Below are 131448 nucleotides of genomic sequence, written 5' to 3' on the forward strand. Positions count from 1 at the left end.
TGCTCACGGTGATTTTGAGTTGGAACAACTCGATATCAAAATAGCCTTCTTACACGGAGACTTGGATGAGGAAATCTATATGCATCAACCTGAGGGCTACAAGGTTGAGGGTAAGGAACGTCAGGTATGTCGCTTGAGGAAATCACTTTATGGATTGAAGCAATCTCCTTGGCAGTGGTACAAGTGATTTGACTCCTTCATGCTAAAGTATGGATTCTCCAAAAGTGATTATGACTGTTGTATCTATATTCGGAAGCTTCATGGAGGTGATTATATATATCTTCTTTTGTATGTGGATGACATGCTTATTTCTTCGTTGAGCAAGGTGGAGATAGATAGGCTGAAATCTCAACTTGGTAGAGAGTTTGAGATGAAAGACATGGGCACTGCTAAGAAAATACTGGGTATGGAGATCAAAAGAGAAAGGTCAAACCGACGATTGTTCTTGAGTCAGAAAGGCTATATTGAGCGAGTCATTGCAAGGTTCGGGATGCAAGGTGCTAAGTCAGTGGTGACTCCATTGGCTCCACATTTTAGGCTCTCTAGTAAACAATCTTCCATTAGAGCGGAAAGAGAAGGCACGCATGGAACGTGTACCTTATGCTAGTGCAGTTGGTAGTTTGATGTACGCCATGGTTTGACACGTCCAGATATTTCACAAGCGGTCAGTAGGTTCATGGCAAACCTAGGGAAGGCACATTGGGAAGCAATGAAATGGGTCCTGAGGTACTTGAAGGGTACCGCTGATATGGGTTTGTGTTTTGATGGAGATACATGTCAGATTAGCGGGTTTGTTGAGTCAGATTATGTAGGTGATCTAGATAGACGACGGTCTACTACTGGTTATGTGTTTAGTATACATGATGCTCCAAGTAGTTGGCGATCGATGTTATAGGCTACAGTGGCACTTTCTACTATAGAGGCCGAGTACATGGCCATGGAAGAGGGCGTGAAGGAAGCATTGTGACTGTGGGGTATTCTAAATGATTTGGGGATTAAGCAGGATTGTGTGATCTTGTGGTGTGATAGTCATAGTGCGATTCACTTGGCTAAGAATCAAGTTCATCATGCTCGTACTAAGCATATTAACGTCAGGTATCATTTTGTGCGGGATGTCATAGAGGAAGGTGATGTTAGAATGGTGTAGCTGGGTTGGTGTTACAGGTTACTCTTGTGTGGTATAGCTTTCCATGCTTGCAGCTTCTTCTTATGTTCGTCCAAAATTTGAGGTGTTTTCAAGTTATGTACGAGGTGGAGAATTGTGGCATCAGCAACAGTAGTTGGTGTGGCAATAACATCTATTAGTAATAGTTGGTGTGGCAATAACATATCTCTTTTATTATAAATATAGCAACTATCTTGTGGTAGAATAAGTTAGATAGAAATCTGTAAAATTAGAAAGAGAGCTAGGAGATATTACAAAGGAAGGGGGTTGATCTTCTCTTTGGGTAAAAATCGAGTTTTCTTCTTGGTACGAACTTGCGGGCTGTGCAAGTCGTTGGTTTCTTCATATAGTGGATTCTCCCTTCACCCCCCGTGAGGGTAGGCACATCGCTGAACCTCGTAAATATTGTGTGAGCATATCTTTATTTGCTATTTACGTTTGTTGTTAGTTTTACTTTACTTTGATTGCTAGAGGTGTTGGTCATTGCTTGTTGGTGTGTTTTGGAACTTGGTATAAGTTCTGATTTTGGAACTTAGTACGAGTTCTGATAAAGAGTTTCTCTCTAGGTGGTTTGCTTCCGCGGCTCCCCTCCCAACAATTCCAATTAGGATTTGGATCCACTAGTTCAAAAACTTTAATGTGTGTGCATACATACGACGTGTGCACATGGGGGGGGGGTGCAAAATCATGAAGGTTCATTTTTGCGTTAGTTTCCAAGACCCATTTTATTTAAATTTCCAATTGTTTTTTAAACGTTGGTGTTTTGATTATTCTGATTTCATGTCTATTTTGAACAGTATAGACCAAAGAAGTTTGTGACTGTTCTGAACAATCACTTTCTCTCACACAATATCATCGAGTTCGAAATTACGTTCCAATTAGAGTACCCTCTTGGAACTTGAGTTATTGTATCCTAGAAAGTGAACACCTATATACTATCGTACCGTAGCAAGGATGAAACTCGCTGTAGGACAGTATTTCGTGCATGCCTCAACCATTACTTCTAGGTTAAGTATTTTTTCTATTACATTCAATTCAGAAATCAGAAATTTATTCAATCTCCTTCTTTCTCATTTCAAAGAAATCAGCACCAATATAAAATACTTTGAATTTGGAGGGTCATACAGATTTACTGGACATTTTACCTCTATTGGTCAAGGTCGTTGTTCATCTTGAGTTTCTTGCCAAATTTGTGGTAAGATGAATCACTATGCTGCGCAATGTTGGCATCGAATGGATAATGCTTATCAAGGTGCTCCCCCAACTCGTCAACATGTTTATTCTGTTACAAACCCATCTATTGCCCAATCGTCTTGGTTTGTTGACTTGGGTGCAAGTAGCCATGTAACATCAGACTTAGATAATCTAATTTCGTATTACAACATTGTGAATAGTGTTTGATGAAGAAAAGTATAAGCTCTCGTTTTGCTCCTCAAACAATTTTTTTTTTTTTTTGATTGATAAGCTGGGGTTTAAGGGACCCCTAACACTTCTAACGAGTGTAGATACAAGATGAATCTTCTTCTACAATTCTTAGAAGATCTTGAGGAATATTGGAAATATTCTGAATTATAAAAAAACCATTCGAAACAACCCCCAATTTAGCAAGATAATCCGCTGCCCTGTTTGCTTCTCTCCATTGGAATTCAAAATCACATTCGTCAAACTCTCGGCCTTGATTTGTGATTTCCATTAGCGTCTCTACATACTTCCATGACGGACTAAACTCTCCCTTTATGCACTTGATAGAATACATCGAATCTGATGAGATCAGAACCCGTTTGAACTCCCTCATTCGTGCAAACCGCATCACTTCCAATATTGCTTGAAGTTCGATCTGGATGATATCCTCTTCCTCACTATTACTCCAGCCAATGAATTGGATTACCCCTCTGTATCTCTTCCAATGAAGCCAAAACCAGCACCTTGCATTGATAACGACCCATCTGTATTAATTTTCAGCACATTAGTCACTGGAGGTATCCACGTTAGAGTTTGAATTAATCTTGGAATCAACGAAAATCCACATGACCAGTTCTTCAACACTTGCAACGTCACCTCTGTATTAATGTTCACAACGATCATCCCATCAAACCGATGCCTCACTACCTTTTCTACTTTTTTTAGAATCACTTCCTTTCGAATAGATATTTCAGCAAATAACCGTTGATTTCTCTCTTTCCAACAAAGATAAATAACTGCACAGAACATTACATACAACATCTGAGAAACCTGTTTTTCCTGAAATTGGACGCTTTTGAGTACCTGCATTTCCTCTTCAATTGTACCCATTCCAACTCTTGTAATTCCAAACTTTTGCAAACATTTATTCCAAATCCATTTGGTGTAAGGACATTCAAAGAAAATATGATCATTCATCTCTTGATTACTACAGCACAAGACACACCTTGAAATCCCCTTTTGTTAATATTTTCCACAGTCGATAATTTCCTTTGAATCGCTAACCAAGCAATAAAGGAAAACCTTGGAATGCCCTTCTTACTCCAAATGATCTTCCTCCATCCCACTGATTCCTGACCTTCTTCTAACACATCATAAGCTGATTTCGTAGTAAATAGACCATTTGATGTAAGTCTCCAGATTATTCTATCTTTTAACAACATCTTAGGAACTCGTATAGTTGAAATAATATTCATAATTTCTTCCATACGATCATTATATGGTCTAGGAAACACCCATCTATTCTCCACAATGAAATCTCGAATCATTGCATTCTTATGGCTATCGAATTGATTAATAATTCGGTTTCCAAATCTAGAAATAATACTCCCTTCCTGTAGCCAAGGGTCTCTCCATATTTTAGTGCCTTCACCATCCCCAATCAAGAATCGAACATGCTTCCTCACAAATTCTCTTTCCTTCAAAATACCTTTCCATGCCCAAGAAGCACTATTTGGAGGTTGGCATCCCCAAACATCAGCCTCACCCACATATCTTGCTCTCATCCATTCCGCCCAAAGAGAATTATTTTCCAACAAACGCCAAAATAATTTAGCCTGCCAATTTTATTGATATCCCTAAGTCGTCGAATGCCAATGCCTCCCTTATCAAAGGATTTACAAATTTTTCCCCAACTAATAGGATGAATAGAACGACCAAGAGAAGGACTACTCCACAAGAAATTATTAAGGATATTTTCAATTTTTTTCAAGACACTTATCGGGATATTGAAAGACGCCGACCAATATAATTGGAAACTAGATAAAACCGATTTAATGAGCTCTAATCTCCCCGCATAAGATAACAATTTTGATTTCCACCCCTCCACCCTTTTTGAAACTTTATCAATCAAAGGTTGACAAAGAGAATGAGTTAATCTTGAAGAGAATAAAGGAAGACCCAAATATTTAATAGGAAAATTTCCCTTCAAAAAACCAAGAATCATCAGAATATGATTTTGATTTTTACATGATTCACTGAAAAAGACTTGACTCTTTGTATCATTTACTTGAAGACCTGAGACATTGTAGAAGAGATTCAGGGTATCTCGAATAGATGACGCTGAAGAGACATCATTATTTGCAAAAATAAGAATATCATCTGCAAATACCAAATGTGATACTCCTGGAACACCTGAAATATTAGGAATACTCAATTGATGTGAAGAAATTTTTTGAGTTAGAATGCAAGAAAATGCTTCCATAACTATTGTAAACAAATAAGGAGAGAGAGGGTCTCCTTGTCGCAATCCTCTTTCACTTTTAAAAAAATCCATGGGACGACCCATTGATTAGAACTGAAAACCTAGGCGTGGAAACACATTCCATAACTCGATCAACCCAAATAATAGGACACTCTAATTGAATGAGAATTGATTTCGAAAATTCCCAATTAACACAATCATAGGCTTTTCTAATATCTATTTTTGCACAAAAGGATTGCTGAGAGTTAGGCCTATGATAATTGTGCACCATTTCATGAGCAAGGAGAATGTTATCCTGGATTTTTCTACCCTTAACAAAAGCTGATTGATTAGGAGAAATTATCTGGGGAAGACAAATTGCTAATCTATTAGCTAACAATTTGGAAATGATTTTATAAATGAAATTGCAAAGAGCAATGGGTCTAAATTTTTCAAGGCGATTGGCATTCTCTTCCTTAGGGATCAAACAAATTAACGTTGCATTGATCTCCTTTAGCAACTTCCCTTTCTTGAAAAAATCCATCACTGCCTCACATACATCTTCACCAACAACATCCCAAAAATTGATAAAGAACTCAACTCCAAAACCGTCCGAACCTGGTGATTTATTTATCGGGGATAAAAAATAACAGATTTTATCTCCTCCTTACTAATAGGTCTTGATAAAATATGCACATGATCCTCAGAAAATTTAGAATTAAAAGGCACCGTAAAACTTACAGAATTGTTTGTATTACGGAACATTGAAGAATAATATTGTGTTGCCCAAGCTCCAATTTGATCTTCATCTTTAAGCAGAATTCCTTGATCCGTTTCCAACTCCATTATTCCATTTCGTGCAATGTTTGTCGCCACTGAAGAATAAAAAAATTTGGTATTTCTGTCCCCCTCTCTAAGCCACTGAACCCTTGACTTTTGCCTGAACAATTGTTCTTCAAGATCTAGTTCCTCATTATAAGCCCTCAAAGCTTCCACCTCCCGGTTTTGCAATGAACTCTCCATTAGCTGTTTCTGAATCATTTGTTGTACTTGGTACAATTTCTCCTTTGCCCTCTCTTTTCGACCATGAATATTACCAAAATAATTTTTATTCCATTCTCTTATTGCATATTTTACCATCCGAAGCTTCCTGGTGAGTTTAAACATAGGAGTTCCCCTTATATCTTGATTCCAAGAATCAAAAATCATTTCTTTCAACCCTGGTTTTCCAATCCACAACGCAAAAAATTTAAATACTTTGGGACCCCCCTTAGAATTATTTGGAAACACCAATTTTAATGGGGAGTGATCTGAAACACCACAAGGCAAATAGCTCAATCTCAGCTGAGGAAATTTAACCAATCATGACAAATTGATTAACGCCCTATCCAATCTGCATAAAATTCGTCTCTCACCAACCGATTTATTTGTCCATGAGAACCAATCATCATTGGTCCTCAAATCTTGTAGACAAAAGTAGTTGGACCCAAAAATTTAGATCTCTACACCAAGCTCCACTGTTTAAAAAATGTTAATTATAAAAATCAGGTTTCTACATGTGCTTAAGTAGGGACAGGGATGTCAATTGAGCAATTTTTCCTGACTAACCCACCCGAGAAAACAAGGAGCAGGGCCTTCGATCACGAGCCAGCAAAGTAGGGATGGCCTTATAATTTTTAGACCCACAAAATTTGGGTTGGGCTAAGACTCGGTAACACTCTGCCAGTCGGGTCCAAAATAAAAGCAGTGCAGACACGGCTCATGGTAGTCAAAAAAAACAAAAATAAAAAATAAAAAATTTGAAGAACAAAAAAGAGTCATAATCCTTTACAGCAATTTGAAAGGTTCTTGATGGTGATTGGGTAAAGAACATGTGACTATTATTGAGGCTGCAAATAGTGTTTGTAGGTCTCAAATATCATTCAGGCCAGAGTCGTGTATAAGCTTCTTAAAAGTTGTTGGAGTCTCCAACATGCAATTATTGAATAAATTAGGCAGATTTAAATTTCTCTCTCATATTTTGTTGAATATTTGAGATACCCGTGCTTTCAAACTGATGATGTTTCACTTGACTTTGGGCTTTATAATTCATTAATGAAAAATAGCCCAAATGTCCTCATCTTCAACCTTTATGTAAAATCCCTTGATTTTTCTTTCCATTACTAGTCACCTTCAATTCTTGGGTAAAATATTAACCTCATCTTCAACATTGGTTTTATCTACTTGAATCTTCTAACCTCAAGAGCAAGATAGGATTATGATAAAAGTAGAATATGATGGAGTTTTGTTAGAAAAATCAAGGGGATTCCTACAAATAAGTTTAAGATGAGGTTGAAAATGATGGATTAAAGATGTGGTTGAATGGATTAAAAAAATTTTACCATTGAGGTCGATGAGCTTGAAGATGACAGAATCTTAGAAGAAAAAGCAAGGTTTTTGACTTGAGACTGACGATGAGGGGATTTGGGTTAATTTCCATTAGGGACCGACTAATTGCACACCATCCTTGAAAAATAACCTTATTTTTTTATAATTTTTATTCTGACCTACTAATTGCACTTCATTGTTGGTATTACTGACTTTGTTTTCTTTGTTTTTGCATGTAAATTGTAAGCATACTTGTTATATGACCAGATATTTTCTTACAAAAATTATTTAACCAACAATAACTAATGTGAGCATGGCTGAAAAAGTATGAAAAACAAATAACAAAGGAGTACAATATTATATATATTTTTTAGTTTTAGTGTAATCATCCAAATGGATTTGGAAAATTTTAAGTGATGGACTGCGATTAGTAGTAGATGGTGTGCACCTAGCCACTCACTTTCCATTAACCTATAAGAAAAGAAAAATGTAACGGGTCAATGCATCATCAGTTTGAAAATATATGGGGGTATCTCAAATATTCACAAAAATATGGAGGCGTAGTCTTAAATCAGCCAAGGAATTGTTATTTCACATCTCCAGTTTAATAAAACTAATATTTGCTGTTTTGAAAGTTATGTGCTAAACTGATGAACCAAAGGCATGAGAACATGTGTATTAAATAAGCAAAAGTGATTGGCCACTGGGAAAATTTGGAAGCAGTTTAAGTATTTTATTTTTAATAATTTTCAGTACATATTGCATGGTGTCATTAGCTCATCAACTTAACACATAACTTACTAAATAATAGAATCTCTGATGAATTAATAAGTCTTGTCTAGACTCAAACAGGAATCTTTATGGACTGCACCTTTCATATAGACGTTTGTGGACTACAAATCTGATCAATTAATAAGTCTTGTCTAGACTCAAATAGGAATCTTTATGGACTGCACCTTTCATAGAGACGTTTGTAAACTTCAAATCTCGAGTCAATTAATAAGTCTTGTCTAGACTCACATAGGAATCTTTATGGGCTGCACGTTTCATAGAGACGTTTATGAACAACAAATCTCTTATCACTTAATAAGTCTTGTATGGACTCAAATACTTCATAGGAAAATTAACAATGGCCAACACTTTTTTTTTTTTTTCCATAATATCCCTTCGCATTTTGTCTATTAGTGAAAAAAACAAAAATATGTTAGTCTTCAACACAATAAATATTTATTTACATAATAGATGATATGGGGATTTAGGTATTTTGAATTAAAAATCATTGTTGAAGTAAATGCTTTAACAATCAATAGGAACATACTAAGTGTAGACACCCCATTTTTGTACTCGTCCGATTAATCAACTCGTCAACCCCATTGTGACGATTCCCAATGATAAATGATTATTTCAATGTTTTATTTGGTTACCAGATGTGTTTCAGAAATTCGGATGAGGTATCTCAAACTAACAAAATTATAGAAACCGCGCTACGTTAGGAAAATATAACTCTAAAAACATAGAAATCATCATCTTGCAGACAAAAAGAAGTTTCACGATAAAAATCACTAAACCATGATCAAATTACCAAAATACCCCTAACATCAAAATATCCTTAGAGCCTACATTATGCTTAAGAAAATATTTTCAAACACATAAAACAACAAATCGAAATCAAATAAGTCATTTCGCCAATTTTCAAAAAAATTGACAAAATTACGAAAATGCCCCTCATAAAGTTTACAACCATTTCGCACAAAATTTTTTATAAATGACACAAATCAATATTCTTATTGAATTCCTTATGAAAAATCAATTCCAAAATATCCTAGAACATCGAAAACTAACTTAAAATGCAAAAAATCCTCTTCGAGGGAAAAATGATAATTTTATAATTTTAATGAAATTAATAATTAAAACATTAATTAATGTAATGTAAAATCCTAATCAAAATCTTAAAGTCAATCAAGTAAGACTCAAGTCAAAATCTTAAAGTTAATCAAGTACGACTAAAGTCAAAATCTTAAAGTCATTCAAGTGAGACTAAAAGTCAAAACCCTAATAGAATTCTAATTAAATTTTAACTGTATTTAAAACAATTATAATTAAACTATAATCCTATTTAAAACAATTCTAATTAAACACTAACTCTATCTAAAAAGCACTTAAAAAATCTATAAATAAGGGTCCATACAACCTATTTTCGTATGAAAAAATAAACTCTAAGAAAAGTAGGTCAAAAAGTTTCCCTAACGTCCCATAAATCCTAATTTTGAAGTCCTAACTCCTTACCTAACACCCATACTTCAACTTTAGCTCAAAAAACATCTAGAACCCCCTCCAAAACAACTAGAAATCCATAAACAAATTCAGATCTAAGGAGGTACTTCACCTTGGAGGTCTGAAGCGAATCCAGTGACAAAACAAAGCGATGAATACTGTACAAGGAGCTGTTCTATCAAATCTGAGGAAACAAAACTGTGATTATTTCTATTTTTTTTAATTTAGGTATTTTTAGCAATGTAGTTTATTTGAAAATTAGTGGAGACCGGCGTTTGCAGGGCGGGGTTAATGCCTAACACCTTCCAACCCCGTAACGTGACCCCTAGACCCGTATTTTCTTTCTTAAATTAGTATTATTTGTCTTTTAGAGTCAAAGTTCGATTCCTAGATCGTAACAACTAGGTGGCGACTCCCAAACCTCTAAAATCAAAAGCGGATACGCGCACCCCGCGGATCAAGGCGTTTTCACTAAGTGCATTTATTAATGACATAGTAAATATACTTATTTTATAAAATACTAACATATCATTTTATTTTTCGCTAAAAGACAAAACAATGAAGGATATTATTGAAAGAAAAAAGTGTTAGACAATGCTAACATCCCCATGAAGTCTTTGACGTTAGCATTCTCCATTAAGTAATTACCCTGAACAGGATGAATAGTAAATCCACATCAAATAATAACAATTAACAATAATATTATAGAGTCACATATAACTTAAAAAAGAGGAAACCCCAATTTCAAGTACATGATGAGAGAGAGCAGACCGTGTAACTATTAACAAATCTGATTAATTACAACTGGAAAATAACAATCCAGATATGTTGGAAAATGGAAATAGATATAAGTATTAAAAAAATTAACCATGTTTTTCAGGGTAGATAGAATATAGTTTTCATTGATTCATGAAAATTGATCAAAGGAAAAAAAACTATATATCCCAATTATGGAAGTAAGAAATCCAATGGTTACGAGACATACAAAATTACCATCAAAGAAGTATCAAAATATCTTTTCTTCTAATACAAAAAGACTAACCAATGATATTTTTTCAAATATCCTAAATTGTGGAGAATGCTAACATCATGGAGTTTGCCCATGTCTACGGTATCACATGAACAAATAAAAATAATATAGAAAGTTGTAGAGGGATTTTTGGAAAGGGTTAGAAGAGAAAAAACGATGAAGTTGGGTATTCTTGGGAAGTGGAAGAAGAAAGAAAAAAATGAGGGGGAAACATTCATCCTCGAGATACATTTTTTTATATGGCATAAATCTTGAGTCAAAGTAGTGGTATCCACCATTATGTTTTATTATATACTAGAATTGTCCCGGGCCTACGAAAGGGGGCAAAATAGGAAAAATAATAGTTGAAGATGCATTATTAACAAATAAAGTAGAAGAAGAAAGACAATAAAATTGGAAGGTTAATATTGAAAAAGGGTGGAAGAAGAAAGAGAATAAAATTAGGGGTATTTTTGAAAAAAGGAAAGAAGGTAAAACTTTTCCTCGAGATATGTGTTTATGAGTATAAATCTTGAGATAGAGAAAACGGGACCCATATTTGTGTTTCATTATATATTAGAGTTTGCCTGCATGCGCATCCTTTTTGGGTTAAAGAGGTAAAAAAAGGATAGTAAAGTTATAGGAGTATTATTTAAAGAGGGGGTGAAAGAGAAAACATAATAAAATTTGAGGGATATCATTAATAAAGGGAGAGGAGAGGAAAGATAAAGTAAAGTTGAAAAGGGTCAAGAGGAAAAGCAATAAAGTGAAGTAGTGTAGACCCCCACTCCATTATAGTTAGAATGAGATATTTATACAAACTATTGCAAGAGTAGAATCCACCCTTGTGTTTTATTATATAATAAAGTTTGTTTGTGCCTACATCCTTTTAGGGGTTAAAGGGGTACAAGAGAAAAGATAAAATTGGAGGGATATCATAGATAAAGAGAAAGGAGGGGAAAAACATAGTAAAATTGAAGAAGGTCAAAAGGAAAAAAAAAAAAAGTGAAGTAGTCTGGACCCCCACTCCATTATAGCTAGAATGGAGATTTATACAAACTGTAGCAAAGTAGAACCCACCCTTGTGTTTTATTATATTATAGATTTTGTTCGTGCCTACATCCTCTTGGAGGTTAAAGGGCTACAAGAGAAAAGATAGTAAAGTTAGAGGGGCATTATTGAAAGAAAAAAAGGGTAAAAGAGGAATGATGGTAAAATAGGAAATATATTATTGACATAGGCGGAGAAGAAAAAGACAATAAAGTTCAAATGGATGAAGAGAAAAGATAATAAAGTGGGGTAGTGTGAACTCTACGTCAATATAGTTGAAGTGGAATGTTTATACCGTACAACTATAGTTTGGGATGTATATACCTTACATAAATGTTGCTAGAATGGGACCACTATTATATTTTATCACATAGATTAGAATTTGTTGGGCCTATGAAACAAGCATTTCATTTTGAGTTAAAGGAGTAAAAAAGGAAATATAGTAAAGTTTGAGGGGTTTAGAGAGGTATTATGAAAAAGGGGAGAAGAAAGAAAACACATTAAAGTTGGTGAAAGGGAAGGAGAGGAAAGATAATAAAATTAAAGGCAATGAAAAAGAAAGACAATAAGTGCGAAGGTGTCGAGCCTACTCTATTGTTGCTAATGGGACGTATATACCCTGACAAAACTGTAGCTAAAGTGTGAAAGCGCCCTCGATTCGCAGGGTGTGCGAATCCGTTTTTGATTTTTGAGGTTTGGGAGTCACCAGTTAGTTATTACAGTCTAAGAACCGAACATTAACTTTAAATAGATAAAAATAATTAATCTACGAATAAAAAAAAATTATGGTCCAAGGATCACGTTATGGGTTTGGAAGGTGTTAGACATTAACCCTGCCTGGCAAACGTCGATCTTTGTTATTTTTCAAAAAAGATTACATTGTAAAAAAGACCTAAAACCAATAAATAAATAAAAATAAGAAGTATACCTAGATGATCGCAACGATTTGTTCCCTCAGAGCCGACGGAAAAACTCCTCGTATGAGATTCCTTACTTTGTTTCCGTCATTGGATCTGCTTCTGATCTCTAAGTTAAAGTATCTAGATCTGAGTGTTTTCTGTATTTTCTTGAAGGATTTCTGAATATTTTTGAAAGGTTTCTGGGTGTTTTTGGAGTAAAAGCTAGGGTTTATATGATTAGTAAGGAATTAAGACTTCAAAATTAGGGTTTGGATAAGACTAGGAAGACTTTTTGACCTACTTTTTATAGGATTTATTTTGACCTACGAGATTGGGTTGTGGAGGCTCCTATTTATAGATTTTTTAGAAGAGTTGGTGTTCCATTAAGTTTCTTTTAGATAAGGTGAATTAGGATTTTGACTTAAGTCTTATTTGATTGATTAGGTTTCTTTAGATTAGGATTTTAATTAGAGTTTTGAATTAAGTCTTATTTGATTGATTATGTTTTTTTAAATTAGGATTTTAATTCTTACATACAATGAAAGAATATACTTTTGATTTTTGGAGAACCCTCCTTAATTATATTTTAATTCTTTAGGTCCCTAAATGGAAGGGTCTTTTAATAAATATTAGAGGGCTCCACTTAAATAAGTGGACAACCATTCACAATTTTGCTTGAGAGCTTGATTGATTAGTTTAAAATTTTTTATTTTAATTAGGATTTCATTTTACATTAATTAATGTTTTAATTATTAATTTTAAAATTTTAAATTGTTAAAATTAAAAAATTACCGTTTTACCCCCGAAGAGAACTTTTGCATTGAAAAGTCATTTTTAATGTTTTGAAATTAATTTTTCATAAGGTATTCGATGGGATTATCGGTTTGTGTCACATATGAGTTTTTTCGCATGAAATGATTGTGAACCCTATGAGGGGCATTTTCGTAAAATTATCAAATTTGGTAAAAGTTGGCGAAATGGTTTATTTGATTTCAATTTGTTGTTTTATGTATTTGAAAGGATTTTTCTAAGCATACTGTGAGCTCTAAGGATGTTTTGATATTATGAGTATTTTGATAATTTGATAAGTTTTTAGTGATTTTTATCGTAAAACTTCTTTTTGTCTGAAAAATAATGATTTCTATGTTTTTTGAGTCATATTTTCCTAACGTAGTGTGATTTCTACAATTTCGTTTGTTTGAGATACCTCATCTGAATTTCTGAAATATCTCTTGTAACAAACAAAAATATTAGAATATTTATCCATTATTGGGAACCGCCGCAATCGGATTGACGAGTTAATTAATCAGGCGAGTGCGAAAATTGGGTGTCTACAAAGTGGGGCCTTCTGTTGTATTTTTTATATAATAAAGAGAAAGGATGAGCAAAGTTTTATCAAATCGTTACATTTAATTTTATCCTTACCTTTTTAACTTTTGTTCTTTTATTTATTTTCATGTCTAAAAAAAAATTGATTACATACCCTCACATTTTTGTTAATATCTTAGATACCTTATTATATTTTCAAACTAATGACATACCCCTTGACCTTGTTCTTCTTTATGGATTATTAGAAAATGACCCCAATGCGTCACACTTGTCATCAATGTTACATATTTTTAAATTAATATGCCTATTGACCTTCATTTTCTCTTAAAGAAACTATTAGAGAATGATCGCAATACCCTCGTCACCATCATCACAATCTCAGATACCGTCGAATATTTCTTGGACTATGTTCAGATGTCGCCGAGGGTTTTCTCGGATTTTGCTCAAATACCGCCAAGGGTTTCTCGAATTATGCTCAGATACCGCTGAGGGTTTCTCGGACTATGCTCAGATTTTACTCAAATGCTGTTGAGGGTTTTATCAGATTATGCTCAAATGCCGTCGAGGGTTTTCTCGGATTTTGCTTAGATGTCGCTGAGGATTTTTGCGGATTATGCTCAGATACCATCGAGGGTTTCTTGGATTTTGCTCAGATATTGTCAAGAATTTCTCAGATTATACTCAAATTATTCTCAGTTATGCTCAATTATGCCCAGGGTTTGCTCAAATTTTATATTTACACAATTTTCTATTATGGAGTTTGTTACCCAACATGAATGCACAAAATAGAAATGCATATTTTCAAAATCATTAGTACACTATTGCACACACATGCACTCTCATTGCATTTGCATCAATTAAGGAGAATTTCTTGAAATTCAAGGATTTGACATTTTTAGTCCAATGAAAGGTTACATTTAAGGATCTAGACACCTCGACAAATTATCGAATCAGGCTGCAAAATGAGTTGTCACTAGCTTTAGATTTCAGATGTCGCACTATCTACCACAATAGGTTGGCTATCTAGTTTGCTTCCACCCTCTGTCAAAGAGGGGCATCTCTAGACACCCCATTTTGCATCTACCTAATTCGATAATTTATTACTCAATTACTGTGAATTCCTAATAATGATCGAAAAGAACTTGAAGGTTTATGAGTACTATCCTTGATTCCTCCTATTTCCAATCTATTCAACTCCCTTACTTGTTACGACTCGATATAAAAATTTACGCACGCTTAGGATCGCTACGCTTTACATTCGATTTAGCGAGCACGTACGTTTTAGGTTCGCTACATGGTTCAATAACTAAGAGACTTTGTTATGCTAAGAAAATGCGACTTTAAAACTTAGAAATAATCACGTTGAGGCTGAAAGAAACCTCACACCAAAATTCGTAAAAATATGCAAAAATTGACAAAATGACGAAAATACCCTTCACAAATTTTGGATCTCCGAAAAATCACAAAAGTACTTTCATTGCACTCAGAATATCATTTCAAGTCTAACGAAACTCAAATCGACAAAAGCAGAGAAACTTAGAAAAAATCATAAAAATGGCTGAAATGCCCCTCAACATCCAAATTTGACCTAAAGCCTCGATCCCTAGGAAAACATAATAAAAAATCAAATCAAAATCTAATTAAAAATCTAATATAATGAAACAAAACTCTAATTAAAAATCAAACAAGTAAAATTAAAATAGAACAATTAAAATTTAATCAAGCGATCGAATTTAATCAAAATCAAATTAAAAATCACTCAACCAATTAAAATGCAAAATCAAACTCAAATTTTATCTAAACCTAATTAAATTAACAAATTTAAAATTCAAAATTGAACTTAGTCGATCAAATCAAATTGAAATTAAATATTAATTGAATAATCGAAATCCGAAATAAAACGCAAATTCAAATTTAAATTAAAAGGAAAATTTTAAGTATCAAATCAAAATCTAAATTAATTAACCAATTAAAACTCAAAATTAAAAATTAAAATTAAATTAAATTTTTTTAACCAAATCCAAAACAAAAATTAATCAACCAATATAATGAAAACTAAAATCGACCAATGACAATTCATCAACAAGAGACAACCAACGAGATGAGTAGCGTTGGATCGTCTCCCCATCATTCTCCAAAAAAAAAAAAATCAAAAGTTAAAGAAAAGAAAGACGGTAAAAATAAGAAAAAAAAAAAAAAACAAAATTTTCAAAAGAGTAAACCAAAATAGAAACTTAGAGCCTGTGTGGATTGACTTTTCTAAGTACTTCTGACTTTTGTGGGGAGTTAGAAACACTTTAAAGGTGTTTGGATAAATAACTCCTGGAAAGAATTACTTTACTGTGAATTAATTTAGTGCTTTTTCACAAAGTACCGATAGTGCTACTTCTCTAAACTACTCTCGCATGGAGCCACAAAACATTGTCAAAATGACGGGATTAGGACAAGTATGCCTCTCATAAATTTTGAAAATCACAAACCTAACCTCAAAAAGAAAATTAGAATAATATTATATTATTATTCATTGATATGGTGGTAGCCTTTTATTGTAACATTTAGGACAAGTATACCCCTCATAAATTGTGAAAATTACAACCATACCCTCAAAAATGCAATTGTAGTAATACTATATTACTATCCATTGATGTGGTGGTAGCTTTTTGGTGTAGCATTTGGGACAAGTATGCCCCTCATAAATTTTGAAAATTACAAGCATACCCTCAAAAATGCAATTAAATAATAATGTTTTACTATCTATTGATGTGGTGGTAGTCTTTTATTGTAGCATTTGAATTTGGATTTCTAGCTCTCCCAATTGCTCACTCAATGATTTATCCATGAGCATTCCAACTACGGTTGAAATTTTCTTATTGCAAGATTGATGTGAAACACACAAATTTACTATCCATTGATGTGGTGAAAGCTTCTTCATATTTTTAGTGATTGTATATATTTGCTCACAATATCTTTTATTTGTTTATAATTATTGAGTGTTTATATTAATTTTTATGGATAAAAAAAATAGCTTTTATTTCTTTTGAAGAATAATTTTTCGAGTTATAATGTTAAAAATAGTAACTAATACTTATAAGGGCATTTTGATCGTTTTAACATAATCCAAAATAGTTTTCAAATATAAAACTCTATCAAAAATATTTCTGACAATACTTTTCAGAACCTGCATCCAAACACACAACAGTTATCCACCTACTCTAGACAGTACTTCAAAAAGTACTTATGAAAGTATTTATGTTCTAAGTACTTCTGGTTCTTGTATCCATATGGGCCCTTAGTTTCTATTAAAGAGAGAACGCTCTCTCCTTCTAGGCTCTCTACGGTTTGGTTGATCTCTCTCCTCAAAAGTTCTTCACATCTTCTTCCCAACGAGCTGAAGCTTTTCATCACTTTATGGCCGAATGTTCTCCCTTTCATGTTCTGCCATTAAATCTTCTCTGATATCCCCTTAACCTCTTCTTCTAGGCTTTAATCTTCTTCTTCATCCTCTACCTACAACACATTTTTCTCCACACATCTCTCTCTGTTTTAGACAACAACCATAGCTCCAAGACGACCTCCCTCTCTATAAGAAAAAAAAAATGTCCATTGCAGCTCACTTTCTCCTCCCTCATTAAATCTGCAATAGCCCACTCCAGAACACCTTCCTTGCTGCCCCTTTGCTCCTCCATTCAATCCGTAATATCATCTTCTCAAAACGTCCCCTCATAGCCCACTGCTTTTTCCCCAACAAATTGAAGACTCACTTCTCTCTGTCTGCAACATCTTTTCCAACCCCGTCTTCTTCTCTGTCCATTACAGCACTTACAACGCCCCAGCCATAGCTTTGCCGTCACTCCTCACTTCCATTCCATCAGCCGCAATAAGGGCTCATAGGATTTCGGTTATATCTGAAGGAATCGACGCTTGGCTCCTTCTCTTATAGGTGAGCGTATTTTGGGTCCATCCTTATTTTTGTCCTTGCCTTCTTATTTTTCATGACTCACTTTTTCACATATTTTTAGGATTAGAGAAATGGTATTTTGGTAACTTTATTTGTTTATATATTTAGTTTTCTTTTGTTTATTATATGTATCGATAAGGTAAATAATATATTTTTTTTTATATTTTTATGCCTCTATATCGATAGGCTTAGGAGAATTGTTTTTTTTTTTTTTTTATGTAGTTTTTATTTTTGTTTTATATTAATAGGATTAGGAAAATCTTTCGTGTATATATTTTCTGTTTTTCTCACAAATTTATCTATGCTTTAAGGTTTTTTTTTAGTATATTGATAAGATTGGTAGAATATTTTTGTATGCCTTTTTTATTTTTCCTTTTTTGCTCATTGATAGGATTAGGAGATATTTTTAGTTCTTATAGTTTTTCTATGTTTCTTAGATCGATAGGACAAGGAAAATGTTTGTTTTATGTAGGTTTTATTTTTCTATTTTATTTTTTTGCATATTGATAGGTTAGGAGAATATTTTTATGCCTCCATCTTGTTTATTTTTATTTGTTAGTTTTATATATATTTTTTTTTTTTGCATGTTAGAAGGATTAGGAGATTTTTTTTATTTTTTCTTTTTTATGACCATTATACTCAAGATGGATTTACATGATTTACGACGATGCTCAAGCTCTCCGTATTATTTTAAGACTTTTCCATATGATTAGTGCACTCCTTAACTTGACAAATATGCATGTTGTTGAATAATAGTTATTTTGACAAAATCAAAAATCATGTATGCATGCTCTTGGTTAGTTTAAGGATCCAATGAATCATGGGTTTTTCTTTCAAATTTGGAAATATTATGCAATGATATTTGTCAATCTCTAATTTGATAAGTATGATAACTTGGATTCTTTGTTGTTAGTAAATTTTCAATTTGGTGATTCTTGGCAAATCCATAATCTTCTAATTTGAGACTTCATTCTCATATAATTATTCTTTTAGAAAATTATATGTGAATCATTGGAAAACTCATATTTGGAAACTTTTTAATATGAGATTGTATAATTTTCTATTTTAGAGAACGTATGTTTATAGATTTCTAATTTAGAAATTTCATACTTCAATAATTTCCTAATTTAGAAGGTTCATGTTCATAGAAATTTGAGAGTTTCAAATTTAGAAACTTTCATTTTTGGAATGTTCTATTTTAGAGAATGTATCTTTTTAAATTGTTAATTTGGGGGTTCAACGTATATTTTTCGAATTCTAATTTGGCAGCTTCTACTTTAGACAGTTTGGGAAGTACATCCATGTGGAACTTCTTAATTGATGTTAGATCATGAGGCCGAAATTAAGGCTTTTTCAAATCTTTCAATTTTGTGCGGAATTTGAAAATCGTGTAATAATTGTAGAATCTTAGCCATATGATTCATTTGACAAATCCAATATAAATTGATGATGATGATTGGACCACAGTCTTTCCTATTGACCATAAATCAGTTTTGGATCGTAGTAGAGATCGATCATGTTGATCGGATAGGTTCGGTGCCAAACACCTTTAGAAATCGATAATCTGACCCCTTACTCATCTCTCTGATCCATGAATCGACCCATATCCATTTGGAGTTATTTTTTATTTTTAGACCTAAACTAAGTAGCGCTCCCATTTTTCAAAAATCTCCATTTACCAATCGGACCCCTTCTTCATTATTTAGTGAAAATGGATCGAGGCGATTTCACCGGTGGTCTTAACTAATTGATTTTATTTGTTCAAATTTTTTAATTTAATTTATTAAGATTTCACATTACATTAATTAATGTTTTAATTATTAGTTTAAAATTTTTGAATTTTAGGATTGAAAAATTATCATTTTACCCTCAAAGAGGATTTTTGCGTTCAGATGTTTTTCAATGTTTTGGGATATTTTGAAATGAGTTTTCTTGTAAGGAATTCAATGAGAGTATCGGTTTGTGTCACTTTTGGATTTTTGGCATGAAATGATAGTGGACCCTATGAGGTCGTTTTTAAAATTTTATCGAATTTTATAAAAATTGGTGAAACAGTTTATTTGTTTTTTATTTGTTATTTTATTTTCGAACTGATTTTTCTAAGCATAATGTAGGTTCTAAGGATTTTTTGATGTTAGGAGTATTTGGTAATTTTGTCATTTTTATGATTTTTCTTGTAAAGTTTTTTTTTTTCAAAATGATGATTTCCATATTTATGGGTCATATTTTCCTAACGTAACGTAGTTTCTAAAGTTTGTTTGCTTGAAATATCTCATTTGAATTTTGGAAATACATCTAGTAACAACAAAAGTATTAGAATATTTATCCATAATTGGGAACCGTCACAATCTAGTTGACAAATTGGTTAATCGGGTAAATGTGAAAATGAGGTGTCTACAGATGCCTATTTTTGGTAAAAGATTGAAGCAAACTAGATAGCAAATCTTCTTTAGTAGATAGTACGATATATAAATGCCAAAGCTAGTAATAATTCATTTGCAGCCTAATTCAGCAATTCATCGAGACATTTAAATTTTTTAAAGTAATACTCTCCCTGAACTAAAAGTTGTCGGGTCCTCGAGCGCGAGCTCTCACTGATGGTGTTAGTTCCTTGAGTTTCATAAAACTCTCCCTGACCAATGCAAATAGAATAAATGTGTACGTGTGTGTAATTGTGTAATGATGACTTTAAAAAAGATACCTCTATTTTGCGCATTTATGATGAGAGGATGATAAACTTCAAAATAAAAAACTAAGTATGATAAATTTGAATAAAATCTAAGTAAAGTTTGAGTAAGTCTGAGAAAAATCTCAGTAAAATCTGAGCAAAAACTGGGTAAAATTTGAAATATAGCTAAGAGGGTCTAAGCAAAATTTAAGATAAATCTCAAAAGGTCTGAGCAAAATATGAGATAAATCTCAGAGGGTTTATGTAAAATTAGAGATAAATGTTAAAGGATCTAAGCAAAATCTAAGATAAATCTCAAAGGGTTTGAGTAAAATTTGAGAGAAATCTCAGAGGGTCTGAGCAAAATCTACGACAAATCTCAGAGGATCTAAACAAAAACTGAGCAAAGTCTGAGTAAAATCTGAGATAAATCTCAGGGGATCTAAGAAAAATCTCAGAGGATTTGAGTAAAATCTAAGCAAATCTGAGATAAATTTCAGCGGGTTTGAGCAAAATCTAAGATAAATCTCAAAGGATCTCGGCAAAATCCGATAGGAGAGAAAAAAATTAATGAATCTAAGAAAGAATAAAGAAATCTATGAAAGAATGAATGCCCTATCTATTATTTTGGGTGAAAGGGTGATGAGTTATTCTCTGGGCAAAATCAAATGTGAGATTAGAAACGCTTCTATTTGAACCTTAAGATTTTAAAAAAATGTTATGAATTTTAAACCCAAATTTTAACTTCCTTTGAACCTTAGGGGTTTTCAAAAAATTACTATCAAGAGGGTAACCTTAAATTCGGGGTTCTCATTATCCTTTCGGATTAACATTGATCAAATTTGAAAACAAAATGCCCCTACTTTGATAGGAAACATTACACTGGAGATAATTGAACATAGTTTGAAAAAAGGGAAAAACTATATGCTATAAGAAAGTGCCCCTTGTTATGAAGGTTTGAAATATTTGATTACTACAAGCGTAATAAAGATTCAACTTTTAATTTTGACTTCTTATATTGAAAATTTTGAGTCAGGCTCAAGAGAACAAAATATTTCTTTTTGAAATTCATTGTAGAATGCACCCTTTTCTCTCTTGGTTCACTTAGGGAAGCAAAAACTTTCAGATCAATCGTAGACAAGATACTTGTGGCTTCTAAGTCTTTGCTAGGTTTAAGTTGGGTATTAAAAATTGATAATTTAGATTTCTGATGTTTCGACTCGGACAGTCCTTTTAGCATTTCAACTCAAAAAAAAATTTCTTTTGATTTTTGGTTGCTCTAACTTTTACCTAGATTGCCTTTTCAAGTTTTTAATCTAACGAGTATGCTCTAACTTTTGCATAGATCACCTTTTTCAGGTTTTTGATTTAGTAAGCTTATAATTTTTTTTTTATAATTGTTGCCAAGGCCGTCCTTTCAGATTTTCAACTTTGCGAGCTTGCCTCAATTTTTGCCTAAGTCTCATTTTCGGGTTTTCAACCTAACAGGCCCCATTTTTTTCTATTTTTTTCTTTTGAACTTCTAGAGTTACTGTTTGATCATGCTTTACTACTTTCTTTGACTTTTTTACATGATACTTAGGAAGACTTCCATAGGTAAGTTCAGGAGTAGGCATAAAAAGAAAATAAGTTTGAAGTTCAAAAACACAAATGCCCTTTGTATGACATTTCTTTTAAATTTTTTTCTTTTTCTTTAAATTTTCTTTCCCATTTTGACAATATCTTTTTTTTTATTTTTTTCTTTGTGGGAGAATATAGATTTTTTTATTTTGACATGGTCGGGCCTAAAGTAACTTCTCAGGTTACCTACATACCTCAAAATTTTGGGATCAGGTCAAAACGTAGTTCAAATTTTCCTTTCTCTAGGTTGGATGATCGGGCTAAAAAAGAAAAAGGTATTTTTTTTAAAAAGAATACAAAATGCTATAAAAGAGATGTTGAACTAGGTAGTAAGGGAATTGATTCGATCGAAGATGGCCTTCTTAAATATAGTACTGCTTGATCTGGTTGAGATTTGTTGGTTCTGGTAGTCCAATTATATCATGATCTTGAAGTCTGACGATTTTTACAGACAGTATTTCCTTAATGAATGAATTTCTCCAATTGGGTTCAGACTTATGGTAGAGGAGTAGTGCTTAATTTTCTTTGGAATCTGATAGTTTTCCTAGGCAGTGTTTCCTTGTTAATGAATGAATCTCTTCAATTGAGTTCATACTTCCTCCTATGATCGAGGAAGGGTATTCAATTTTTTTTTTAGTCTGATAGTTAAATCCTTGACTTGTAAGTGGTAAACTTTAACCTTCTTATCAAACATGGGAATGACTCTTCTCTTATAAATTTACATGTGGTATAGAACTCTAAGTTATTTTTTCAAGCAGGTTTAGTTTTTCGTATCGATAATGGACCAAGTCTGTTTCTAACAATTGACTTTCCATCAAGATCTTGAGATATGGGATTTCCATTTCAATTGATAAGATTGCTTCCATATCATACACTAGAGAGTAGAGAGTGGGTCTAGTGGAAAACTGTATTTGTGGCGCCCCGCCGAAACGCTAACACAAATCCCCATGTCAGATCTCGAGGTATTATGTAGCACCTCGAAATTTCGGCATGGTCTCCTCTGTTTATGTTAGCATTCCAAGGCGTTCAACCTGCACCTGATAAACAACATACAATCCTGCATACATATACAAAATATAATACTAGCGGAAGCCTATATAAGTCTAATAACGTACGAATTATCAGAGTGCGGAAGAAGAAAATTTACGGGATTATACAAAATTTTCTCACTCTAACAAGAATCCTAACGCTCAATACAAATCTATAATACTCCTAGACAAATGGAGTATAACTCCAATACTTACCAAGTGACAAAGTCTGGCTATCTATTTGACCCACCAGATGATTCTCACTCGTGCTCTATACTTGTCTCGCCAAGCTTTAGATCTGAAACCAAAAAAAATTGAGAAGGAAAGGGTGAGTAACAAGGGTTACCCAGTAAGGAAGCAACAATTTCTGCCAATAACCTCTCCTAACATGAACGAATAAACATACTGAATCATTTTAAAATAAACAAAATTTTACAGAAGAAAACTACGATTAACTGGTACATATAGCCAGGGATGAGCAACTAAACATTTTAAAACTCACATTACATCGATCAGCAGTACTCACTATAATATTCTCTTTTTTATACAAATCTAATTGATCAAATGGAAACAATAAACATTCATTTCATCTTATATATCAAAATAAGCAACAGATACATAATACACAATGGGGTGGAGTATTGGAATTAGAGAGTTGGGATTCACGACTGGATCGCTCCCAGTCGGGACATGATGTTACAATTCTTCTCGGGCTTTTAGTTCCTGATTTTGTGGCTGGTCGCTGTTTACCACGCTTGGTTGACCATTTATCCGGCTCAGGCTGGCCGTTTGACGTGACCGTAAGCAATGGGTCTCTTTTCGATGTGTCAGAACGTTCGACTACTATAGATTGTTAGTGATCACTGACTAATCATCTTCGTCTATGCCTATCAGGCGTACATGTGATTCCCAAATATACAAACCATTCGTATACGACCACATTTACATTACAAGTTCATTGTAAAGATAGAGAGGAATAAACCCGGATTCCAGTTGTGACTCCACTCTCATACGCGTCCCATACCACGTATGAGTTTGGTGGTCCCTACCGTACATCCCAGGATAGTACACCACTCCGGATGATATGATGCACTATCCCTTCAGGCATTCACAAACTCTTTAACAGCTCACAAAATAGCTACTTATATATATTATTTTCATTTGAAAATAAAAGAGAAATTAACAATACAAGGTTGAGAATAGATATCTAGTTTCCTACCATGCAAGTGTGGCCACCCGGCCTAAAATAAATAACATAACAGAGCGCCTCGCGCTAACAGAAAGTAAATAAACATGCAACCAGTAACATTATCCCTGGATATCCGTTCACCAACCTGCATACAACACAACAACGTAAAATGCAGACATCACCCCTCGGGTGTGTGTAGACACCCCATTTTTGCATCCGCCTGATTAATCAAGTCGTCGACCCGATCGCAAGGGTTCCCAATGATGGATGTCTATTCCAATGCTTTATTTTGTTACCAGATATGTTTCAGAAATCCGAATGAGGTATCTCGAACTGACAAAACTTAGCAACCACGCTACGCTAGGAAAATACGACCCCAGAAACATAGAAATCATCATCTTGCAATAAAAAAAAAGAAGCTTCACGATAAAAAATCACTAAATTACCAAAATACCCCTAACATCAAAACAACTCTAGAGCCTGCATTACGCTTAGGAAAACCCACTCAAACACATAAAATAATAAATCGAAACCAAGTAAACCACTTCGCCAATTTTCACAAAATTTGACAAAATTACGAAAATACCCCTCATAAAGTTCACGATCATTTCATATAAAAAACTTCATAAATGACAAAAACCAACATTCCCATTGAATTCCTTACGAAAAATTGATTCCAAACATCTCCTGGAACATTGAAAAACGACTTAAAACGTAAAAAATCCTCTCCGAGGGCAAAACGGTAATTTCACAATTTTCATAATTAAAAAATTCGAAATTAATAAATAAAACATTAATAATTAAAGTGAAACATTAATGAAATTAATTTAAAAAGTTGAACCTAAAAAATCGATTAATTGGACTCTCAGGCAAAATTGTTGAGGGTTCGTGGGATATTTCTTTAAGGACCCCTCCATTTGGGGGTTCAAAGAATTAAAGATATAATAGAAGGGGGTTCTCCAAAAATTAAAAGTAAATCAAGCAAGACTGAAGTCAAGGTATTAAAGTCAATCAAGTGAGACTGAAGTTAAAATTAAAAGTAAATCAAGCAAGACTGAAGTCAAGGTATTAAAGTCAATCAAGTGAGACTGAAGTCAAAATTAAAGTCAATCAAGCAAGACTGAAGTCAAGGTACTAATCGAGTCAATCTCATAAGACTAAGGACAAAACCCTAATCTAAACTAATCAAGTCAATCTCATAAGACTAAGGTCAAAACCCTAAATCCAAACCCTAATCTAAACTAATCAAGTCAATCTCATAAGACTAAAGTCAAAACCCTAAAACCCTAAAGACTAAGTCAAAACCCTAATTAAAACCCTAAAAAGAAACCCTAATCAAACCCTAAATGCTTCTAAAAACTTTATAAATAGGAGCCTCCACACCCTATTTTCGTATCAAAGAAAAAACCCTAGAAAAAGTAGGTGAAGAAGCCTCCATAACCTCCCCAAAACCCTAATTTTGGAGCCCCAACTCCTTCCCTAATACCCCTACTCCGATTTTAGCCTAAAAAACACCCAAAAACCTCTCAAAAATACCTCAAAAATCCACCACAAATTCAAAGCATCCAGATCCAAGTAAGAGACACCTTACCTCGGAGATCAGGAATCAGATCCGGAGACAAAACGAAGCAAGGAGTACGGTACAAGGAACTGTTTATTTTCAGATCTGAGGGAATAGCACCTTTGCAGATCAAAAGTAAATTTTTATTATTTTTTTAAATCTAGTTTATCATTAGCAGATCAAAGGTAAATTTTTATTATTTTTTAAATCTAGTTTATCATTAGCGATGTAGATCTATTTGGGATAAGTAGAGACCGGCATTGGCCGGGCGGGGTTGGTGCCTAACACCTTCCAACCCCGTAACATGATCCCCGGATTCAGATTTCTATGTAGATTAGTTCTTTTTTATCTATTGTAGAGTCATTTATGGTTCCTAGACCATAATAACTAGGTGGCGACTCCCAAACCTCAAGGGTCAAAAGCGGATCCGCGCACCCCGCGGATCGAGGGCGCTTTCAGTGTGACTCTGACATTTTACCATTTCATACCCTTTTTCCCTTTTTTTCGACTTTTACAGTTTTCAATCTCTTCATAAAATATCCATTTTCTGATATTCATCAACTCAATATGAGTTCATTGAATATTAAATCACATTTTTCAACTATACAATTTATTTCTATCAATAATATTGAAAAAAAAAATACAAATTTCATATCAAAACGGGGTCCGAGCAGTGCACAAGACCCAATTTATGGCAATAACCCGTTAAAATACTCTACCCACGTATAATTTGTTAAAAATACAATTAAACATATCAAACATGCAATTTCTGGCGTGAATTTTGAAATAAACAAAAAATTCTATATTTCGAAAATACATCCAAATTTTTCCAATAAAATCCTAAATGCAATTTTCACAATCTATGATTATTAATAGAAATTCAGAGTTCCTTACAATCTCTAGGCGAAAGGATCAAAGCACGTGCACGGAAATCGAGGCGATCGGTACGGAAATCGAGACGGACCGAACTTCGAAGCGGCTGATTTTTGAAATCGACCTGGTAGTTTTGAAGATCTCGATGTGCTTGTCTCTTCTCCCTTCTACGGCGAAAGACAGTTTGACCCCGAAATCGATGAAAACCGAGGTCGAAGTTACGAAAATCTCAGTATAAAAATACGGCTGATTTTTGACTATACGGGGTGAAAAACACGAGAAAACGGAAGGAACTTGGTTGGGTTATGTAGAGAATGAGGCTGTGGACGTTTCTCCCTTCTGCGTCGGAAAGCGATTTGACCCCGAAACGGACGAAATCCGAGGTCAAAGTTTCGAAATTTCCGTATCCAAATACGGCTGATTTTTGACGATATCCAATGAAATAGAAAGTGAAATGAAGAAAGATTGGGTGGGTTTTGTAGAGAACGTAGCTGCGGACATTTCTCCCTTCTGCGTCGATTGTCGACGGTGAGCCGTTTGTGAGAGATCTGAGGTGGAAGGTCGAAGAGAAAAGAAAAAAAAAAATATATATATATATATGTTTTATATGTCTCGGCCGTATGGACGCGTTGGGGAAGATGAGTTATATAAAAAAAATTAAAAATATTATTTAAATAACATGTGGGACAAATTCGGTATTTTGTCAATTGTTTCGATCGTCGATAACTTTATCATCCGGACTCCAAAACTGACAAATGAATACTTTATTTCGCCTAATTTTTCGTTCCGGATCTAATGGTATAGTCAATTTCTACAAATTATGTCTCCATCAAAAATTTACATTTTTGGCCTGACGTGACCCCTAAACTTGATGTCGTTTTCGTTTTTGGCGATAATTCAACTTCCTAATCTCCAAAAATGACAAATAAATAGTCCATGTTGAATAATTTTTCGTTATGAACCCAATGGTATAATCGAATTTTAAAAATTATTCCTCTAACAAAAAGTCACTGTTTTAGCCTGGTCCGACCCGGTAATCGAGGATTTTGCAACTTTTATATTCGGACTCGCATTTGAGCTTGCTTACAGGCTAAACTATGTTTTTCGATCATTTTAAATCTAATGGTGAGGTCAGATTCCATTAAAAATGATCAAAAATATCCTAAAGTTTTACCTCTAAATCCCACTTTCAAGATTTTCTTAAAATTCCACTATTTATTTTTTTCCTCGAGATACGAATTAAAAATTCGGGGTGTTACAGTATTGAAGTACGATATGCCCATAATGTGAATGATAACTTCTCTGACCAATCCCGATGTGATTGATACATTTTTCTAATGATTGCTTTGAGATTTTTATTGGTTGCCTCAACTGTTCGATTAGTTTGAGGATAGTAGGGAGATAATTTGTGATGTCAAACCTTAAACTTTGAACATAGAGTAATAACCTCAATTTTTAAGTGTGATTCGTTATCTGAGATCAATTCTAAAGGTACTGTATTGACTGACAATATTTTTTTGGATGAACTTTGCAATTCAAGATGCAATAAGGACAACATTGATACATTTTGTAACATCTTCTTTGATTTCATCAATATTTTTCATTTTATCAGGCAAGTATCTATTCTATGTTGGACAACAAATAATTTTACACCAAACATATCCTCATATGACTACACGAACAAGTCTTTTAAAATTTTTGAGTGAACTCATCATCTCCTCGTGTTCCTCTAGGGATAAGATGGTCTATATTTGAATTTCATAAGAATTATTTTTTGTTCCGAGGTCAATGACTTTTGCTTCCTCTATTAGAGATTAAGCATGACACTTATCTTCTCATTCAGGATAGAGTTCTTTATTAGAGGAATCTATCCTTGAAGTTAGATTATTAGTTAATTCGTTAATGCGTTCGAGGTATTTAAAATTTTCATTTATTCATATGGAGCGACGCTTGCCATTGTAGACTCGACAAACTAACTCGACTCACAAAAATAAACGGGAGTAAAGTTGATTTAAATAAAACATGACATTGCTGAATTGATAAACAAAAATTAAACTCGAACAAGACTAGAGACAAGTACCAAGAATGGGCTCGATTACAGACTGAAGACTTGGGACATTGTTTCCAACTAGTAAGACTGAGGCATTGTGATTTTTCGGGAACAACTAGGCCATGTTAAGATATTTTGAGGGCTTCTGATTGTTAACTTGGTACTGGCGTTATTCTAACTGATCGGAATTACGATTCCAGTTAGACGATAGACGCTTGAGCTTAGGTGCAATGATAACCCTGGGATCCTATCAAAGGTGAATTTAATCAATTTTAGTGTTACCCCCTTGATAACATATTTTTGAATCTTGAGATTTTATTGAATTTTATGCACCAACTATTAAATAATTCATTCATGCAATGATTTTTAAAAGGAAAATAATTTTATTGAACTATTGAAAATTATTGACAAATAATATTTTCATTAAATAACAACTTTCAACAAATCTGATTTAAATTATTTTTTACATAGACGTTTGGCTTTATTTTGCTAGTCATTAGGATTGCTAGGTTAATCAGGCTTGTTTTTCTTGAATCTAACAATTGATTTTTAAACTCTGCTTGTCCATCTGGATACTCTAAGAAGCACTTATTCAAGTTTTTTAAATGAAATGCACTAAATTGTCAGTCAATGACTCGAGAGGGAAGAAAGCTTTGTGTTAAGACAAAGAGAAATCTATAGGTACTCCGTATAGTTCTGGAATCAAGTTAAGTTGGTAAAAAAATGTCTCTTCCAGTCCGATCAGACAAACATAATAAGATCATTTGGTACCTATAACAAGATTAATCCTTCATCCACCTAAGGGCATCTTAAACTAATATGATGGGCGAGACGGGAATCCAACAATTTGCTCCAAGCTTTGATTGAGTTGTGATGCACTATCAGGTTTCTTTTGAAAAATGTTCTAGCCCATACTCGATGGTTGAAATAAGGTCCACAATTTTAAAATGGTCACAAAGCCACATATAAAGTAGGTGGGGGCTCTTTTGAAGCCTTTTCCTTCACCATTTTTCATGACGTCTAGACCTGATAAGGTCTCAGCTAAAATGAGAGGCACAGGATTACCTTTCCTTAAGAGTTGCGAGGCTATGTTTGTGAAGGATTCTAAGATAGTTCAACCCTCACTTTTAGAGGTCAAAATGTATTGGGTTAAGATTCCTAAGTACAATCCATAATCTCTAATGGCTCACCAAGTTTTTAGTTTTACATTGATAGGATGACTGCGAAAGTGGTACAAGCCCAATAAAGGTAGTAAATCTAATCTCCCATTGCAGACTAAGGTTTTGCCTTCTTCTTTTGAGATGTCTAGTCTTGTGATGAAGTCATCAAAATATCTTGTCTTCAACGAGAGCCTGATTAAAGGTCATGAAGTAGATATTCCCATGATTCCCATGATGTCACAATATTCTTCATAAGTAAGACACAAGTACATATGCCCAATATGAAAAATATAGAGATAAGGGTTCTAAAGCTTAGTCATAGCACACAAAATGTTCCAATCTATCTCAAACTTGTGGAAGTAAAAGGCATATGTCAAAATAAGTTTCCCAAAGTTGATTTTTTCTATGATGTGCATCCTCATGATGGTTGTTTTGACTAACTGGTCAATTGGGTTGTTTCCTGCGGCAAGCATCTTGAGTTGAAACAAAATGGTATTTTCAATATTTTTCCAAAGTCTATGCATAAAATAGATACTTATTAGTCATTTTTTCTTTAAAAAATCATATTTTAGTAATTTTCTAAAGTCCATGCAAAAGAATAGATATTTTGTAAAAGTCTTTTTCTTCCCTTTCTTTTCATTTAGAAAAATATTTTTCTTCTTTTAAAATGGGTTGGTACCCGAATTAGAAAAATGTTTGAATATCATTTTGATTTAAATGGTTCAGCCCATCGCGATTGTTGGATCGAGATGAACTGGGTCATTATGAATCATTGCCACAATTAAAATGGATTATTTTTTGGGTTGGTGCACCCAGCGATATGATAGCCTTGAATTAGATTAAACAAAAGTTTAATCATCTTAAGGACAAAATCATAATTTCCTGATCTTAACATTTGAAAAGTCCATTTTCAAAAAGGAAACCCGAGAATACCCACAATAAGTTCCAGTCATGACGTATGGAGAGTTTGTAGACTCTAGGTTTACTATGTGCAATGCAATTTATCTGGCTACTCTTGCCCAAGTACACCTACATACCTCTTGAGCATACTCAATCAGACGATACATGGTGACTTGGTTTGATATACCATATAGGTACGAGTCTAGAGTTATAACTTTCATAAATGGTTTAACGTCCCACAAGGGGACTGACCACGTAATAGTACTACATTGGCAATCGGGACATGTGACTTTGCACCTTACAATAGGACAAAGGCTCAGGTCACTCCAACGTGGGTGTATTGATATACCTTTCAGGGTCACCTAATCAAACGATAATGATACCCCAGTTTTATATATAATAAAGCTACATGACTGGAGTTGTGGTTTTCATTAATGACGTTGTGTCTCACGAGGAGAACAGGTCACATACTAGTGCCACATTGGCTATAAGGGTCATACAAACGTGTAATGCAGTGTAATATAAACGTGCTAGTGGTGTGTGCAAAATAGGATTGGTGTACTCGGGGCGTTTTTCAGTTAAATGGGCCCGTGGGTTAGATTAAATCATCACAATATGGATATCACAAAAATATTGATCTGAATACACAAAATTCACAACATCGAAATCAAGATTAAGACATGCGCATGAAAATGTACAACAATCAGGATCATGGCATATCAAATAGGCAAAAAATAATAGCACAAATCGACCAATTAGTGAAATAAGTACAATAAAAACTTTTTTACTTTTATTTTTTTAGGAACATGCATGGCAAACCTTTTTGTTCAAAAAATCCCTTACTTTATTAAGTTTGTTACTTAAGAAACTTTGGGGTAAGAATTTGGCTAACCTGACTAATCCAGTAAGATTTTCGATCTTATTAAGAGTCGTTGGGCCAACACCACAATAACTATCCAATGCCACAAGTTTCATGGGGAATAAAAAAAAAGGGGGAAAATTAAGCAATTCTTGAAATTCCATATTTATAATTAAAATTCAGCGATTAGAACCCTTATGGCATTAGATCATAAAGCAAGAAACTGAGATTTTTACCAATGATCAAGATCCAAAAGGCTCTTTTTTTTTAACAAAAAAAAAAAATCTGTTTTTTATTTAAAAAAAAAATAAATTTTGTTTTATTTGAAAAAAATTTTATTTGAAAAACATAGATTTTTTGTTCAAAATCTAGAAGACCATCATATCAGATTTTTTATTTGTCAATCCAAGTGGGCCCAATGACATTGAGTAAGATGTAATATCTTACAAACATTGTCATGGTAGCATGACCCATAAATTGGGTTCCTAACCAAGTTTGTTTGTTATGTAACAAACTTCAAGAAGAGCATTTGGATACACAATGTAACAAAGAGATCTGCCAGCAAGTCCATTTCTCCTTACTTATTTTTTGTTGCTTGTTTTTTTAAATCAGACTATGGACCTCTTTTAGACCAATGTCCTAGCATAACCAGGGTAAGCCCTCTCGCCATAAATCTCAAGAGAAACCAAAGCCGCCTCGAGAGGCACCTCGGTCGGACATTGGAAGTAACCATCACCGAATCGTGGCTGTTCCAACCAAGAGACTAGCAAGATTGATGACCATACCATCAAGACCCACATCATTGCTTAGTACCTCCAATGGTGGGATTTGTTGTCCATTGATGGGCTGGTAGAAGTTGTCAGCACAATATACCCAAACTGTCATGAGGGAAGCAACCGTGCAGTCCAGGGTTCGATCTCTTTGACACCAACATCAAAATGAAGATTAATGACCCCATACTTGTTAAGGCTGTCGTTCAATTTGACCACAATTTTTCCTGACCTATGATTATCAACGTACTCAAACTCCCCAATATGACCATGCTTATGCATGTAGAGGAGGAACTTAATGATCACTTTTGAGGATGGTCTTATCATAACCTGACGCTTCCCTCACTTCTCAACACTATACATGCTTTTAAGAGCATTCTTCAAGACGTTGAATCTAGCCATCCTCAATAATGCTTGCTACTGGAAGTAGATCTGTAGTCGACGCCCTTTTTTGACAGTGGAGAGGGAAAGAGAGAGAGCCCTTTTATTTTTCTTGCATATATTTTTTTTCGATTTTTTTAAGACTCCGTTATCACGCACTGATGAGAAAAAAAAAAAAGAAAACAAAATTTTTTTTACTAACAGCACACCAAGAAATTCATCTAAATCCCTATCATTCCATCCTCAATTCATTATTATTTTTGAAAATTTAAAATTATTATAGGTCACCAAATGTACCCACGTAATCCTTGATTACGACCCTAAAAAAACGAAAATGTCTTATAAGCAATAAAAGCAACTAAACAATTTACAACCATACCAAAAGAATTGAAAAAATATATTAAATAAATAAATAAAAATAAAAGAAAAGAAAAAGAAAAAGAAAATTAAGCCAATTTTGCATTGCATAAAGATTTGAGATTTTTCAAGTTTGATCCTCAAACTGTTCCTACTGGAGTCGCTATTGAAAGTCGATCCATGGGTACGTATCCGTTTTTTATTTTTTAGGAGTTGCCACCTAGATTTATGGTCTAAGAATCGAAACATGACTCTAAACGAATAAAAAGTACTGAATTACAAAAAAATGGGTCCGAGGATCACATTACGAGATTAGAAGGTGTAAGGCTCCAATCCCATCCGACAAAGGTCGATCTTTACTTTTCCCAAAAATTATACATTGTAAGAAAAAACGGCTTAAAAATTAAAATAAAAAAACTACCTTCTTTACCCAAGTGATTGCAACGGTTGATTCTCTCAGAACTGGCGGAGAGCATTTCTCTTATGAATTTTTCTAATTTTGTTGTCATCGCTAAATCTGCTTTCGATTTTCGAGATGAGGTTTTCTCCTCTTAGATCTAAATATGTTTGACCTTTTTGGGTATTTTGAAAATTTTTAGATATTTTAGGTTAAAAAATAGGATTTGGGTGTTAGGTATGGACTTGGGACTTTAGATTTAGGGTTTTGGAAAGTCTTTGGAGAGTTTTTGGCTTCTCTTTCTTAGGATTTTTCTTGACTTACGAATTTTGATGGTGGAGGCTTTTTTTTAAATAGTTTTTTAGATATTAGGATTTTGATAAGGTCTCTTAGAGATAAGGTTAAGTTGTTTCAATTAAAGTTTAATTAGGTTTTTTAAAATTTTGAATTTTAAGTTTTGACTTAGGTAGAATGAATATTTTTTAAAATTTTTTGGAGAACCCCCCAAATGAAGGGTTCTTTATTAAATTATATTTTTAATTCTTTAAGACCCCCAGTAGAGAGTTCTTTATTAAATATCATGTGGGTCTTACTTAAATAAATAGGTCACCACTTAAAATTTGACTCGTAGGCTTAATTAATTAATTTTATTTATTCAAAAATTTTAATTTAATTTATTAAGATTTTTCTCTATATTAATTAATTTTTTAATTATTAGTTTTAAATTTTTGAATTTTAGGATTGAAAAATTACCGTTTTACCTTTAATGAGGACTTTTGCCTTGAGATATTGTTTTTCAATGTTTTGAGATATTTTGAAATCAATTTTTCGTAAGAAATTCAATAAGAGTATCAATTTGTGTCACTTAAAGGTTTTTAGCGTGAAATGATTATTGACCTCATGAGGGCGTTTTCATAATTTTGTCAAATTTTGTAAAAATTGACGAAACAGTTTATTTAATTCTAATTTGTTGTTTTATATGTTCTAAAGAATTTTCTAAGCATAATATAGGCTTTAAGGATGTTTTGATGTTAAGGGTATTTTAGTAATATAGGTATTTTTTATGATTTTTCTCGTAAAATTTCTTTTTATTTCAAAATGATAATTTTTATGTTTTTGGGTCATATTTTCCTAGTGTAGCGTAGTTTCTAAAGTTTGCTTATTTGAAATATTTTATTTGAATTTTGAAAATACATCTAATAATAACAAAAAATATTAGAATATTCATTTATCATTGGAAATCGTTGTAATCGAGTTGACGAGTTGGTTAATTGAACAAGTGCGAAAATGGAGTGTCTACAATACCCACTCCCAAACAAGGGATCTACTTCGAAGGCTTTAAGGATTGACACCCAAGGACCCATGGACCCGTTTGCTAAATTTATTCGACCACAGTCCAACAACAATGCAGATCACATAGCCAACTCAACTCATGATCACATCATTCATATCATTATCAGCTACAAATCATGATACACTTGCCATCATTAATAAAAATAATTCTCTTTCGACAAAGTAGAACAAGATTACAATGCATCATTTTACTATTTTAATACAATAATTAAAATCAAGGAAAAGGAATCTACCTGGTATTCCAACATATATGTGATTTGGCTTTTCTAACAACTTTAAATTTTGACTTCTTCACTGCTCCTTGTCTGAAGTTGTTCCCAATTACATTTTCAAACTTTTCTAACCAAAATCCCATTACGTACAATAAACCACTGCGAATACAACTAACTATGTCATTTTAAACACAACACATCAAGTCCTTTCTAGCTCGAGACGCACCATCCCTTATTTCCTTCAAGTAACTTATTAACTTATTCGTATAGTGATTTACTATAATGTAGAGAAATACACACTCTATTTGCATTCCAAATATCAACAAAATTTATTTAACTTCCCAGCAATTTTTAGATTCAATCCAACATCCATTTTTATTCATGAAACACGATTTATCAACAGTATTTACATATACTCCCACTTCGGTTAAATAATATAGTGCATCTCAAACCAACTATAATTCCTAAAAATAAATGTTTCAAAATAATTAATCATCTTGATCCTATAAATAGGTAATAATGAATTGAAATAGAGCATTGTATTTTAACATAAGAAAATATATATGCATAGAGTCCAAAATCAAAAAATTTGTTGAACTTGAATATATAGGACCTCACCAAATCAGCAATGATTATTTTTTTCTAGGATTCTTATTTCACGTGGTATCACCAAATCAGACTTTCTAACGCAGTTGGAAATTGTTTACCCATACATACGACTAATTACTAAAATTTAATAGCGGAAATACAATTTAAAATGTCTTCATTTGAAATTGTACATAGAAAACCTTTTCAAATCCTTTCATATAACTTTAAATTGTTGTAAAACAAGAAAACTTTACTAGTTGCTTACCTTCTTTACAAATAGACGAACTGTACCAGTAGAATCGAAAATTTCTTCCCCTTCTCCTTCTTTTCTTCTTTGACTCTCTCTCTCTCACACACACACACGCGCATACACACACATCAATGCCTCATTCTCCTCCCTTCCGTTTTCTTTTTTGGGTACTTAATTGGTTATCCAAAGCCTTTTCTTTTTTTTCTTTCTACTTAAAACAATGGTAGGCCCCACAATTTCACAATATCAAACCACTTTCTTTCTATTTTTGTTTTCTTTTTTCTATATTTCTAACATTTTCAACCCAACACATTATAGATAAATTTTTAATTATTATCTTTATTTGCAAGCTAGTGGTGACGTCAATCATCAACTCAGCCCATCTTTGCATTTCTTATCTTAGCATTCCAACTTGCATTATAACTCCTATAAATAACGTAATGGTGTACCAACCCACATGTTAAACTTTCTTATTTTATTAAATAAAAAATAAATAAAAATAGGATTCGCCTCTATAACCCAACCTCTTCCATTTATTGATTGTCATATCCTTTTAACTTAACAAATTTTATTCAAGTTCTTATTTCTTTTTTCATTTAAATTACTTTAAAAATCAATTAGGAATAATTTTTATATATATTTTTTAAAATAATTCATTTTATTAACCCATATTATCTAAAATTCCATGGGGTATCATAAGAAGTGTCATCATTAGACATTTATTACGTTATATTTGTGATTAGATTTGTTAATATATTTATTATTTATATATCTACATGACATTTTTTATTTGGAGTTAAAACACATAGGATTGCGTGCATCTTTTTTAATTAAAAAAAATGAACTAACTTAATTGAAATCCGCCTCAATTTCTAAAACTTTCTGTCCTTTCCAAAAAACTTTATCTAAAAAATGATTTTTCAAAAAAAACAGAAAATTCTCACTGCATTTTGAGTTTCTAAGTTGGGTCAACCAACTTTTAGGAGTGACTTAACTCAAAATTCAATGGAGTGGAGTTGACTGTGTTAACCCGTTCTTACTTTTCCCCCTTTATTTTAATTTTTGGTATGATTATCTGGTTGTCATATTGTGGAGTAGGGGCCACTTCATCAAATAATCTTAATGTTACACCCTAATTCCTAAACCACAAAATCTGATATTCATCCTCTAGGATTTGTGTTTTATCAATCATTTGAGTTAACTCATTTCAGTCATATCGTATTGAATGATTCAAATAATTTAAATTTATTTATTAATATATAATTTACAAAATCCCATCATCTTTGACTTCACATTTTTTTAATTGAATTCATATAGACATGTGGATTATGTAATTTGTGACTTTATATAGATTATGTAATTAAATAAAATAATTAAAATAAAATCTTTGGACATCTAGATCAGCATCAAGTCAATGTCAATGTTTTGTTTTGATTAATCAATTAAGAGATTAATAATAGCTCTCCATTTTTAAAGTGAGTGATGGATCCTCACAATGACCATGTTTATGATGTTTTATTAAAATCATTCAAAGTATCATGGACTTTATTAGGCTACTACTTGCTATTAAAAAATTCAAAAACTAAAAATAATAATAATAATAATAAAAGATTCATCAATTTTGGCTGGAGTGTTTATTACGATAATTTTTATTATTTTGAGCAGTTCAAGGATAGTCGTATGACAAGGAAGTTCCAAATTAATCCAGCAGCAATGCTTATACCAATTGTAAACGTAACCCTTGGAAGAAAAACACACATATGTGTTGACCCCGATCCTAACTATTTAAACTATATAAATCTCGAGGATCATTCAAGGGTCTGTTTTTTATTAAAATCTTTCTTAGAATATTATTGTCTGCCTTAGGAGGATTTGGTTGATGCAGTAGTTTATGGCTGCACGCAACTGTAAGCTTGTGCTTTGGAATCAGTCAAACTTATCCATCTGAATAAAATATTTTTTATTAAATAAATAAATCCCAAGATGTGGTGGAGTGACACTCAAAAGTACATCGGTTTGCACATGTATCCAGAGATGCTTTTCACTTGTATCTCGATGAAAAGCATTTATGGTTATGTGTGCACCCATAGTCACAAATGATTATGTGTGCATTGAATTCGAATCGAAACCGAAAATCCCAATTTCAATTCATTTTTTATTGGAACTGATTAAAGCCGGGTCTTAAATGGAATCGAACCGATAGGAACTAAAATCATTAGGTTCTATTCAGTAGAAACCCATGGGTACCCAAAACCGATTTATTTTGTCATTTTTATTATTATAGTGTAGATGATTTAAAATATTTTTTTTAATTTCAAAATAAATAAATGTTATACACAATTCTTCAATTTTTCATATAAATTATTGATTGGAGCTTAAAATGAGTTCTTTTCTAATTTTTTTTTTTACTTTAAACTAAGATAAAATTTTTACTTTTGAAAAAAAATCATTAATTTGCATCTCTAGCATAAAAAATTATAACTATGTTAATAATTTTGTTGATAATATATTAATTTTTTGAAAGGAAAAAAAAAATTATAATGATTTGAAATACGTTTTTCTCTTATTCGATTCTTGAGAACCGGAACCAATGGGTAATCGTGATTTGTGGCGGTTCTGGTTTCGATTTCGTTTAATTTGGAACTAAACCTGAAATCGACAAGAACTAGATCTGAACTACATACAATGATTATGGTTCTAAGTTCCTGAGGAATGGAACCGGAACCGACCCATTGACACCCCTACCTGATAATTAAATTGGTAAAAAAAAGATGTTACTTTTTCGTTTGTCACAAAAATCATCATTTTTTCAAGTTTTTAACCAACTTTTTTCCATTTTTTTCACTAACACAAAAAAATGAATTTTTTTTTCTCGTTTTTTAAATGTGGAACTTGATACATAATATAATTTGGTAATTCATAAATGTAAAAATATGGGATTTGATGATAATAACTTGATTTTATGAATTTTCATTGGATATGTATTTTGTCATAACTCTTAATATATTTTTTTTTTATCTTATAGTTTTATTGTTTTTTTATCTTGTTTATAAAAAAAATTCTGAAGTTTTCCCTTACCATTTTGAACATGTTCTCCAACTTTGTATGTGTGCACCACCACATCAGAAAGTACCATCGATGTACATTTTAGTGTTACTTCAGCATTATTCATAAGCCCCTCCAAATATTTGGAAAAGGGAAATCCTATACTAACATTAAAATTGACATCATTTCAGAGATAGCTGATGTGGATATATTTATTGAAGCATAGATGCTTTTCATCGAGATACAAGTGAGAAGCACCTATGGTTCACTGCACACCAATGTCCCAAACGTTGTAAATTTCAGTGTTACTCTAGCACGACTCTATTAGAAGAGTGATGATAATGGATGTTGTCTTTGGCCAACGCCCCTTTCTTTCTACTATGCATAGTGAAAGAAAAAAGAAAAAAGTACTTTCTGATTTGATCACCGTGTGACATTCAAAAACATAATCCGAAGCAATGAAGTTGTAGAGACGTTAATTTTGATAGAAACAAAATAGAGATCGTTCTTGAAACATGAATGTGGAGTAGCAAAGAAAGTAAATTAAAGTAATAGTTAAAAAGAATAAGAAAGGATTTAGGCACAATAGTTATAGTTGCGCCATCGTTGAAGATTGAACTACCAAGATTGTACTCCTTACTCATTAGATTGCAAATCAAAGATACCATTTTTATTTTTTTCATAGTTTCACATTGAAATTGAAAAAAGAACTACAAGCGTAGTTTGCAAAGCGAGCTCTGATGCGAGCTATACAAGCAACTAGTGCTTAGGCTTTAAGACGATGTAGAAATAAAACTTTATGTATGATTTGCAGAAGATAATTACATTTTTCCATTGATGAGTTTATATAGATTCAACCTACCCACCAATAAGGGAAGACAATTATATAATCTAATATACTATGCCTAATTAACTATATTTATGTAGATCTAAATCAATCTTGATTGTCAAGATTTGTGATGAGATACGCTAAAGTCTTGATATATATCTCGTGCAGTCATGCACATTTTATGATGCATACACCTTACCTCTATCGCCATCGCATATTAAAAGAACATAATATTTTTTTCACAAACTACACATTGTTTATTGTTTAGTCGGTGCAAGTTGCACATTCTTCTTACGAAAATGCTGAAGTAACATTGAAAATCGACATTAATTCGGACATTGTTGACGTAAATGTCTCTATGGAACCATAGATGCTTTTCATCGAGATAAGAGTGAAAAGCATCTATGGTTCTGTGCACACCAAGGTCCCAAACGATGTCAATTTAAATGATAGTATCCAACACGGCTCTTCTTCCTATATGTTACCTTGATACTTTTCCAATACCTTGAAGAAACAGGTGAGGAGACCAAACTAATATTTTATATTAAACTTCTTATAAAAGAGTGTCAATGTCTCCTACAAGAAAGTTCACTCTTTATCTTCCCAAGGGGGGCTCACCTAGTTTAGTCGAATCAGAAAACTCACATTTGTGTCCAACCCTATGGCCTTGTATCCTATTCTTAGGCTTGTTCTTATATTATTAGCCAGCGCTGCTGGTCCAGTTTTGGGTTGCTACAACTCCATCTTCAACTTTGGTGATTCACTTTCAGACACAGGAAACTTACTCTACATGGAAGGTGATCATCCTTCTGTTAAAGGTAGATTTCCTTATGGAATGACCTATTTTCATCATCCAACTGGTCGATGCTGTGATGGACGTTTGATTATCGATTTCATTGGTATGTATATATATAATTTTACTTTTCCAAATCAAAGGGTCTCAAAGAATAATTACCATGATGTAGGGTGGTTTAATTTTGATTTTGAATTTAATTTTAATTTTAATTTTAATCTGTATTTTAAATCTGGGTGTCCAAATTAAGAATTGAATTAGAAGAGAATTCGGAGAAATTTCTTACCATTCAATTCAGCTACTAGAAAAGTCTTTCTGGTTTTGCTGAATTTTTTACCTAACTCCCTTACTGTTTTCAAAACTGATGGCATATCCTTTGACCATAGTCTTCTATGTAAGACTGCCAAAAATGAATGAAATATCCGTGTTTAACATATTTTCGAAAAGTCCTTGGGATATTATGTTTTTTTTGGTTCTGGTATGGATTATTAAACCTGATTCTTGATTATGGATTATCAGAGTAAGATTATAGAAACTGATTTTCACAATCCAAAATCTTGTTTAGCTAACACTAATTCTGAAAATTGATCTTTTAGAAAACAAAATTTACACAATCACACATCTACAGGGTAAAAATATTTATCTTAGAGATTGAAGAGATGACATTTTGAAAAAAAAAATTTGGGTTTTTAAAAATAAATTGATGAAGAGGGCAATTAGGTCATTTTCTATTAGTTTTAAATAAGCTAATAAGGCATATGTCTAAATTATCCAAAGAATTATGATGATTATATTTTTATATAAAATTATTATTATTATTATATCTTGATTTTTGATTTTTCATGTTTTTGATTTCTGATTTTGAAAAGTCAATTAGATAAATGATGCATCGCTTTGTATTAGGAAATGGACTGAGTTATTTAATTCCACTACATCTAATATATTTCTGGAAAACAATTAAATATTCTTAAATGAATTTAATATATATTTATTGACTCACCAGATCAACTCGCTAATCCTTGAGTTAACTCGATTAAGTTCATGTTTGATCTCTGGGTTCACTGAGATCTTTAAATCTCTCTCTTTGTCTCTTTCATGGTTTTAATGAAGATGTTTGGTGGTGATGTGAATATGTACAGCCCAGTCTCTTGGAGTTCCACTATTGCCTCCATATTTGATACCCAACAACCAAGGTTTCAAGAAAGGAGCGAATTTCGCTGTCGCAGGAGCTACAGCCTTAGAGGACAGTTTCTACGAAAATAGAAATATTGAAAATCCATATGCCAACTACTCTTTGACCGTTCAACTTAGCTGGTTCAAACAACTTTTGCCTTCTCTTTGTAACCCATCATCAGGTACTCCCTCTCTAATTTTTGTTTTTTTGTTTTTTTGTTTTTTTGTTTTTAATATGATGGATGAGTCATAGATTGGAAAAAGAAAAAAAATTAATTATAATTTTTTTAAAACCTGTCTGGGACTGAGACTGAGACGATTCAGGTGAGTCACTCTGTCTCCGACGCGTCGAGTGAGAAAAAGTCACAGTGAAATCATCCATCACATAATCTGGGGGGATTTTGCTTTTCACTATGATTTTCTCTATGTGGATGTGATAGACATAGGTGTGTTTCCTTTGTATATGAGTAAAAAACATCTACAGTTAAGTGCACACCTCCACGTTAGAAATGTGAGAATCGCAGTAAATCCCATTGTCACCCAAGCATTACTCTTTCAAAAATCATTGGGATCCATGATCTATTGAAATAGGAAAATGCTGAAATGACACAAAGTATTTACTGTGATTCTCCCAAGTCTGACATGGGATGTGCACATAACCATACATGTGTTTTCTTACGATAAGTGTAAAAAATCATCAATGGTTATATATGCACGTCCACGTTAGAATTGTGAGAATCACAGTAAATCATGTGTCACCCCAGCATGACTCATTGAAATAAGATTTCGTGGAACTTCTAATTGTGCCCGTTTGAATACTCCTAAAAATGTAAATTTTTTTTTTTTTGAAAATTGAAAAGTTAGAACACGTATTTGTTTCAGTTAATTTCAAAAAATTAATTTTAAAAAATAAAACCTTAAATTTCTTAAACAACAAAAGAAGACTACTTTTTACTTTTTAATTCTTTTTTTTTTTTTTTTGAGTTACTTTCTACTTTGTATCCAAACAGTAACTTAGTATGTGTTATTAAAAAAAAAAATATTATTCTTTAGACACACATTCACATACCCATGAAAATATGTACAAGCATGATTAAGTGTTGCAATAATTTTATTTCATCTAACCCTTTGTTGTTTTCTAAGTTTTCCATGTGTAATTAAGTTTCTTTGATTCATAGATTGCAGTGATTACTTCAATACATCTCTATTTGTTGTGGGAGAATTTGGAGGAGATGATTATTACCACCCTGTCATTGATAGAATTGATTTTGAAGAGATTCGAAGCTTTGTACCCTTAGTCGTCAATTCTATATCCCGGGCAGTCCAGGTGAGCATAGAAAATTTAAAAAAGGGTAAATTACTATTTTCATGAGTCAAATTTGATGAATTTACAATTCCAATTAGCTGTTCATTTTAATTATTAAAACATGAATGTGCAAAATCACAAATTTTTCAAGTGACCAGGATGCAAGTTTAAGGTGATTTGAATATGGACAATCTCACTAAAAATAGCGAAACTTACAAGATGGTCACTTAAACTTGTGAAATTGTCACTTAAAACCTCCAATATCATTACCGTTCACACATTTTGATAATTAAAATGAACAATGAGCCGAATTGTAAAGTCGTCAAAAGTTGGTCACGTTTTCATAAAATATCATTAAAATATGGTTTAAGAAAATATTGTTGACTTATATATGAATTTTTTTTATGCAAATGGGCTAATCCAGTCATGTTAAGAGGCCGGTAGGTATGCAATAAAGATGATTATAATATTAATAAAAGTGCATGGATGCAGTCAGGTGTCCCCTTCATAACTAAGGTCAGGTGGCACCCCATATTGTACTTCTCTTTTAAATATAAAAATAAAACATAAAAAATTTCAGAATATAAAGGTGAATAACATCATATAAATTAATCATCAGTACTCCAATAAATATTATTCTTTATAATTATTAAAAATATATATATTCTTTATAATTATTAAAAAAATAATATATTTTTTTTAAACTATTAAAAAAATAATAAACTGACGGTTTGACAGTCATTTTTTGTTCTCCATATACCTCACATATTCAATTTCGTTCACATTTTCCAACAAAATCTCTTTCGTTCGCATGATTTCAACAAAATCTGGTAAGAAAGTTTTATTTTTAAATTTTTTTTTTGCGTAATACTTTAGAAATTAATTTTTTTAATTTATTCCATTATAATGCTGTTAAAAACTTTTATTTGTAATGTGTTCTATAATTAATATTTATTTCGTAATTTTCTACTGTTTCAATAAAAAGTGCATATCCATTTTTTCATATAATACATATTTTATATTTAAAAATATATAATAAAATGAAATAGTTAGTTTCACCACGTTTGTTTTTCCAAATATTATTTTATTTCATTATAATTACAATTTTTCATAAAAACATTACAAATAAAAATAATTTGTAATTACAAATGATTTTATAGCTTGTAAATAAAAATATTATTAGAATATTTTGTAATTATAAAATATTATCATTTGTTTTATAAAATAATTTGTAATTATAAAATATTTTATCTAATAATAAAAATTTGTAATTATTTGTTTTATAAAATTGTACAATTTCAACCGTCAAGTTTCGGGAGGGTAATGAAAAGTGGCATTCCAGCCGCCAGGTTTTGGGAGGGTAATTTTGTCCATTTGGAAACAGGCACTTGGACCGTCAAGTTATTACCTTTTTGATAATTTTGAAAAAAGAATTAATTTTTTTAATAATTAATAATTTATTTATTATTTTTCTAATAATTTTCCTATATTATTATATAAATAATGTAAAATTGTACACGGAATACTATGATTGTAGATTAATAATATTTGTTATCGTTGCGTAAGTGATGTATACATTAATGAAGAGTAAGAGTATTCAAAACCAAAAGAAAACAGAGAAAAAAGATCTCCCATAAGTGATTATTCATTTTTATTTTTTTACTTTGGAAAGTGGGGATCACCAAAACTCAAATAATGAATATTGTATCGTCCACAGAGTCGCCTTCTATCCAAACATGCTGAACTTCCCAATAGAAAAAATTATAGATAAAATAAGTTTAAAGAAAAAACAAAAAATTAAACTTTTCTATATATTTTATCAGTATAGGCATCGAGAGACTTATTCAATCCAATATGATAAATTATAGCCCCACTCCGCAATGGCTCTCCCCTCAATGTTATTGGATTCTTAATGGTACACCTCCCAAGATATAACAACAATTAGATGGATTTTAAAACACCTCCACAACGTGAAAAAAACCCTATATTCGAGGATTAAGGAGCCAAATTTTTTATTGTCAAATTTGTTTTTCGACGTACTCAAATTGTTAGATTAATAGAGGATGAGAGAAATTTGATGGCTCTAAGCCATTAAATTGGGGATCATTAAAAATTTCAACAGCTATAGGCCATCAAAATTCGCTTTCTAAAATTTGTGGGCCTTGACTTGTCGAATTTTCTTGTCAAACTTTTTAGTTTTCACATAATGCTCAGACTCCTAATTAGTCCGTGCATGCAGTCTGATGTGTTTCTTTTCCAATCAAAACGTGCCATGTAGACACCAATCCCATATACAGGGCACCTTTAACTACTCTTTATAATATTGAAAAATATTTGAGATAGAATATAAAGCATGAAGCTTAGGGGACCCATTTTATTTTTTTTACTATCGTGCTGGAGTGACCTCAAGATTGTACGTCATATTGCACTTCCTGATATGGAAGTGTTTAGGAACCATATATGCTTTTTCACTATCGATGAAAAACAGCTACGGTTCCTACACACTTCCTTATCAGGAAATTAAGTGCGATATGAAGTATGATCTTGAGGTCACATCTAGGACTAGTAACAGGTCAATATGGTACTGGATCAATACCACTCTAATATCGATCCGAATTTTTTTAAACATGTACCCAATCCAATCAGATTAATGAGTATGGAAATCGAATTTGATCTGTTTCATTTTATCTATGATCCGAAACCAATCCGAACTCATGTCTTATTTTCAAATTATCAATGTTCAAAAAAAATTTAAATCATATAAAATTTAAAAAAAATTAATAATAATCCAATTAATTTTCAACTATAAACATAGAGGGAAACAAAAAGATAAAAACATGTTAGCTATATGTATTTATATGAAATTAAGAATAAAAAAAACATTAAAATTGTTGAAAATATTCTTGCGGTAGATACCCGAGAATGAACAAATAGAAGTTTGACCGAGGCTTGTGTTGAACACAATGTCCTTAAGACAATTTTGTTCCCGCAACTTGGTGCACACGGATCAATGAACAATTGTCTCCCAGGATACAACGATCACACGTGTAGAGGCAGCACTACGCTACTGTTTGTACTCTCAAAGAATGCAAATGTAAAACAGAATGCTTGCACGTTTAAACAGCAAAGAAGAAGAAGAGAAAATTTTTGAGTGAGTAAAACTGAGGTCGAGATGACCTATTTATAGAAATTTAAGAGACAAGGTGTCTCTTAGAAAAGGACAGGTGCATGTGTGTCTCTCAAAGAAATCAAAAGAGGTGTCCTTACTGGCCGAACAGGCACCCATGGTGTTCTAATGGACGGTGAGGGGTGTGCCCACGCCCAATACGAACCCACGTGAAGCCAAATTGACGGGATTTGCACCCCCCCTGCGCGCGCATCCTGTGCCCGCATACGCATTAAAGATATTTTGGACCAATGGATCAAATCCTTCTTGAGCCCATGGGCCCCTTGTGCGCGTGCGTGGGCTTATCCAAGCCTCTCTCTCATATACACTTAAGTGATATAAGAAGTTCTATATAAGAACTAGACAATTTTCTTATTACTATCTGATGTGGGACTAAAGAGTTTCTCTTATAAACTCAATAATCTTATAAACCACATACAACAAACCATGGCTAATAGGGGTTCTTTGGAGCTGATTTGTCATTCACCCATAATGGATTTTTGACAACTTAAAACATGAAACTATTCTCTTCAATGAGATGAATAAGTTTCCAAGTGGTCCATCCTCAAAAAATTAATGGGGCCCACTTGTATCGTAGCTCGAATATCCCTACTTGATCACAAAAAATCTGGATTAAACAAAATGCAGATTTTTCCAACAAAAATATGTTTGGATCCTATAATTTCATAACAGATTGGGGTACATCCGTTTCAAATCTAAGATTTCAATCCGATCCGAAAATCTGATTTTTCATAAAAAAATTTTTTATCAATTAGGGTAAGGTCGATTTGGACATCAGGTACATTTTGTATCATTGTCAGTCCTAGTCACTTCAGCATTATTCTTCTTTTTATCATCACTTACAAGATCCCTAATTATTTTAAGAAAGTGAAAACAGTGCAAAAAAACTATAAAGAACTGAAACAATTTTTAGAGCTTTTATGGGCACACCACCTTTTATTAAGAGCACTGTGCTCTCATTAAAAGTTGGTGTTGCAATAGAAGCTCCTTTTTCTCTTGAATAAGAACTGAAACAAATTAGTTAATAATTCTAAACTTCTATTTAAAATTAATTGAAAACATTATCGCAAAACAACCACTTATGACTTCTTCTGCTTCTTTTATACAGACATTGATCGAACTTGGGGCCCAGAATTTCTTGATCCCTGGAAACATACCAGTTGGCTGCTCTGCCGTATTTCTTACAGTTTTTCAAAGTCCAAACAAGGAATTGTACAACCCAAAAACTGGTTGTTTGGATTGGTTAAATGAATTTGCTGAGTTCCACAATGATCTTCTTCAGAAAGAGCTAGATAGATTGCGAAAATTGCATCCCCATACAACCATCATCTATGCTGATTACTACAATGCTGCCATGCCCTTTTATGACTCTCCAAGTAATTTTGGTGCGTACTCCTACCTATTTTGATATATATATATGGGTCAGGTTCAAGGGCCATATGAGAAAACTTTCGTTTTTAATAAAATTTTAAAATATGGGTTAGAAATTTTGGATTGAGCTGATTTTTTGTGAGGATGATCTCTATGATGGGAAGATCATCCAAAAAAAAAATCAGCCCAATCTGAAACTTCTAACCCCATTAAAAGTGATTTAGAATGTGGACCGTCGATTTTTTACCAATTTTTATCACTAATTTGTAAATCACTTTTGATGGATTTAGAAGTTTCTGATTGAGCTGATTTTTTGTGAGGATGATCTTCTCATCATAGTGACCATCCTTGCAAAAAATCAGCTCAATCCAAAACCTCTAACCCTTATTTTGAAAAACGAAAGTTTTTTCATATGTTTTCTCATATGGCCCTTGAACTGCCCCCTATATATATATATATATTGGGAAATGTTCAGCACCAAACATTTTGGCAAAACATTTTTTAAAACATGGGTTAGAAGTTTTGGAATGAGCTGATTTTTGGTGAGGATGATCTCTACGGTGAGGAGATCATCATCACCAAAAATCAGCTCATTCCAAAACTTCTAACCCCATCAAAAATAGTTTACAAAAAATGGACGGTCCACGATTTTTCAACTTGTAAACATAGGGTTAGAAGTTTTGAAATGGGCTGACTTTTGGTGAAGATGATCTCCTCCTCTCCAAAAATCAGCCCATTCCAAAACTTCTAACTCATGTAGGACAAAAATGGTTGGCTAAAATGTTGGTCAAAATGTTTGGTGCTAAACGGGACCCATATATATATATATATATATATATATATGGGTCCCTATCCATGGCCATCAGTTTGGCAAAACATTTTGGCAAACACTTTTTCAAAACATGGGTTAGAGGTCTTGGAATGGGCTGATTTTTGGTGAGGATGATCTCTACGGTGAGGAGATCATCCTCACCAAAAATCAGCTCATTCCAAAACTTCTAGCCCCATTTTACAAGTTGAAAAATCGTGAACCGTCCATTTTTTGTAAACCATTTTTGATGAGGTTAAAAGTTTTGGAATGGGCTGATTTTTGGTGATGATGATCTCCTCACCATAGAGATCATCCTCACCAAAAATCAGCCCATTCCAAGACCTCTAACCCATGTTTTGAAAAATGTGTTTGCCAAAATGTTTGCCAAACTGTTGGCCATTGAACGCTACTCTATATATATATATATATATATATATAATATATATATATATATATATATATATATGGGTCTTACCACACACTTTAACAAATGCGTTTTGTCCTACATGGGTTAGAAGTTTCGGAATGGGCTGATTTTTGGTGAGGATGATCTCTATGGTGAGGAGATCATCCTCACCAAAAATCAGCTCATTCCAAAACTTCTAACCCCATCAAAAATGATTTATAAAAAATGGACGGTCCACGATTTTTCAACTTGTAAACATGGGGTTAAACATTTCGGAATGGGCTGATTTTTGGGGAGGATGATCTTCTAATCATAGAGATCATCCTCACCAAAAATCAGCCCATTCCAAAACTTCTAACCCATGTAGGACAAAAAACATTTGTTAAAGTGTGTGGTAAAACTTAGGGTGCTGAACATTTCCCTATATATATATATATAGGGAAGCATCTGAAGGCCTAAAAAAGAGACAAACATTTTCCAGTATATGAGCTAGAAGTTTTAGAATGGGATGAATTTTTATGAGGATGATCTCTATGGTGAGGAGACCATCCTCAACAAAAATCAGGCCATTCTCATGTTTCTAACCCAATCAAAATAATTAACGATCCATGATTCTTCAACTTGTAAACTGAGGTTAGAGATTTCAGAATGGGCTGATTTTTTGTGAGGATGATCTTCTCAACATAGAGAGCATCCTTAGAAAAAATCAACCCATTCTAAAAATTTTAGCTCATATATTAAAAAATGTTTGGACTTAAAATGGACTGATTTTTTGCAAGGATGTTGAGAAGATCATCCTAACAAAAAATCAGCCAATTTTGAAACTTCTAACCCATGCATTGAAAAAATGTATTGGAACAATGTTTGGCTCTCTTCAAGTCCCCGAATGCTTCCCTATATACATATAGGTTTTTTTACATGTGCCTTGCACATGTTGAGATGCATTAAATACAACTCAAAACATGACTTTCCTATCAAAAATACCCTCACATGCTTGTTTTCAATGCGTATTTAATGCACCTTAACATATGCCCTTAAGGTACATGTTAACCAAGCCCATATATATGGGAGGGGATTGCTAGCCAACAAAAAATCCATACCTTTTGTCTTATATGGTTTACAAGTTCGGAAAGGGCTGATTTTTTGGAGAATGATCGCGTCACAAAAGCGATCATCCTCACAAAAAATCAAACTATTCTGAAATTTCTAACCCCATCAAAAGTGTTTTACAAATAAGAGGACAGTCCACGATTCTTCACCTTGTATACTAGGATTAGAAATTTAGGAATGAGTTGATTTTATGATATCCTCACTAAAAATCAGCCCATTCTGAAACTTCTAAGCCATATAGAACAAAAAGCATAGGTTTTTTATTGGTCTGATGATCCAGTATGTATATATATAACGTCCAAGATCTCATGATCACGTTAACATACTGTAACATTTTTTTTTCAATAGTATCCTACTCATATTGTTTTTTAGTGAAAAGACAAAGGTATATTAGTCTATTTAAATAATAAATCCGAAGGACATTTAATATTTAAATTTAAATGTCTTATTTGTAATAAATGTTTTGACAACCAATACAATCTTATTTGTAATAAATGTTTTGACAACCAATACAAACAAACATTTATTATGTAATAAACCAACATGCCCCTATCTTTTTCACTAAAATACAAAATGGATACGGATATTATTGAAAAAATTGTATTGGAGAATGTTAATATCCACATCAGATCTTGAACGTTAGCATTCCCATATATATATATATATATATGGGAAATGTTCAGCACCCTAAGTTTTACCACACACTTTAACAAACGTTTTTTGTCCTACATGGGTTATAAGTTTTGGAATGGGCTGATTTTTGGTGAGGATGATCTCTATGATTAGAAGATCATCCTCCCCAAAAATCAGCCCATTCCAAAATGTTTAGCCCCATGTTTACACGTTGAAAAATCGTGGACCGTCCATTTTTTGTAAACCATTTTTGATGGGGTTAGAAGTTTTGGAATGAGCTGATTTTTGGTGAGGATGATCTATTCACCGTAGAGATCATCCTCACCAAAAATCAGCCCATTCCAAAACTTCTAACCCATATAAGACAAAACACGTTTGTTAAAGTGTGTGGTAAAGCTTAGGGTGCTGAACGGGACCCTATATATATAGTGTTAGGCATCCAACATTAGGGAGCCAATGTTGAGAGTCAAAATTTGTGTTATATGATTTAAATCTTTTGGATTGGGCTGATTTTTTAAGATAATGATCTCCATGATGACGCAATCATCCTCACAAAAAATCAGCCCAATCTAAAACTTCTGACCCCATCAAAAGTGATCTAGAAATTAACGGTAAAAAATCAATAGTCCGCAATTCTAAACCACTTTTGATAGGGTTATAAATTTTAGGTTGGGCTGATTTTTTGTGTGGATGATCTCCACATCAAAAGTCAACTCATTCCAAAAATTTTAACCCTATGTTTACAAGTTGAATAATCGTGGACTATCCATTTTTTATAAATCACTTTTGATGGAGTTAGAAGTTTTGGAATGGGCTGATTTTGATAAGAATGATCACATCATCATAGAGACCATCCTCACTAAAAATCAGCTCATTCAAAAACTTCTAACCTATGTAGGACAAAACATGAATGGTGAAACGTAGGGTGCCAAACATGACCCTAAATATGTTTACATTCATTTCTATCATTGTTTAAAATGGTTAAAAAAAACAAAGGGATAGAATTCATATTTTCAGGTAAAGGTTTTAAATATGTAGGTAATAGGTAAAAATTAGGGAAAATGATTGTCCAGGCCAATTTTTAAAAGTTTTATTAGACAGACCCGTAATTGAAGGTTCATTTTTAGATTTAAATGTCTTATTTTTTGGGCTAAAATTTAATAGGGTTTATGGGTCCAAAAAGATTGTGATGGATAGTTTCTTGGATTATTTTTATTCTGTTTGGTCTTATCTAAGGTTTAAAATCTGATCATCTAGAGGAAAAATTTTAGTTAGAAGAAAAACTGACAGTCTCGCTGAAATATTCGGGAATAATCCAAAACATTCCTGAAACATCTGAGAGCTGAATGTTCCTTCCAAAAAACATTTTGATGCAGAAAAAAACTTTAGATCCTGATCATAAAAGCACTGTCCTTTGAAATATTATCCAAGCAAATCATATATGTGACCCCCTATTTTATAATAATTTTTGTATTGCTTCAGGATTTTCAAAAGGGGTACTTACAGCTTGCTGTGGAGGGCCAGGTCCATATAATTTCAACTTCACATCTGGGTGTGGAAAGGTGGGTTCCAAAGTCTGTGAGGACCCATCATTGTTTGCCAGCTGGGATGGTCTTCATCTAACAGAAGCTGCATATAAAATAATTGCTACTGGTTTATTAGATGGATCCAACACTATCCCTCCATTTGACATTTCTTGTTTAAAACCAGCACAGGATGTTGAAGATGTTCGATTTTATCCCAAATAGTCGACTTTTAATTATGAGTGCGCAATGGATGATTTGATATTCAGAAAGAAAAACAATTGTACGTCTACATTCTAGTTAGAACCAATTGAAATATTGTGAAACAAATATTGATTAATTATGCTGTAAAATTATTATGATGTAATCCATTTTTTAAGACATGTTATCAATAATGCCAAGTGTTAATTCATGTCATTTTACTCTAATTCTTGGAACCTTGATCATCAACTATTGACATTGCAGGTGTAAACCCCTTTATCCAAACTTCAATTTTTTTTGTTTGATTGGTGAATGGAGAAAAACCAAACACTTTCGAAACCTTGTTCCTTATACTTCTTACTCAATTCTTTCTTCATTGTGTTTTCTTTTTTTGGCTAAATAAGCAAAAGAGTATACTAATGATAAATTGTCTTAAGGGGAAGACCCCTATTGAACATCGAGACGATCACCTAAGAATGCCTTTTTTGCCATGAAAGGGAGTTCCTCATAACAAGAAAATTGAGAAAGTGAAGAGCTCACAACTCCATAGTTTGCCAACACGTCTCCTACAGAGTTTCCTTCTCTACAAATATGTTGGATTCTTTAATTTACTTTTGATAAATGACCTCGTATTTGTTGAATCTATAGGTCAAGATGCAAACGAAAAAAGTCTTTCATGCCTTTCACAAGAGCAGTGAATCCATTTCAATTATCAGTCTAACCATTTAGCTTTTAAGAGCTCCAATGCTTCTACTAAAGCTCTACATTCAGCCATACGGTCTGTTGATTCACTGAAGATACAACTTGCCCCTGTAATAAAATCACCTTCAGTATCTCTTAAAACACAATCACCACCAGAGATTCTAGGATTACTTTATCTGGCTCCATTAATGTTTAGCTTAAGCCAACCTAGAGGAGGCTTTTACAAGCTAATCTTGATTACGTTCTTTGGTCTCGAATTGATTTTGGAAGAAAACCTATAGATTGAATTATCCTCATATCCCCTACTGACAAATTCTTTGAACTACATCCCATTGCGTTGAACTCCTTGAGCCATTTAATAATCTTCACAATAACTTGAGTCGAAGATGGCTTGGAGTTATCATAGGTAACTCCTTTTTCGAACCACACCATCTAGAAAATTCCTTGGAGCTATGCACTTGCAATGAATGAGATTTCGGACTCTATAATTTTCATGATCTCACTGGTGTGCGTAACCAACCAAGGAAAGGACTGTTGAGACTGAGCAATCGACATATTATTATTTTGTGTATTGGATGGAATGGCAGGGAGACTTGTGAGTTTAGTCCCACATCAACTGGGTAAATGTTCAAAGCTTGGGTTATAAGGATAAACTTGACCCTATCCAGTACGATGCGTTGTAAGTTGTGCGGGGTAACATCAAAAGTGAACCATATCGTATTGGTGTTATTAGAGGCGGGGATGACTCATCCTGTTGGGTGGGGAAAATGTTACGATCCCGCCAATGCATATAGCCCACGCTAGGGCAATGGTTGTTGAGACGGAGGGATCGCATGGGAGCCATCTTTTGTGCTTGATGAAATGGTCGTATGGGGAGTTGTGAGTTTAGTCCCACATTTGTGGGGTATACATTTGGAGTCTGGGCTAAGCTTGACCTTATCTTGTACGACGTGTTTTAAAGTAGTCTGAGGTAAAACCTAAAGTGGACAATACTGTATAGGTGTGAGTCAAGAACTTGACACCATATTGACCATCCATCTCTTGTAAATAGAATCAATCTCATGAAATAATTTCCAAGCAAAAGTTTTAGTATTTGCTGGAATTGTTGTAAGCTAAATTTAGATCGTCTTCCATTTCATTGAATCACACCCTATATATATATATGGATAGAGTTCCAAGAACTTAATTTGAAAATAAATGACCACCAATTTCCTTTTGGGGCATATTTTCTGTTGGGTTTGGTGATATAAAATCACCATTCCTTTGTTTGTTAAGGTTAATGGGTTTTGCCCAATGGTATTTTGAGTAATGTTATTTCATTAGCTTATGATCAACAAAAGGGCTTCCTAGATGGAAGTTGTTGTTCATAAAAGGATTTCTTTAAAAAGGGATTTCTCTTTTGGTAGAGAGAGTGAGAAAACTTTGAATCTCTATGTGGGTAGTTTTCTTCTCTTGTAAAACTTAGAAGTTCAAAATTCTTGAGGGTGATCTTCAAATGGTTGTTGCGGGTTTGTGACAACGAGATTGGGATTGAGATTTCTTTGTTTAGATTCTGACTAGAGTTGGGTGTAGAGATTTTGTGGGTTTCACCGAAGAGTTGAAGGTACGTATAAACTTTCATTCTTGTAATTTCTTCCTTGAGTAGTGGATTTTGTATTTACTGACTTGCCCATGGGTGAATCATGTATATCTTGTGTTGTGGTTGTGTTCTTTTTTCTACTTTCTTTATTATTACTTGTATTTGCTTTGAAACACATTCTTAGGGTTTGGTTGTTGGATTTAATTGCTTTGGGGTTAGAAGGGATTAGTTTCAATAATTGGATTTTCATGTGTGGCTTAGGATCTAACTACAACAAGTGGTATTTGAGTGTCCAAGTTGTGTACGTAAGGTATTTGACAAATTTGTTATAAGAGATTTTTGCAAGAAAAATGATAAGTAATCAATTTGAGGCAGAGAAATTTGATGGAAAAAAGATTTTGAATTATAGAAAATAAAGATCCATGACTTGTTAATTTAACAATGGCAACATAAGGCTTGTATGGAAAAGATAAGAAGCCGAAAATGATAAGCGAAGACGATTGGGAAGAACTTGATTTGAAGAATCAAGTTCAACCATTCATTTGTATTTAGCGAATGAGGTGACATTCAATATCGCTAGGGAGAAAACATCAAAAGACTTATGGGTGAAGTTAGAAGGCTTGTATCAAACCAAGTCTCTAACTAATCGAGTTTTCTTGAATTAAAAATTATATTTCATGAGAATGAAGGAAGACACGAAGATCTCTAAACACTTAAATGAGTTTAATAACATTATTTGTCAACTTGAAAGTATTGGTGTTAGGATGGAAATGGAGGATAAGACGGTGACTTTGTTATGCATATTGTTGGAGTCTTATGACAATTTGGTCACCACCTTGAGTTGCACCAAAGAAGATGCTTTTGACTTAGATGCGGTGTTTAGTGCATTACTTGTTGATGAGTTTCGAAGGAAGACATCCTTGAAAATCTCAGGAGACCCGAATATGGAATCTCACATATCAAGAAGCAAATCAAAGGATCAACTAGAATTTAAAGGTCATTTTAACAAACTAGGTTGTTGGTATTGTGGTAAAATGGGACACATAACAAGAAATTGATGGAAAAGAAAAGAATTGGGTAAAGATTCAAATTCCAACAAAGAGATGGGTAATGAGAAGCAAAGTGCCAAAGGAAAAAAAGCCAATCAAGTTAAAGAGTCTACATTCAAATTTATGGAAGATGAAGTATTCATGGCTCAAGACAATCCCATGTTCCAACAAAATTAGATTCTTGATAATGGTGCTACTCATCACATATGCCCTTATCGGTCTTGGTTTAGTTCATATGAACCATGTGAAAGTGGTTCAATTTTGATGGGAAATAACTCAACTAACAAAATGATTGGAGTTGTTACAGTAAGGTTGATTTGATAGGATGTTAGAACATTAAAAATTGTTAGACATGTGCCAGAGTTAAAGAAGAGTTTGATTTCTCTTTCTGAATAAGACTCAAAGAGCTATAAATTCATTAAGCAAGGTAGAGTTCTCAAAATTGTCAAAAAGGAATTGGTTGTCATGAAAGGTGTCCGGATTGGAAACTTGTACAAGTTAGTTGGATACAAACATAGTAAGAGAAAATGATGAAATTTCGATTCGGTTTTGACATAAAAGGTTAGGCCACATGAATGAAAAAGGCATGTTGTGATTGATAAAGGTGGGAACAAAAGAGAACTTAGCGGATATGTTAATAAAAATGATTCAAGTAGAGAAGTTGGAAATGAGCTCGACTTCTCTAGATTTCAATGTAGGTTGGTGATTTGGCAATGACATGTAGGTGATTTTTTTATCAAGGTGGAGATTATTGGGTTTGGTTATATAAAATCACCATTCCTTTGTTTCTTATGGTTAATGGGTCTTGTCCAAGGGTATTTTGGGTTATATTATTTCATTAGCTTATGAAAAACAAAAAAGGTTCCTAGATGGGAGTTGTCCATAAAAAAAGTTTCTCTAAAATGGGACTTTTCTTTTGTTAGAGAGAATTTCACATTGTCAGATTGACCATAAAATTAATCTTTTTTCAACTACCTAGGTAAATTGTCAAGTCAACCATAAAATTAGAAAGTAACAATGAGTTCCACATTGGTTAAGTACTGGAGCATCGAGATACAGATCAGTATTTTTGTATCAATTGTATACCTCGTCATTCTTATCAAATACACCATCAGGATTTATATTTTTATGACACGTTTATATTTATTTTATTTTATTTTATTATGAGATGGAAGATATTTCATTACTATTTTATTAAGAATTAGTATGTATCAAATTTTATTCATTTTATTTACTTATATAAAAATCTTCATTATTTATAATAGATTAACTTGTTTAGTCATTCATATTAGGACTATTAATTTAAAATATGAATTTATTCTTAAGTAACTTCCCCATTACTCATCCTTTCAACAAGACATTATAGATGTCCCAACTACTAAGATGCTTATGCTTGATGAGGAACATTATATAGAGGAATCGCAAAATCAGGATGATGAACACAATTTCTATTATATGTGAGTTGAGATTGGAGTTTAGTGAAACTATTTTTATGTACTTTTGAACTTTTTTGTATATATTAGAATAATGTGTGTTGTGTCTTTTTGTATGTATATGTCCAAAGAGTAAGAGTTAGTCTTTATGACGCAGATAACTGTCGATATCAATATGAGATGTGCAGTTGATGTATGTAACACTTTTGGGTTGTACTTATAATCATGTTTTTAGAAATAATATATATATATTCGATATGATATGGTGATTAAAATGCAGTTGGATATGGGGATTTGATTATACAAGTATGCTTAAACGTGAAAATTTTTCATAAGTTTAATTATTAAGTGAAACTCTGTCAAAATTATTTATAAAAAATTTACATCGTATTTAAGATTTAAAGATTTTGATTTTTGTTTTTTTTCTCTCCACCCTCTAGATTTGGAAAATCTAAATCCTAAATTGAGTGCATGACATAAAATCTTCAAGCTGAGTTGCGCAGAATTATATCCTAACTCGAAGATTCATTACGATAAAAAATCCATGAATAAGAGCCTATGCTAATAAAAAGAAGCCCACGCTTCACAAATACTGAGTCTACGCTAAAAAAAAAAGCTTGAGCTAATAAATAGAACCCGAGTTCCAAAAATCAAGAAGCCTGAGTTTCAAAAAGAGCTCAAGCTTAAAAACGGAACCTGATTTCCAAAACTCAAGAAGCCTGAGCTCACAAATGGAACCCGAGTTCCAAAAATCAAGAAGCCCTGGCTTCAAGAGAGCCCGAACTCACAAAAAGAACCCAAGTTCCAAGAAAAATGAAGCACGAACTTCCAAAGAGCCCAGGCTCAACCAAATAACATAAATACATTAGAATAATAACATTCATTAACATAGATTCCAAGTTTTCAATAGTGTAAAATTAAGAGTCACGTCTAGAAGTAAAGTCAATATGAAAAATAGGCCATAAAAGTAAGGAAACCAAGAAGACTTCTCAATATCTAAAGCTATTGGAGCTGTAGCAACCATAATCCAAAATTTGGGCTCAATGTCAACATCAATGGGATCAATAATAGGTAAAGAAGAACCTTCTTAAGCATTTTATACTTCCTTAGCACCTTGGGAAACCACTAAAGTGTTTCCATCATCAACAACCTAACTTAACCAAACCCAGGCTATCTCCTATCATGAGCATTAGTCACTTGCTCATTCAATTGTTTACACATACTCTCATAACTTCTCTTACGTGTCGTTTGTTAAAATTGAATAAATAAGTGCTGAATGATTGTAATTGCTGAAACTGTATAAGCACTAAATTTAAGTGTTGAAATTGTTGTCTGTTTACTTATCTGAATTGTGTTGAACTAATTCAAATTAAGTGTTGTAATCACATAAAATTGTTTGTTACTTAATGCTAAAAATTGATAAATTGATTATATTATCTTTCTCAACCGTTGTAATCGCATAATATTATTTGTTCGACGATTTTAACTGTTACTTTACATCACGTATAAAAAAAAACATATATGTAAAAGATAATCTTGTTTGGTATTTTAAATTACAAACACAATTCATTGTATCCAAATTTTGAATAACATACAATTTTATTCATCTTTTTTAGATCTAATTTTTCTTTCAAATTCTTACATAAGTGTACAATATTGGTCTAAATTTCCTCAATCTCTCTATTTTTGCACTCAGTTTTTGCTCTTTAAAAAGAAGCATACATGTAAAGGATAATCTAGTTTGGTATTTTAAATTACAAACACAATTCATTATACCCAAATTTTGAATAACTTACAATTCTATTCATTTTTTTTTAGATTTAATTTTTCTTTCAAATTCTTGCATAGGTGTACAATGTTGGTTCAAATTTTCTCAATTTCTCTATTTTGCACTCAGTTTTTACTTCATCTTCATATACGTTTGTTGATGAAACAATATTTGGCTCCTCATACCACATGAATAAGCCATAACCATTGTGTACTGGCTATAGTAAAAATAATATAAAAATTAAATCAATTAATCTATAATATGATATTGAATTATATCATTCTTTTGTTATATCACCTTTAACTAATATCTTACTGTTGATTTAGGACAACAATAAAATCTTCGTCCTTTATTATTGATTTAGGACAACAATAAAATGGTAACAAAGGACGAAGATTTTATTGTTGTCCTAAATCAACAATAAGATATTAGTTAAAGGTGATATAACATAAGAATGATATAATTCAATGATTGATTTAATTTTTATGTTATTTTTACTATAGCCAATACACAATGGTTGTGACTTAATCACGTGGTATGAGGAGCCAAATATTATTTCATCAATAAACGTGAAGGAAGATGAAGTAAAAACTGAGTGCAAAAATAGATAGATTGAAGAAATTTGGATCAACATTATACACCTATGTAAGAATTTGAAAGAAAAATTAGATTTAAAAAAAGATGAATAGAATTGTATGTTATTCAAAATTTGGGTATAATGAATTGTTTTTGTAATTTAAAATACCAAACTAGATTATCTTTTACATGTATGCTTTTTTTTTATTATATGTGATGTAAAATAGCAGTTAAAATAGTCAAGGAGACAGTATTATATGATTACAATGGTTAAAAAGGGTAATATGGTCAATTTATCAATTTTCAACATTAAGTAACAAATAGTTTTATGTAATTATATCGTTTAATTTGAATCAGTTCAGTACAATTCTGATCGGTAAATAGATAACAATTTCAGCACTTAAATTCAACGCTTATAATCATTCACCAATTATTTGTTCGATTTTAACAAATGGCATCTTAATGTCTTCTTATTTCAAGAGATTTGTAGTAGTTCTTCATTTCCTTCAACTCATGATGCTAGCCTAGTACTTATTCTCCAAAAAAGTCCAAGAACCTCTGAACAATTCTTCTGAAGTTGTAAAATAGCTACCTCGTCCTTAGTAGTTGTTAATCGATCAGTGATAATTATGAGATGATAAAAAGTCAACCAAAGATTGAAAGGAAGAACTTAAAAGAATAAATTTGAAAAATTAAAAAGACTAAAAGAAAGGAATATTTACCTCAAAAAAATGGGAGAAGGAAACATTCATAAGTGATGTCAAATCTAGTTCACTAATAGCATATTCATCTTTTACCAAATAAGAAGATTTGAGGATGGACTTAGCAACATAAGAATTTTCAAGAGCAGATTGATCTTCTTTAAGAGAACCATTGATAAAATGATAGTTCCTTCTCCAAAGAGGATGAAGATAACTTGAGGAAGGCTGGAAGGGGTATCAACAATCGGGCTAACCTGAGGAGCTAGGTCAATAATAACACCACCCAAAAGTGCAATGGGAGATGGATCAATATGAGCATTAGGAGATTGTGCAAAGTGCTCCTTAGGTTGCTTCTCCTTTCTATGAGAAGAAAGATTCCTCTTCCTTTTGAGGGGAGAATGGAAAGAAGAACCAATGATGAATAAAATAGGCAAGTTGTTTGACGTGATGACTTCAGTCTGAGAAGTTGGATTGTAATCCAAGGAAGAATCTTTTATTAGAATAGTATTCAGTAGAACGATGAAAAGGCGAAGTGGCCAAAAGATGGGAGTGGGGACGTTTCCGAAATGAAGGTAAAAAGAGGAAAAGACAGAAGTCCCTTTAAGATATGAAAAGACTAAGAGCTCGTTCAACCAAAATATGCTAATCAAGACTTAGATCTGGTGGATCCAAAGAGAGATTCCCTACAAAGAAAAAAAAAAGAAGATAAGTTATACAAGTGAAGAAGAAGATATAAAATCCAATAAAAACTAGAGAGAAAACTACCTTTAAATTTAAGAGATCTAGGAATAGGTAAGGGATTACTTTCCTTTGATAGTTTGTTGATCGTTTGTAAAACTTGCTGTGTAAATGCAGAGATAAAGATGTAAAATAAGACTTTGGGTAAGTCGAATTCGTTTCACAGGGATAGTTGGGATTCAAATGCTCACTCGGTTAAAAAAATCAAAATAGAGTTTTCAAACAGATTCTTTAAAAACAAAATAGATTTGTTGCACAAATAAAATGAAAATTAACTTGAAATTGGAATTAAAACAGAAACTAGAGGTTGAAAATAAAAGAAAGAGAGATTAGAGAGTTCAATGTAGCCTTCACAAACCATCCATAATGTAGATTAATTCTGAATCTAACTCAATCCATGTAGCAAGTCATTGTTCATGGATCAGAAAGTGAAGCCGTTTAATCATTGAATGCAACCAAAGATCATTCTTGAAAATACTGATTTAATTAAGATTGCTTAACCTATATTTCAATTCTTCACAGAGCATAGCCATTCTTGAACTTATCTAAGTAATGGTTGTCAAAGCTTGAATCATAAACATAAGCTAAGGGATCTAATCAAAGGAGAATTTATAGAATGATTAACAAGACAAGCAAGAATAATGAATTTAAAATTACATTAAATGGATGGACTTGCTCTGGCATTATTGAACTTTCTAAGGAGATTCTAGCCACTTATTGTAAGGATTATAGTTGCAAAAGATAATAAAAGAAAAGAGAAGATGGGTGAAGAAAATGAAGATGCAACTTGGTTCCTTCTTGAATGGATCTCCAAAAGAGTTACAATAAGAAATAAAGGATGAAATCATTCTTGTTTTTCTCATTACAATTAAAAGTTCTCTCAGAGAAGAAAATTACAGAGAATTAAAGAAAGAAAATAAGAGAATGACCTTTTCTCTAAAATCAACCCTCCAATTTATAACATTCGTAATCGGGTCATTGGGTTGATTTTTCGGATGATTTGCTTCGAAAGAACCATTTTGTTACAACCACCGAAGCTTCTAGAACATCTCATGCAAATCTCGAGGAAAAATTTCTCGAGATCACCACGGAGCACTAGAGCTTAACCGCGGTGCAGTGATGTGGCAAGTTTTGTTGCTCATTTTCGGTTACTTTTCTCTTTTTTGCACGCACATTGTAACCAACTTTGTTAATCGTTGTAAAACTTGTACGTGCGCTTTATTTATCTGCAATTAGCAATAATATCTCATTAGCTCTATTAATTTGGATAAATAATTTAATTTTGTAATTATTTATGGGAACTAACATTTATACGATGATAATCTTAGTGTAATTACAGTCCTAAAATCGAATAATTGGGACCTTATCATTTGTCAAACTCCCAGTTCCCTGATATAGCCATCGGATCGCAAAACTAGCATTTATTGAAATTAGAGAGGTTAGTAGTCATGGAAGTACTCCTAGGAGCAAGAAAGTAGCTACAACAACCTGAAGGAGATGACATCAAGCGGTAGAGGAATAAAAGCTCTTCCAACCCTATGCCAAGCTTATGAAAGCTATTTAAAGTTGATTTACCATAGACAATCCTAAAGAAGGTCTCATTAGCCCTAGTGGGATGAAGTTTGAAGAGAATAAAAGATTTCCTAACAAGCTTAGGAAAAGGAAACTGAAGCTCTGCATATAGTTGTCTAAGATAAAAAGAACAATCATCAGGAACAATGAAAGGGTCATCTATATTTTTTATTTGCCTAAACATAAAATATTTAGGAAAATTAAAATGATTGTAAATTTTTTCAATAAAAGATAATATATTAAAGAGAAACATGGTTGAAGATGATAAAGATCAATGAAACAAACAATAAAAATAAGAGAGAAAGGAGGATCAAACATACCAACTTAATCTCCAAAGCGATGATCAAAGTTGGAAAGCAAAGAAATCCCCAAGGTGTTAATTCTCCCTCAAAGCCTAGAGCTCTCCACCAAAAGATAAAGTGAATAAAATGAGAAGAAGCTAAGGCTTTTTATAAAAAAGAGATTTCCAAAAATTATGCTTGCCAAAATTAGTAGTAAGATATTTAGGAAATATCCCATATCAAAAATATTATCTTTTCTAATCTCAAAATAGAAAATTCTTAGAATCTTAGATTTTGGAAATATCTAAGATCCTAAGAGGGGGCATTGTAACAACAAAAAATATTTGATTCTAAGGATTAGTAAAGATAACATTTCCCATTCGATTGACAAGGTACCATGGGTCCAACCCGTACCCCATTCGATTTGTCTTAGAAGATCCAACCCATCAAAACAATTCCACCAAGGAGGTTCGGCCTCCCTATGGGCGTCGACCCCTTCAAACCGTCTAGCCAAGGGATAAAGCCCATGATCCAATAAATCTAAGTGATCCACATAAGCATCGGGCCCTACACCCAAATAAATGAGTTTGGCCCACCAATAGTCCATAGAATCCCTAAAATTGGATTTGGACAAGTTTAGCCTTTAAATAAGTCAATCAAAGCTTTTAAGTCAAGGTATAATTAGAAAGTTAAATTATCATTAAGTCTATAAATATCAAAGCCTCTCTCATTGAGAGGGGAGGAGTTGAATCATTTTCTTTTAGAAGACAAAAGCTCATCCTATAGAGAAGAAAAAGCTCTCAAGCCCTCATCTAGAGATCAAGCAAAGTTCTTTAGAGATCTAGACTCCGATTAAAGAGAAGATTAAGTATCAAACCCTTCTCTGAAAGGTAAGAAAATCTTCTCAGCCAATAAAGTGCGAAATCCGAAGAGAAGAAAATCTACATAAACCTTTACAAAAGATCAAGCTCAAAGCCCTTCTTCAGAAACAGAAAAAACCTTCTTAACCGATAAATCGTGAAGTCTAGAGATAAGAAAATCTACATAAACCTTTACAGAAGATCAAGCTCAAAGCCCTTCTTCAGAAACCAACAAAACCTTCTAAACCAATAAATCGTAAAGTCTGGAGATAAGAAAATCTATATAAACCTCTATAGAAGATCAAGCTCAAAATCTCTTCTTTAGAAGTCAACAAATCCTTCTTAATCAATAAAGTGCAAAGTTTAGAGAGAAGAAAATCTACAGAAGCCTCTAAGAAAATTAAGCACCAATAAAGTCACGGTCAAAGCTACCTTATTAGCCGATTACACTTGAAGCCTGAAGAGAAGAAAGCTATACACGTCATCTTTATTTTTGTACTTGACTGTTAATTAGAGGAAACTGCTGAGATTTGTACTCTCATTTTCATCAAAATCAATAAAATCATTTACGATCTTATTTCACGAATCTCAAGATAACTTTGTTGAAATTTATTATCAATAGACCCCTTCAAATTATCCAACCAAGGAGGTTCGACCTCCTATGAGAGTCGATCCCTTACAAATCATCCAACTAAGGAGGTTCGACCTCCTATGAGAGCCGACCCCTTTTTCCTTATTAAGCCTTAAGGAGGTTCAACCTCCCTTGGAGCTAACCCCTTCACTGTTACCAACCAATAAAGAGGTTTTATTTCTCTTAAAGAGCCAATCCCTTCAATTGTTATCATTAAGAGATTAGGACTCATAAAGACCAATTTCTTCACTTACTGTCCCATAAACGATTCGACCTCCTCAAGGAGTCAAACCCCTAACACAGTATAAGGAACAATCCTTTAAGGAGAGACAAGATCTCTATAAAACACTATAACTAATAGCTACCTAAGCTGTATTAAAGGAAAGAATGAAAATATTGGCAGAAAAAACCTTATACGCGTAATACGATTGAGTCAACTCGAGAAGTTGAATAGACACCAAGTTAAATTGACTACAAAGTAAAAGTTACTTCTCTAGTCAGTTACGAAAGTCAAGAGAGTGGAGCTTCAAGGCCATTATGAGCCTAGGTAGGGGTATTTTAAAGTCATTATGAGAGGAGAAAATTGGTCATAATGACATCATTTGTCATCAATGATAGACATCATGGAAGATGTTATAATCTCTAAGTAAATGAGTAAAATTTTATAAATGTGGAGACTTCTCCCACCTCAAGGTAAAGCAGAACACACACTACAACTCTCTCTGCCTCAAACCTTCTTTTCCTTGATTTGCATTTTTCTCAAGTTCTAACTTGATCTTAGGAGGCCCCTTGGCCAACACCATACTGGTGTCTTTTCAGGAGAGATCAACAGAGAATACGACTGAATTGTCAAAATCCAATCAAAGAAGAAGACCGGAGAAAGTGGAAAATCTACATGCAATTCGATGTTCAAATTATCACAAATGATACATATCTCGAGGATAGTGGGAGATCCGAAAAATTCCCCACAAGACAAGAAAAAGATTTATGATTATGCGTATCCTGAGGCAACTTATCTATGGTTCTGTAATGGGGGCGTAAAGGGATGTGTGTCATAGGAGGTGTCAGAAAATCATTACACATTTGAAAATAGGGGCATGTAATTGACCTACATAAAAATGAGAGAAATTTACCAATTTATGGAGGAGAGATCTCCTAATTACCAGGACAGAACAATGTTTTATTGTTATATTATTGTTATTGTGGTAATTGTTTATTTATTTTCAAACCGTAAGATAACAAGATTAAAATCGATATGTCAACAAATTAATATCAGGAACATTTAATTTACCAAAAACACATACTGACTTTGTAATAATTCGAAATTTGTACCAATGAGGTAAATAAAGATGATTTCATCACAATTCACATGTTGTGGTAATTCACTTTAAAATTAAATTAAAATAAAGACGCTGACGTTTCAACAGCCAACATGTTAAGCATTTTCCTCGAGGGATATTTTGGTCCAATAATTCACTAAACTTATTGGATCAGATTTAACAGAAGACCCAAACAATGGGTGGTTTCTGCTTTCTATGTTCTTAGCTTCCATGGCTTTTTATCCTCTCCTCAAGCTTCTTCTTGTATTATTAGCCAACACTGCTGGTCCAGTGTTGTGTTGCTACACCTCCATCTTCAGCTTTGGTGATTCACTTTCTGACACAGGGAACTTACTCTACTTAGAAGGCGATCATCCTTCCACCAAAGGCCGATATCCCTATGGAATGACCTATTTTCATCATCCAACTGGTCGAATGTCTGATGGCCGCTTGATTATCGATTTTATTGGTAAGTTTACATCATAAACTATTATTTTAATGTCTCCCAAAATTGTCTGTTTTTCTAATTTAAATTTTCTTTTTAGACCCAATTGTTTCAAAGAAGAGTTACTTTGATGTGGAAAAATTCAATTTTTAGGTGAAATTCTCAAAAAGGTAGATAAAATTGTGAAATACCCATTTCAGAGCACTATTCATCTTGATTCCAAAAATGATAAATTGTTGTTTTTTGAATTAAAATTGTTATTCATTTTATTTCCCTCTTTTGTTTCTTTCTCTATTTGTTCACACGTTGTATATTTATATTTTATTCTACATGCTTTCTCCATAATAAAAATACAATCAATTTCAGTCCAATATTTATATAAAATTGTAAATATTTTCCCTGCTTTAGTTTTAGAACTGGCTAAAAATGTTTCCACTGTATAAAACGGTAAATATTTTGATTCATGATAATCTGACACTTTATTTTGTACGCTTCCTTCACAAAATTGTAGATCCTTTGTATCGGGATACGCAACACAAGGACAAGATTTATGATTCTAAGAACTGCCATGTCCAAGAATGTACAAAAAAGAGCTTCAGATTATCAAGATTCAAAATTTTTTCTCAATTTTAAGTAAAACATTTTAATTTAAAAAATGGCAATTTCTTTTTTGGGAACTAAAATCAATAATCCACTGAAATAAGTTTCACAATTTTCAGCACATGTTTCGGTAAATCAGCCTAATTTTAAATTATGTTTTTAAATAGTATGATGCTGAAATAACATTAAAATGAACATCGATTGTTCATTCGGATGTGGTGGTGCATACATAACCATAGATGCTTTTCATTCTAAAGTCATTTCAATTTTACTCTTTAAATATGGTTCCAATTTCTTGAAATGTTTCCTTATTCTGCCAATTGTAATAGTTTATGTTTTAAAACTCTTCTCAATTTGGATGTCCATGGAGTCGAATCAATTCAATGATTTGCTGATCAAATAAATTAAAAAATGGGTTGGGATTCGGTGACAATCTTTATTTGGCAACCCAGTTGACAACCCTTTGTCTTATATGGATTAAAAGTTTTGAAATTGGCTGATTTTTTAAGAAAATGATCTCTATGGTGAGGAGATCATCTGCATAAAAAATCAACTCATTCTAAAACATAGAACCCTATCAAAAGTGATTTTACAATTTGAAGAATCACCGATCATCAATTTTTACCATTAACTTGTAAACAACTTTTGTAAGGATGTTCTCCATCTTTACAAAAAATCAGCCCATTCCAAAAACTTCTAATTCATATAAGACAATGGGCTTTATTTGGATTGTCAAACAAGGATTTGTCTCATGATCCCATCCCATAAAAACAAAAAATTCTATTAATGTTTAAATCTCTAAATATATTTAGATTTAGTTTTGTTCTTTAAAAAATAAAAAATATTTAACATGGATGAATTTTAGACATAGATTTTAGGGTAATTTGGTCATACCCAGTAAAATGGGCAACTACTAAAGTTAGGACAGTAGGAGTGCCAGTTTTGTCAATGAGTTTTAGTTTGAAGATGGGGTGGTCTCTCATATCTGGCAAGAAATTTAAGATGAGGGTATTTTGGTCATTTTCGGTTAGCTTTCAATAATTGTTAGCCAGAGATCGGAGATAAGAAACCCATGGCTTTATAGCTTTTGGAGTCATCTCCAAAAGTTTGATGGGTCAACTCAACTGACTGGTTTTTTAGGTGACTGCTAAGGTACTTTCAAGTTTCAACTAGCTTATTGAGTCATTGGGTAAATCGTCCCAGTTAGCCATCAAATTTAATATTTTCACTATTAATTATAATTATAAAATATTTATTAAATTTAATATATATTTATTTTTACTTACTCTAGTCAAAACTCACTAGTCCTTGAGTTGACTTGACTCAATAGACATAAATAAGAGTCAGAGTCGAGTTTAAAAACAATGTTTCCAGGTATTTTACTATGCCATAATGCTGTTTTAAAATATTTTAGCATCATAAGGAGGACTCCCTTTTTCGGTATTTTCTTTTAATTATTATCAAACATGATATTTAATACATGTTATACTTGCATTTCTTTAATTTACTTGCTATTGGTATTACTTTAAAACTTAAAAAAATATTAAAATATTTTAAATAAGTACAAGTATCTATGACAACTTGGATTAGAAAAAATTCACTAGCATAAATGATATCCCTACGTTCTCATTGGGATGGTAAGTGGGTGTCTAATTGTCTATATCCTGAGTTGGTGCATCAAAAACCCGCCTTCAGCTACTAATTATTAATCTGAACCCATGTTGGCTGTCCCAGGAAAAAAAAAAGGAAAAAGAAGCGCATTCTAAACTGATTTCCTTTGACACTGTGCTGTTGTAGTAATGAGCAGAGTACCAAAGATTTTTTTTTCTCGAGATAGAGGAAAAAAAATCTATGGTTAAGCACACTGCCAGATTAGCAAAGTGCTGGGTGGGTGCAGTGTTGAAGGAATTCAGTTTAGCATTTTTCGGAAAAAAAAATTCTCATCTTCTATAGATTTAAAATGGGAGGAGATCCAATCATGAAAACAGAGCTCATATGTTCACTTACAATCCCAACTGTGGAAACATGAAATCCAATGATCCGAATAAATCTTAGGTATAAGATATATATATTGATGGATTCTAAAGATAAATCTCTTATCCTAGTTATTTGATTTCATGTCCTCAAAGTTAGGATTGTGAGTGAACATATGAATTCCCTTTCTACCAGTCGCTTGATGCTTACAATTAAAAATTGGGAGTAATTTTTTGCTCACAAACTCTTCAATGTGTGACAGGTCAAGCAAGCAAGGGTAGTTTTGTAACTAACAAGGATAGTTTTTTAAATCATGGATGCCATTCATATGCCAATTCATGTGATTGGTGGATTCCCCCTTCTCTAAAAACAAATAAGAAAGAGTCATGATAATCTAACTACCCCACGTGGCACACTCAATCGACTTTCCTGATGCAACAAATTCAGGAGCCATAGATCTGTATGCCTTGGGATACATGGTTTCCTTGGGATATACTTTTGTATGGGGAAGTTCAGTTGTGTATCCCTAGACGAACATATCTATAGCTCCTGAACTTGTCATGTCAGGAGAGTCGATTGAGTGTGCCACATGGGGGAGTCAGTTTATCACAATTCAGGAAAAAAAGTAATAAAAAAAACATAAAATCTTTGACTTCCTAGCTTGTCAAGAGGTTTGGTTGACAGTTGAATTCAATGAGATCTTTATCTCTTTTTCATAATGAAACCTATAACATTGTTTTGGTGTGTTACCTAGGGGCAGTTTTTGTCCTTAATTTTATTTCTTGTAATGGGTTCTTTAACCCATCAATTGGATTTCCATTGTTTTGGAATCTAATTGCTTCTATGAGGATTTGCAATCATATTTATCTTATTTAATACATTGTACTTAATTAGCCAAAAACTAAAATAAATTATTATAATGAAAATGATTATGATGTGAATACAACCCAATTTCTTGGAGTTCCACTTTTACGACCATAGTTGATACCCACGAACGTCCAAGATTTCAGACAAGGAGCTATCGCGGGAGCTATAAAATACGAAAACTTGTCCCTATGCGAACTACTCTTTGAACACTCAACTTGGCTGGTTCCAACAACTTGTCCCTTCTCTTTGTGATCATTTGCCAAATTCTTAGAAAAATTAGGTATTTGTGCATAGTACATAATGCTTGTCACACTTTTACATAATGGTATGGTTGAAAGGCGTAATCGTACATTTATAGATATAGTTAAGAGTATCTTGAGTTATTCAACAATTCTAAAATTCTTGTGGGGGAGAAGTATTAAAGACCGTTATATATATATATATATCTTAAATAGAGTTTCTAGTAAAGCAGTTCCCAAAACTCCTTTCGAGTTATGAACCGATAGAAAACCTAGTTTAATACATTTATATGTTTGAGGTTGTCCAACGGAAGTAAGGATCTACAATCCACAGGAAAGGAAATTTGATCCTAAGATCATTTTTAGATATTTCATTAGTTATCCAGAAAATTCTAAATGATACAAATTTTATTGCCTTAACTATAGTATGAGAATAGTTGAAATTGAAAATGTTAGACTCCTAGAATTATATTGAGATCAATGAAACTGTAGAACCACATAAAATAACTTTTAAAGAAATAAAAATAGATATCCTACCAACTCTTAATCTTCAAGAAATTGTTGATTCTTAAGTAGTTCAACAACAATCATGATTTTTCTAAGTGGATAGATGGCATGAAAGAAAAGTTAAAATCCATTGACCAAAATTGTGTTTGGGATCTCATTGAATTGCCTTTCAAAAGTAAAAAAGTCAACTGTAAATGGGTCTTTAAGACCAAGTACGATGCAAAAGGCAATATCAAACGATTTAAAGTTAGATTTGTGGCCAAAGTTTTACTCAGAAGGAATGGATCGATTACACTGAAACTTTCTTTCCAGTTTTAAAGAAATACTCACTAAGAATCGTTATTGCATTAGTGGCTCATTATGATTTAGAGTTATATCAAATTGATATGATAACGACTTTCTTAAATGAGAATTGGATGAAGAAATCTATATGGAATAACTTGAAGGGTTCAAAAAAAAAAAGAGCCTACATACTTAAGAGATCTATTTACGTATTTAAAAAACTTCAAGGCAATGGTATGTACAGTTCAATGATACTATTACATCCTTTAGATTTAAGGAAAACATTGTTGATCAGTGTATATATCAAAAGGTCAGTGGGAGCAAGTTTATTATGTTGCTCCTATACGTGGATAATATTCGGTTAGCTAGTAGTAATTTTGGTATACTACATGAAACTAATATTGATCTCACTAAGCATTTCAAGATGGTCGATATGGATGAGGCAACATATACCATTGACATAAAAATCTTTTAGGAATCGATCTTAAGGATTATTAAGGTTGTCTCAGAACGAATATATCAATCGAGTCTTAGAGAGATATAATATGTAATCTTGTTCTATCACTGACACATCTATCTGAAAAGGAGGTAAGTTCAATTCGATGCAGTCTTCGTAAAATGATTTAGCAAAGGAACAAATGAAGGATATTTCATACGCCTCAATTGTTGGGAGTTTGATGTACGTACAGACATGTATTAGACCGGATATCAATTTTGTAGTTAGGATGTTAAGTAGATATTATGTTAACCTAGGAATAGACCATTGGAAATCTGCAAAGAAGGTTATAAGATATTTATAAGGGACGAAAGATTATATGCTTACTTACAAGAGATCAAATCATCTAGAAGTGATCAGGTACTCAGATTTTAATTTTATTGGATGTTCTAATAGTAGAAAGTCTACACCAGGTTTTATATTTTTACTAGCGGGTAAGCTATTTCATTGAGGAGCATGAAGAGAGTATTACTGCATTATTTACTATGGAGGCTGAATTCGTGGCATGTTTTGAGATCACGAGTCATGCTTTATGGTTGCGAAATTTCATCTTCAGACATAGGGTTGTCGATTCTATAATCAAGCACCGAAGATATATTGTGATAATAACGTAATTATACTTTTCTCTAATAATGGAAAGAAATGGAATGGTACGACATACATGAAGGTCAAGTAGTTGGTTGTTAGAGAGAGAGAGTTCAGAAACAGTTAGTATCAATAGAGAACATTAGTACCACTCAAATGATATTTGATTCATTGACAAAAGCTTGCAAAGAACATATTATTAGGATAGATTTTTTAGAGAAATCTCTTATGCATTTGAAATATATTATTTTCAAGTGGTTATATAATTGACATTAACATTAATACTAAGTAGAGTTTTATTTATGCTTATTTTCCGTTTCCATTTATGTTATGGTTACATTCTGTTTTGGATTTAAGTAATACATGAAATATCTTGACAAGACAAATAACAAGGGGACAATTAAAGACTATATTAGAAAAAGTATTAATGGTGTGGTTCATTAAAGGAAGTATGTCACAACTGCTATGACTCACATTAGTATTTAATCGAAATATGATATTATAGAATCTAATTGAATATTAGGAGTATTGACAAATTTCAAAATTCGTGATCACGTGTAAAATATTTTTTTTTTATAGACCCTAAATTTAGTCTTTTTCAAAAGAAAATTATTTTGTAAAAAGAAATTCATTTTAATACAATCAGTCTAGTAGGCCAAGTGGGGTATATTAGAATCCAATTTTGTGTGACCCAATTGATCTACACATTTTTAGTACTTTATTTGCACAAGGATTCTATATATTAAAATGTCAATAATAAAAGATAATTCCCAATATAATTAGAATTAGAAATACACTCTTTAAGTTTTAGTAGAAAATCTTGATGGATAAGAATCTTACTAAAGAGCATATCTAGGCCCTCTATCTCCATCTATTTAAGTGGATCGGCACCCCATAATAATAAGAGAGATGCATAACATAAACATAGGGTTATGAATTGTAGTGATATCCATCAATCATTAGAACTCAAGCAGATCCAAAGAGAGGAGAAAGAAGGTGAGTCTATAAATTGAAGAACACGATTGGGGATTTACACACATAGGTTCATTGGCACGTGGATTGTGAAAAGCACACCATCAACATAATCTTGGATCATCAATTTGACTTATGGCACAAAGAAAGTACTCTAAACTTTGATTCTTAGGAATATGAATAGATTTCTTGAGATTTATAAATGATTCTTGATCTTTGGGAATTATAGACTAATTAGTTATGTGAATAAGATTTTGTATGTTGTAAATCTAACAATGGATTCTCAAGATAAATATCTTATCCTAGTCGTTTGATTTCATATCTGCACGGCCAGGATTGTAAGTGAACATATGAATTCCCTTTCTACTAGTCTCTTGATCTCTACCCAATTAAAAATTGGGAGTAATTTTTGCTCATAGGCTCTTCAATGCATTTCACGTCAAGCAAGAAAAGGTAGTTTTGTGACTAGCAAGGATAGTATTTAAAATTAGGGGTGCCATTCAATATACGTAGGTTCATGTGATTGGTCGGTCCCCCTTCTCTGAAAACAAAAAACAAAAGAGTCGTGATAATCTGGCTACCCAACATGGCAAACTCTCTCAACTCTCCTGACGTGACAAGTTTAGGAGCCGTAGACCTATACGCCTCGGAATACATGGTTCCCTCGGGATACACTTTTTATGGGGAAGTTCAGTTGTGTATCCCAAGGCATACAGATCTACAACTCCCAAACTTGTCATGTCAGGAGAGTCGAATGAGTATGCCCCATGGGGTAGTCAGATTATCACGATTGACAAAAAAAATAAATAATCTATGACTTCTTACCTTGTTGAGAGGTTTGGTTACCAGCTGAATTGAATGAGATCTTTCTCTCTTTTTTTCACAATGAAACCTATAACATTGTTTCAGTGTGTTAGCTAGAACAATTTTTGTCTTTAATTTTATTTATTGTAATGGGTTCTTTAACCATTGGATTTCCATTGTTTTGCAATCATATTTATTTTTTTTATACGCTTTACTTAGCCAAAAACTAAAATAAATTATTTTAATGAAAATGATGGTGATGTGAATGCAGCCCAATCTCTTGGAGTTCCACTTTTACATCCATATTTGATACCCACGAACGTCCAAGATTTCAGGCAAGGAGCAAATTTTGCTATCGCGGGAGCTACAGCTTTAGATGACAGTTTCTTTAAAACACGAAATATCTCCAATCCCTATGCGAACTACTCTTTGAACACTCAACTTGGCTGGTTCCAACAACTTCTCCCTTCTCTTTGCGACCCATCATCAGGTACTCCGTTTTTCTCTTTTACACTAGTAATTTAGATGGACAATTTCCATGGTTGGAACTTTGGAGGTGTCATCTCAATACTTAAAGGCAATCGAGCAAGCATGTCAATGTGAATTGCCCATTACATTGACTTGTCTCCAAGATGGCTCATCCAAAATTTTGAAAATCTTGTCTGTGTTTCTGTTTGTGATCGTTGACTCAATTGATTTGATGTTTTAATTTAGCTGTTTGTGATATATTTGAATTTAACATCTGTGCTTCATCTATTAATCGACCTTATTATAGAAAATAATTATATATTACTTAACTAAAAATAGGTGAATATATAGAAAAGGATAAAACTTTTGGTTAGGTTCCATAATCAAATACGATTTCGTTGGATAAATTTTATGTTCTGTCTAAATTTTTTGTAGTGAATTTACCTTTTTACCTCCTTGATTTTAAGATAGCAGTTATGCAATTTCTAAAAAATCAGTTTTTACTTTTTTTTATGCAGAAAGTATTATTTACCCTTGCATGTAAATATTTCAAAGTCATATCTATCTAACAATGTAATTTAATGAGTATTTTTTTCTTTTTTTTTGCTTGTGTAAGCAAATTTTCTCACAGCCCAACAGCACTTTTGACATGAGGTGCAAATGACATCAACAATAAGAAATGAAATTTCTCTTTTTCCCACAGTGGAAAATGGAAATTTCCTGATCGGATCACCTTGTGGCACTCAAAAACATGATCCAATATGACGAGGTTGTAAAGGACGGAATTCTAACTTTAAAAAAAAAAAAAAAAACAATGAAAAAGAAAACTTTATTCTTCTTGGTTGAATTTTAAATTTTAAGTTTGGGTACTCAAGTAGCCATCTATTTTCAATTCCTTGGATCAAACTTGAAAAATAAAATTTAATTTTTTGGTTTTTTGAGTATGAGTTTCTTCATAAAATCTAGAAGGTTGTGTTAGATGAACAATGTGATAATCCATGTGGGCTCAATGACCAACTTTAAGATTTTAAAGTTGAAATTTGTGGGCAAAGGACGTGTAGGTAGGAGAGAGAAATTTTCTCTCTATTGTTAATGTCATTTGCACCACATGTTAAATGGCTATTGGGTTGTCAGCAAAAAATCATTTGTAATTTAAAATAACTTTTAATTGAATATATAGATAGCTTCTATTGTTACACCAACTTTTGTTAATGCGACACCAATTCATATGAAAATCCGAAGGATATCAAATATCTTGGGGTGGCATTAGCAAAGGTTGATGTGGCAATAAAAACTCTTTATATAAAATGTTTTGTCAATGAAATCTTTTTGATACCATACAAAAAATAAATTTAGATCTTGTGTCAAAGATAATTTAAAAATAAAAATAAAAATACTCAATGTCAACATGATCATTTTGATATGAGATCAAAATTTATTTTTATGCAGTGTCAAAAGGATCCCACTGACATTCTTTTTTATAGAAAAAATGGCATTTTCGATATATACAATTTTTGTGCAGTGTCAAAAGGATCCCATTGACATTTTTTTTTTTTTTTAAAGAAAAAAGGTATTTTTGATATATGAAATTATTAATTTATCGTTCAATTTTTTTTTTTTTTTGCATTTGAAAAAAAAAAATCAGAAAATGCTAAATTATCGTTTTGGGAAATAAGTTCAAAAGTGTTCCATTTTGGGAATTATTCAAAATTGGTGTTCCATTTTGGTAAATTTTTCTTGAATTCTCCTTTTAAAGAAAAAAAATTATTTCGCTGCTTTTAAGCAAACGAAGAAACAAATTCAGATTGCCACTTTAAGAAAATTTAATATCAAGTTCGCTACTATTAAAGAATAAGGTAGTGAATTAATTTGTTGCTTTAAATTTTCAAGAAAAGTGAATTTCCTGCTTGCTTTATTAAAAGAAGGAAAAAACAATTTTGTACCTTTTTATTTTAATTAAATATTTTTAAAAAGTAATATAATCACTGGTGTGGTGGTTCATGAATAAAATGAGATTTTAAAATAAATAAATAAATCATCCAACTTCCACTTTTGAAGATCTTCAAGTTTCATTTCATTCATCATCCATGCCAAGTGCCATCTACCTAGTGTTTGCAAATGAAAATCTTAGAGAAGGTAAAAGGTACTTTGGGCACTTTTAACTCTTTTCTTCAGTTGAGGGGAAATTTAGTTGGAAAAAGTTCACTATAAGTGGATTGTTTATATACGGCCCAAAAATTGGGAGTAGTTCTTCTTTCTTGAAGATCTGTGTACTACCATTTTTACAGTGGAGAGGTAACAGAGTATGTGTACATACTGTATATATGAGTTTGTTAGACCTGTACAGGTGTCATTTGTTTAGTGATTGTACAGCTGTAGGCAGGTTGTACTTCTGTTTTGAGTCAATTTCTTCACTGTTGAAGACAGGTTGTATTTCTGTTTGCTATAGACAGGTTGTATTTCTGTTTTGAGACTGCTATTTATATTAGAAGTTTTGCCTCCTATGGAGGTTGAGTGATCAATCAATAAAGTGATCTTCTTCTTCATTTTCTTCTCTCTGTTCTTATTCATTATGGTATCAGAGCACTACAGTGCTTCTTGCGCATCCTCATTCTGGAATTTTCTCGTTCTTTGTGATTCGTTCGTTCTCTTCTAGTTTTCCATGGAGAAAAATTCTTCTTCTCAATCTAGTCCTTCGTCCGCATCGAGGATCAATTCCACCATTAAAGATGGTTCCAGTCCTTATTATCTTCATCATTCAGATAATCCAGGACTGATTCTTGTGTTGCAACCACTGACTGAAGACAATTACGCTTCGTGGAATCGAGCTATGGTGATTACTCTGTTAGTGAAGAACAAGTTATGATTTATTGATGGATCCATTCCTCATCCTGAAGGTAATGATCCTCTTATCAATTCTTGGATCCGAAACAATAACATGGTTATTTCGTGGATTCTTAACTCTGTTTCTAAAGAGATTTCTGCTAGTGTTATATACTCCGATTCTGCTTATGGAATGTGGTTCGATCTTAAAAAACTTTTTCAACATAAAAATGGACCTCGTATATTTCAATTGAGGCGTGATCTGATGAATCACAGGTTCATCTTTTGTCAGTGCTTACTTCACCAAATTGAAAATTTTTTGGGAAGAACTTAGTAATTATAGGCCTTTCTGTTCTTGTGGAAAGTGTGTTTGTGGAGGACCTAAAGCACTTGCAGATCACTATCAAATGGAGTATGTTATGATTTTCTTGATGGGCTTGCATGATTCTTTTACTCAAGTGCGTGGTCAGTTGCTATTAATGGATCCAATTCCTCCCATCAACAAGGTTTTCTCCCTTGTTTCTCAAGAAGTACATCAGAGGAATGTTAGTGTGACTTCTGCTAGTTCTGGAGGTGCTGCATCTATGGCCTTTGCTGTGAAAAACGATGTTGCTCGATCTAACAATGGTCAGAATTTTCCTAGAGGGCAAAGTAAAGATAATCTCAATTTTAACAAGTATGTCTGTACTCATTGTGGCTATGTTGGCCATTCAATTGATAAATGTTACAAGCTACATGGCTATCCTTCTGGATATAAGCCCAAATCTAAGTCTAATACTTTTCATCAAGCTTCTTCCAGTCAGACTCCTACTGTTGCAAATCAAGTCTCCAATTCAGTTAATGATTTGTCTTGTGGGAATGCTGAGAACTCTGGAAATCTTGGAAGCTTTGTTCAAATGCTCAATCCATCTTAGTATCAACATTTGATGACTATGTTGAATACTCATCTTTCTGCTGCAAAGATAGGCACAGAAGCTGATGCTATTTCTACTCAGGCATCAAGTATTTGTTTTTTTGTTGCTATTAATCCAATTTTTAATTTTCCAAAATATTGGATTATAGACTCAGGTGCCACCAGCCATATTTGTTTCAATCAATTTGCTTTCCACACAATGAAACCTCTCAAGAATTCTTTTGTCACTTTGCCTAATCACAGTCGTATTCCTGTTCATTTTTCTAGAACTGTGAAGCTCAATTCTTGTTTGTTGTTACAAGATGTTCTTTATATTCCTCAGTTCAGATTTAATTTGATATCAGTGAGTTCATTAACGAAGGGTGCTCATCTAGATATTAGATTTCTCACTGATTCTTGTATCATCCAGGATCTACACAGCCTGAAGATGATTGGCAAGAGTAAAAGAATAACAGATCACTATGTCCTTGATGCTGATTTTTCCATATCAAATAATCATAGTTGTTTCATTGCTACGAATTCTTGTAATTTTAGTTTATCTATTACTAATAAGGTGAATTCTTCCACTTGGCATCACCAGCTTAGACATCTATCTTTTAAGAAGCTAGACATGTTAAAAGATAAATTACAATTTTCTGAAAATAAGACTGATCATTGTACCATTTGCCCTTTGGCTAAGCAATGAAGACTTTCTTTTGTTTCTCATAACAATCTTTCTAAGTCTCGTTTTGATTTAGTTCACTGTGATACATAGGGTCCATATTAGGTCCCAACATATGCTGGTTACAAATATTTCTTGACTTTAGTTGATGATTGTACTTGTTTCACCTGGATCTTTCTCATGAAACAAAAGTCTGATGTGAGCTTTATTATTCCTAAGTTTTTCTACATGATTGAAACTCAATTTAACACAATCATTAAGCAATTTCGTTCAGACAATGCTCCTGAATTACATTTCACAGATTTCTTCAGTTCCAAAGGTGTTCTTCATCAGTTTTCTTGTGTAGAAAGACCTGAACAAAACTCTGTGGTGAAACGCAAACATCAGCACATTCTCAACGTGGCTCGAGCTTTATTCTTTCAGTCTAGAGTTCCTATAAAATTCTGGGGGGAATGTCTGCTCACAGCAACTTATTTGATAAATAGAACTCATTCACCATTATTGCAAAACAAGGCTCCTTTTCAGTTGCTGTATAATTCGCCTGTTGATTATGGTTTTCTTCGAGTCTTTTGAAGCTTGTGTTATGCATCAACCCTTGTTTCTCATCGTCACAAGTTTTATCCTCGAACCACAACTTGCATTTTTGTTGGATACACACCAGGTATTAAAGGATACAAACTTTATGACATTGTCACAAAATTGTTCTTTCATTCTTGAGATGTAGTTTTTCATGAGGATTTGTTTCCCTTTCATTCCATACCTCATTCCAATGATCTAATTGACCCTTTTCTAGATTTGGTTTTACCAAAACCCATCCCTGATATACCTCCTGTACCAGCACCTTCTATTAATAATTTTGCACCATCTGTTTCTCCTTTACCTAGTGAGCATATTTCTCATAATACTCCTACTCAACCTATCTTACAATCTTCCCCTCCAATTAGAAGAAGCTCTCGGGTTATTAAACCACCTTCCTACTTAAGGGGTTTTCATTGTAATCTTTTATCTGATAACCTTCTCATACCTCAAATTCACCCTATCCAATTGAAAATTACATTTTCTATGCCAATTTGTCCCCTTCTCACTCTAATTACCTCCTCACTATATTTTCTACATATGAGCCTCAATTTTACCATGAAGTTGTTAAGTTTGCTCATTGGAGAGAGGCCATGTCAAAGGACTTAGAGGCTATGGAGACCAACAATACCTGGACAGTTACAGTTCTTCCTACTGGCAAATATTTCATAGGATGTAAATGGATTTAAAAGGTCAAATATAACTCCGATGGTAGTTTAGAGAGGTATAAAGCTCGTTTGGTGGCAAAGGGGTACACACAACAAGAAGGTTTGGATTTTCTGGAGACTTTTCACCAGTGGAAAAATTGGTTACTATCAAAATCCTTCTTGTTGTTGCTGCTAGTAACAAATGCCCTTTAATTCAATTGGATGTTAATAATGTTTTCCTCAATGGTGACTTATTTGAGGAAGTTTATATGGATTTGCCTATGGGCTATTCTAAGCTACCTAATACTAGAACTCAGGGGGAGAAATTAGTATGCAAATTGCATAAATCCATTTATGGATTAAAGCAAACTTCAAGACAATGGTTTTCCAAATTCTCTCATGCTCTTATTCTTCATGGTTTCGTCCAATCAAAATCTGATTACTCTTTGTTCACGAAGAGTTCTGGTTCATCTTTTGTTGCTTTGTTGGTTTACGTTGATGATATTATCATCACTCGTTCTGATATGACTACTATTACTTCCTTGAAAGTTTTTCTTCACAGCCAGTTCAAACTCAGAGATCTTGGCCATTTAAAATACTTTTTTGGTTTAGAAATTTCTCATTCCGTTAAAGGTCTGTTTCTTTCTCAGAGACATTACACATTACAGCTTCTTGAAGATACTGGTTTCCTTGCTTGTAAACCAACTTCATTGCCGATGGATCCTAAAGCCAAGTTAAGTTCTATTGAAGGCAATTTCCTTAATGATCCATCTCCTTATCGAAGACTTGTAGGTCGTCTTCTATACTTGACCATTTCCCGGTCTGATATCACTTTTACAGTCCATAAATTGAGCCAATTTGTTTCTCAACCTCATCAACCTCATATGGATGCTACTCATCATCTTCTACGATATTTAAAGGGTACTCCTGGCCATGGTTTGCTTTTCCCTGCTGCATCTTCTTTCCAGCTTAGAGCCTTTGCTGATGCTGACTGGGGTTCCTGCCTTGATTCCAGGAAATCAGTAATAGGTTTCTGTGTATTTCTTGGTGATTCCTTAGTGTCTTGGAAGGCTAAGAAACAAAGCACATTGTCTAGATCCTCTGTTGAGGCGGAATATCATGCGTTGGCTACTACCGCTAGTGAGATTGTGTGGATTCAATAGCTACTGAAGGATCTTCAAGTCTCAACCAAAGAACTAGCATTGATTTTCTGTGATAATCAAGCTGCTGTCCATATCGCTACTAATCCTATCTTTCATGAACTAACCAAACACATTGAAATGGATTGCCATTTTGTTCGTGATAAGCTTACTGAAGGTGTTCTCAAGTTACTTACAATCCGGACACAACATCAACTACTTGATGTTTTTACAAAAGCTTTACCTGCTGCTCAGCTTTTTCATTTGCTATCCAAGATGGAGGATCTTGATATTCACCGTCCATCTTGAGGGGGAGTAATAGAGCACGTGTACATACTGTATATAGGAGTTTGTTAGACATGTACAGGTGTCATTTGTTCATTGATTGTACAGTTGTAGACAGGTTGTATTTCTGTTTTGAGTCAATTTCTTCACTGTTGAAGACAAGTGGTATTTTCTGTTTGATGTAGACAGGTTGTATTTCTGTTTTGAGACAATTTCTTCACTGCTATTTATATCAGAAGTTTTGCCTCCTATAGAGGTTGAGAGATCAATCAATAAAGTGATCTTCTTCTTCATTTTCCTCTCTCTGTTCTTATTCATTAAAAGGTAATATTGAAATAAAAAAACTAAGACATCAGGCATAAAAGGATCATGCCTTAGATCAGACTTGCAAATTTCTAACAGACGGATTTCAAAGTCTCCACCACGTGACACTCCCTCAATTGCGCTTAAGTGCACTACACAGAACTTCAGGATAAAGCAACTAAAGAGGATCCCGCTCCCCCAAAAGTTAGGGGTATTTAAAAACAAAATGGGTGCATTAAGTAATTTTCAGTAAATTTTATTTTGTTTATGTTTATGAGTTGTGCTGGGGTGGCACAAACGGAGACACAAAGGTGACAAAATGATGTGGTGTCACACATTGCTGTAGATGCATTTCCATGAGATACAAGTAAAAAGCATCTACGGTTATGTGCACACCACCACATCATTTTTGTCATCTTTGTGTCTCCATTTGTGTCATTCCAGCATTTTCCTATTTTTATTGTGTCATGAGTTATGACTTATGATTGATTCCGTTTATCAACTTTTTTTTTCTCTATCACTTTAATGTTTCATGTTTATTATATATTTTGATCACACGGAGTTCCTTCAGGTCCTTCTCCAATAGCACCAAATCCTTGTTTGATTAGGTGGAATCCAAAACCCCAATTTCTCCTAGGATTTGGTGTTTGAAATTGAGAAAGAACCTACACTATTGGGTTAATTGATGGACATATGCATTGATAATAGGCTATGTTTATATAAAAAACATGTTTGGAGTCTTTAACAATAATTTTCTTTCTTCTAGACCCTTGTTCCTTTATAAGTTTTTTAATTTTTGCATAAGTTTCTATATTTCATAGATTGCAGAGACTTCTTCAGTAAATCTCTATTTGTTCTGGGAGAAGTGGGGGGAAACGATTACTACTACCCTATTCAGAATGGAATAAGTGTCGAAGAGATTCGAACCTTTGTACCTTCAGTCATCAAAGTCATATCCCAGGCAATCCAGGTGAGTACAAAGGCAAAATTGATAAAGCAATTTTTTATTGTTTATTTTGCTAAACAACGAAAAGAAATTGAATTAATAGAAAAATAAAGAGAAATAAAAAATTATCTTGGAAAACAGTAGAATCAAACAAGGTTAACAGCTGTTCATCAGGCTAATGGCAGAGATGGGGGATGTTGTTTCCTACTGATACCGTAATAAATGAATCTTCAGAAGACATGTAGTGATCCATAAAATTCTTTAATGTTTTCTTCCACCTCAAACACCTTGGAGATTAGAAAAGTCTAATTATCTTTAAATATTTGAGGTCAGACACTTCAAAATATAGTGATTAGCTAGGTTCTGCTGACGGATTAAAGAACACATGAACCCAACGGTACGTGTAAACATGAAATCCAATGGTTGGGATTTATCCTCAGAATAAGAATTCCTAAGATATGTATTATCAAGATTTGCATAAATTCTAACATTAGGATTTTGTGTTATAGGTTGGGATTTCAAATAATCCTTGAAATAAGTATCATTGATATTTGTATTATTTAGATATGCATGCATAAATTCTCAATTGTTGGATATCACCATAGAATGTAATATGGTTACAAGTTTTTATTGCACAATCATGATAAATGACACTTTTGTAAACATGATAAATGTCATTGGTCATGTAATGTTTACTGTAACAAGATTTTATTGCACAATCAATTTTAAAAGCATGCCATTGAAATTATATTTATGATATTTACAAATGTACCATTAACCAAAATCCTGTTCTTATTTTTATTTTTTTATCTATAAGCTGGGGTTGAAAGGCCTGTCCCTTTCATTAAATCACTTCTTTCTAGTATAATTACAAGTCATATATATCATCAAGAAGAACGCCTTGTAACTCCTCATCCCTCTTTAAGCATTTTGTTGAGTAGAGGGAATTTGAACTGACAAGAATTTGCTGAGAATTCTTCACCTTTGCCATCGTTAAAGCCTCCAACATTGCTTGAAGTTCAAGATTTTAACCACCCCCACTTGGTCATAACCTTTCTAATGGTAGACTTCCCAAAATGTGATAATGATTCCCTTTATAGGCAACATGATAACTAGAAAGAAAAGAAAAAAAAAAAGAAGAAATAGTTCCAAAATGAATAATTGTTATCAATTGGTCCACAATTTTATTCAAAATTAAGTGAAACATTCTAGCGACCGCATATATGAGAATTATGATATCAATACTCATATCTATGTGGATGACTTCTTCTTTTTCTTCTTGTTGGATAAAGACATTGATCAAACACGGGGTTCAGACAATTATGGTTCCTGGACATATTCCTATTGGATGCATCCCAGTGTTTCTCACGAATTTTCAAAGCCCAAACAAGGAAGTCTATGACCCAAAGACAGGTTGTCTGAGTTGGGTAAACAATTTTGCCAAGTATCACAACAATCATCTTCAGAAAGAGTTGGGTAAATTGCGAAAGCTGCATCCTCATACCATCATCATCTATGCCGATTACTACAATGCTGCCATGCGTATTTATCGCTCTCCTATTCAGTTTGGTGCGTACTCCAACCTCATTTGAAATATTTTTTCTTTATTGGGTAAATTACGATTTTGTGAGTCGAATTTGACGAAATTACTATTCCAGCTAACTGTTCATTTTAATTACCAAAACGTGAACGTATGAAATCGTAGGTTTCTCAAGTGACGAATGATAATTTGGGGGTCCAACTCAAAACCAATTGGCAATGAGTGGAGAGGCCCAGGAGCTTGTAAGGAGAGAGACATGGCAATGAGTGTCTGATATGGAACTAAACTCAACACGCCCCACATATGTGGGCTGGACTGGCCAAAGCACGTGGAGATATGAATCAGGTGATGTGGAGGAGAGAGAGCCCCGTTCTGATACCATGATAAATTTGGGGTCTAACTCAAAACCAATTAGCAATAAGTAGAGAGGCCCAAGAGCTTATAAGGAGAGAGACAAGGCAATGAGTGTCTGATGTGGGACTAAACTCAACGATGAGAACATAGGTTTTAAGTAACAAACTCAGCTGGCTTTTCCCCCCAAAGTGACAATCTCGCTGATTTGTATAGTGACGATCTTACTAAAAGTAGCAAAACCTGTGAGATAATCACTTGATATCCATGAAATTGTCACTTTAAACCGGCAAAATTGTCACTTTAAAACCTCGGATATCATTATCGATCATGTTTTGACAGTGAGCCGGAATTGTAAATTCGTCAAAAGTTGGTCACATTTTCTTAAATATCTCTTTTTTTATTATTATTATTAAGAAACTCTGTTGTATGCATGAGTTATTGTTTAAAAGCTGCTATTGACATTCCAACTTTTACTTATTACACCCCAATTAAAAATTAAAATAATAAGTAAAGGTTGAGAATAAGTAAAAGTTGGGGTGCCCATAAATGTTGTTTTCCTTTTATCATTAGATTTCTATTTTTGGGTTTAGATTTTATATGAGCCTAATCCTAATTGCAGACAACTATTGAAATTGTTTGAATGAGTGTTATAATGTTTTGTAATATTGAAATAATAATTTTAGTCAAAACTTCGGATGGAGATTCACATTATAATAATAGTTCGTGATTGTTCTTTGGCACTCAATTAAACAGATACATGAGGATTCTCACCTATTTTTTTATTTATTTTTATTATTCAGGCTTTTCAAAGGGGGCACTTACCGCTTGCTGTGGAGGGGGAGGTCTATATAATTACAACTCCACAGCTGAGTGTGGATTGAGGGGTTCAAAAGTTTGTGGTGACCCTTCATTATATGCCAACTGGGATGGGACACACCCAACCGAAGCGGCATATAGAACGATGGCCAATAGTTTATTGGATGGATCCTACACCTTTCCTCCAATCAACATCTCTTGTTTAGCACCAATAGGGGATGTTGGGTATGTTGCATTTGATTCCAAATAGGCAACTTTCAAATATGAGAGCTTAGTGGATGTTTCAATTTTAATTAATGTTTTATAACCCAAATCAATAACCAATCCGAAAATTTGTTCAAATGGTCAGATTGGGGTTTGCCAAGGTTCAATACAGTCAGTCGGGCCGATTTTATTTATTAACTAATTTTTAATATATAAAAATTAAAAATAGAAGGAAATTGAAAATATCTAAACTAGCTCTTCATGACTCAATGAAAAAATGCAAAGGTTCAAAGATTTTTATGAAATCTTTCTATTTTCTTCAGATATACAAAGTTTTCAACTTTCTTTTTTTTTCATTTTTTTTATAAAAAAAATCGTAATAAAAAGAATTTTTTTTTGTAATAATGACATTTTAGATTTCAAGAACTAGTTCATGAGAACCGATGATTCGTACGACTAAATCATTGGTCTTGAAAACTTCTTTTCAAAATAATGGTTCAATGAGAACCAAACTGATCATACATAAAAATTTGGTCAGACTGCAGGTTCGATTCTTAAAACATTGGTCTTCATAAAGGAAAAAAGTGTAAATATCTAGAATCAATGGAAATATTATACAAACAAAAAGGATAAGACACTACGTGAAAAAAAAGCCTATATTTGATGGACTAAGGCGTCAAATTTTTTTTTTTTTTTTGACGGACTGAAACTATCAAATTAATAGAGGATGGGAGAAATTTGATGGCTCTAAGTCATTGACTTGGGGAATGTGAAAATTTTCTATGGCCATGGACCATCTAAATTCAGTTTCTAAAGTTTGTGGGCTTTGGCCGTCGATTTTTCTTATCAAATTTTTAACTTTTTACATAGTAAGATATTGATTTTACGTCAAAAAATTACTATGGCACTATCAACTCTTGAAGAAATGTTAAAAAAGATATCATCCCCAGTTACATATGAGATAGTTTGTTATCCCCAAGGGACTTGCCTCAATGATACAACTAGGGACAGAGGTTTGCTCCCTCCATCATGTGATCAAAACTTGGCCCATTGACTTAATCTATTGCACATTGGTAAGACTTCATGTGTTCGGGGCATGCAACCATAGGGTAGTAGTGAAACCTTGTAATATAAAAGAAAAAAATAAGTTGATTTATTATTTTTTCAATTCATCGCAGCTGTTAATTAATTAACCTGATTATCAAATGTCCTAAATTTCTTCAATGTAGTTTTGTTTCATTATTATTTTGGGATTTTGTTAACATGTGCCCCAAGGGCTCACATTATGATGCATTGAATACACCTTGAAAATATGCATTTGAGGATAGAACAAAACTTTTTTAGGGTCACTACGTGAAAATATCCAAATATCGATGGCCCAAAATTGTAGAATTATGAAAACTTTGACAGCCTCAACCGTCAAATTGGGTCTAGTAGAAAAAATATTCAACAGCTACAAATCATAAAAATTATTTTTCATCAGTCTTGAAAACAGTAGAAAATAATAAATTCGATAGCTTTGGGCCATTGAATTATTGTAAAGCCCTAACAGAATTTACTTCTCAATGTGCCCGAATGCTAAATGTCTTCAACCTGTACTTGCCAAAAAAAATCACACATTCATATCCACATCCCATCTACTCACATCCCCATCTCATTTGCATCCACATCCTATCTTCATCCATTCATATCCCATTCACTCTAATTAGCATTCAATCTATAGTATCAAAGAATAATAAGACTTTAAAAAAATAATTTAACATGTTTCAAAAAAATTTGAAGCTGTAATTAATGAATCTTAACATATGTCAGACAAAATTTGGGATTTTAATGCTAATGATGATTATTATCTTAATGATGGTTACCAATTGGTGATGGCGATGAAAATGATGACGATGATGAGATGAAGACAAAGATAATGATGATTATTATGATGACAATGGTGATGATGATGGCATTGAGAACATTTTTCATTAGAGTTGTGATAAATGCACAGTCTTGGTATGCAATTGGGTATGTTGTTAACGTGGCAAGGGCACAGAATCATAGATCGCTTTCATCAGGATAATACATAAGAAAAAGATGTGTGGGTTTGTGCAATTACCACATCATCCGCATACCAAGACCGCATGTATTCATCATTAGTCTTTTCATTAATCCATAAGAGAAGACTAATGTCTACGAGGATATATTATGACTTTCGAAGTACAGGGAAGTACCTCAAATAATTAACAAAATGCAGAAGGGCATGTAATCCGTTTAAAAAAATTAAGTGGCCACGCGTCCCATCTAGTGACCTGTTGTACCAAATTTTTCAAGCGGGCAAACCGCTTCAAAGTCACGCCCCTTGAATGAGGTTACCCACCAATATGTACGATAGGACAGCTAGCTTCAATCTTTTTCTTTAAGGGTATGTTTGATTGCACATGGAAAATAGGGTGGAAAATCAATTTCCATGGAAAATGATATTTTTCAAGTGTTTGATTGCACATGGAAATGGAATTCATTTTCCACCCCATTCAAAAAGTCCACTAAATCATGGATTTCACTTTCCCACCCATATGGGTGGGAAAATGAAATCCACCCATATTTTCTATCATCAATTCTTCCCTACCACCACCACCACCACCACCACCACCACCGCCACCACCACTACCACCACCACCACAATCACCACCACCACCATCACCACCACCATCACCATCACCATTACACTAACCTCGTCATCGTCGTCATCGCCGTCATCACCATCGCCATCGCCGTCGCCATCGACTCCGTCTCCGACCACCTTCTATCTTTCTTCTTCTCCATCCCTCACCTCATCCGCCACCACTACCACCACGTTCTCCCCCCATCTTCCTCACTTACCTCCGTCGCCACCGTCGTTGCCTTTGTTGCCGCCACCATCGCCGTCGTGGCCGCCATCGCCGCCGTCGCCGTCGTGGCCGCCACCACAGTACTCGTCGCCGTCATGGCCACCACCGTCGCCGCCACCTTCGTCGCCACATCCTCCCCCCTCCCTCTTCCTCGTCATCTTCTTCTTCCTCTCCCCCTCCTATCATCTTCTTCCTCCTTCTCCTCTTTTTCTTTTTTCTTATATTTTTCCATGATTTTATCCATGTGAAATCAAACAATGGAATTTGATTTTCCAACCCTACCTATTTTCCACAACTAATTTTCCATGGATTTCAAATTCCATAGAAAGTGACTTTCCATGCAATCAAACATACCCTAACTGTTTTTTAAACCTTTATAAGTAGGAAAATCTTGGGGGACTTTGTTTTACACTGTGTTGATGTGATAGTCATAGATGTGTTTTCTCGAGATAGGAGTAAAAACCATCTATGGTTATGTGCACACCTCAACCTCGAAAATGTGGGAATTACATTAAATCCTAATGTCATCCCAGCATTACTCTTTTAAGTATGCATTTATTTTCAATTATTGTTTTTTTTTTTTTTGTTAATATCATTTTTCAACTACTTGAGGTACACAAGGAAATAATATATGGTTTTGTGCACATTTCACGGCAGTTGAGTGTACTTGAGTATTTTTGTTTGAGTCTGTTTACTATTATTCTTTTTTATTTTTATTTTTTTAGTAAACGTTATAAGTATGCATTGATTTGAATTATTATTATTATTATTATTTTTATCTCTTTTGCCAATCGTGTGATAAGGTCAATTACCTCCAATAGAATAATGCTAAACTGACTAAAAGCAAAAGACACCCAAATACAGTCAATTGACATAGAATGTGAATAGAGCCAAAGATTAATTTTCTTGTTTATCTGGAAGAAAAAAGGGTGAATTCCCAAAAAATTACAAAAAAAATTGGTATTGCCAATTGTAGGTTATAAGGCTTTGGATTTTCTCACTTCACTACATTAAGATGAAAATGCACTTATTATAATTGACATTTACAATACTGTCATCATAACGTAATTGATAAAGGTGTAAATCATGCGCATGTTTACCCAAAAAATGATAATAAATATGACATATTATTTTGCATTTAAAATCGTTTGATGTCTTCGAGATACCCATTATTATTTTAAATTCAAAAAATAAATAAAATAAATATCTAACGATAGGTTATTTACTTAACCGATTATATCTAACAATCCTCCAAAATGAAATTATGTCAACAAAAAAAAAGCAAAAATCATCGGTTACATCTTCTTCTTCTTTTTAATTACTTTAGAATCAATTCACGAGATGTTCAAATTCTAAACGAAATCGAAAGTATGGAGGAACAAAGGTATGTCTTCTTACCTTATTATTATTTTTTTACCTTAATGGAAAAACATTGATAAAGGGTTCAATTTTGGTATAATATTGTCTAATGCCTTGTAAAATCATAATTTTTAAACATATTTTGATCTTATTCGTTGTTTGCAAAATTGTTTCAATTTTGATTAGGACTTGAATGAACATCTCATGGGTAATTATATGTTTTCTAATTTTGTACCTAAAAAATTATACAATTGACAAATTATTCTAATTATGTTGCCAAATTTCATTAATTACAATTTATATACAAGGTTGGTAATTCAATTTTTTAAGATTAGATTATGTTGACAAATGTATAATTAAGGTTGAGAAATTTATTATGTTATGTTGTCAAATTGATTGAAAATATGTAACGTTTACAAATTTAACGTTGTATATTATGTTGTATAATTTAATGTTGTATATTTGTTTGAAAAATCTGATTTATTAAAAATATTATAGAATTGGCATGTTCTGATTTCAATCTCATTGAAAAAAAATATATTATTTTTTGTGTATGACAAATCTGATCCGTTGCAATTCTACATATATAAAAAATTCTTTTGTAATTCAAACTCTATGTTCTATTGTGACTATAATCAAACAAAGATCATCTACATGGTGTAGACAAAAAAACTTCAAAAAATACATACAAATAATCCTAAATATTTGGATTATCTTTTGGTGTGAATCAACGAATCTCGAATGACAAATAAGAAATTTTAGACCATTTATGCATATTTTCTTTTACTATAACCAAACGTAATTTACAAGTATCAATAATTTCCTGATTTTTTAACATTAATTTATATTGACAAACATACATATTATGTTGACAACATATCATTTTATGTTGTCAACTTTACAAAAAATAGTTGACAAATATATGACATGTTGTTAACAAATATATTAGTTTAGTTGAAAAAATTCATATTTTACGTTGACAAATTCATGATCTTAACAAGTTTGAAAAAAAATTTCCAAAGAAAATAAAGGAACTGGTATAAATTTTATGGTTAGTGCCATCTCCTCTGTGGAGAAGGTATGTAACTTCTTATCAAATACTCCAGATGTGGAAAATGATGTGTTTAAGGATACATGTTTTTTTTTTGTTTTTTTATTATCTTTCCTTCACCTTAATGTATTTAAAACTCAAATTACGATCCTCATTCCAATGTTGAGGAGATATCGAATAAAATGACTGCGGGTTTTTGTGAAAGGGTACCTTAATTGTTTGATTAAGAAAAAGAATATAAAATTGTATATCCCAAAGAACAAAAGTGATATTACATATAGCATTGCGATAGATTTGTTGGAATACGTGGAAGAATATAATGATTTGTAAATATTTATTTGTCATGAATGATATTTTTATTTTTTATTATTTTGTGGTGAATGATATTCGAAATAGTTGTTAATATTGGTATCGTGTATGGCTTGTCGATGTAACGCATGGTACTATGCATGTTTTTCAAAACATTGTATTGAGAAAATTTGCTATAGGAAAATGTCACAAATCTGTCAACGTTTGTATAAGACTTTGTTAATATCTAGAATAATTTCTATCAATGTTGTTTCACATGTTTGTCAATTTACTTTTACACATTTGTAATCTCATTGCAAATTTTATTATAATCATCTTAATTTAAGATAAAAATATAATTTCAAGTATTAAAGTATATTTTTCAATAAAAGATCAGCATTACAGGGTATCAAATATTAATATTGTGCATGATTTGTCCAATTGATGCAGTGTTACAAATATGTCAACATCTTTGCTAATCTTTGTCAACCTTTTAAATATTTTTTTTCAACATTTCTACCTAGTTTGTCAACTTTATTTTGCAAATTTATAATCTCATGATAATTTGATTATGATTATCTTAACTTAAGATAAAAATATTATTTAAAGAATTAAAGTACGTTTTCCAATAAAATATTAATGTAACACTATATAAATAAATATTTCTTTATGCTTTAAATGAAGTTGGCATTGAAAATGTATTTGAAATAAAATCATAGATTGTATGAAAGGAAGATTTTTTCAAACTAAATATTTTAATGGATGGATGAAATAAAGTTTTACTTTACTTTCTTGGATGGATGAAAATTAAAAAAATAAAAATAAAAATCTCATCATCTTTAATCCCTTCGTCAAAATCTTGTAAAGGAAGACAAATTTGAAGAGTGAAGGAGTTGAAAATCAAAATTAGTTTTTCTTTTTGGACATTAAAAACAGGGGATGAAGGATGAAAGGAGAAGGATAAAGGAAGAAGGAAGACGGAAGAATAAAGAAGGAAGAAGGAAAAAGATGATACAGTGAAAAGAGATGGAAAAAAGAAGAAGCTTGTAAACAAAATCTGACTTTTGAGCCTAGGTTGTACCATCACTAGCTACTTAAGTAGCTGAGGACATTTTGGTCACGTACAAAAAATATAACTTTTTGGTAATACATCCAAAAGGGGACTCTCTGAGGTCTTGGTTTTCTGAGAATCTCTTTTGATCATCGGATGAATAAGTTGGTCTGGCATCAGCATCATCCCCGAGCATTGGTTATTGTCCCTCACCACTTGCTTGAAAGGCAATCATTGATTGGCATTATGGGCCATCTCATTTACAACATTTGTTTCTCACACTTCGAAGAGCTCTTTCTTTCTTAGCTTCAGCAGCAAAAACTGAAAAGCACTGTCCTTTTGTCCTATACCTACGCTTATGCTTATGAACCTCTTATGGCTTTGCCAAGCACTTAGACTTAAACTAGACCAGTGGAGGTGATTGATCACTAAATAAATACAAATAAGTGCAAATTCTAACATCACCGCAACCCATTTTGTTTGCGGAGCGACATACAGAAAAAAAAAAAAAAAGGAAATGAAAGGAATCGAATAGTGAATGCACTTGCGGTTAAGACAGGTAAAGGAATTTCTTAGGAGTACAATAACATTAGTATAGAGTATTCGATGAAACAAATAGAACAAACAATAAATAATTTGAACAATTCATATCCGTGATGTAACCATTGTTGCATTAAAGCCAAAGGTTCCTTCTTAACAAGAAATATTTAGCAATTCCTCTCCCCTATGGTCTTTAAACAAGACGCCACCCAACTTTTCTCCTTTTGGTAGAGATTTTTGAAGGTTGCTCACGTTCCTAGGCGAGTGGTTATGGTGAAGGAAGGGTAGGTGCCCCCTCTGGTTTAGCAAGAGCGTTATGCATGTTAGGTTGGACTTCCCCGAGAGGCTATAAGAACTCTTTTTGTACCATTGCCCATAATTCATCCATAACATATATCGCATCTTATTCTCAAAGAATGAGCACTATGAACTATCCTATCTTAGAAGGATAATGGTAAGAATGAAACTGAAACCTTATTTCTTCATTCGAATGGAATACAGAGGAGGTTGAGCAAACTTTGATTAGCTAAGAGTCGATTCAATGTCTTTCGTTATTTTTTATTATTTATGTTTCTTCATTGGTGAGTTAGTTTCAACAGTTAAATTAGTATTGGGTTATCTCAATTTCAATATCAAGAAGTGCCTAAAATAAGTAAGAAAGAAACTTCGAGTCCAGATTTAGCATCTGATCTAGTTTCCTCAGTCGATTTAGTTTCATCGGCAAGCCAAGCCAATCCAATCGAGCAATTCAGTCTAGCCATTAGCTACGATTCAAGCAAGGATATGCAATAGAGTCAGTCGATTTAGCAAGCGATTACCTTTACTATTTGGGGTAGATGGATCTCCCTTTGACTGATATTGTAATTGGTATTCTTATGATTGGAATAGGCTGGTTTATTGCTTTTAGACCAGCATCGTCTAACTTGGCTAGCACATACTCACATAGAGTGGGGGTACAGACAGAGTGATAGAAATTATTTTTCGTTTGTGGGTTGGGACCTGAAGGCTTTTTTTTTCCTCCAAAGGTGATTTCGATAATCAACCAACCGACAAAGTAAGATATGACCATAACAGTAACAACCCGACGTACTTCAATGCCTTTCTAGGCTTCGCTATTGCTCATGACTGTTACTTGGATATCTCTATGTAGTGGTCGGTCTTCTAGAAGCTTTGCCAGAAGTGATTAGTTTCTTCCCAAATGTTTCCTTCCTTGTTGCCAACACACATTACTAGGAGAATAAGTAAGCTACCTTGCTTGCATTCTATTCTATAAGCGAAACGTATAAGGGAAGTCATACTTTTTCATGTCAGTAGCTAAATATACCACTTGGATTAGACATAGACTTCCCAACATGAGGTTGTTATAGCTCGATGGAGCATCGACTGCATGAATAATTTGTGTTATGATAGCAATATCGACTTGCGAGTGCAAAAAAACTGGCTTGGCTTGAGCTTGAGTACAAATATGGATGAGATCCTCCTTGTCTGGTTCGTACTCCGGTAGTAGGTGGCTTCAGCCTGGCTTTCCTTCTTTGTGACTTTTGAGCTCCTTCTTGACAAGACTAGTAGAACCAGTTGCCAACAAAAGCGACTACTCTTGTCTTCAAGCAGAAGGCCAGTTTGAAGGCAGCTACTCTAGGTGTCATGGAAAGGATAAAATCACGAAAATGCTGTAAGCCGAGCTGCCCTACCTGAGCCAACTACCTTAGCAGCCATTGAAGCGGAAGAGGCAGATTTACACGACGACCCGCAGCTTCTGCTTTTGTTTCATTGGCTTAGAGGCAAAAATCCTTTCGTTCTTCAGACCTATAGGGATATCCTTTTAAAGAGGATTCAAAAATCCATCTTGGATCTGTGGTACGTATGAATAGTACTGTTAATGAGTTGATTTCTGATTTTGCAGGGAATAATAGATGAGAGGGCCTAGTCAGAGATGAGCTTCGATTAACTGAGATTGCAAATCTAGTTGAAAATCATCATCCTCCATGGCCGAATGGAAAAGATAAGATAGTACGGAAGGAAACTTCGAATGAAAGTTTCACTTTAAAGTAGCTTGGGATTCAATTCGGAGACATGAGATGGAGACAAATTGGCATAAGGTGGTTTGGAATAAGCTGAAGATTCCACGCCATTCCTTTATTGCTAGGCTTGTGATAAATAAAAGTCTGTTAACAGTAGAGAACCTGGGGAAAAGAGGGTTATTGTTGGTTTCTCGCTGTGTGTTGTGCTATAAAGATGTGGAGGACAATGAACACCTTTTCTTCAAATGTAGATACTCGAGTGAAAGTTGGAAAAAAATGTTAAACTGGGCTGGAATAGGTAGACACATGGTGAGCAATATAGATGAGGAATCTAATTTTGTTGGTATCCAAGCACATATTTCGAGTGTTTTGAGCCTTTTGTTTTGCTCAACCATTTATCATAATTGGCGTGAGAGGAATAGATGAATTTTTGAGGAAAAGGAAGTTAATGTGTAGCAAATTAGCCAAATGATTATGGTTGATGTTTGTGGAAAGCTTGAAGGGATAAAGACGCCTAACTCTACTATTATTCAGTTAGTCCATACATGGGGCTGCAATGGAACACTGGTTGTTAAAGAGAAAAGAGAGGTTCGATGGATACCTCGTCCAATGGGCATGGTTAAGTTGAACATTGATGGGTCGTTATCAGATAATGGTGCTGGGATTGGTTTTATAGCAAGGAATAATAGTGGAGAACTGCTTATTGCTGGATTTGGTCCTTCGATGCATACATATATTATATCTATAAAGATGGAGGCAATTATTCATGTATTGAACCACTTGAGGATCAGAGGTTACTTAGATGTAATTGTTAATTCAGACTCGCTAGTTGCAATCTAAGGGATCAAGGAAGAATGGAATATGCCGTAAAGAGTTATTAATATGGTCAAAGAGATCAAATCTGCTATGTGTGCCTTTAATTTAATTGAGTTGGAGTTTTCGTGGCGAGAATCTAACAAAGTAGCCGATTGGTTAGCTAGGAGGGGAGCATTTCATGATACTTTATATTTTTTTGATTCTTCGAATGCTCCTGTGAAGTTGTATAATATCCTCTTGGAGGATTTGAATGTTTATTTTTTTCAACATTAGCCTTTTCTAATATATCAAGGTGGGGCCCTTCATAGCCTCAATTATCTGATTAGTGTCTCGGAACACTAAATTATATGCATGTTTCTCGGACATTTATCTTAATTTTTGTCTCTATTTCTCCGTATTAAGGTAATAATCATGCTAAGCCTCGAAACATCATGTTGCATGTTAATTAAACTTAATTATACGTAAATAAATTCAATTACTAGATAAATCTAATTATGTGTGTTTCTTGTGTAGAAAATCAACATTTGAAAATCAAAATTTTAAGAAAAAAGCATTTGGGTCCACTTTGAAATGTCATAATCCTTAACTCATGTTCTCCTCTTTTGTCTTTTTGTGCAAAGAAAAATGGATGCTAATTTTGGACTCTTCTGCACACATTTTTCTCTATAAATAATGCTTCAATCTCTAGAAAAGCCATCCCTCTTGGATTTCTCATCCAAGACTCCTTTAATCTAAGGCTCTTAGCATTTTCTCTTATATTTTTGTATTTTTATTTTCTAGTTATTTTCTTTTTAGCTAAATAGTCTTGTAAGAAGTAGAAGAAGAATAATTTGTAAGTTTCTCCATGAAATGAAGAAAAACTCTTCCATCTCTTATTTTGCCTCTCTTGCGATGACATTAGGCTAAGCTCCCCTTCATTGAAGAATGGAATAATCTAAAATAAGTTCTTTTGTTGTTTCTAGTTTCATGCCTTTCTTTTATCTAAAATGCTCATGAGTTCTCTTTAAGATTTCTTGCACTTTTTATTCTTAATATAGATACTTTATACTTAGATTAGATCAAGAAAAAATATGTTTAAAATAGATAGTTAGTAGTAGGAAATTTAAGGAATTGTACTTTGTTTATGTTCCCTCATTTGATTTCATTTGCTAAATTTTTCGATCGAAGAAGCTAACACCAAGCCTTTACGATTGAGTTATAAAAAGGCTAGAGACTAAGAGTTGCTCATTAAGATGTTCTAGGTAGATCCACCTCCAATGGTGCTTTAATTTCATAAGTTTAGTTGCTTTTAGCTTCATTTACATTGGTTCATTTTTCAGCAACTTTTAATTTTTTTTTGATAAGTTCAAAAATCAATGAAAAGAAAAAAAAACTGTTTTAATCCCATTTGATTGAGACGAATTTTATCCTCTTAGCTTAACTCTACTCCCCGTTTCTCTTGGGTTCGATCCTCTATTTGCCCCACAAGTAAGGTAAAAGTAAAATTAATATTAACTTCGGTGGGAAGAACAATGATAGCCTCAGTTATTAATAAATAAAAAAATCCATCTTGGAGCATCATTTTTGCACTATCCTGCCTGACATTCGGTCAAGGGCCTCGTAGTAGAATTGCACCAAAGCAAAGGTGAAGAAGGGGAAAGCGTGTCCATCTTGGCTTCATTATAATACGAACTCGACAAAGGAGAGGGTTGCTCAATTCCTGTCGGGGTGGGGCTCGACTCGTCCGTGACACAAAAGGGTAAAAAACCTTTCGATGAAAAATCGAAAAGGGCATAAGAACAACAAACAAACCCATGTGACCAAGGAAAAATCTGTGACACCTGTGCCTCATGCTTTAGGAAAGGGTAAAGAATTAGCTGGCACCCAACAGGGAGTGTTTAGGGGTTGACAATTAGCTAGAACAGCGGGTGCTGGAGCGAAACTGATTGCAAAAAAAGGGTAAATCAGCCACATTAAAATTACCATTTCGAGAGGTATGTTTGATATCCAACAACTACTCAGCAACAGTAAAACAAGTGGGTAATGTTGGGGGTGAGCGCCTACCGAGAATGCATTGCAGCTGCTTTAGACAGACAATGGAGGAATCGAAGGAGTGAGATGCACCTTATCAACTTCTCTGGATGTTGCCTTCGTTTCCCCTGCTGCCTGCTTTAGAAGCAACGAAAGAGAGAGACTCCCCTTAGAAGTCATTTCTCTTGAACGAGCTTAAACCCCCCCCCCTCCTAAAAGTATCCACAAGGAATCAAGTAAGCCCCAATGACAAACGAGCAGGCCTTTTCAGGGAGTAGCCTCCTTCTATATAACAATTCAAGCAGGCAGTTAGACTCTTTATTCAAACTCTACTTCAGTTGATAAGGTCCCAATAATTCGATTTTGGGACCGTAAATTTACAAAGATTATCAACGTTTAAATTCTAATTCCTATAAATAATAACAAATTATATTAATTTTCCAAATTAATGAAGCTAATGAGAATTCTTACTAATTACAGGTAATTAATGCACATTTAGAAGTCAACAAATCGTGTAACAAGTTTCATTACAATGTGCAAGCAAAAAGAGAGCAACTAACAAAATATGACCGCGTTCCGCCGCCACGTCACTAAGCGGCGGTGGCACCCTAGTGCTCCGCGGTGATCTCAAGGAATCTTGCTTCGAGATTTGTACTAAATGTTCTAGAAGGTTCGGTCGTTGTAACTGAATGGTTCTTTCGAATCAAATCATCCGAAAAGTTGACCCAATAACCCGATTACGAATGTTATAAATTAGAGGGTTGATTTCAAATAAGGGGTCCCTCTCTTGATATTTAATTTTCTCATTTTCTCTCTATAATTTTCTTTTGAGAGAGCTCTTGATTATAGTGAGAGCATCAAGAGTGATTTCATCCATCAGTTCTTATTGTAATTCGTTGGAAAACCATTTAAAGAAGGAATCAAAAGTTACAGCTCTATTTTACATTCTCCTCTCCATCTATTGTCTTCTTTATTTCCTTATTGCTGCAATCATGACCCTTGCTATGAATGGTTAGATCCTCCTTAGAGAGATCAAGGATGCCGGAGCTTGTTCATCCTACCAATGCTGTTTTAATTCTTTATTTCTGTTTTATATGTTAATTATGTGAATCTCTTTATGATAAGATCATCTAACTTATACTTCTAATTTAAGCTTTGATGGGTGTTACCTAGATAAGTTCAAGAACACTCATGCTCTGTGATGAATGGAAGTATAAGTCGGATAATCTTGTCTAAGTCAGAGATCTTCATGGATACTCTTGGGTTACAATCAATGGTTACATCGAATCATCTTCTGATCCATGAGCAATGACTTGCTACGTGGATTGAGTCATAATTAGAGCGATTCAACATTATGGATGACTTGTAATGGTAGACTTGAACTCTCTAAGCCCTTTTTCACTAATTTCAATCTCTCTTTTTTATTGCTAATTTCCATTTTCTATTTTGCTACAATTCTATTTTGTTTTAAAAACCAATCTGTTTTACAACTCTATTTTGGTTTTTAATCCGAATGAGTATTTGAATCTTCATTGTCCCTGTGGAACGAATTCGACTTACCCAAGTTTTATTTTAAATATTTGTTCATCTGCAATATACATCAAGTTTATACAACGATCATCAGGTTTTAGAGGTAAGAACTTTTAGTCGATAGAGGTTCATTAGTCAAAATGGAGAACTCGAATGAGATACTTCACTCGCCACTACCCCAAGTAGAGACTTTAAACTTCCGGGATTCCACTGCATTGAATGATAGATTAGAAGAAGTGTCACCAGCCCAGGTATCCAAGACAAAGATAGAGAAGAGGTAGATGGATGTTCATTTGATTGCTTCGGTTCCGATGAATCGTCAGGGGAAGAAGCACTAGATTATGTCAGTTCGAATTCTTTTATTCTAGAACAAATCAATCGGATCTATCAAGAACGAGCTGACAACTACAAAGGAGGTGGCTGATTGCAGCCCCAAAGCCTAGCTTGTAGCAAGTCAAAAGAGTGACTTGAACCTACTTTGTTAAGAGAAGAGAGAGAAGGGAAAGACAAATAACAAAAAGCAATCCTTCCAACCAGCCAACACAGCACTGACTTCAGCCAGGTTCTTCCATCAATTAATACTTTGGTAAATATCGAAAATTTTAGAAATTATCTAGGTATTTACCCTACTTTTTAAGGTCATTCATGATTAGTTCTTAAGGCTAGTCATCATAGCATCAGCCTTGCATCATATTAAGTACTCTGGGTGAGTAGATCTAAACACATGTGAACCACAAGTTTATAATTCCATCGATTATTCCGCACTGACCTACACCATGTGATCTTTTATTAGAATAATGCAAAAGTATCATGTTAGGTGATCACTTGCTATTAAAACAATGACGAAAAAAAAAGTATAAAATGATAACCTATTGACTGGAATGAATAGTACAACTTAATTTTATTAATGACACATGCTTATACAGTCCAAATTAATGAAAACGTTTCCAAAATCATTAAATTAAGTTGTCTTGGACAATTAGTCCATGATTATTGCAATAGAAAATATGACCCTAGGAAGAAATAACACACATTGTCGGTTGACTCAGATCCTAAATCATCGTAGATCTCAAGGATCATCCAAGAGTCATTGTTTCAATAGGATCTTTCTTATAGTACTCTACTCTCTCTAAGAGTTTGCTCCGTTGTCTAAATACAAGACCGAAAAGGTGGTCCAAAGAGGTTGGGTCGGATTTTGTATTAAAATTGATATGGTAATCAAATATGGGTATTTTGAATATTATCCTTTTATTAACATAAATAAATAAAGATATTTTAAGAAAAATCTATACATAATTAAATGTATTTTAATAATAGAAGAAAATGCTTAATTGACTTCTTACAAAACTGCGTTGATGTGTGCAATCATAAATGTTTTTCTTGGAGAGATAACGAATGTATTTCACTTGACGAAATTCAATGGTTCTCTCTGAACACAGAGCCGTGGGAAGGCAGTGTCGGATGACACTATTAAAAATTCATCGATTTGACAAGTGATGCAGGGGTCTGACAAATTTGACAGATAACCGGTCCTCATGTATATAATCAGTTCACCTATTCCACCACTTCATGGAATGGAAGGCTACGTAATTTAGACATACTTCTTCGGCTTAATTTTCCTAAATATTTGAGGGGATGACTAACTCATGATATATCCCTTTGACCTCAATCTTCTAGAGAGATTAATAAGAAACTGACCTAATTGCCCTCATCTACAATCTTTGGAGTAAATCCTTTTTAACATATTGGCCTAGTCCTCTTTCTAGATACGTTGATTCATTTTTAATCAAAAGATCGAGTAGCTTCAACTTCCCCAGAAATTCTAACTTATTCTTGAGTTTTGCTAGTTGAAGAAGAGAGAGTCTCCAATTTGAATAGGAGGGTAAATATTGTATCCTAGAGGATTAAGTTAGTAGATTTTGCATACAAAACTTTAGGAGTCTTTTGGCTAGAGGTTGGATATGAAAATTTTTAGGTCATTTTCTATTGCCTTTCACACAAAACTGAGGTCTAGAGGTTGTTATCAATTTGAAAACAAGTGGGGATTTGGTATGGTGTCCATTGAGTGCTTTTTTGCTCACAGTATTTGTTGTGACAATGCCCACAAACGCTCTAGTGCATATCATACTGAGGGTAACTTTGCAAATTGGGGATGTCATTTAATTCTCACGGGCTCATGTGATCTTTCGCTTTCAAATTCTATGAGTTAAGATTCTCTAAGCAATTTTTTTTTTTTTCAATGTTCATGGTGTTTATATGGCATAATTTAATTGGAGAACAAAACACATTGACTGCTAAACGGTTTGATTAGAAATCTGATGTGTTTTGAAGGCAGTGTCGTAGGAAGTCAATGTAGACACCTAGAGGATATGTCTAAAATTGGACCCACAAAATAAAAATAATAATTAAAAAAAAAAAAGCACGCTGTACTTTATCTGATTGCTTTTTCCAAGTTGCATATTTATTTATTTATTTATTTTGGATAGATTACAGGTTGCTTAGTTTGATTATCAGAAGAAATCTTATATTTTATCTCCTGCATTCGTTTCAGTATTTCACGTTATATTATTTTATTCCCAAGACGCTAACTATATTTTGTTTAATCATGACAACCCAGAGTGGGCAAATTCTCTCTTCTGTGTGTCCTTCCCTTCCCATGGCCTTGTATTCTCTCCTTAAGCTTCTTCTTCTTCTTCTTCTTCTTGTATTGTTAGTTAACACTGCTGGTCCAGTGTTGTGTTGCTACACCTCCATCTTCAATTTTGGTGATTCGTTTTCTGATACAGGGAACTTACTCTACTTAGAAGGTGATAATCCTTCCGTCAAAGGCCGATTTCCTTATGGAATGACTTATTTCCATCACCCAACTGGTCGATGCTCTGATGGCCGTTTGGTTATCGATTTCATTGGTATGTATATACATATACACACATGCCTCCATATATATAATTTACCAAAACGGTAGAGTTTTTGAAATTATTTATCAAAACGGTACACTATTCAAAATATTTCCGAAAATGGTAATTTTACCGTTTTCGGAATTATTTTTTTTTACCAAAACAGTAGAAACAGTAAAATGTATTTTTTATATACCGAAAATACCCTTTTTTTGTTTTACATATGTATTTATAATTTTAACCTTAAAAAAATGAAAATCCAACTTAAAAGATTCACTCTCTTTTGGTAATCCAACAATCATATGTATTTACAATTTTTTTTTTACCAAAATCAATTTTATTTTTGTAATTTAAGTCAAAAACTAAAAAAGGGTATTTTCGGTAAAAAAAAATACATTTTACTGTTTTTACCGTTTTGGTAAAAAAAATTAATTCCGAAAACGGTAAAATTACCGTTTTCGAAAATATTTTGAATAGTGTACCATTTTGGTAAATAAGCGAAAAGTTGTGCATGTTTTGGTAAATCTGCCCCATAAATATTGTCAAGTCACTTCAAATTTTTTCTTTTTAGCCTGATTTCAGAATATTACGTACCAATTCATGGACGATAGATCTCGAAATTACTGTTACAGTAAACATTTCAAAAATAATTTTACCAAAAAATCCCGATTTGTGGTCCTTTTTATTTTCATGTCCGATTCGAGTAGTTGAGCTTACAAGGAATCAAATAGATCAACCAAATCTGAGGGTACTTGGAACAAAATTGTTTTTCATTTCTTTATATATTTTAGATGGTTAAAGGCTTCTATGTTGGACATCCACTGAGTCGAGTCAACACATTGACTTACAAGTTACACAGATTAATGACTCATGAGAAGACATATAATCTCCACCAAGTAAACAAGAAATCCAGCGTTCAGGATTTAAAATATCTAAACAACACAAATCTCAAGGATACTTATTTGGAAGATAAATATCTACCGTTGGATTTTATGTTTAGGCAGTAGGGATTATTCAAAATTTTCTTTGGAGATTAGTATAAAAAGACACTTAACTAGTTAACTTCTCCTCCAAAGGCCCATTGGAAAGTGCAAACAACCCATTTATTTTGCACTGACGTGTAAAGTAGAAAAAGGGGTAAATTACACTTTGACCCCTATAATTTGGCATAATTCCATTTTGATCCTAACATTTTGATAATTTCACTTACCTACGTTATAGTTTATCTAAGGGGTTGCCGTGAAGTTAACAAAGATATAGCTGTGAGAAAATGCATTTAATTATTATTTAAAAAAAAAATCCAATAAAAACTAAGTGGATATGTGGTCAATGCATTTAATTATTATTTAAAAAAAAAATCCAATAAAAACTAAGTGGATATGTGGACCACATATCCATACAGTCAATCTAAACTTTAACCTGTGGATGAAAAGGGACATAAGTGTAATTATAAAAATGTTAGAGGATCAAAATGAAATTATGTCAAACTATAGGAGTCATATTGTAATTTATCCTTTAAAAAGAGAGTTGTTATTGCCACACCAATTTGTACTAATGCCACACCAGTAGTGTGCAATTCATTGGATGATTTATATAAGAATTGGTGTGGCATTAGTAAAAGTTGGTGTGACAATAGTAACTCTCTAAAAAAATTGTATCCATATCTTTTTCATTGAATTAAAGGACAAAAAAATTAATCAAATATGTGCAAATTTAATTTTGTCCCCATACTTTTAGCTAGAAGATTGGAGAGAAAATTAACGATATTATACCAAGATCGAAGATAAGGTTTAGGCCATTAAATATTTTAAGAATAATGATTTTCTGACACCTTCCTCTGACCTATGCCCTCTACGCCTCCATCACAGAATTGTAGATCAGTTGTCTCGGGATACACTGAATTATAAATCATTTTTGTGTAGCCTGAGGCAAATGATTTACGGTTCTATGATAAGGGGTGTATGTCACAATTCACAGGGGGCCATCAGATTATCACGACTTATAATTGAATTTGACTCATCCAATAGAAATCATGAATTTAATTTCAACTTGTGTCGATAGTCATTCAATTTATTTTTGAAACCATGTTCTAAATTGGTAAAGTGTTATCGTAAATACCGCAACCTACGTACAAAATCTGCCTTCAACACTGATTACCTATTCTTCATGATCTAAATATTTTTATGCCATGGGGAATTTTTGAAGACCCATTGACTGTAAGGATATGTGGTCCATCTCTTGATGAATCTACACACAAAAGAGAAGTTTGATTGGCCCCAAAAATTCCAAGTGGGGTGCCACCTTACCTTGGTTAGGTAGGGGACACCTACCTCCCTACCTTGGTTAGGTGCAGGACACCGTTCTCTGGATCCCTACTAATTTAAAAATGCACATGAAATGGAAGTTTTGACTTCATAGGTGTTTGCCCAATATTTTTCTTTCATGCGTTTTTAAGACGCTTTACTCAAATGTTTTAAAAATCGAACTGATGATTAGATCTAGAATTTATCAAATTGGTTGGATCCGGTCCAATTTGGTGGGATTGATTATATCTATTAAAAATATGCATATTTATGTATTTTCATAGAAAAACAACATTTACAAAAGCCACACTAATTGATTGAATCAATTTTGTTACAAAATCTGGTAAAATTGGTCCGAGCACCGCTTCAGTCCAGTTTTTAAAAACATTGTTCACATCAATCAATCAACCAAAAAGGGAAAACAATTCTTGGATTACTGAATTCAGTGAGATTGTTATACATCTCTCTTTAATTTCATGGTGAAACCTCACTTTTTTAATGAAAAATTGTGGTGATGTGAATACAGCCCAAGCTCTAGGAGTTCCCCTTTTACATCCATATTTGATACCCAACAACGACGACTCAGGTTTCAAGCGAGGAGTGAATTTTGCTGTTGCAGGAGCTACAGCCTTAGATGACAGTTTCTTTAAAAACAAAAATGTCAACAATCCCTATGCAATATACTCTTTGAACGTTCAACTTGGTTGGTTCAAACAACTTCTGCCTTCTCTTTGCCACCCAGCATCAGGTACTCTTAATTTTTTTGATTTTGATTTCATTTTTATCTTCCATATAAGTATTTAAGATTAATGAATTCCATGATTTTAAAACTCTTCCTAGAACATGGATGTCGAGCAAGGCAACCCGGAAAGCAAATCATTGAGAATTGGCCGAATTTCCATTTACATCGACTCATTTGGATACCTAGATGGCTTGCCTGATACTTTGAAAATCTCATTCGAGTTTATGAAAACTGGTTTTGATGTTTTTTAATTTTTTGTTTATATAAATAATTTTTAATGATTTAATTGTTTGTAATGTGTATAGAACAAGATTGTGTGCTTCATCTATCAACCTACCTTATATAGAAAATAATTAGTAATTAAATATAGATATCTATATTTATAAAATAAAATTGTGCTTTCTTAATAAGGCATTAAGAATAAAATTGGAGGGTATTATTGAAAATTTTCAGCTTAAAAGGATAAAATATAGAAAATAATAAAATAGGTTAAAAGGATAAAAGAGGAAGCATAATAAAATTACAGAACATGAAATGTAAAAGAAATAAAGTAGGCCCCACACAATTATATCTTGATAGGAGGATTAAAAGGTTGAAAGACGAAAAACAATAAAGTAGGTTAAAAGGGGTAAAAGATGAAATATAGTAAAGTTATATCACCAAACTCAATATTCACAAAAAAACCAACCAATTCTGAAACTTCTAACCCCAATTTACAAGTTGAAGAATCTCAGAATGTCTATTTCTTTGTAAAAAAACTTTTTATGGGGTTAGAAGTTTCGGAATGTGCTGATTTTTTAGTGAGGTTGATCACCTCATCATAGAGAACATCATCCCCAAAAATCAGCTCATTCTGAAACTTTTAACCCATATAAGACAAATCACGTTGGTCAAACTGTCAAACGAGATCCATAAATATTCATACATAGATCACCGATTTAAAAATCCAACTAGATTGACAATCCAAACACTGATTTGAATAAACATTTGATTAACCTCAGTGATTCAACTATATGAACCATCAGTTCTCATGAATTGATTCTTGAAATCTAAAATGTTATTATTACTATAAAAAAAACATTTTTATTAGGATTTTTTTTCAAGAAAGGAAGGAGAAAACTTTTTAGACTTGAAGAAAATAAAATATGTAATGAAAATCTTTAAGTCTTTTTTGTTTTTTCATCAATTCGGGAAATAGTCCAAGTTTTTTTTTCTATTTTTAATTTTTACATATTAAAAATTATTTAATAAATACAAACCTGTCTAACCGTATTGAACATCAATCGAACCCTTGGTCAACCATTTGACAAATTTTTTATTTGATTATCAGTCCAATTTTTAAAACATTGAGATAGATAGATACATAAATGTTTGTTTCCTTTTACGTTTTTCTCTTCTTTCTTAGTTTTTCATGTATAAGTTTCTATATTATAGATTGCAGAGACTTCTTCAGTCGATCTCTATTTGTTGTGGGAGTGTTTGGGGGAAATGATTACTTCTACCCTTCTGCTGCTGGAGAAAGTTATGAAGACGTTCGAAAGCTTGTACCTTTAATCATCAATGCCACATCCCAGGCAATCCAGGTGAGAGCAAAGACAAATTTAATTTGAGAAATTAATAGAATTGTTGTTGTCCCATATATATAAACAAGAGGAATTTATCAAAATGGAGTACTATATTCCAAAAATGACAAGTTGTCATTTTATTTTACCAAAACAGTATACACAGTAATTTTTTGAATTTTAATATTAAAAATAACTTTTTTTTAAGGTTCAATGTCAATGGGATCCTTTTGACTAAGGGTGCAACTTGGCCCTGTTCAAACCGATAACCACACCAAACAGATAGCTTTGGGGTGGTTTGGTTCAGTTGGAATAAGTTGCAGTTCGGAATTGGATTACAAAAATGGAGAACTGATCAATTTGATTCAGGTCTCGCATCAAGCTTGTATAGAACAAAAAAAAAAACCGAGAATTGATACCTTTTGCAAATAAAAAAATATATATGTATATAATAATTATTATGAATTATTTTAGGAGTCCAGACATAGATTAATGATCTTTTATGGATAAACTAATGACTTTTTATAGATAGATTAGTGATTTATTGTATAAAATTTTATGTTTATTATATGTTTGTTTGTTCGTTAAAAAATGTTACTTGCATTTTATAGAATATTGGAAAAGTCATAGAACCGAGTCGAACCAAACCAACTTTAGTTTGGTTTGGTTCCAATGGAATTTGGTTTGATTTTGATTCTTATTTAGTAGAATCGATTTATGTCAGTTTGGTTCCAATTTGAGCTCAAATTGAACCAAGTTGCACCCTTACTTTTGACACTGTATAAAAAGAAAAAAAATTCTGATCTCATGTCAAAATGTTCCTACTGACATTGAGTAATTTTTTTTAAAAAATTACTTTTTTCATGAGATCAAGATTTATTTTGTACAGTGACAAAAAATCTTTTTTTTTTTACTTTAAATATACTCAATGTCAACAAGATCCCTTTAAGATCATAATTTATTTTTGTATAGTGTTAAAAGGATACCATTGACACTAAACATTTTGTTTTTTTTTTTTTTTTTTTTTAAATAGTAGTTTTGATATTAAAATTCTGAAAATTATTATTTGTACTGTTTTGGTATATTAAATATTTTCAAAAACAGTAATTTACCATTTTCGAAAATTAGTTCAAAAGTGCTCCATTTTGGGAATTATTCGAGTTTTTTGGTAAATTTGCCTATATACAATTTATTGCTCTGTACCATATTGTGGTCCACTTTTCTAATGGAAATTATGTTGGAAAAAGTATGGCTCAGATGATGGGTATTTCCTAGAAAAAAGTCTCTTCTTTATGGGATCAAACACTAGTTTAAATCATGATCAGTCATATGCCTATGCTTTGCATCAAAAATCTGCTTGAGATTAGAAAGGTCTATTTATGTGTAAAGATTTGATGGTTGACATTTGAAATAAAAAAAAGTGCTAGGATCTAAGAAAGCCGATGGCAATGTAGATTTGCAGTAAAGAGAAATTAGTTCAAACACTAGTGCACCTCCTTCGAAATATATGACATTATTTTATAACCCACTTTTTAATTTTAGCAACATTATTTTGATCTAATAATAATTAATTCAGTTTTTATTGTGTAAAACAATTAACAAAATTTGGGACTGTAAGTACACCAATAGCCATGAACCCTCATCAAAGCCTTAAGAAGAAGGAGATCAATAATCATTAACCATTAGTTAAAAATTGAGGCCAACTACAATTGAACAACCAGAATAACTATGACAGTAATAAGATCATGAATAATGGTCAAAATGATATTTAATACAGAAATATACAGTAATCCATTGAATACTACTAACAAACAATATTGGCCATAGCCATTGAGGTATACTAGTCATGACATGTAGCTTACAAAAAGTATAGGTAAATAAAACAAACAAATAAAATGAACTTCTTCTGTTGTGTCAATGAAAACCATGAGCATGTGAGGTGTTAATCATCCCCACTTGGCCATTGGCTATAACCCCTCAATGTAATAGTGTTATGGTAATCCGCCTCCCAAGATACAACAAAGATGTCCCAAGACATCATAATGGATATTTGGGCCTAGTGATCCCAATGGTGCATTTGAAACTTCACAATTGTGCCTCCGTGCCTCAATTTAAAATATAGAATTTTTTTTTTTACTAAATAAGCAATAACATACATTAATATATGATAATACACATAATAAAAGGGAATACCTCTTGGATTACTAAAATGGCAAAAGGATCCATCCAATCTGTCATTAGTGCTTTTCTCACAAATAATGCATGGACACTCCAAAACGTAGTGATGAAAAATACTTAAAGTAGAAAGGAAGAAACTATTGCAATTTTTAATAATTTTTTTTACATCCTTTTAAGTTTGAGTCGTGTTGGGGTGACATTGGATTTATTGTGGTTTTTACACTTTTGACGTGGAGGTGAGCACATAATCGTAGATATTGTTTCCTCACGATACGAGTAAACACATCGATGGTTATGTGCGCACCTCCATGTCAGAAATGTAAAAAATCTCAGTAAATCCAATGTCACTCCAGCATTAGTGTTTAAGTTTATAATCTACCAATCTAAAGATTTTATTTTTGACTGTAAATATGAATATGAAACCAGCACAAAACCAATATAAGGAACTAAAATGATAGAAGATTGACATTGATTCTCACTTCAGTGACGTGAATGTGTGTATGGAACCAGAGATGCTTTTCATCGAGATATGAGTAAAAACATCTATGGATCTTTGTGTACCTGTACGTCAGCAAAGTAAGAATTGATTTCAATGTTGAGGTAACTCTAGCACAACTCAACATTAAAATGACACCATGTACATGTTAGTTGTTGGATATGAGAATTAAGACATGATTACTTATAATCTCCATTGATGACTTATTTTTCTTCCTGTTCTTCTTGAATAAAGACATTGATCAAGCTAGGGGCCCAGACGCTCCTCATCCCCGGAGAAGTTCCAGTTGGATGCTCTTCTATGCTTCTCACAATGTTTAAAAGCCCAAACAAGGAATTCTACAACCCAAAAACAGGTTGCTTGAAGTGGTTAAACAAGTTTGCCAAGTATCACAACAACCTTCTCCAAAAAGAGTTGGATAGATTGCGAAAGCTGCATCCTGATACCACCATCATTTTCGCTGATTACTACAATTCTGCCATGCGTTTTTATCGCTCTCCAAGTCAATTTGGTGTGCTCTCCAACCTCATTTATAATATATATATATTTTTTTATATTATTTAATTAATAGATTGTGATACATATGCTATGTATTATTTCCAATAAGGATTTAAAACAAAAGATGAATTTCTTACCCATCATCTGAGTTATTAATCCCATTTAAAACAGGCTTATCTGGTGACAACGCCAAACTTTTTATTCTGTTATCTCATTTACTAATCTCTGCTTGCTAAAGTCATGGATGATGATACACTTGACCGGGGTTCAATTCCCGTCATAAAAACTAATTATTGATTTCATTAAAAACTTGCTTATCAAAAAATAAAACTAAAAATAAAATAGGTCAAAAAATCATCCATGAAATTGACTTTTGGTATGTTACACTACAAAAAGATTGCCAAAAGTTAGTAGGATTTAGATGATGGATTTAAAAGACGAGTCGCAATAATACTAAGATGCTAAAACTAATGCTCTCGATCTGGCAGTGCACAAAACCATTGATTTTTTCTTCGGGATACACAAGGAAAAAGATCTATGGTTTTATTTACATGCCACGTCAAGAGCATTAGCTTTAGTGAGTAAGTTTGTCATTAGTCTTAAAAGATTGTAATGCCTAACATTTTTTCGGCTATCATCATGGATCATGATAACATTATTTGTTCAATATTCTCTTATCAAATCATGTGACCCCACTACATAATAACAGTCTTTGATTGGGTTGATTGGGCTCTAAACACTCAATCAAAGGCATTTGCATGTCGATTCTTACAACTTTTGTTTTGTTTCAGGATTTTTAAAGGGAGCACTTGCAGCTTGTTGTGGAGGGGAAGGTCCATATAATTTCAACTTATCTGCTGGGTGTGGTAGAGAGTATTCAAAAATCTTTGGCGACCCATCAACATTTGCCAACTGGGATGGCCGTCACCTAACGGAAGCAGCATATAAAACAATTGCCACTAGTATATTAGATGGATCTTACTCCATTCCTCCAATCAACATCTCTTGTTTAACACCAATAGGGGATATTGTATTTGATCCCAAATAAGAATCAACTTTCAAATATTATTATTTGATGAATGTTTCAATCATCAGTAAAGAAAATAAGTATGACGTAGGGTTTATCTAGAACTATTGAATTATTGATTTATTCAAAATATTATTGTACCAGGATCAATTCTTGAATGAATTCTATTAAAAATACCCTCTCCCATTCACTTAGGCCTTGTTTGGATACCAGAAGTAGAACTACTCAATCAAATAGTAGGAGCTAAAGTATTCTGTGAAGGAACTAAAGAAGTACTTCTGTGCTGAAAAGGCATTTGGGAATCAACTCTGTGAAGTACTTTTGTGTTGGAAGAGTGTTTGGAAACTATACTGACTTCTCCTACCTTTTGAAAAAAAAGACCAGAATACCATTGTATTCTATATATTACCTTTATTTATTTATTTTTATCTTTTAGTATCATAATATACCTTCAAATTGTATTATTTTTGATATTTTAACAATAAATATTAATATAATGTGTATTTAAACACAAGTATACTAAAAAAATTTGACAACACCTCCCCTAAAAATTAGATGTTTACACTTATCACCTGTTGAATTACTATTAAAATTAAAATTGTTATGAACTGCAATATATTGCATCCTACTGATGTATAAAAAAATAAATCCTTGGTATTTTTTTATTTTCCATTTTTCTTTATGTGCTTATCAGTCACATCGACTTTGTCAATATCTCCAACTTCACCAACCTATAAAAATCTCCTTGTATGATTCTAAAAAAAAAAAAATTCCACCAGGTTACAATAAAAATAGATATATTGTAAAGAAAATATGACAAGTTTATGTTTTTTTATATTATCAATTATTACTTTTTAAGATGGAAACCTATAAAATTTTCTTCATTTACTTTATTTGGTTCTAACAGTGATAATAACCAACTCCCAATCACACGAATAACAAAGTGTCATCAAAATAACAATAAAAGATTTCAAATGCATAAAAAATCAAAATAGATAAATTTAAAATATCTTAGATGAATTACAATTCAAAATTTTATAGCATTTAAATTAAGGTATTGAATTTAAGACAAGTCATCCTTATACATTAATATCATACCGATCATAGGCCTCTTTCATAGCTTTTACGATTACTTATCTTTTTTGTTTCATAACCCTATCTACTTGGCGATGTGAATGCACAAGTGGATTTCTTTAATCTAAAGATGTGGATCATTATTCCACAAAATCATCTTCATCATATTAGCAAATGCCACATTTGCTAAACTTGTTTTTCGAATATAATTGTGTAATCTCATAGAGGCAATCACAATATCTCGTTATGTATCAAATGAATACAATGTATGTAACGCAAAATTGCCCATCATACCTTCAAAACACCGCTCAATCACATTACATAGGGAAAAATGTAAATGATTGAACATTTCTTTTTTCCCTTTTCTCATGCATCTTTCGAAAATCTTTGTAAATTATAACAAATACCTCTATATGATACCAAATAGTTGTCCATCAATGGGCATCCCTAGTCAACTAGATAATACTTACCTAACAATCAAAATGAATAACTACAATCATTATAAAATATTTAAGTAAATAAAGTATATTATCTCGATTGATACTTAAAATACAATCTTTTGGTGGGTGTGGAAATCCTGAATTAGGGTTAGTGATAATTTTTAACAATATATTTGAGTAATTGTTTGTCCCTCCCAACTAGTCATGACATATGTAAAAAATATGTAGACAAAGCATATAGCCAACACATTTTGTGTTATGCCCTTTCGACCTAAGAAACTAAGTTGGTCAACTGTACGAAAACGAGTTCCTATATGTATATCATCTATCACTCCACACATTCATTCATATTAAAATAATAATAAATAAGATAATGCATGAATTAAAAAAAATATTTGTATGAATAACTAAAAAAATGTGATATTATACCTTAAAAAATGGCCAGTATCTTAGACTAGTCTAGATTTTGAGAGGGATCTGATTTGAGTATTGAGGTACGATAAGAGTGCTACATAAACACAAAATCACCTCTAAAACTCTATGAAATCGATTGGCGGTCAATCTCATACTTTGATTTTTTCCTACTATCATTAGGAATATTAGTAAAGAGATTTGTAAAACAACACGTATCGTACTTTCTAGGTTTGCCTCATCGTAAAGAAATGATAATAGTTTATGAAAAATATGTTTCTTCATTCTAAATTATTCATGACATATATAATTATTTCTTGATAAAACATATTTTATATAATTTTTCCTAACAAAATCATAATTTTTCTTGGGTTGTTTATTTAAAATATATTCGTGTTGAGGTAAAATCTAAGCTACTACCATATCAATTGCTAATATTTCAAGACTTTCATCCAAAGATGAATCTATCACATCCTTATCTAACGATGAATCCATCAACTCGTCATCCAATAATAAAGATATCAAAAATGCAACAATAAATCTATCAAGTCTGTTTAATTTCAAATATATTATACAAATATAAAAATTCAAACTTATAAATAACCAAAATATCATGATCTAATGATAATAAGTCAATCAATATTAATTTAAACATAACATAAATATCTTCATTACAAAAATAAAACATAAGCATCTGACATAAATAAAGACAAAAACATCAAATAAAGATAAAACAACAACTACAAAAAGTTCTTCAACATAAAAAAGTAATCACATAAGAAATCCTAGATATCACTATGACTACCAGTTGACATTTGCCTTCTACTCACCAACCCTTGTAGATGTGTCTCCTTTTTAAAACAATAAAACATATCTCTAAATCCTAATTTTCTTTCAAAGTTATAATATGCCCAAATATATAACTCACTCATAAATGGGATAACATCTGATAGTTTGTTTAATAACGCAACACAATTTGCGATATTAGTTTTCTTCACCCTCTCTTCCTTAATAGTTTCAACAAGTTGATCAAACTAGTTATAAGATATATTGTTGTTGGTTGCCTTCTTTTGTCATGATTGGGACTCCCCACTAGATGGCAATCTTCTAAAATATTCGTGAATTATGTTCTCACTTTCAAGATTATCTGTATTTTAAGACATATTTGATAGAAATTGGGTCTTAGATTTTACTTTTGGCTTAGTCTTAGAGGAAAAATTAGGATCATCATCATCATTATCATCATCTAGATTCTCTTAAACAAACTCATAATTTATTGCAGGAGATCGGACATAAGAATCAGTGGATGTGGTCCCATTGAATATAAGGTCCAACTCATAAACAAATTTGAGTCCCTTGGAATGAATTTACTCAAAGTTGAATGGGTTTATAAAAAATAAAAAATATAAATATAAATATCTGATAGAACAAATGCAATTAAGTTGGATAAACTAAGTTAAAGTATTACCTTCAACTTATCAGTCCACCAAGTATCATTCAAAATAATGAGACACCTATATCAAATCCCACTCATATTCATCAAACCATTCCAATTTTTTCAGTCAAACTAGGTTTTATTTAATGGTCCTTAAGTTGTTTCAGTTCGACCTGTATGTTTACTTTACTTTTAAGCTCTTGTCGAAGGTCTTTCCATCTTAGTTTATCTAAAGTAGGGTCATTTTTATGACCCTGTTGGACCAATTTAAGACATATATCGATAAATGTCTTTTGAATTTCTCATGTCTAGACAAATTTTATTTTGTCTAATTTAGAAGTCAACTCCTTTCCCTTGCGTTTTCCGGACATTTTCTATTACCAATTAAAGTCAATGCATAAAATTTAGACGATAATGAATTTATTTTGTGAGATGTGTAATTTAGAGTTTATACATACAAAACATAGAGATTTGAAATAGTTTAAATAAAATTGATGTTGAGATTTTTAGAAGAAATACATATAAAATCAAGGGCATCAACCTTTGGAAGAAAATAAAACCTTCAATAGCACAAATAAAAGTTGACTTATTTTGAATTGTATACCGATATGATCCCCAATTCTATAATTGACCTATATGATCCCCAATTCTATAGTAGGTTTATTTTGTTGCAATGTTATTTGAAGTTGATTATATGGTACCCAACTTTGTAATGAAATATATTTAATTGTAATTATGACTTATTGCAAGGTAGTATTTATAAGTATTCCAAAGAAATTTTTTTCCAACAGACATACAAACAAGAAGAGTGAGTAATCAAAAATGGAAACTTTTTTAACTAGTCCCCTATATTGCAGAACCCTGAATACGACGTGGTATCCCTACTAACCAACAATGTCATCTATCATCACAATTAACCCGTCTAAAGAACAAGAAATACATGGCAACCATTTCAATCAATGGGGAGTACATAAGTCTCATAACAAGGACCACAAATCTTTCTGCTCATTTACTCTAAAACCCTAAAAATTAACCCCAAATCGAAGATGAGTTCATCAAACAACAATAGCAACTTCGATTGTTTTTCGCTTCCAAGCATGATAGGTAGATTCCAACTCCACCCTCTTTACTTCAACACCAATTCTCATATCTCTCAAAACTTAGATAATTTTCTCCTATCAAAGAAAACAAATACGACTACAAAACCTATCTCATAAAAGAAGATCATCTGTATAATCCAAAGTAGCAAGATCGAAACTCTAAAACCCAAGTCTGGATAGGCCATTATCATCAACAAACATTAAATCTACATGTTTTTAAATGAAGAGATCGATCCCAATTGTTGTGTTTGGGAATGTCACGGCCACATAGTTTTGTTTCAAGAAGAAAAGGGATACACATTGGAGTATGTTTTTGAGAATTACTTCAAGAGGAAGTTAACAATGTCATTTGAAAATGAAGATGGTTTTTCATCTCTGATTTGTTAGGGTTTCATTATCAATTGAACGACATCTCTATTCATATGAGATATCGGATTTACATTGTGGCACGTCGCCGAACACTAACACAAATCCCCATGTCAGATCTTGAGGTACTAGGTGGTACCTCGAAATTTCGGCATGATCTCCTCTATTTATATTAGCATTCCAAGGCGTTCAACCTGCACCTGATAAACGACATACATTCCTGTATATATACATTCAAAATATAATACTAGTGGAAGTCTATATACGTCTAATAACATATAAAAATCAGAGTGCGAAAGAAGAAGTTTATATACATGATTATACAGGAATTCCTCACTCTAACAAAATTCTATCACTCAGAACAAAATCTATATTACTCTCAGACAAATTGACACCACTAGGGGTAATAACCCCAATACTCACCAAGTAATGGACTTTGGTCGTCTATCTGACCCACCAGATGGTCCTCACTCGTTGGTTTTATGCCCACCTCGCCAACTGCAGGCTCTGAAGCTAAAAAAAATAGGAAAGAACGGGTGAGTAACAATGGTTACCCAGTAAGGAAATAAATAATTTTTGCTAATAACCCTTCCTAACATAAACGAATAAACATACTGGATCATTTTAAAATATAAAAAATTTTACAGAAGAAACTACGATTAACTGGTACATATAACTAGGGATGAGCAACTAAACATTTTAAAACTCACATTACATCAATCAACAGTACTCACTATAACATTTTCTTTTTATACAAATCTAATTGATCAAATGGAAACATTAACCATACATTTCATTTTATATATCAAAATAAGCAACAAATACATAGTACACAATGGTGGAGTATTGGAATTAGAAAGTTGGGATTCACAACTGGATCGCTCCCAGTCGGGACATGATGTTGCAATTATTCTTTGGCTTTTAGTTCCTGATTTTGTGGTCGGTCGCTGCACTTACCAAGCTTGGTTGACCATTTATCCGGTTAAGGCTGGCCGTTTGACGTAATCGTAAGCAATGGGTCTCTTTTCGATGTGTCAGAACGTTCGACTATTATAGATTATTAGTGATCACTGACTAATCATCTTCATTTATGCCTATCAGGCTTATATGTGATTCCCAATATACAAACCATTCGTATACGACTACATTTACATTACAAGTTCACTAGTAAAGATAAAGAGGAATAACTCGGATTCCAGTTGTGACTCCACTCTCATACGCGTCCCATACCACGTATGAGCTTGGTGGTCCCTACCGTACATCCCTGGATATTACACCACTCCGGATGATTTGACGCACTATCCCTTCAGGCATTCACAAACTCTTTAATAGCTCACAAAATAACTACATATATATATATATAATAATATATATATATTATTTGAAAATAAAAAGAAATTAACAATACAAGGTTGAGAATGGATATCCAGTTCCTACCAAGCAAGTGTAGCCACCCGGCCTAAAATAAATAACATAATGGAAAGGTAAACAGCGTCTCGCGCTAACAGAATTTTAAATAAACATGCAACCAACAATATTATCCCTAGATATCTGTTCACCAACCTACACACAACACAACAACGTAAAATGCAGACATCACCCCTCGGGTGTGACTCTGACATTTTATCGTTTCATACCCTTTTTCACTTTTTTCAATTTTTACAATTTTCAATCTCTTCAATAAAATATCTATTTTCCGATATTCATCAACTCAATATGAGTTCATTGAATATTAAATCACATTTTCCAACTATAGAATTTATTTCTATCAATAATATTGAAAAAGAATACAAATTTTATATCAAAACGGGGTCCGAGTAGTACACAAGACCCAATTTATGGAAATAACCCGTTAAAATACCCTACCCACGTATAATTTGTTAAAAATACAATTAAACATATAAAATATGCAACTTTTGGCATGAATTTTTGAAATAACAAAATAATTCTATATTTTAGAAATATATCAAAAAAATTTCGATAAAATCTTAAATGCAATTTTTACAATGTACGATTACTAATAGAAATTGAGAGTTCCTTACAATCTCTATGCGAAAGAATTGAAGCGTATATACAAAAATCGAGGTGATCGGTGCGAAAATCGAGATGGACCAAACTTCAAAGCGGCTGATTTTTGAAACCAGCCTAGTGGTTTTGAAGATCTCGACGTGATCGTCCTTTTTCCCTTCTGCGACGGAGGACGGTTTGACCCCGAAACGGATGAAATCCAAGGTCGAAATTTCAAAACCCCCGTATATGTATATAGCTGATTTTTGACGATATGGAGTGAAAGAAAAGATGAAATGAAGGGATCTTGGGTGGGTTTTGTAGATGTCGAAGCTGCGGATCTTTTTTCCTTCTACGGCGATCGTCAAAGGTGGAACGTTTGCGGCGAATTCGATGTTGAAATTTTGAAGAAAAAACAAAATTTTTGTTAAAAGTTTGGGTTGGCTGTATTTTGACGGGTTGGAGAAGATGAGATATATAAAAAAAAATTTTAATTTTATTTATATAAAAGTTGGGACGAAATCGGTATTTCGCCTATTGTTTTGATCGATGATAACTTGGCCATCCGGACTCCAAAACTGACAAATAAATACTCTATTTCGCCTAATTTTTCGTTCCGAATCTAATGGTGCAATCAATTTCTACAAATTATATCTCTATCAAAAGTTTACATTTTTGGCCTGAGATGACCTCTAAACTTGATGTCGTTTTCATTTTTGACGATAATTCGACTTTCTGGTCTCCAAAAATGATAAATAAATAGTCCATGTTTAATAATTTTTCGTTATGAATCCAATGGTGTAATCAAATCTTAAAAATTATTGCTCTAGCAAAAGGTCACTATTTTAGTCTGATCCGACTCGGTAATCGAGGATTTGCAACTTTTCTATTTGGACTCGCACTTGAGAGTGCTTACAGGCTAAACTATGTTTTTCGATCATTTTGAATCTAATGGTGAGGTCAGATTCCATTAAAAATGACCAAAAACATCCTAAAGTTTTAGCCTTAAGTCCTACTTTCAAAATTATCTTAAAATTCCAATATTTATTTTTTCTCGAGATACGAATTGAAAATTTGGGTTTTTACATACATGGTAGAGGTTTCAAATTTTAACTAGGCGTTTGTGCAAGTCGAACAACATCTACATTGGGGTTTCATTATAAATTGAACTTGTAAAAGTGAAATGTCTTACCGATCAAATAGGAGATGAGATGGAAATCTCAACGCTTCTTGGAGACACAAATCTAAAAGCCAGTCTAGTCATTTTCCCTATGACCAATGGTCTTGGTGTTGGTTTGAGAATAATGGGTTGGGCGAATGGTGGTTCCTATACAATTTCAGGTATGAGTTCAATGGGTTGGCCAAACAAATGAGAAGAAGCTCTGATGTGCATTTAGGGCAACATACAAGGGATATTCTCAAAGAAAAAAAAAAGAAAAAAGTATAGACACCCCATTTTTGCATCCGCCTGATTAATCAAGTCGTCAACCCGATCGCAAAGGTTCCCAATGATGAATGTCTATTCCAATGCTTTATTTTGTTACCAGATATGTTTCAGAAATCCGGATGAGGTATCTCGAACTGACAAAACTTAGAAACCACGCTACACTAGGAAAATACGACCCCAGAAACATAGAAATCATCATTTTGCAAATCAAAAAGAAGCTTCACGATAAAAATCGCTAAAAATGACTAAATTACCAAAATACCCCTAACATCAAAACAACCCTAGAGCCTGCATTACGCTTAGGAAAACCCACTCAAACACATAAAACAACAAATCGAAACCAAGAAAACCACTTCGCCAATTTTCACAAAATTTGACAAAATTACGAAAATACCCCTCATAAAGTTTACGACCATTTCATACAAACAACTTCATAAATGACAAAAACCAACATTCCCATTGAATTCCTTACGAAAAATTGATTCCAAAACATCCTGGAACATTGAAAAACGACTTAAAACGTAAAAAATCCTCTCCGAGGGCAAAATGATAATTTCACAATTTTAATAATTAAAATTTTCGAAATTAATAAATAAATCATTAAATAATGTAAAGTGAAACATTAATAAAATTAATTATAAAATTTAAACCAAAAAAATTGATCAATCAGGCTTTCAAGAAAAATTGTTGATGGTTCGCAAGATATTTCTTTAAGGACCCCTCCATTTGGAGGTCCAAAGAATCAAAGATATAATAGAGGGGGGTTCTCCAAAAATTTAAAGTCAATCAAGCAAGACTAAAGTCAAGATATTAAAGTCAATCAAATAAGACTAGAGTCAAAATTAAAGTCAATTAAGTAAGACTAGAGTCAAGTATTAAAGTCAATCTCATAAGACTAAAGTCAAAACCCTTAATCAAAACCCTAATCTAAACTAATCAAGTCAATCTCATAAGACTAAGGTCAAAACCCTAAATCAAAACCCTAATCTAAACTAAACAAGTCAATCTCATAAGACTAAAGTCAAAACCCTAAATTAAAACCCTAAAGACTAAGTCAAAACCCTAATCAAACCCTAATGCTTCTAAAAACTTTATAAATAGGAGCCTCCACACCCTATTTTCGTATCAAAGAAAAAACCCTAGGAAAAGTAGGTGAAGAAGCCCCCACAACCTCTCCAAAACCCTAATTTTGGAGCCTCAACTCCTTACCTAACACCCCTGCTCTGATTTTAGCCTAAAAAACACCCAAAAACCTCTAAAAAACATCCCAAAAATCTATAACAAATTCGAAGCACCCAGATCCAAGAAGGAGATACCTTACCTCGGAGATCAAAAATCAGATCCGGAGATAGAACGAAGTAAGGAATACGGTACAAGGAGCTGTTTTCACCAGATCTGAGGGAATAACACCTTTGCAGATCGAAGGTAAGTTTTTTTTTATTTTTTAATCTAGATTTGTCATTAGCGATGTAGATTTATTTGGGATAAGTAGAGACCGGCAATGGCCGGGCGGGGTTGGTGCCTAACACCTTCCAACCCCATAACATGATCCCCGGATTCAGATTTTCTGTAGTAGATTAGTGTTTATTCATTTTAGAGTCAGTTTGGTTCCTAGACCACAATAACTAGGTGGCGACTCCCAAACCTCAAGGGTCAAAAGCGGATCCGCGAACCCCACGGATCGAGGGCACTTTCAAAAAGTAAAGGGTATTTAAAGAAAGCAACAATAATTTTACTGTGTAAAACTGATTCCCTGCAAAATCAAATTGAAAAGCACTATTTTCAGACTTCTTCACAAGGAGCAAAAAATTTCTTGTGGGGAGTACCTCTTAGGCGGAGTTCATCATCCAAATAGTTGCCAATCTACTTTTAGCTCCTTACAAGAACCAAAAGTAGTCAAGGAGTCATATCCAAACAACTATTTAACAAAATCAACTAAAACATTAATTTTAGAGTCCTTTTAAATTGACTGTACTTGACATTGCGCTAACCTAACATGGTCCCTAAAACCATAGATTTTTTCCCTTGAGATACAAATAGGAGAAAATCTATGGTTTTGGAGACATTGTCATATTAGCATAATGTTGAGTCAAGTCAGTTAAGCATTTTCCTTGATTTTATTCAAAAGATTATTGTGGCAGAATCAATTCTTGAATAAATGTTCACACATAATTTCTAGGTTACTAACTTAGGTAGGTTCCCCGCCTTTAATAACATTTCTGATATCCTATCGAGTTCATAATGATAACTAGAAGATATACCCTATTAGAAACATTTACATCAATAGAAAGGGTGGAAGCCTTACCAGTATGTGTTTTTTTTTCTTTCTTTCTAATCAGTAAGCTAGGGTTGATCAAGGGACCCACCCTTTTATATTAAAGGTTATTTTAGTAATAGTAACAACCCCCTGAGAAAGAGGCAAAATTAGGTTCCCCCGACTCCCGTGAAATGCAAGATGTGGTCTACCCCCCTAGACTTTCATTGATCTGGGCAAATCGTTACCAACGTTTGTTATGTTGATGATCTATGATCTAAATACCCATACTACCCTTGTAGCATTTAGATTACCAAAATTTCATGGCTTTAGTTTAAAAAATAAAAAATCAAATCAAATCTCAACCGTTGGATTGAAATATTTCACATGATTGGATTAAAAGAAAATCCAATTTCATCTTCTTTAAACCAACATCATCATCTCAAGAAGATGAAGTTATGGTTTTACCATATCTCACTAGTTAGAGTTTGTAATTGTTATTGTTAAAATGATTTCAAGAGTATTAGGGTTCTATTTCTTAAATATATATTTTGAACCCTGCCATTAACATCTTTGAATCTGATTTCGATTTTGGGATAGATTTTGGTTAGACAAGTTAAATATCACATGTTTCATGGAATGGGTGGTGGTTTCAACTCTCATGCGAGCTTTTTTAACCATTTTGTCCTCAAGGCATAAGTTTCTGTAAAAAAAATCAAGAAAAAATATTGTTTGTGTTCTTGACTACGTGGGGTGGCGGTGCTAACATATATATATATATTTACAGGAAGGGGATATTCCTAATTGCATTTTCTTCATTGTTTTTTATTTTCTCTTGATTTTTTTCATTTTTTCAATGGTATTTTGTTTCAATGTTTTCTATGTGGAGTTTCTAAGTATTGTCAGAGGATGGCTTTAGGATAAGATGAAAATGGTGAGATTGGGATGAACACATTGATATTTGATTGAAAATTATGAAATTAAGTTAAAAATGATGTGAAATGGTTGAAAACGATGAGATTAAGCTTCAAAATAACAAAGTTTAGGTTTAGATCGATGAGAAAGTGATTTAAATTGATAGGGTTATCAAGGTTATTGTCTTTAGAGTAATTAGATCGAACACATTTGAGTTGCATTGATTGAAGGACATTTTAGAAATTTCAACACATAAGGGTATTTTCGACATTTCACCATCCCTGTTAACTGTTTTTGTTAATGATATGGCTAGGTAAACGAAAGTCAAGGGGGGCTAGATCACATGTTGTCTTTCATAGGGGGGAACACTAATATCTCCTATTTCACAGGGTTTTTTTATTATCAAGTTACCCTACATTAAATAGCTTTGCTCGCGAACATAATTACATGGTACATCGTTTAAGAGATAATATTCACAAGCTCTTGAGTAAGACAATTAGATCTATCATTAATGCAAAATTCTTTTCATAAGCTGCTAGACGAGCTAGAAAATCCGCTGCTTTATTTTTCTCCCTCCAAAAGAATTCAAAATAGCAGTAAGAGCTGAATTTCCAAGGCTGTTTCAACATACTTCCATCAAGATTCGAAAGCTCCACTAATACAATCTATTGCATAGAGAAAACAAAAGTTGAGGAGAATTTGCAGAGTTTTTTTTTTTCTTTTCGTAAATTTCACAGCTTCAACAATAACTACCTGTTGTTGTTAATGATTTGAGAATAATGATGAAGAAATTGCAAATCCAGTAATTAAGAAAATGAGCACTTGATGCAGCCTTATCATTTTCAATCGCACTGCCATAAAAAAAATCAATAACACCTTCTTCTACTGTTTGTATAATATTCTGCTTTGAAGCTTCACACTTTTCGAACAGTTGTGATTTCTCTCTCTCCATATTTGGTAAACAGAAGAGCAAAAGGAAAAGCAAAGCATATCATAATGGTTTTGCTAGGGAATCGAGGAATTTTTATGACAAGCTTCTATGAGAGCCGAACCTAAGCTTATTCTATCGACGTCGGATTTGAAGTGCTATATATAAGGGCATCCAAAAAATAGATGCTCATTGTCTTTTGAGTCTTTCTTGCGTAAAACATATCTAGAAACAAAGAATCAAACCCCTTTTTCATAGATTCTAAGCAGTAGAGAGCTTGTTGTAGATAGCCAACCAAGTTATGAAGGAGTATCTTGGGACTCTAGAATGGTTTCAGAAGATTTTCTCCCGAAAAAGCATTGCTTCTATTAAGGAAAACTTTCCATTTGGATTTGCAGGCTACACAATTATATCTTTCAACAATACTATTGGAATTGGATGAACTCTAATAAGATTAGTAGCTTCTTGTATTCTGCTACAATATAGGTTTTTTAAAACCCATGAATGGAAGTCCTTAATTTTGGCCTCCCGGTTGCTATGAAAAAGGTGGAGGATTATGTTCCCAAATTGTGAAAATTAGGGAGTTTCCTTCCAACCATGGCTGCCTACACATATAAGTTGATTCACCATCCCCTACTCTGAACCAGATGTGATTCATGGCTTCTTATCTAACTTTTGTTGGATTAATGTGGGATTTATCTTAATGTTTGAATGGAAGTGGAAGAAAAGTAAAAGCAAAAGTAAAAATACGAGTTAAGTGATTTGTTTGTAAGTTGTGGTGTAAAATTTTAATACACCATATCAAATGAAAACAACTAAAGAGTGTAACTCTTATATAGAAGTTCTCACATAGTGTAGTAAGTATGAGAAAGATATGAGTCAAGCCCACGTGCAAGTGAGGCCACAGGTTTTAGAAGGGATTTGGACCTATTGGTCTGAAAATCTTATTGTGTGTGTGCGCATGTGATGCGTGCTCAAGGGTGGGGGGCGACCAAGTTGAAGTCAATGAGTTACAACTCATGACCATTCTAAGTAACTAGTAGAGTCAACTCATGACTATTCTAAGATACACAAATGGTGTCTCAACTCTACAAACATGTGTGTTTGTTCAAATGGTCACAATCCAAACTCTATAGACACATGTCTGTTCGAAAAGTTACAACTCTTTTCAATAGTCTTAGTGACTGTCTAAAGAGACACTTCTAATTCTATCTATAAATTCTTATGTGTTCACTCTTTTACATTCATTCAATTTTCGAGTTATTATTTGTATAGTGCCCTTCTATTTTCAAGAGATTTTGTTTGTGTGTCCTTAAGAGTACAATTCACAATACAAGTTCATTTGTATATATACACTAGGAGTACTGTCTTGTATACGTGTGGAGCGTTGTATCTTGGGAAATAGACGTCCAAAGACTATTAGCACATCACATGGGCGAAATATGTCTAAAAACTATTGTGTCCAATACAAGCCTCACTCATTTCAATATTATAATAGTCATTTACGGTATTTCAAATTTAATTTTGTATTTTATTTCACAATCTTTTCTGGTTATTGTCAGTAATCTACTATCACAAGTGTTTACAACTTTTAAAATTCCTCTCTATGCCCAAATGGCTTTTTGAGGAGGTTGGGAGTACCAAATATCTTCACCCTATCTTTTTCTCATCCATGAAGCCCAAAGTGACTTTTTTCCCAGTGGTAACCAAAATAGCTTTAACATGCCAATTTTGTTGCAGTTCCTCAATCTTCAAATGCCAATGCCACCCAAATGAAGGGGAGAACATACCTATTTCTAGTTTATCAAATGGGCAAAAATTTTAAATTAAGGATGGGCCACCCCTAAGAACTTTGTTGCGAAGGGATTCAATCTTCTTTAACACACTGATCGGGATGTTGAAAGAGCCAGACTAATAGATATTGAAGCTGGTAAGAACAAATTTGATAAGCTCAAGACGAGCCACAAAAGATAAGATAGTAGCTTTCCAACCTTTCATTCTTTGATGAAACTTATCAATTAAAGGTTGGTATAAAGAGTGATTCAGATGGGAAGAAAAAAGAGGAAGGCCCAAATGTTTTAAAGGGAGTTTCCTTATTCGAACAGGCTGCATTGAAGAAGTGGGGACTTTTATCACTATGCGAAAAAAGGGTAATTCGACAAGAAAATTTGACGGGCCAAGGCCCACAAATTTTACAAACCAAATTTTGATGGCCCAAGGCTGTTGAAATTTTTTATGTTCCCCAATTTGGTAGCTTAGAGCCGTCAAATTTCTCCTATCATCAATTAATTTGACGGTTTCAGCTCGTTGAAAAAAATTCTGCAATGAAAATGCATTGGTCCGTCAAATTTTATGAAATTAAACAGCTTTGGATCGTCAAATATGGGCTTTTTCCACATTGTGAATTATCATTAACTTGGAGACCTGAATAAGAATGAAAGGAATTTAGTACTTCTCGAACATATTTAATTGAAGTTGGGCCATTCTTGAAAAAGATAAGGATATCATCTGCAAAATTAACATGAGAAATCCAAAGAGTTCCATGAATTGGGGGAAGGGCAATAGGGTTTGACTCTACTTTTTCTTGAACCAGACAAGAAAATGCTTCCACTACAAGGGTCAACAAAAAGGGGAAAGTGGATCCCCTTGGTGCAGGCCCTTTTCACTTGGAAACTACCCAAAATAGGTGTCATTAATGGAGATAGAAAATTTGGTAGAAGTTACACATTCAATTATCTATCTTATCCACTACACGAGGAAGCCCAACTTGAAAATGATGTCCTTTAAGAATGAATGATCAACCCACACAGTCAAAGGCTTTGCGGATGTCAATTTTTGCATATATAGATATTCATAAGCTTGATTTGAGGGAAAGTTTCGAATCGAATGGTGTTCTGGGATTTTCAAGAATTAAATTATTTTTAAGTAACCAAGCTTAATCATTAAGCGAAATTCCTCGAGATACATAATAAATTCCTATTACATTACAATTTATAATAATAAATACCTAAATAGTATATATATGATGAGGCTTAAACTTAGGGTGCGATTCTAATTAGATTTCTTTCTTTTATTTCTTTTATAGTTTTCATATATTGGTTATCTCACCTTTCCTTTTTTGTATAATAATAAAATTAATGTTTAGATTTTTTTTAATGTATATCTACATAATAAAATATAATGGTGGAGTGGTGTATCCCAACTTGTCTCAAGATTTACATCTTATAAACAATGTATCTTGAGGATGGCTGCCCCTCCTCCTTTGTTTTTTTGTTTTTCTTACGTTTACCAAGAGCACCCTAACTTTATTGTATTTTCTCGTCTATTGCTTTTTAAAGATACCACAACAATTTTTTATATTATATTTTTTTTTTTCCAATTTTTCAATAACAATCTTTTCAAATTTATTGTTTTTCATCTTTCACCCCTTGAATCCCAAAGAGGATGCTCGTGTCATAGGCATAGTCATAATCTAATATGTATATAAAGATTTGAACTCGGAACCGAATTGAACTAATACAACAACAAGAAATTTGAACTATGTTGGAAATTTTATTTATGATTTCAAGTTTCCAAACACTTTAATAAATAAAATTTATCATGGTCTAATTAAAATTTGATTTTCTAAAAGGGGATTGATTGTATTAATTGCTTAAAGGGGCACAAGGGCAAAATTGGAAAACAAATTAACAATCGGTGAAGTTTCCAATTACAATGAGTATGGGCCTGATTGATTCAGCTGCCAAAATCTACTGTCAGCTTCTACTGTCAGAATCTGCTGTTAGAATTTGCTGTCAGAATCTAAAACACTAAAAAGCTTGTTTGATAGAGTTTTCTAAAAGTGCTATGTTGTCAGAATCTGGTAATTACTGCTTGATACAGTTTCAAGAATCTGCTGTATTAAGGTAAAATGACCAAAATACCCTTAAGGTTGATAATGCACCCAGAATTCATTAAAAATTATCATAATACCCCTATAAATATATAATTACACTAAATATATATAAATATAATAAAATTATATAAAAATTAAAATAATTATTATTTTAATTTTAAAATATCTATAATTATAAAAAAAATTATAGAAAAATTTATAATTCTATAGAAATTTCGGCAACATCTCCTATTAAGAAGAACAATGATGCATTGAACTAATAATAGAAACCTACGTTTTTACATCATAATTTGATGTAATAAGGGCCCTGGAAGCAAATCTATGAAAACTTACAATATAAATATAAGATTTCTGGTAAAAAACTCTATTAAAAATAATAATAATAAGTTTTCATAGATTTGCTCAACAGTAGAAAACTTCAAAATATATATAGAAATTTCGGCAGCATAATTTTAGTTAAATAAAAATCTATCAAGAAATTATAAAAACAAATCCAAGGTTGGATCGGATTACCAAAACACAACAATGATATTAGAATCTCATATTCATCTTGACAATAAAAAAATATTGAACTAGATACTTAAATCTATTTGAATTTTCTAGTTTCTTAGATGAATCTATTTATCTCTTGAATCCATTTGAATTTTCTCAAATCTTCTTTTACCCAAGAAAATATTATTTTCCCAAATGCCATAAAAATCAATCCTAAACCCATGAAATCAAGCGAAAATTTATTTCAATGCTAAGCAAGTGGAAATATTCTCAATGCAAAGCAATCGGAAATTTTATAAATGAAGAACTGATAAAATTAGAAAATGTCTGACTCTCTAAAATTACAAAACGAGAATACCTGAAACCCCTTCAAAATTTACCACAAAAAATAATACTATTTATTGAATATAAAAGAGACAATAATATTCCTAGAAAATCAAAGAGAAATTATAAATTATAAATAACCCTAACAGAAATCTACTAAGAAATTAGAAATAACCCTAACAGACAAATTTCTTCTGTTAATCCAATGCAATTTCATCAAGAATCAATAACGATAATTGAAATCGATGAGAAAGAGCTCACAGATCGAGTTACAAGCTGCTGTGGGAAAGAATCGAAAGGCGTCGATCGGAAAAGGGAAAAACAGAGAGATTGTGTTTGATCGGACTTCGAATCCTCGTCGTCAATGGTTTCGATAGCAAACGAGGTTGCCAATGGAGTCGATCGACGTCGCTGTCTTGATTGGAGTTAGGTTCAACGATAAATGATGTCGATGGGTTTCGAAAGCTTGATGTTTACCATCGTCGTCGAAGGGTTTTGATTTAACGAAGAGAACAATGTCGTTGTCGATGGCTTCGACCGAAAATATCGTCGTCGTCAAGTAGGATCGTCGTTATTGTCGAAATCGATGAGAGAGTGATAAGGATCGAAAACAGTCGAAGTTTTATCGTGGACTGAGTGTGTAAATTTGATAAATGACGAAGGGTAATTTCGTCATTTCACTTCGACACTTTAAAATGTAGTTGTGCAAAGCTGCTCACATGTGCTTTTCAAATCACCGTTTTTTTTTTTTTTTTTCAAATTTGCATTTACAACTTCAGAACGCTACGTTTAAAAGCGATATCAAGCACGCAAACTTTCGTAAAACTCAGCTTTTTGACGCAAACGCTGGTAAAATTGCGTTTAGAAGCGCAATCAATCGGCCCCTAAGTGATTTCTCAAATTTAAGTGGAATGATATTCTCTACTAGGATCTTTATTAATTTTTTATAAAGAGTGGAGGCTATGCCCACCCCAAGCACACGTCCATGCGCACATATGTGTTTCACGGCTTGCGAAGGTTACCCCATCTATTAACGTCTAGAGGGCATGGGTTGTGCACCACTATGTTTCAGATTCAATCCTTATTGTGAAGTATCAGAAATCAAGCAAGAGACATGGTTGCAGGAATTTTGGAGGCATTAAAGGGATTCAAGTTCAAGTTCTATCTTGTATTCTTAGCCGCTGGGTTTTATCTCTATTAAGTTTATTTCACACTTTATCGGAGGTATGTGATCAAAATTCATTATTTCTACTTAGTTGATCGATTATTAAATGTGATAGTTTAAGATCATTGTTCATTGAAGGGTAAAGGGGAAATTACCAGAAAAATCTAAACAAAAAATAATTAACAAAAAAGTAACAACTTTGTGAAAATTACTGAAAGGAGTTTATTTTGACCCTTAAAGGGCCGAATTTTTTTTTATTATTAAAAAATTAAAATTTTCGACCCTTAAAGGACCGAAATATTTTTTTATAAAAAAAGAAGTCAACAATCGCGGCCGTTACTTTTTTTATTTTTATTTTTTCTAGGATGTTTACGAATAATTTTCGATCGTTCCTAAGTAAAAAATTATTTTAATTTTTGCAAAATATTTTTTTAATTAGGTGTTTTTATGATGATTTCCCCTTTGTTTAACTATGCGTTTGACCTCACACGTAGATGACAGAATATCAGGATAAAATTTACATTTTGACCATTGATCTTGACTACAAAACAGGGAATGAATCTCAATAAAGATGGATCATGCAAACCCCTGGTCAAAATTCCGTCACGCAATCTAATCCTACGGTCTATTCCCTGTTTAAATCATCATAGCTAAGCTCTATCTTACCCATTGGTGTTGTTTAATTATGTAGATACATGCACCAGTGTATTAGACTTAGACATCATACATGTATTATTCTGTGGAGTCAACCTTTCTTATCTTGATTTTATATTTTTGAATTGATTTATCTATGTTCCTCAAATATGGGATACTGTTTGTTCATATGTGATCTAAATTCATTATTTCTGTTTATTTGATGGATTATTAAATGTGATAGTTTAAGATCATTCTTCATTGAAAGGTAAAATACCCCGACAAACTGAATCTGAAATTTGCGATTCGGTCAGGTGGACCAAATGTACATCCCTAGATCCACTTTACCTTTTTTCCCACGTTTTGTGGACCTCCACCAATACATAAAATATCAACTCATTTTCAAATTTTCAAATTTTCAATCACTGCTTTAAAGATTTAGATTTTCGCACTCTTGATTTTTTATTTTCGTTTTGGAAACCAACGCGTCTGGATCTGCTTTTGGTGTAAAAAAAAAAATTAATTTATTGACCCTAAAAAAGTGTCACGTCAGATCTGGTTGCTTTATTTTTTTTATTTGTTTTCTTTAGCCAACAACTTGCTTAGGCCATTATGAAGAATACGACGTTTCATTCTTGTCTTTCCCCTCAATAATTTATTTGGTTTTTCCATTTTTTCTGTTACTTTTGAAGTATAGATGAAGAGGTTAGGGGTGATTTATGTTAATTAATATTTTTAGATTAGAAATTACATTTATTACATCTTAATTGAACGATGTAACTTCTGTCTCTCTCACTCTCTCTGTCTCTCTCTCTCTCTCTATATATATATATATACACACCGTATTAGGTACATTATATATATATATTATATACACCGTATTAGGTTCATGTAATGTTCAAAATTTTCTAATCTTTTACATCTGTGTTCTTAATTCCCATGGCTTTGTATCCTGTGCTTAAGTTTCTTCTTGTATTATTAGCCAACACTGCTGGTCCAGTGTTGTGTTGTTACACCTCCATCTTCAGCTTTGGTGATTCACTTGCCGATACAGGGAATTTACTCTACTTAGAAGGCAATCATCCAACCAACAAAGGCCGATATCCTTATGGAATGACTTATTTTCATCATCCTACTGGTAGATGCTCCGATGGCCGTTTGATTATCGATTTCATTGGTACGTATATTCACACATTATAAATTTCAAGTCATTAAAAATTATTTATTTTATATTTTAATTTTTGTATTCAGAGCTAAGTATTTGAAGAAGAGTTTATAATTTAATTTTTATTTTAGTATTCATTTTAATACCAATTGAAACGTTCATGCTCGGTTCAACTCAAAGACTTAGGGAGTTGTCTCAGATGAATGGATCAAATAAATAAATTAATTCCATTCAATTTAAAAAAAATAATCTACTTCAATTGTAAAAAAAAAATTTCTACTTATAAAAATCTATAAATGCAACAATAACTTCAGAAATGACCCTTCCCCACCCCACTCCCTCTCTACACCCCATTTTTTAACACACTGTAAAAAAATCCCTGAAAAAAGAAAAAGGCAAATGAATTTGAGTATTAAAAATGATCCCTTCCCCATCGAGTTGGTATGGTAATAGAATCTCTATGCATCTAAAGTACCCGAGATTTTAATTAGGAACATAGCTTTAAAACTCTTGAGGTAACCACTAAGCTCTTTTTTACTAACTCGATGGTTGATTCACTCAGCAACTTGATGGATTATAAGTTTCAATTATAAAATATCAAAAATATGTTAAAATTTAATATATTTATTTGAGATTCGCTAGTAATTTGAGTTGACTCATCTAATTAGATATCTGAGACGAGTCAAGTTTTAAAATGTATGGTAGAAATAGAGGAATTTACCAACTCATGGACACAGATCTCAAATTACCCAGTTTGCATTTACACTAAAATATCCAAAATATTCCTTATGCTTGTTTCTTTAAAGTTAGGGGTAAAGTTGGTACTTCACCTTAAAACCTCTTTTATCCCAACTGTGTAAATAGTTTGAAATGTGTGCTATGATTTTGTCACATGATTTGGTGAGTTGCAAGAAGGAATGATCCAAACAGCCCTTGGCTCATGAAGAATAAGTATTCAGGGAAGAAACACATGATCCCAACCGTTTAAATATTAAAGTCAATGGTTGAGATTTATTCTTGGAATAAGTATATCTGAGATATATGTGTTACCAGGGTACACATATGTCTCAACTATTGGATTTTGTATCTAAATGGTTGGGATCACTTGTTTTCTCATTAGTCAATGGATACTGACTCAATAAATAAATATAGAAGGTATTTGTTTGATATAAAAATTTCATTACGTATAAAGATACCCT

The 131448-nt window shown here is 32.8% G+C and overlaps 3 protein-coding genes and 1 pseudogene across 4 annotated transcripts; all 4 read left to right on the forward strand.

Moving 5' to 3' along the window:
• The first annotated feature begins 40321 nt into the window (after positions 1-40321).
• LOC147387699 (GDSL esterase/lipase At1g28600-like) lies at positions 40322-52524 on the forward strand. The gene is made up of 5 exons (XM_086421733.1): positions 40322-40683; positions 41717-41932; positions 42929-43077; positions 47352-47628; positions 52057-52524. Exons 1-5 carry the CDS (start codon positions 40446-40448, stop codon positions 52320-52322), a joined length of 1146 nt encoding a protein of 381 aa, XP_086277859.1. The 5' UTR covers positions 40322-40445; the 3' UTR covers positions 52323-52524.
• Positions 52525-65671: 13147 nt separating this feature from the next.
• Positions 65672-85151, forward strand: LOC147387700 (GDSL esterase/lipase At1g28570-like). 2 transcript variants are annotated; one of them, XM_086420362.1, is made up of 5 exons: positions 65672-65976; positions 73550-73768; positions 81915-82063; positions 83332-83608; positions 83745-84350. In XM_086420362.1, the coding sequence occupies exons 1-5, from the start codon at positions 65724-65726 to the stop codon at positions 83762-83764; spliced, it is 918 nt and encodes a 305-aa protein (XP_086276488.1). In that variant the 5' UTR covers positions 65672-65723; the 3' UTR covers positions 83765-84350. The 2 variants fall into 2 exon arrangements, with proteins under 2 accessions (XP_086276488.1, XP_086276487.1); XM_086420361.1 differs by lacking the exon at positions 83745-84350 and adding an exon at positions 84734-85151 and having other exon boundaries at positions 65673-65976.
• Positions 76223-78171, forward strand: LOC147387701 (uncharacterized; annotated as a pseudogene).
• Positions 85152-101005: 15854 nt separating the features above from the next.
• On the forward strand, positions 101006-110368 carry LOC147387702 (GDSL esterase/lipase At1g28570-like). The gene is made up of 5 exons (XM_086421046.1): positions 101006-101404; positions 104222-104443; positions 105872-106020; positions 108908-109184; positions 109963-110368. Exons 1-5 carry the CDS (start codon positions 101101-101103, stop codon positions 110217-110219), a joined length of 1209 nt encoding a protein of 402 aa, XP_086277172.1. The 5' UTR covers positions 101006-101100; the 3' UTR covers positions 110220-110368.
• The last annotated feature ends 21080 nt before the right edge of the window (positions 110369-131448 follow it).

This window comes from Akebia trifoliata, chromosome 13 (genome assembly GCF_017979445.1).
Source record: "Akebia trifoliata isolate Shusen 1 chromosome 13, ASM1797944v1, whole genome shotgun sequence".
NCBI classification, from domain to species: domain Eukaryota; kingdom Viridiplantae; phylum Streptophyta; class Magnoliopsida; order Ranunculales; family Lardizabalaceae; genus Akebia; species Akebia trifoliata.

What these genes read in the sequence shown, in the direction of transcription:
- LOC147387699 (XM_086421733.1), top strand. Translation starts at nt 40,446, where the DNA reads ATGGCCTTGTATCCTATTCTTAGGCTTGTTCTTATATTATTAGCCAGC. An exon ending in TCTTTGTAACCCATCATCAG is followed by an intron (nt 41,933 to 42,928) that starts GTACTCCCTCTC and finishes TTTGATTCATAG; the next exon opens with ATTGCAGTGATTACTTCAAT. An exon ending in TGACTCTCCAAGTAATTTTG is followed by an intron (nt 47,629 to 52,056) that starts GTGCGTACTCCT and finishes GTATTGCTTCAG; the next exon opens with GATTTTCAAAAGGGGTACTT.
- LOC147387700 (XM_086420361.1), top strand. Translation starts at nt 65,724, where the DNA reads ATGTTCTTAGCTTCCATGGCTTTTTATCCTCTCCTCAAGCTTCTTCTT. An exon ending in CTTGATTATCGATTTTATTG is followed by an intron (nt 65,977 to 73,549) that starts GTAAGTTTACAT and finishes ATGTGAATGCAG; the next exon opens with CCCAATCTCTTGGAGTTCCA. An exon ending in TCATATCCCAGGCAATCCAG is followed by an intron (nt 82,064 to 83,331) that starts GTGAGTACAAAG and finishes TGTTGGATAAAG; the next exon opens with ACATTGATCAAACACGGGGT.
- LOC147387702 (XM_086421046.1), top strand. Translation starts at nt 101,101, where the DNA reads ATGACAACCCAGAGTGGGCAAATTCTCTCTTCTGTGTGTCCTTCCCTT. An exon ending in TTTGGTTATCGATTTCATTG is followed by an intron (nt 101,405 to 104,221) that starts GTATGTATATAC and finishes ATGTGAATACAG; the next exon opens with CCCAAGCTCTAGGAGTTCCC. An exon ending in TCGCTCTCCAAGTCAATTTG is followed by an intron (nt 109,185 to 109,962) that starts GTGTGCTCTCCA and finishes GTTTTGTTTCAG; the next exon opens with GATTTTTAAAGGGAGCACTT.